General features: G+C 40.6%; 1 protein-coding gene across 1 annotated transcript; it reads left to right on the forward strand.

The window, feature by feature from the left end:
* Positions 1-16,273: 16,273 nt before the first annotated feature.
* LMO7 (LIM domain 7) lies at positions 16,274-120,497 on the forward strand. The gene is made up of 28 exons (XM_068984293.1): positions 16,274-16,357; positions 16,870-16,976; positions 51,145-51,175; positions 52,168-52,281; positions 56,214-56,412; positions 62,189-62,441; positions 63,401-63,679; positions 65,263-65,985; positions 66,999-67,028; positions 75,816-75,933; positions 78,937-79,079; positions 80,353-80,779; positions 83,105-83,413; positions 93,571-93,685; positions 94,750-94,911; positions 95,771-95,877; positions 96,878-96,938; positions 98,546-98,602; positions 100,481-100,506; positions 101,419-101,523; positions 107,373-107,465; positions 107,971-108,290; positions 109,512-109,577; positions 111,644-111,696; positions 114,268-114,481; positions 115,118-115,396; positions 118,404-118,506; positions 119,868-120,497. The coding sequence occupies exons 1-28, from the start codon at positions 16,274-16,276 to the stop codon at positions 119,958-119,960; spliced, it is 4,671 nt and encodes a 1,556-aa protein (XP_068840394.1). The 3' UTR covers positions 119,961-120,497.
* The last annotated feature ends 23,682 nt before the right edge of the window (positions 120,498-144,179 follow it).

Below are 144,179 nucleotides of genomic sequence, written 5' to 3' on the forward strand. Positions count from 1 at the left end.
AAAAACAAAGCACCAATAACACAAAGTACTTTTTCTTACTTCTTAAGAAAGATGTAGAAGCGTACCATAGTGTTACCATTTTTATTTTACTGTTAACACTTGTGTAAGAAATCATAGCATAAATGTTAGCTATTTACTGAAAATAAGATCACTTTGTGCCTTTAAAATGATCTTTCCTGTGGCTGTATTTTAATGTAAATATTTTTTTCTAATGTATCTTTTACTGGAATTTCTCTGTATCACCATTGGTATTTTGAAATGGTTTATCCAATTATCAGGTCTGAGGAAACAGACTGACTGTATTGGATGTCTTCAAGGTAACAAATACTAGATATTAAAAATCCAGATGCTTCCTGGGCTTCCTGAGTGGCTCAAGCATCTCCCTGCAATGAAGGAGACCTGGGTTAGATCCCTGGATCAGGAAGATCCCCCAGAGAAGGGAATTGCTACCCACTCCAGTATTCTTGCCTATAGAAACCCATGGACAGAGGAGCCTGGTGAGCTACACAGCCCATGGGGTTGCAAAGAGTCAGACACGACTGAGAGACTAGCACTTTCACATTTTTCACTTTTTATCCAGATGCCTTAATACCTCCTTGTAAATGGCATGTAATTAAGTCAGTGATGATTTTAAGTTAGTTATAAAGTATTTTTAGGAGATTTCCTTAAGTTTCCTTGTCACTCTACTTCTCTCTAACTCCTAGTTGAAGATAGTTACCACTAAGAGTAGAAACATAGTGTCAACATTGAAGTTGGTTACCATGCCCTCACAATGATGCAGCTCTGTAAGTCAGGAAACTCCGGTTTTCTTTCTAGCCATAATCTCTTAGTCATGGCATTGGCACAAGTTTAGGAACACTTCCCTTGAGTTCCAAAACTTTCTTGTTTTTAAGTCTAAGATGAACATTTATGTGCCAACTTTCAGCCTTGAGGGCAACTTTTTTCAAAACATTAATGAATTAGAATTCCTAAAGCAGCCCTGTAATTAACTTGTAGAGTTAAAAAAAAAAATTGATTCAGAGTAAGATTATGTCATACATGACAGTTTTATTCAGACACAAAACACTTCAAACATTTCTCTTTAGGCACCTTCTAAATATAGAAATTGGAACGGGAAGAACCAATGATGACAATAAGAACTGGAACCCAGGTGTAAGACTGGTATCAGGGCATTGGTTACTTGACGGGGTTTAGGCCCGTGACTATCCCTCCTTTCCTAAAAATGCTTAGTGAACACCTACTCTGTGCCAGGTACTGTTCTAGGAACTTGGGACACAGCTACAAATATTCCCTAGCAACATCATAGAAAAGATAACTAAAGGGATGGTTTGTGATTATTTAATAAGAAGGAAGATCATCACTAGAAGCCAGCCTTGTCCACCATAAACAAATGTTCTAAAGCAACAGGTCACTGAACTGGTCCCATGGGAGGGGGTCCAGGAGACTCACTAGAGGTCATACAGTAGCCCATGATGGGTGTTGTTTGACTTTCACAGTTTCTGCTTGTTTTAAAAACTTAAACCAACATTTGCATACCTTCAGATTTTAGATAAAACCCTCAGTCTCTGGTTTTTCAATGAATCTGGTAACAGGCTTGCATTTCCCCAAGGCAACCTTTATATGGGGTAACCTGTAGACAGGATAAGAGTCTCTGGTTTCCTTCTTCTCTTTTGCCATCTCCTTGACATTATGCCTATTTTAGTCATTTGTATTTTGCTTATTCATACTTTCATGCATTGGAGAAGGAGGTGGCAGCCCGCTCCAGTGTTCTTGCCTGGAGAATCCCAGGGACAGGGGAGCCTGGTGGGCTGCCGTCTATGGGGTAGCACAGAGTCGGACACGACTGAAGCGACTTAGCAGCAGCATACCATCCTTTTCCTTTCGGATATCTGTCTTAATTCCTGCAGTGTGTCTGTTGTTGTGGCCTCGGTAGAGTTGATGGAAAAGCAGACAAGATAATGATATCTGTAGGCAAAATCTTAAATAGTTGAGAAAAAAATGCTCAATTTTAAGGACCAAGATGTAAATCCATGTAAACTTGGACAGAGGTTTCTGGCAGCTTGCCTTAGAGCTTATACTTGTCCTCTTTTTATTTTTTTTTAAAAAATGTGGGATGAAAACATGGGAAATTTATTTAGTCTAGTTTATAGATGTTGGAGCAATAACACATAGATCATGAACTGGGTATCAAAATCTAAAACTAAAAACAATTCAGATGAGTTTCAGTCTCCAAAAGGATATTTTGTCAGGAATACATTTCAACTATTTTAGTTGAAGAAAATCGATCATAAATCCAGTGATTTCATTTTATCTACAAATAGAATTATCCTTTTTATTCTTTTAGCCATGACACATCACTAATAGTGTCACATGATTTTCAATTCAGATTCTTTACATCCACCTCATTTTTATTCTAAATTAGACTAGCCTCCTGATCTGTTAAAATTCACAAATCATCTTCCTGTGAACTGTGATGTCATTGTCAGCTGGCTGTTGCCATTGTATTGGGTTGGCCAGAAAGTTTGTTCTGATCTTTCTGTAAGATCGTTTGGAAAAACCTGAATGAACTTCTTGCCCAACACAGCGTGATCTCAGTTTTGTTCCTGTTGTTCAGTCACTAAGTCGTGTCTGACTCTTTTGCGACCCTGTGGACTCTAACCTGCCAGACTCCTCTGTCCCTGGAGTTCTTTAGGCAAGAATACTGGAGTGGATTGCCATTTCCTTCTCCAGGGGATCTTCGCTGAACTCCCATGATCTCGGTTAGCTGACAGTATACCATAGATGCCACAATACAAAGTAGCCACGGCCTGTATGTAGCAAGAGAAATTGGATAATTTCCCTCTAATCACTGAGCACTTCCTCAGTGCTAGGAATTGTGACAATCCATGTCTACTTCCTCACTCCGTCCTCACAATCACTCTGTTATCCTCATTTTACCAGATGACCGTTATTCATGACCTTTCAGGTGATGGCTTCTGGTCATAATTAACCACACTTGGAGTCTCGTTTTGAGTTGCAGATGCTTCATGCTGAGAAGGGAGGCTGGAGCACGCAGGAACCTGTCTTTAAGGAGGCACGGTAGTTGTAGGCAGACCAGCTCCCAAAGGTGTTCACAGTCTAGCCCATTGCATCTGTGAATACACTGCAAGACGAGGGGGGATTAGGGTGAAACTAGGGTTGCAGGAGAGGAGCCTGGATTAGCAGGGGGTGGGGGGAGCATTGTCGTCACCAGGGTCCTTTAAGTGGAAAGTGGAGTGAGAAGCAGATAGGTGGTCGTGGAAGAGAGCCTTAGCCCAATGCTTCTGGTTTTGAAGATGGAGGAAGTGGGCTTCAGAAAGGAAAAGAAAATAATTTTCTCCCAGAGCTTCTAAAAGGAACACAGCCCTGCTGACACCTTGATTTTAGTCCAGGGAGACGGATTTTGAATTTCTAGCCTTTGCTATTGTTATGAAATCATAGACTTGTCTTGTTTTAAGCCATTAAATTATGGTAATTTGTCACAGCATTAGTGGGAACTTAATACAGTGGTTAAGAGTATGGACTTAAGTTGAACCGCTTGGTTTGAGTCTCAACTCTACCACTTACTGGATGACCTAGGTAAGTCACATATCTCTTAAGCCTCAGTTTCACCATGTGTAAAATGGGAACAATAAGATGTAAGCTTCTTTTCATGAGAAGTTGAGGTTGTTGGGGAAATAAGCTATTAGTGAAGGGCCAGTTGGGATAATAAGAGAACTGAAAACTGTCATGTGAGGGACCAGTGATGTTGAGGAAACCAGGGATATTTAATAAGAAAATGTGAGTTGGGGGGACCATGTGGAGTTTTGAGGCAGGAGAGCTCAAGGGCTCTTGTGGGGAAGCAAGATGAAATTTATATTGCATTAGGTAGGCAGAGTTAGGATCAATATTTTACAATTACAGCAAGGAAATCTTTGGGCATTTTTGACATAGAAATGACTAAAAGTGAGTCAGCCTAATAAAGCAGGGAGTCCCTGAGGCTGGAGAGACTTCAACAAGGGCTAATGATCCAGACGCATCCCCTGTAAGACAGTCCCTGAAGGGGGTGGGGGCAGCTGCAGTGAAGGAACACCAATTCTTCCCCAGCAGCCTCTAAAGTGTTACTGTGTAGTTTTCCTCAATTAAATGTGCTTTATTGATTTATAAAATCTGTGTTTTTGCATCATTACGACAGGGTTCTGTAAGCAATTACTTGTTTTGCTTGAAACATACAACATGGATAACTTGCAGACAGAACTGGTTTCTTCTATTCCCATTTTGTCCCTCTTCTTTCCACCAGTCTGTTCTCCGACAGAACTTTTTTTTTTTTTAATAAATCTGAATGTCTTTATTTTTTAATTGAAGGATACTTGCTGTACAGAAATTGTGTTGGTTTCTGCCAAACATAAGCATGAATTAGCCATAGACACACATATGTCTCCTCCCTCTTGAGCCTCCCTCCCACCTTCCTCCCCATCCCACCCTTCTAGGTTGTTACAGAGCCCTGGTTTGAGTTTGCTGAGTCATACAGCAAATTCCCATTGGCTATCTCTTTTATATAAGGTAACGTAAGTTTCCATGTTATTCTTGCCATACATCCTACCCTCTCCTTCCTCCCCTCCCAACCCATGTCCATAAGTCTGTTCTCTATTTCTGTGTCTCCACTGATGCCCTGCAAGTAATTTCATCAGTACCATCTTTCTAGATTCCATACATATGTGTTAGTATATGTTATTTGTTTTTCTCTTTCTGACTTTCTTCATTCTGTGTAATGGGCTGTAGGTTCATCCACCTCCTTAGAACTGACTCCACTGTGTTCCGCTTTATAACTGAGTAATATTCCATTGTATATACATACCACAGCTTCCTTATCCATTCATCTGTTGATGGGCATCTAGGTTGCTTCCATGTTCTCTTGTAAATAGTGCTGCAGTGAGCATTGAGATACATGTGTCTTTTCCAGTTTTGGTTTCCTCAGGGTATATGCCTAGGAGTGGGATTGTTGGGTCACATGGTGGTTTTATTCCTAGACTTCTAAGGAATCTCCATGCTCTCTTCCATAGTGGCTGTATCAATTTACATTCCCATCAACAGTGCAAGAGGGTTCCCTTTACTCCATACTCTCTCTAGCATTTTTTGTTTGTAGACTTTCTGATGATGGCCTTTCTGACCGTTGTGAGTTGATATCTCATTGTAGTTTTGGTTTGCATTGTTCTGATAATGAGTGATGCTGAGCATCTTCCCATGTGTTTGTATTCCATCTGCATGTCTTCTTTGGAGAAACGTCTGTTTAGGTCTGTAGCAAAAGAGCAAATTAGCCAAGATGGCATGGTCAGGCTCTCTTGCCTCATGGTCTCTCGCTCTCGCTAGCTGGGATCACTTACAGCACTCCATATGTGTGTGTCACAAGGTGCTTGCTTGGTTACCAGCTCCTGTTGGTCTGTAAGCATATATAAGCTTCAGCTGAAGGCCCTGGTGGGCTGCATTGTGGTTAGGTTGCGTTGTGGCCGCTCTGAGGCCGCATGTGGCTGTTTCGTGGCTGCGTCCACTGGGTCAACCATGAGAGAAGAGAATACAGTGTGTCTGTGCTACGGCTGCTGCGCCAGCCAGGAGAGAATAAATGTGTCTGCAGTTCCTACGACTCCTTGAGTTTTCTTCCAGCCTCTTACCTCTTGCCTTACCTACCTTAGCTTCTGCGAACAGTGGGCACAGTGTGAACAGTGAGACAGTTGGTGCTGTGAGCAGGATGAACAGTAATACAAGGTCTTTTTCCCTTTTTTTTTTTCTTCTGGTATTGACTGGTATGAGCTCCTGACAGAATTTCTTAAGCATCCATGTCAACATTTTTTTTTTTTTTAATATAGGTAAATCTTAGAATTACTTCGTTTTTGGTGTAAAATTTAGTTTGGATAATATGCAGGACTATATCATAATTCATGCTGCAGTTTGACAAAGCCTATTATTGCTCCTGTGTAGTTAATCATACCCCAAGTAGATTAAGCATTTCAATAAATAGTATTTTCCTAAAGCACTCAGCCCTCTATCCCTCTATCCCTCTAACCTGGTGCAGCCCTAACTTACATCTTTTAGTTCTGTCTCTCTCAGTCTGGCTTTGCTCCTGTGCCTCCAAGCAGTGCTGGAACAAAATCAATTCACCAAGCTGCTGACATAGTTATCGTAAATCATCTCCTGGGCCTTCAGTGTCCCTTGGCAGTTCCTATTAAGCATTCCTGGTTGGGTCCTATTTTCACATGTGACAAAACTTCTGCTCTCCTTGTCCTCAATTCCTTTCTTATCAGCAAAGGACTGAGCCTTTTTCATTGTAGAGAAGTAAAGACCCAAGGAGAATTTAAAAGACCAGCTGCTTACTTTCTTTACAAATAAGTATGGAAGCTGGATCTCTGTGTATTTACCTACATGTTAAAGACAGAAATTGTAGATGTGCTATTTCACCGCTTACATTTATTAACAAAGCCATAAACTACAGGATGAGTTTTCCATAACAATGTAAAAAAGCTCGGGCCAGCTGATCGAAATTTTGACTAAACTACTTTCTTAATGGAAACCATACTTAAAATGCAAATTTGGACATACTGTTGTCACTGTGCTTCTTGGGAGTTGCTTTAAAATAATTTTGATCATGATTCAGTTCAGTTCAGTTCAGCCGCTCAGTCATGTCCGACTCTTTGTGACCCCATGAATTGCAGCACCAACTCCCGGAGTTCACTCAAACTCACGTCCATCGAGTCGGTGATGCCATCCAGCCATCTCATCCTCTGTCGTCCCCTTCTCCTCCTGCCCCCAATCCCTCCCAGCATCAGGGTCTTTTCCAATGAGTTACCTCTTCGCATGAGATGGTCAAAAGTATTGAAGTTTCAGCTTTAGCATAGGTCTTTCCAAAGAACACCCAGGGCTGATCTCCTTTAGAATGGACTGGTTGGATCTCCCTGCAGTCCAAGGGACTCTCAAGAGTCTTCTCCAACACCGCAGTTCAAAAGCATCAATTCTTCGGCACTCAGCTTTCTTCACAGTCCAACTTCTCACATCCATACATGACCACTGGAAAAACCATAGCCTTGACTAGACGGACCTTTGTTGGCAAAGTAAAGTCTCTGCTTTTCAATATGCTATCTAGGTTGGTCGTAACTTTCCTTCCAAGGAGGAAGCGTCTTTTAATTTCATGGCTGCAATCACCATCTGCAGTGATTTTGGAGCCCCCCAAAATCAAGTCTGACACCGTTTCCACTGTTTCCCCATCTATTTCCCATGAAGTGATGGGACCAGATGCCATGATCTTGTTTTCTGAATGTTGAGCTTTAAGCCAACTTTCTCACTCTCCTCTTTCACTTTCATCAAGAGGCTTTTTAGTTCCTCTTTACTTTCTGCCATAAGAGTGGTGTCATCTGCATATCTGAGGTGATTGATATTTCTCCCAACAATCTTGATTCCAGCTTGTGTTTCTTCCAGTCCAGCGTTTCTCATGATGTACTCTGCATATAAGTTAAATAAGCAGGGTGACAATATACAGACTAGATGTACTCCTTTTCCTACTTGGAACCAGTCTGTAGTTCCATGTCCAGTTCTGTTGCTTCCTGACCTGCATACAGGTTTCTCAAGAGGCAGGTCAGGTGGTCTGGTATTCCCATCTCTTTCAGAATTTTCCACAGTTTATTATGATCCACACAGTCAAAGGCTTTGGCATAGTTAATACAGCAGAAATAGATGTTTTTCTGGAACTCTCTTCCTTTTTCCATGATCCAGCAGATATTGGCAATTTGATCTCTGGTTCCTCTTCCTTTCCTAAAACCAGCTTGAACATCTGGAAGTTCACGGTTCACGTACTGCTGAAGCCTGGCTTGGAGAATTTTGAGCATTACTTTACTAGCGCATGAGATGATTAGAGTATCATAAAAATGGAATTCAGGCACTTTGGTGGCGGTCTAATGGTGATCTCTATAATCACTAGGTGATTCATGTCCGCACTAAGGATAAACTCTGTTTTAGATCATATTTGGAAGTTGCTTCCTTGTTATTTGCCAGAAAACTTGTCTCCAAAGGCTCTAATCACCTGGAGGAGTATGTTAGAATATGGAATCCGATTCAGAGCTGGGGTGGAGATACAGCATTTCTGCATTTCTAACAGGTTCCCAAGTGATGCCAAGGCTTGTGGTTTGTGGACTTCATATTGAGTATCTACAGTCTAGGTCAGCTCTTCTTCAATTTGTTGGTGCCTCAGCATCACTAGACTTCCCTGGTGCCTCAGACAGTAAAGATTCCGCCTGCAATGCAGGAGACCTGGGTTTGATCCCTGGGTTGGGAAGATCCCCTGGAGAAGGCCTGGAGAATCCCGTGGACAGAGGAGCCTGTTGGGCTACGGTTCATAGGATTGCAAAGAGTCTGACGTGACGGTAGGTGACAGCACAGCATAACTTGAGGGATTACTTTCTGCCTGCCTCTCTGGTGATTCTGACATGAGTGATAGGAGACCATTATTCTAAGGCATAGACTTTAGAATGAATAAATTTCAATTTCCAGCAATGGTTACAACTTCTTCTTGGCACATACCTGATAACATTCTGGAATTGTTAACAAGTGTCAGAAATTAACAAGGTGATTCTAAAATTCAGATATAAATGCTAATACACCTTTTTATTTTATTTTTATATTTTTATTGGTGTATAGTTGGATTCCAGTGTTGCGTTAGTTTCAGGTGTACAGGAAAGTGAATCAGTTAATACATATACACGTATCCACATTTTTTAAGATTCTTTTCTCATATAGGCCATTGCAGAGTATTGGGTAGAGTTTGCAGAAGCACCTTTTACACCATGGTTTATGGTGGTGAAATTCCCATGATATAAAATTAGTCATTTTAACGTTACCAATTCAGTGGCATTTAGTATATTCACAGTGTTGCACAACCACCAAAACTTCCCATTACTCTCTTACTTTTTAATTGTTTTTTCTCCATTTCACCCTCCCTCCTCTCTACCCTCAGAAACCAATAATCTACATTCTATCTCTGTTCTGTTTGGCTCTGTCAATTCTGGATACCTCATATAAATGGACCATGTGATCTTTGTGTGTCTAGCTTCTTTGGTTTATTTACTGCAGTATTCTGGAGGTTTACCCACCGTATAGCATGTGTAAGTACTTTTATTTTTTTTTTTATGTCTGAGTAATCCATTGTATGGATGTATCACAATTTGTTTATCCATCTATTTGTTAATTGACATTTTAGCTGTTTCCACCTTTTGACTGTTGTGACTAGTGCTGCTATCAATGTGTATATACATATACTGTACTTGTTTGAAAATCAGTTATTTAGGGTATGTACCTAGAGAGAAATTATCTTTTAATGGGGAGGACTGGGAGTGAGGAGTGGAGGTGTGGGATGAGGAGGAAAACAGTAAAATAGCAAAATATTGACTGATAAGAACTTGCTAAAATATGATTCATTCAGCTCTGGGCTCCTGACATGCTCCCCAGCTGCCATTATCTCTGATAAAAGAACACAGGAACCTCCTTAGATGACATGAGAATATGTTACTGGATAAGTGCTTTATGAAGGAAAATGAGATGAAAGGTTCTAAGGGGAAGTGTTACAAAGTCCTGTGTTACCCTTGGATCCACTGTTAGAAAATTCTTGTTGGCTTCATGTTACTTTCTCATAACTCTCTTTTCAGGATTTATAATGGAGTTAGAAAGGAATTTGACCTCCTTTGATTTGATCTGATCTATAGACTCTACAGAAATGTCTAATTGTGTTCATGTTTAAGCCTGGAAAATGCTGGGAGGAAGTAGAACATGGTCCTACATTTGGGTCCAGGAGAAGAAGCGTGAGAACTGCTTTTCCCACTCATCTCCTTTCAGAAACAGAGCACTGGAGGGTCCTAAATTGGAGGGTTGGGAGATGGTAGCTTTGGGAGGGGTGATGGGAAACTTGAATCAAAGACAAGACTGTCTGCTGGCACTGAGAAGGGGAGATTTTGGATGATTCTTGCTCTATAGTAAATGGCTAATCTTCAGTTCAGTTGCTCAGTCGTGTCCGACTCTTTGCAACCCCATGGACTGAAGCACACCAGGCCTTCCTGTCCATCGCCAAATCCCAGAGTTTACTCAAACTCATGTCCTTTGAGTCGGTGATGCCATCCAACCATCTCATCCTCTGTTGTCCCCTTCTGCTCCCACCTTAAACCTTTCCCAGCATCAGAGTCTTTTCAAATGAGTCTGTCTTTGCATCAGGCTAATCTTCAGTTTCACTTATTTACTCCTTATACGTCTGGAGTTTATGTTGACTGAGGATCCTCCATTTGATGATCAAAGTCTTTGGATAGTTTCCATTCTTGCCTTGTTGAAACTTTTCGTAGCTCCATTTGACCAAATGGCTCTTTCATCTTGAAACTCTCTCTTCCTTTCTTTTTTTGGCTGCGCTGTGTATAGCATATGGGATCTTAGTTCCCTGGCCAGGGATTGAACCCATGCCCCGCGCAGTGGAAGCACAGAATTTTAACCACTGGATGGCTAGGGAAGTCCTTTCTTCCCTTCTTTTCCACGGTGCTGTTTACTTCTGCTTTTCCTCTGATTTCTCTGATTGCTATTTTTTTTTTTCCTTTTTTAAACTTAAAAATATTGGTGTCTGACTGAATCCTTCATTTGCTTTGCTTTTCCTAAGATGGCTCATTCATATCCTTAATTTCAGCTACTACTACTGTGTGCTTGATTTCCCCAAGCCATGTTTTAAGCTCAAAACTTCCCATGACCTCCAAACCCAATTTACTAGTAGCTGGGATTCTTGATATGGATATCTCAAAGTTACCATCTTTAAAACAGTTTATCTTTCTGCTCCAGATTAATGTCTAGTCTGCGTGCTTTATTATAAGAGTATTGTTGCCAGCTTCTAAAGTGGTTCTAATGATTCTCACCTGATAGTCCCTTATATCTGTAAATTGTGCCTAATTAACTAGGTCCTTCAGCTGAAATGATTTCCAAGTGGAGTGTTAAGGTGCTGCCTGGCCTTCTCTTCCTGATTATAGTAAAATATAAGAGAGAAAGTGAGGGTGGAATGATAAACATTAGGGGCCACAGGAATTGCTGGTTTTGATAATTATCAGGCTTTTTATATTATAAATCATGATTTTTTTCAGAAAAAAATTGAAAAATTAATTTCAGCAAAGATCAAATTCAGAACACTGGTGGGAAAATAAGGTAATCTAAAAGTGAAGCTGAGAGAGTGTGGCTGTTAAATCCTTTAAGATCTTAGAAAGATCCCACATGGAGCCTTGGAAATCTATTCAGTCTAGCAGTAGGACTTCTAAGAAGCTTAAGGGGTGGTGTCCCTTAGTCATCTCAGCAGACTAAGATACAAAAGGGCTTGTCTTGTAAGGATTTGTGGTTGTGTGCTTTTGACTAATGGAGCGAAATCCAATAAGATTCACAGAAGACATATAGTATTTTTGATGGAATTGTATTTGCAGGAACTTTACAGACTTAGAAAGGGACAAAAGGTTACAAAATACAGGGACATTTGATCCCCCAAACTTCTACAGTTGGGGAGCCGACTGAGAAAATTCCTATCTGCAAACATGAGCTACTTTCCAAGGAAAGGGAAAGATAATTTTTAAGATGGAACAAAGTGTGCAGAGAGTGAAGCAAAAAACCATGAAGGAAATATTCCACAGCCTTGAATTCTAAGGAAAGACCACCAACCTATGCTTTGCAGGATTTCAGAATTTCTGTGGATCAGTGTGCCTTTCATTTTGGCACACATTGAACTAGAGAGTTTACTGGTTATCCTACACCTGTCCCACCATTGTGTGTTGGGTGTATGGGGCAGTAACTTTGTTGCTTTAGTTTCCTGGCATTCAAGTTGAGAGAACTGTATTCAAGGGCTGTTTTGAAGGAACTACACCTGAGGAGCCTCCTTCATACCTGGATCTGACTTGTATGATGAGATTCTGGACTCTGAGGTCACCTTATCAAAGGATGAGAATTTTTAGGTCCTTGAGAGAGAGTTGGTGTATTTGCATGTGAGAAGAACATGAATCTTGGGGCCAGAATGTGAGCTGTGTTATCAAATCCATAAAGTGGTCTCTGGTGATTCTCACCACCTGCTATTGACATCCTTGTATAGTCCTTCCTACTTTGAATAGGGCTGACCTATGTAACCTAGACAGCATATTAAAAAGCAGAGACATTACTTTGCCCACAAAGGTCCATCTAGTCTAAGCTATGGTTTTTCCAGTAGTCATGTATGGATGTGAGAGTTGGACCATAAAGAAAGCTGAACACTGAAGAATTGATGCTTTTGAACTGTGGTATTGGAGAAGACTCTTGAGAGTCCCTTGGACTGCAAGGAGATCCAACCAGTCCATCCTAAAGGAAATCAGTCCTGAATATTCATTGGAAGGACTGATGCTGAAGCTGAAACTCCAATACTTTGGCCACCTGATGCAGAGAACTGACTCATTGGAAAAGATCCTGATGCTGGGAAAGATTGAAGGCAGGAAGAGATGGGGATGGCAGAGGATGAGATGGTTGGATGGCATCACCGACTTGATAGATATGAGTTTAAGTAAGCTGCAGGAGTTGGTGATGGACAGGGAAGCCTGGTACGTTGTAGTCCATGGGTTGCAAAGAGTCGGAAATGACTGAGCAACTGAATTGAACTGATGTAACCTGATCTGAAGTATAAGAAGTTCAGTCATGAAAACCTACAGCTTCTGTCTTGCTTTCTCTTTGGATCACTCAGTCATGCAGCTCTGTGGAGCTTTCCATTTGGTTAAGAGCTAAGGCTTCCTGCCAACAGCCAGCCTTGATTTACTGCCTTGTAAGTGGCTCCTTCAAGCCCCAGAAGGTCTTCAGTTTGTAGCCCCAGCGGACCTTATTGTCAACCTGATGACAGACCTCCAAGCCAGAAGCATGCAACTTAGTGTTAGTCGCTCAGTTGTGTCGACTCTTTGTGACCCTGTGGACTGTAGCCCACCAGGCTCCTCTGTCCTTGCTGGGATTCTCCAGGCAAGAACACTGAAGTGGGTTGCCATGCCCTCCTCCAGGAGATCTTTCCAAGCCAGGGATGGAACCCATGTCTCTTGTGTCTCCCGCATAGGCAGGTGGATTCTTTACTTTTTGAACCATCAGGGAAGCAACTTAAGCCACCCCCAAATTCCTGACCTTCAGAAACTATGTGAAATCATAAATATCTGTGATTTTAAGCTGCTAAGTTTTAGGATAATCTGCCGTGAAGCAGTAGATAACCAACAGAGGTATTACACTGGACTCATAGAAACCTAGGAATCTTGGTAAATTTTTGTAGCTTCATCATCTTGCCTGCCTCAGGCTTCCCAGGTGGCTCAGTGGGTTAGGAACCTTCGTGCAATGCAGGAGATGCAGGAGATACAGGTTCGATTCCTGGTTCAGGAAGATCCCCTGCAGGAGGGCAGGGCAACCCACTCCAGTATTCTTGCCTGGAGAATTCCATGGACAGAGGAGCCTATTGGGCTACAGCCTATAGCTTGCAAAGAGTCAGACACAACTGAAGTGACTGAGTACGCCTCCTGGCTCAGTTGTTAGTGAGTACCATTCCTAATTCATTAATCTCCCATTTGCCTGGAGTCCCTTCACCCAACATCTGTTATGACTGCCTTTATAATTTATTCAAGACTAAGGGGGTGGAAAAGGGATTGAAGAGAATATGAAAATCTTCAGAAAAATAACCTTTTCTGTTTATATACTGTCTGGTTTTATTCATGTCATAGAAAAATTTTAAACTAAGACGAGCTATTGCAGATTTTCAGGGATCATTTATTTGTTTCTATTTTTGTGAAGCTACTTTGGGTCCTCATGGGGTAGGAATTGCAGTTATTTAGTTCAGGCTTTTGACTTGAGATTTTTATGCAAGTTACACTGTGAGATATTTGCATGCACGATTGAGCTAGGGGAGAGCTGGGCTTCCCTCCCCTTGCAAGAGAGGTGTTTTCCTTGGTAATGGGTTGGATGTATGCTCAGTGGTTCAGTCATGCCTGTCTTTGTGGCCCCATGAACTGTGGCCCACCAGGCTTCTCTGTCAATGAGGTTTACCAGGCAGGAATATGGAGTGGGTTGCCATGCTCTTCTCCAGGGGATCTTCCTAACCCAGGGATCAAACTCATCTCTCCTACATCTCCTGCAGTGGCAGGAAGATTTTTTACCACTGAGCCACCTGGGAAGCCTTTGGTGTAGTGGGTTTCAGATTCACAACTCACTCATTTCACCGATGAAGTGAATGGGGCCAGAAAGATTGATTAAGGTTTCTGAAAGCCACACAGTTGGTGAGTGGCAGAGCTGACTTGTGCTGGCCACCAGTTCAATGAGATAAGATTCATTTTAGGCTTGCCCTTTGTTTTAACTTGCATTTATCTTTACTAGTTTCAAGGGAAAATGATTCCACTAAATAGTGACTAAATCCTTCTCTTTTAATATGTTGAGCTGGGTGTGGCTTCTTGATGTTTCAACAGACATGAAAATTTTATTTAATAATTTTGTCTCTCCCCTTAGGCAACTCTCTGCCTAGGTCCTTTGAAATTACAAAAACTAAATTACCAGCGGGCTCAAGTCCAGCAAGCACAATGTAGGTTACAATTCTGATCTTCATACAACCTGTTCCTGCTGCATAGGCCATTTGAGACTTTGTTCATAAAAAAAATTTTTTTTTAAACGTGAGCATCACTGAACTGTTTAAAAGATTCTGCTTTTTAATGTAAAGGCTTTACTTAGAACCAGAATTTGATCATATTTATTGTATGTTTTTTCTTTGTCTCCAACGAAATATAGTCCCTTTTGTTTTTAAGTGGTTTCTTTCTAAATATTTGGGTGGGTTTTGAGGTATGTGTGGCTTTATCTGTTTTTTACCACTCTGTCAACTGGATGAATGCTATTATGTTTTTATAAAATATGTGAAGAATTGTTTTGGCTGTCAGCTCAATGTGTTTACTTCCAATTTAACTTATTATTTTTTTTTTATAACATTCAGAAGCAAATTGAATTTGTGGGAAGACTCCTAGTGAATTATTTTTCCTTTTTGAAGTGAGATTTACTTCTGTAGGGGCTTTCCTGTGTGACTCATAGTAAAGAATCTGCCTGCAATGCAGGAGACCTGGGTTTGATCCCTGGGTTGGGACGCTCCCCTGGAGAAGGGAATGGCTACCCACTCCAGTATTCTTGTCTGGGGAATTCCATGGATAGAGGAGCCTGGCAGGCTACAGTTCATAGAGTCACAAAGAGTCAGACAAGACTGAGACACTAACACCCCCCCCCCCCCAAATCATTTGTTCTTGTCTGCTTCTCTGAGGATCAGTTTTAGAACCAGTAATTTGAATTGTTTGGTAATTAGATTGTATAGGTTTTAAAAGTTATGTGAATGTAACGTAATAATCACTTTTGCCCCCTTGGTATGTTGCCAATACATTACTATTAACAACCTTCCCCACCGCCCCTGCCCCGGCCAAAGTCAGATTGAATGCCTTCCATTGAGCTGTTCAACTTTTGAATTAAGTTCCTTTAATCTTTGACCTCTTATTTAAAATGAATCATGGATTGCAGCCTTCAGCTAGGTCATTCACGCTGCCTTTTACTGATAATACACTAGAATAATTTCCTGCCATTACAAACAGGTTTTTTTTTTTTTTTAATACTGTCCCCTGAGTTCCCTAACAGCACTGCCTTCCTCTGCCATACGTTTGTTCCCCTTTCCCTAAATCCCCTCACTCTTCAAGAATCCAAGCTATTGAATGTAGCCTCTTCACTGTCCTCCATTCCCTGTCTATGATTCCCCGCTCCTCTGCCATCCTGGCCTGCCTTCCCAACATGGGAAAGAGTAACTGCCGGTCTCCACGTGGCAGCTCCTCTTGGGAGCTGCCTCCCTTACAGTTCCCTCATGACCACCTGTCAGGGAGGGCAGAGAGGTCTTAGGAGGCCAATCTCTTGCTGCCTGAGAACCTAACAAATCCGAGGTGGAGAGTCCCATGGCCGCAGCCCAAGTTCAACCCCATCAAGGGTTTTCTTTCTCGATGCAGAGTACAGACAGAAGCTCCAGCCAGTTCTGCTCGACCAGCGTGTGTCCCTGTTGTTAGTGTGGGTGTGGCCGTTGACGTGAACCAGAAGCCTGGGTCTGTGAATGGAGGATTTGAGTTTTGAAATTAGATAGGAGGGCCACCGAGATTTTCAGGTTGCGGAGGCAACTCCTGAGGCAGGTGCAGGGCGTGAGGAAGGACCACACCTCGACCCTGCGGCTCAGCCAATGAACACTAGGCTTCTCCCGGGTCCTAGAGTGCGGTTTCTCTGTCTGTCAAGAGCCGGCTCAGCAACCAAACCCAGATTCCAGGTGTGGTATTCCACAGTCGTTCTGTAATTTGTAATCATAGAAACAGAATGTTCCTCCTCTCCCTTCCTCCCTGCCAACAGTTTCTGGGTGGGTGAATGTCAGTAGCTGGAGTTATTTTTAAAGAGGAGAGGTGAAGCTTGTCGTGCAAAGCTGGGAAGAGGGCGTTTGTTTGCAGAGCAGACCTGACATCAAAGTGTAGGTTACTGCTCGGTGGCCAGGCACTTGTCCTCTAACAGGTAATGTTTAACGTGCCAGTCACAAAGATCACAGGAACGGCATATGCCTGGCATCAGAGAACACTGCCGTTTATGCTCCGGAAAACTGAAAGGCTGTACATGCCCACAGATTAGTATAATTTTTTTTTAAATACGTGAATGCATTGGCCTTTCTTCCTCCTTTTTTTTTGCCAGCTATAATTGGACTTTGACGCTGGGAAGTTATATCATAAAAATTGGTAACCTTTGTCTGAGAGAGAGCTCAGCTAAGCAGTCACTTTCCACTTCTTTTCACAGGATAATATAAACGTTTTTTTGAAAGCTTGTGAACAGATTGGATTGAAAGAAGCCCAGCTTTTCCATCCTGGGGATCTACAGGATTTATCAAATCGAGTCACTGTCAAGTAAGTTTCACTGGTTTATTATATGTTGTTTTTATTTTTTAGGGCTTGTAGCTGGTGTGAATAATTTCTGAGAGTTCTTCTAACTGAAAAATCACCTCCTTGTCTTCCTCTGTTTGTATTCCAAACCAAACCATTTAAGAAATAGCTTTGTGAGTGTGAAGCTGTCTGTAATTGAGACCATGATATGTTATTATTTTAAATCTCTATATTAACCGAAATGGTGGTTTGTATTTTAATGCCTGTCTAACATGGTTGTGTTTGGTTGCTAATAGTGAGGAGGCTTATTATATTTATAAAGAAAATGGAGAGGTTATAGTCTAGTTTACAGAGTGAAAACAATTATTTGAAATTAAGACATAATTGCTAACATAAAAATGAGAGTGGGATAGTTAGAAAAGAGACAATATTTGGAAAGCAGCAGCGCCTGGGACCAACATGCAACACTGAAGAATTTTGTCAATTGTGTCTGATTTCTAAAAATGAACTTTTTTACCCACTCTTTCAATAGTATGGATGAGAAAGTGAAAGTGGGGATGTGTGTGAAAATGTGCGCAGGTGTTTGTGTTGTGTTTTAGATGGAAAATGCTGTTTATGTGTGAGTATATGGTTTCAGGAATCTGGTTTTAAACTCTTGTAAGATTTTTTTCTTATAAATCTAAATTTGCTTTCAGTGAATCAGAATAAGCTTGTGTTACTAGATAAGTATGACAGGAAGATGATTTAATTCTGTAATAATGACTTCCTCCTTATCGTGGCTCTTAAACCTCATTAGCATTTTTTCCAAGGGGAAAAACAAACACCTTTATTCTATCTATAGAAATCATAGAAATGGAAAAATTAGCTTTTACCAATTCAGAGTTGAGTTTGAATGGTTAGTAGCCCTGTTGTGAGAGCTTTAAAGTTATTAAAAAACTGTCTGCAAAATATTAAATATGACCAATTTTTTTCCTAAAGAAGAATAACCCCATCTATAAGTATCTTTTATAGTATATATTGTCTCTTAGCAGCATAAGCTAAAAATCCGGGTAGGATTAATCTTTTAAAAGCAACGATATATTTTTTAAATGAACAGGCCATTTTGCATCTATGTGCTTCTAGTTCTGTTGATTAAGCATTTCTAAACGGCACAGCAGTAATAATGTACATAGCAAGGAAGTCTGTTGGGATTTCTCACTAACTCGAAGACTGTGGAGAGATCCTAAGTTTCATCGTCAAACTGGCACGTTTACTTCTGCAGTATTTGAGGTCATGTTTAATTTCCGTGAACAATAACTATATAGATGAATTTATTTTTCCTAATCGCCTTTCTCTCATAACACCTATCAGATGGGCAGAGACATTTTTGATTCTGAAAGTGTTTTTCTTCCGTTGTTGCCGTCCATGAAGAAGAAATGTCTTTCCCTCTCAAAATCATACTGTTTTGAACCTCTGTAGCCAATGTTCAAGTAGGCTGTGGGACTAAGTCAAACATGTTTGTTGGCTTCTAATTTCAAAAGTGCCCTGAGCAAGACTTGCCTGCAGCCTGTCTCATGAGACGCCACCTCTAAAGTGTTAAGGCAAAATCAGTATCTGGGCTCAGCCTTCAGTGAAATTAAATTACTGACAAACTGAAACCGAGAGGTCACATAGTTACAGCCATAGTAGGAAGTATGCAGCACAACTTGTTTCAGTGGAAACTGCAAGTCTATAAAAGCAAGAGGTGTCCAAGGAGTCCTAGCGAGAAGGCCTGTGTGGGGAGCTCGACTTTGAATTAAGAGCATCGCCCCTGACAGTGCCGTGCTGTTGGACCGAAGAGCACAAGGGTCAACCGTGGGCCTGCTGCAAAGGAAGCGAAGGGTGGAAACCTGAGAAAGCTGGCGAATGGCTCATCTAAACGTGTTGGTCAGAGCTCCTATGCCCTGAGATAGCATTTGTATAAAAGGAAGCAGGTGTGTAGGAAAGCAAATAATTCCTTACGAAACAGTAATTAATGCGTTTCTCTTTAGTTTCAGTTCTTATGTAACGTGGCAGCTTCTGTAGGTCAAAGATTTTGTCCTATACTGACTGTAGATTAAAGGACTTGGTGTTGGTTAGACTAGTGGTGCTCAACTGGGGGCATTTTTGCTCCCCAGGGGACGTTTGATGACGTTTGGGCTTCCCTGATGGTTCACATGGTAAAGAAGCCGCCTGCAATGCAGGAGACCTGGGTTCGATCCCAGGTTTGGGAAGATCCCCTGGAAGGGGGCATGGCAACCCAATTTAGGATTCTTGTTTGGAGAATCCCATGGACAGAGGAGCCTGGCAGGCTATAGTCCATAAGGTCACAAAGAGTAGGACACGACTGAACGACTAAGCATGGCACAGGGGATACTTCTGGTTGTTATAGCTGTGAGGTGGGTGCTGTTGCCACCTAGGGGGTCAGAGATGCTGCTAAATACCCTTTAGTTAACAAGACAGGCCCCATAACAAAGAATTTCTGATCCCAAATATCAGTAGTGCTGAGGTTGAGAGGCCCTGATTTAGAATTTGTAGATTTTTACGCCAGTAAGGTAATTGTACGGCAGGAAGGATAAACTTTCAATTCAGCTGAAATATTACTTTACTTATGAATATAATGACAGGTATTTCTGTGTTAGTACATTTGTTTATTTAAAGGAAAGGTTTGTTGAAATTGGACCATGCAGTACTTGGACATTATCTTGCTCTTCTGCATACATTAAAATTAACAAGAATGTGGCAAACTATTTATTATTTTAAATGCTCTATCAAAATTCAACCCCTAAGATACTGCATTCACAGTTCACAGACCTGTTGTCGGTCTTGCTGCAAGTATAATCTAAGATACATGTTTGCAGGACATACTGAGAGCAGATAGGAAAGGACAGTCCATACCTACATGTTGGCAAAGGTGAGAGTTTTTTTGTGTGTGTTAGTGGACAATAGTGATTAACAGCATAGATGATGTACAGAGCCTAGGAGAGTTGTGTGTAGTAAGAATGAGTGGCAGGAACAGAAGCAGTTGAAGACTCATTGCTGTTAAATAACTTCACTTCAATAATCTGAACCTAACTACAAATCTTATTTTCCCATAATTTGAGATATACTGTTTAATTTGTAATAATTCTCACTAGTCAAACAAGCTAGGGTACTCTCTATATTTCTTTAATCATACTTATTAATTTCTTAATTGAGTTATCTTATTTGAAGGAAGTAATAGTTTGAATTTTCCAAATATGTTTGAATTACTCCACTTATTTTGGGGCAACATACATGCCAAAGTCAGTTGATACTTTTAATTTTGACGTTACTGACTTGGATGGATAGGGTCTGTCTTCACTTCTTTTTCTCCCCAAGTATAGTAGGCAAACTGATGACTTATCCGTGATGGTAGATGGAGATTGAACCTATCCTAGCTGAGATGTGTAGTGAGGCCATGAAATTTAGCTTCTCCACCAATGATTAACTGCGTTGTGTTGTTAACCATTTCCAAGCTATCCATACTGAGCTTAGAAACACACATAATCTGCAGAGAAGAGAGGGTATGACCCCCACAGAGCCATCTCTGCACACTTTCTATAAAAGTCCTCCTGAAGGGCAAGCACAGTGACGGGAGGCATGCCACACACACTGGAGAGTGCCTACAGCAGATGCCGTGGGCTGTGTGGTAGCATCTGGACATTAAGAGCCAAAGAGAGATCACTCATTGTGGAGAGCACCTCAGCACCGTAGCCCCTACGTCCTAGATTGTAGGAGCTAAAGCTGTCAGAAAGGTAGGGTTGAACATTAAAGGTTTTAATTTTGTGTCTAGCAGTTTGACTCCAACTATGTCCTGTATCTAAACCATTGGTCTAACCAAATTCCATATTGAAATTTTTAAAACTGAGAATTGGAACAGATTGTAAATGTTTTTTTTTTTTTTTTTCTTTCTGCCCCCCTTACCATTCCAACCCAGTTTTTCACACTTCCTTAGATACATTCTGTTCATAATACAGTTAGAAGATGGCGAAGCTTTGGAACATAATATTTTAGTCATGCAAAAAAAAAAAGTATATTTTGGTATACACTCTTATTTAGGACATTGATATGTTAGGTCTAAAATGTGGCTTGAAATGTTACTGAGTTTTTTTTTTTTTTTTAAGACCTGTTTATCAAGTGGAGGGTGGAGAAATCAAGAATCTGTTATTTTTACATGTGCTAGTTGCCAAAGGAACAGTAGCTGGAAGCAAGATTAGTGTTAGCATATTTCCCTTGTGAAAATAGAGGAGGCTCAGAATGATATTTTAGGGATTTAACTGTTCTCTAAAGCTTCAAAAGGGTGCTTGATTTTGCAGCAATACTGTAAAGTCATGTCTTAGGAATCAAGTTCCCAGATGTCTCTTTTATAGTCTGCCAAATTGGACTTGAGATGAATGTGTATGTGTATTTATTTAAAGTTTTTATTCATGTAAGTAAAAATATACCTACTTTGAATTGTAAAATTCTCAACTTTTTCTGATTTAAACCTGGTTTTACTACTTTTCTGGGGCTGTGTCTTTCAAATGGGTGTCTCAATATCTTAATCTATTAAAAAAAAAAAAAAAGGAAAAAAGCAACCTTAATGGTATCCAAACTTGGATCTGTAACTTGAGCATGGAGACTTCCACCTGTCGATTCATGTCACTATTTAAAAATGTTCCCTCTCTTCCTACCAAGTAGTTAGAATAAAACAGAAAGGAAGTTTACTGCAGTGTACACATCTCTATCCCATTCATTCTCTGGTGTTAGGTAGTTTCTGAAAGGGGGACAATTGATTCTTTTGTATTGCCAATGTCCTGTTTAAGGCTAGCAGCAAAAATACATAGTCACATTTTCAAATGATCTTTGATTGCAAAGTTTGAATATCTAATATTCTGCTTAGTCACACACAGTGCTGGAATATGAGTTGCAGGGGCAAACTATAGAATAACTGAAGTTGTATCTGGTATTTGTTTCTTTCCATCTCTGGTTCTTAATTTATTCCTTTGATAGATCAACATGTCTTCTGGATTTCAAATCTCTTCCCTCAGCTCCTCACTCCCTCAAATCCAGAATGCCATGGAGCTTGATTCTGTCTTGGCTTCCTGTATGAGACTTCATGTTGTAGAATTTTATGGCTAGGATCTTTATCTTCAAAAGTAACCCATCCTAAATTCATGGCTCCAAAGAATCTCACTTGGTAGCTCATCTTGATTAGCAGTTGTCTTGAGTCAGTTCATGGGAGGATGGTCAAATTTGCTTCCGCAATCAGATCACATTTGTTTTATAACCTGGTCCTCCAAAGGGTTAGACCAAAGATATATTTTTGTTGAAGAGATTCTTCTTTCACCTAATTATCTGTAGGACTGCCTGTATAGAATTAATCAAATGTTTACAGCAACATGCACTGTAATATCTGTAGTCCTGTCAGTCATTTTTGAAAATGAGAGCTTCACCAGTCACTAGAGATGTTAAGCGCGTGTTTCCCTCAGTTTTCATGCTATAACCTGGTCTGATTTAACTGATGATTGGCGTGAAGCATGTACATGAAAGGTACATGTGCTTACACACTTTCTGGAGCTACAGAGGAGAAAGTAGCAGTTACTCCAGTAAGGGGAAATTTTGGTTTCATTCACTTGCCAGTCCTACAACAAGCATTGATTCAGTATCTTCTCTGTGGCTGGTACTTGTGTGCATGCTCAGTTGCTCAGTCCTGTCTGAGTCTTTGTGGCTCCATGGGCTGTAGCCCACCAGGCTCCTCTGTCCATGGGAGTCTCTAGGCAAGAATACTGGAGCAGGTTACCGTGCCTTCCTCCAGGGAACCTTCCGACCCAGGGATCGAACCTGCATCTCCTACGTCTCCTACATTGCAGGTGCATTCTTTACCCACTGAGTCACCTGGGAAGCCTGGCCGGTACTTATACAGACATAAATAAAGTGGAGACATGCCCTTAGAGGGGTTCACATTATAAGCAAAGGAATGTCCTCATGAGTTCAGTTAGAATACATTGTGTTGAATGCACAGGGCTCCCTGGAACTATAGAGATGAATAGTTATTTCCACTTTTCAATCAAGAAACACATCTCATTGAAGGTGATGTTGATTTCTAATCTGGGCTTTCAAAGTATTTTTTGTTTTTACCTAGATCTAGTTTTCCTTAGACTTGAGACTATTTGAGGGCAGAGATAATGCCTTACTTACTCCCTTTAATCTCCTTATTTGAATGCTTAATGCTTATTTGAGAATCAGATTTTAATTATGAACATGTCCTGGAAATCTTAAAACCAGGCTTTGATGATGAGAACTGAATTTTTCTTAGCTAAGTCTTCCTCATCTTTCAAAATTGCAAAGCAGATCTGGCAAAGCAGTCACTAAACTTTTGAGATGAATTACCTTTTATTTATCATTCCAGAATATTACAACATAATTTCAAACTTATATAGTTTAAAAGAAGTATATGTATTTCCTCTCAGTTGTGTGAGTAAAACCAAAATTGGGATTTTGGACCATGTGCTTTCCAAAGTATTTGGTGGAATTTTAATTCTTATGCTGATGTCAAATGATAAATACTAATATTGTTTTTTCTGACATTTGAGAGCTGTTCCATGCTTATATTTATATGAAGGTTTAGAAACATTTCAATGTTTTCATATCGTCACCACTCTAAATGCGTGCTTAAGACTTGGTGGAAAAAGATAGTGGTTACATAGGTAGTTTTGATATCTTATGGAAGTTCAAGGGTCAGGAATAGAAATTTTTAAAAGCAGAAATCAATAGTGGAGGTAACTTACGAGAAGTCATTGAAGTTACTTTAATGAGAAGCTTTACCACCGAGTTTGCAATAAGCCTTGTTTCTTCCAAAGTCAAGCTATCTGCCTTGGTACCTCTTACCTTTGCCTAGCATTTAACGTCAAGGCCAATGTGAAAAACGTCACAAATTACCTTTGACTCTGGCATAATAAAAAGCCATCTGAAGAATAGGAGCACACAGAAACATGAAGATTTCTTGGCAGTTCATTTGAATTGTTTCTAACATACCCCAGGCTGAGTTTCTTTCTTACCCCAGATGGAACAGAAGTTCAGTTGAAGTTCATCAGTTCTCATGAATAGATAATCATCTTAGACAAAAGCAGGAATTTAGGTGCCTGCCATGGTTTTAATCCCATCCCATTCAGTCACCAGGGCTTCCCTGGTGGCTCAGATGGTAAAGAATCCACCTGCAGTGCGGGAGACCTGGGTTTGATCCCTGGGTTGGGAAGATCCCCTGGAGGAGGGCATGGGAACCTGCTCCAGTATTCTTGCCTGGAGAACCCCCATGGAGAGAGGAGCCTGGCGGGCTGCAGTCCCTGGGGTTGCAAAGAGTCAGATGAGACTAAGCACACAGCACATTTAGTCACCTGGTGGCTGAATGACTTTAGACAGGTTACTTTTCCTCCCTGTGATCACTTTCCTTTTTAGTGAACAAGACAAATGAAATTGCTAATATCCTGGAGCTTACCAAATAATACTGTTTGAGGAATAGTCCTATCCCGCAAGGACACTGTAGTGATTTTCATAAATCACGTATGTAAAGTGTATAGTGCTTCACACATAGTAGTAGTCAGTAAACGGTATTGAATTATCAATTGTGATCATTTTCATAATTCGGATTCTTGATCCGATGAAGATATGTATGCCTTGTAAAAGAACATAGAGGGAAAAATCTGGTCTTCAGGTACTAAAATTGTGATGACTAGCTGTAGGTTCATTGCTTTTTTAATGAGAGTTTTGGCCATTTTAGACTTATCCCTTCTTTCAATTAGTAGATGTTAAAACATGTTTTTCTGACATTTATGTTTAGTCAACTTTGTACAGTCTGTTTTGTTAGAATAGCAAAGCTGGAAACCAGAGAACAATATATCTAAGTTATTTACTCTTGCTCCTGTTTATATGAAATTGACATAATTTTATTAACTTTCTGAGACTTCAAAAAGTTTTCTGTGTATATTTTGAAATATTAAAATGTTTTAGTTTGATTTGGATTTTTCTTAAAAAGTTTGTATTTTCATATTTAAGCAAAAAAATGATAAAACCACAAGCTGTCTATAACACAAATCCAAGTCCAAAATTTTACTTTATTTACTAGTTTAATTTTTTCATCCCATTTTTCCTTTTTGTCTGTGAAAATCATGTTTTGGTCATTGGGAGAAGAGAGGTGGTTGTCGTTTGGATAGGCAAGATCAGATGCTATTCTCTAAAAGAGATTTTGTGTAAATCTCTTTAATTCTCTAAATTTTTAAAATTCTCTAATTCTCTAAAATTTTGTTGGGTTTATGAAGTTTTTAGGGGGGAAGATAAGTGTTTATACTGTTTACAGAACTCAAATGCACACTGCAGTCATGTTTTCACTCAGAAATCTTGGTTGCTCCTTTTGGGCCTCTCCCATCTGTCCATGAAAAGGCTACTGTACTAATAGCTAAAGGTCTTGATTATATTATCTAAAATATTTATAGTTTTAACCTGGGCACAAAAAAGTCATAAATAGCAATAGCCACTATTTGTGAGGTCATGAAGTGAAGTGAAGTGAAAGTCGCTTAGTCGTGTCTGACTCTTTGCAGCCCCATGGACTGTAGCCTGCCAGGCTCCTCTGTCCATGGAATTCTCCAGGCCAGAATACTGGAATGGGTTGCCTATCCCTTCGCCAGTGTATCTTCCCAACCCAGGAATCGAACTGGGGTATGCTGTTTTGCAGGTGGATTCTTTACCAACTGAGCTATCAGGGAAGCCCCATGAGGTTAAACCTTGGTTACTATTTACTTCCAGTCGTACATGGTGAAATGTGTCAAGAAAGTAGGAAGTATACCTTCATGTTGAGGCTTTAACATAAATGTTATAACTTGATTTTTTTTAAATGAAGACTGTTGTTATCAAATGTTGAATGGGTATAAAAGTTGTATATTGACCACTTACTGGTTATTTTAAAGAGTTTAGATAAATGGAGTAGTTACATTTTAGGGGTAATTGCCCTGGTATAATTTGTCATGCTGAGCAGACATCCCAGGTGGGATTGGCTACTGATGAACTGTGTTTCCGTTTTTCAGAGATACACCTTCTGAGGATCCCTACTGAACTGGGAGGCAGGGTGATGGTCACTTTCTCTTAAGAGCTTAATAGCATCACTTTAGACACTATTGACCAAATATTTGCAGTAAACTTAACATGTTCCAAAACTGTTGCTGTTGTTATTCAGTTGCTCAACTGTGTCTGACTCTGAGACTCCATGGACTGCCCCAGGCTTCCCTGCCTTCCCATGCCAGACTTCCCTGTTTTTCACTATATCGCAGTTTGCTCAAACTCATGTCCATTGAGTCAGTGATGCCATCCAACCATCTTATTCTCTGTCGACCCATTCTCCTCCTGCCCTCAATCTGTCCTTTCCAGTGAGTTGGGTCTTAACATCAGGTGGCCAAAGTATTGGAGCTTCAGCATCAGCATCAGTCCTTCCAGTGAATATTCAGGGTCGATTTCCTTTAGGATTGATTGGCTTGGTCTCCTTGCAGTCCAGGGGACTCTCAAGAGTCTTCTCCAACACCACAATTCAAAGGCATCAGTTCTTTGGCTCTCAGCCTTCTTTATGGTCCAACTCTCACATCTGTCCATGACTACTGGAAAAACCATAGCTTTAACTATATGGACCTTTGCCGACAAAGTGGTGTCTCTGCTTTTTAACGTGCCATCCATGTTTATCATAGCTTTTCTTCCAAGGAGCAATTGTCTTTTAATTTCATGGCTGCAGTCACTGTCTGCAGTGATTTTGGAGCCCAAGAAAATAAAGACTGTCACTGTTTCCATTTTTTCCCTATTTTCCATGAGGTGTTACTGAGAAACCTTTAAGGAAACAGCACACACCTGCTGTGTAAATTTAAGTACACCTGCCACTTTCAATGCATATGATAGTGTAATAATATTCCATTCAAAGAGAAGTAGATTAAAAACATAGTTTGAATGAACACACTTCAGGTAAACCAGTTTTTCTTAAGTTAAAAATGGAAAAAGTGGGAGATCTTGGTGGCCTGGGAAAAGCAGCTGCTTTGAATTAGCTCTGTTTGCATCAGCCACCATTAGTTTAATGAGGGTTTGTGCTGTGTATTTTAAGCAATTTGGGGAGAAATCTCTAAATATCAAGTATCCTTGTTATTACATTTCACCATTTCATTGCTTTATAATAATATTGATGGCTGCTAGACTTTGCAATGCTTTTATTCTGTACTTTTTATTACATTTATTGAGATATGGAAATCATCTTCAAGAGAATCTTTGCCTGGGTAGACAATTTGGTTGACATGCTACTAGACTTCTTTTGACTGAATATTGAGAAGAAAAATTCTCTACTAGGTGGGTAGCTTTAGTTTGTGTATAATGTGTATTCATCTCAAAAGTGTACGATAGAGCACACATGTACACACACACTAAGAACATATGTGAACATTTGTAAAAGGCTTTGAAGAGTGAGGCACCAGACCGTGAGGGTCCCTAGACCCTTGCTTATTTTGGTGAAGAATTCATTTCATCAGAAGGGCTTGGTCCCTGTCTTGGAGGAGAAATAGGAATAGTCTGATTAAATATAGGTGTCCAATGGCATTTCCATTGTCATGCCAATCCCAGATTAAAAAATAGAACTCTATGTCCTTTCTCATATTTTCCATTCTCTTTCATTCTGCTTATCAGAAAGAGGCATGGGGGAAACATTCCCTTAAAGATTGACACCCATTGATGTAAGCCTTGAATCAGACTTGTCTGCTGCTGGGTAGCTAGAAGAAGTGCCATCCTGATGGGCTGGAGGTGGTGAGTGGGCAGGTGTATGAGGCTTAGCCTAGGGGTATCGAGGCCTCATCTGTATGCCTTGTATCTGTGGCTTGTCAGCAGCATCCATTGGCTATTTAATAGGCACTATGTATGAACCCTGAGTCCTGGCTGGCTAGAAGAGAAGCAAGACCTACTACCTCATTCTTAGAACCATAAATGGGGACGATGACAAAAGCCTCATTCAGTCTTAACGTTTGCTTTTGTGTCTTAAGGAGCATTGCAATGATCTACAGTGTACAACTCTGAGGGAACAATGGATTTGGACTGATGAATATCACCTAAGTGGGAGTATCACTCTACTAGAGTATCCAGAATATTTCCAGATTACTCCATTAGGTCTAGGTTTAGACACACTGGAGGATGATATCTGTCTGTCAGGTGTTTAACATTAGTTATTTCTAACCTAGTAACAGCCTAGCCAGCTACTTCTATTTTGCTTCAGGTACACGAAATGAAGAGTCAGAAGAGTAAGTTGGTTAGCTTATCCTGGACAAATAACAGAGCTGGGATTTAAATTCAGGGGGTGTCTTAGCCTACAATGCTTGGACTGCTTCCTCTCTATTGTCAAAACAGACTTCAACAGCCTTTAAAAACTTACTGATATTCTTTCTAGTGTTATGGGACTGGAATTGAGTTGCTGTTTAACCAGGGGGGCTATACCCCAGATGGATTTGTGTGTATGATTGATATTATCTTGTTTGATACATGGCAAATATATTTGTTATAATTTTAAAATTTCCCCAAGTTTGTAATTAAGTAACTTCAAATAAATATATTGCTGTATGCCATCAAATCTAAAATCAGTGATACTTAGGAATTCATATAATTTAGGAATGTTGAATGGACTCATGTGTGCTTTAGAAAAGAAGAAATATGCTACATGTATGGTCTTTACACCCTGGCTAGTAGAGAAATAATGGAGTATTTGGATTTTATTGATAGGTACACATAAATGCCTTTATAGGCTTTATGACTGTCACACAGGTAGTTGTTCAGTCGCTCAGTCGTGTCCGACTCTTGTGACCCCATGGACTGCAGCACGCCAGGTTTCCATGTCCTTCACTGTCTTCCAAACTCTGCTCAAACTCATGTCCATTGAGTCAGTGATGTTATCTAACCATCTCATCTTGTGTTGCCCTCTTCTCCTCAATCTTTCCCAGCATCACGATGTTTTCCAGTGAATTAATTCTTTGCATCAGGTGGTCAAAGTTTTGGAGTTTCAGTTTCATCATCAGTCTCCTTCCAGTGAATATTCAGGGTTGATTTCCTTTAGGATTGATTGGTTTGATCTCCTTGCAGTCCAAGGGACTCTCAAGAGTTTTCTCCAGCACATAATTCAAAAGCATCAATTCTTGGGCACTCAGCCTTCTTTATGGTCCAGCTCTCACATCCATAAATGACTACTTGAAAAACCATAGATTTGACAAAGTGATGTCTTTGCTTTTTTAATATACTTTCTAGGTTTGTCCTAGCTTTCCTTCCAAGGACACGAATAGTTATAAATGTTCAATTGTATTTGCCATGGTGGTGGAACATTCTTGTCAAAGATTGTGGATTGTAGAACCTTACTAATCTCAATTGCTTGGGATCATACTACCACACTTTGACCTTTATAGCAGTGGCATGAGGCCTATCTTTAAAATAGAACTGGCAGGAAATTATTCTAAATAAATTATTATTCACCAGTTTTTGATACTTCATTTTACTTGTTCAAACCAAACTAAGCCACAACTCCCTCATCCAAGCATCTTGGGCTGGGAATAAGTGCTTATAAATTATTTATATATGTGTGTGTGTGTATATATATGTGTGTGTTTGTTTACATATACATTTTTTATTAGAGCTTAGGTCATTTTATATTAAATCTCATACAAAACCTTAGTGATAATTGAAACTCTTGTTTGAAAGCTCAAACTGTAAGCAAAAAAGATCAACCACAGTCATATTATCTAGCTTACTGAATTAAAGAAGAAGAATTACTTGAGTACATTGCCAAAAGTCATGCTATCAGTGTGGTGATTGGAAGGTTTGAAACAGGTGGTAGACAGAGCACCAAGTGTTACAATAAATAGCACAGGCTAATTCCAGTAAGATGAAACTCCTGGAGGATCAGATAGTGACTCAAAAAATTGAAGTCCAAGAAATGACTCAAGCACCAAGACACTTTCAGAATTCCTTTACTAACACTTACAATAAATGGAGGGGTCACTTCTTATGCCAAGTCATTAGAAGTTATTTGTTGCTAGTTGTTGAATGTAAACCTTTCTAAGAAGAAATATTTATTAAACTTTTATATTGTGATGTTTTAGAGGGCCAAAGATAGATGAAAGTCATAGTAACCCGAGATAGAGATACAGGAGTAGAATGAAAACAAGGATACATTTCCTTTTTTTAAAAAAAAAAATATTTATTTTATTTGAAGGATAATTGCTTTACAGTATTGTGTTGGTATCTGCCAAACAGTATGAATCAGCCATAGGTTTACCCATGTCCCCTCCCTCTTGAACATCCCTCCCACCCTCTAGGTTGTTAGTGAGCTCTGGTTTGAGTTCCCTAAATCATACAGCAAATTCCAGTTAGCTGTCTGTTTTACATATGGTAATATAGGAGTATTTCCTTTTAAATAACTAGTGGAATGAGTTAGTTGCAATAATAGAAAGCACTTGTTTTAAGACTACTGACTATGTGAAAGGAGATAAAGTACTGCTTTTAAGAGAGGGAGTGGAGGAGAGTGGAAAGAAAATAGCACCTGAATGCTTGGCTTAATGCCTTGTGTATAATCTTAAACCTCTTTATAAACAAGAGTCATTGCCTGAGTTTACAGAATGGAATCTGAGAGGTTTGGTGGCTCATTCAAGGTCATATCCTTAGCACGAGTAGGAAACTTCATTAGGATTCAAACCCAGAATTTTAATAATTCTACCTCTAAATGTTGGAGAAGGAAATGGCAACCCACTCCAGTATTCTTGCCTGGGAAATCTCATGAACAGAGGAGCCTGATGGGCTACAGTCCATGGGGTCACAAAGAGTCAGACGTGACTAAGTGACTAATACACACACCTCTAAACGTGTCCTAATGAAAGACAGAGGATGATCACACAAGGGAATTTTTAATGTGTTAATATGTATCTGTCAGACACAAGGTCTATTAAGTTGGTTGGGTAGGAAGGAAGTTCAGTGGATACAGAAGAATTTGTAATTTTTAGAAGATACATGTAAAAAATTACCTAGACTTGAATGAGTTACATTGCTTTAAACTGGTGCTTCTCAAATTTCAGTGTGTGTATAAAACACCTTGGAGTCAAACGCAGATTCTGATTCATCAGGTTGGTACAGGGCTGGGATTCTGCATTTTTAGTAAACTCCCAGGCCATGCCAATGAAGACTATACTCTGAGTAACAAGGATTTATGCAATGAATGATAGTGATAGCATATTGGAGCGAGGGTTTACTAAAGATAGCAGGGGAGATATAAGGCTTGAGTGTGGACCTGGAAGATAAGAGAGGTCAGAGAAGGCTGCAGGAAGGTTTGTTAATCCAAAGGCAGAGAGGAGTTCTAATCCGTCATTTCAGAGAGCCTTTTAGATGCAAAGGAATGAGTAAAGTTAAGTAAGACCTCCACTCTTGAGGCCTATCCTTGTTTAGGGGGAGAGGTTGGGAGTGTGAGGCATGAATTTCTAATCTAGGTTGGCTGATTGGAGGCAGGATGACAAGTCCATTGGGACTAGCTTGAGTGGTACTTCGAGTATTGTGGCTGGGAAAGCTTGAACTCTTAGTGGGATTATTAACAAAAGCTTGGTGCAGAAGGTTACGATGTCAGAAGCAGAGATTTATTTATTTAATTAAAAAAATTGGGGCATGCCACTTGATATGTGGGACCCTATTAATATTTCCCCAATCAAGGATTGAATCCACGCCCCTGTGTTGGAATCATGGAGTCTTAACCACTGGACCACCAGGGAAGTCCCAGAAGCAGAGTTAGAAAGATGGGGTAGTGAAGTAGAATGTAAAGTGGACTGACTGTGAACTGACTAGCATGGAGGTTGGGCGAGGTTCAGGACATTGTTGCAGAACACCCATGAACTGCAACAGTTTCCTGACATCTATCCCAGCCTCCAAGCTAGTCAGTTCTCAGGCAGTCCATTTTATCTGTACACCATTACCCCATCTTTCTGAATCTCTGCTTCTGGTACTTTCCTGGTAGTTCAGTGGTTATGGGTATTTTGGGGCTTCCCCGGGTGGTGCTAGTTTTAAAGAACCTGCCTGCCAATGCAGGAGACTTAAGGGGCACAGGTTGGGTCGGGAAGATCCCATGGAGAAGGGCACGGCAACCCACTCCAGTATTCTTGCCTGGAGAATCCCACGGACAGAGGAGCTGGCGGGCTGCAGTCCATAGGATGACAAAGAGGCAGACATGATTGAAGCGACTTAGCATACATGGCTGTTTCATAAGGATGCCAACTGCTGAAAATAGTGAAGATGTAAATGAGGAGTAGATATTTGAAGTAGACATGATGGGGCTGATTAGAGTGAAAGAAAAAGAAGGACCAGTTTTTGAGCTTGTGCAGCTATTAGCAGAAAGGCAGGCAGTTTGGGGACAAGATGAAAATGAAGTTTTAACACATTGCGTTGGGCGTGATAGTGGAGCATCCAAATGGAAATGTAGGAGTTGTTAATGCATTTAATCAGAAATTATGGTCTTTTTTCCTTATTTTAAACTCCAACAAGAAGAGGGAATTTTGTTTGAATTCCAAAATGTTTTCTCTAGGGCCTTTCAGAAATGTAGGCTGATATTTTGCCTTAGGAACTACTTTGGAGTAAGGGCAGTGGGAATGTCATGCCTGCAAGATAAACATCATGGGCTTGGCCTCTGGAGCCAGTTGCATATTCAAATCAGTTTAGACAGTCGAGCATCACTGTGTGTCCTGGGCTTGGGATAAATCGTAAATAACCCTGTTTGTGTGGTAGTCACAGTCTTGGCCCGGTGTTGGCCACAACTAACTCCACTCACTTGTTCTGTACATTCTCCTACAACATGAGCAAAAGTTGTCCCTTTTCTATCTGTTCAATATCTTTTAAATCTAAGCTCTGCATCTCTTATAAGCAACTCTTCCAGACAACAATATCTGCAACCCCCTTAGAATAGATTATTTCAGGTACACTGCATCCAAATTCATATAACAAAATGTACTTACCTCCCTGTTTTTTTCCCCCACCAATGCAAACCCTATTCCCAAACAACAGCATTGGAAAACAAACCCACATAGTCTACAAAACATCTGATTCAGCTTGACAAGATTTTATAACCAAACTGTTTTCACTTCTCTTCATCAAGGTTGGAAAATTGTCAGTATTTTAGGACAGGTTCAACACCAGGGAAGTTGATTCAGTAAATGTTTGGATAAATGAATGAGTTTAACAAGTATTTATTGAGTTCTTACTGTGGGCATGGCACTGTTCTAGGGATTCAGGATCTAGTTTTGTGGTTAAAAGGACAAAGTCTTGCCCACCTTCGGCATAAATTCTAATAGAGAGGACAGTAATTCATAGAAATGTAAGGTACCAGGAGATGTGATAGGATTATCAGACAAAATAAGTCAGGGTGTAGAGAGATCATCTTTGGAAGGTTCTCTTTGATACGGTATTTTAAGCATATTTTTAGATAAAGTTCTATGTTTGGTAGATTTTAAATCTACTAATAAAACTAGCTGTTGGGATTAATGTTACATTCTATTAGACTCAGAAACTGTTTTGGTAAGCTTATCTCCTGAAACATGTTCAGTGATTGAAGCTTTAGTGTATTTCACAGTAAGGTGTCAGAAGGGAGGTGTATTGACCTTTGAAGGTTGGGGTGCTTCTGTGTCTGTGCACGTGAGGCCTCCCCTCTTCTGCATCTGCCCCCCATCTGACAGGCTGCTGGCTGGCACAGCTTGTGTCTTTGCATTTAGATTTCACCCTCACAAATGAATTGATGGTTTAGTGTTTGTTCTTAAGGTTTTATATGGTTTTGAATTCAAAGTAGGTTGCTTTGATCAGATGATTAAATGCTTCCATGCATGCGTGTGTGTTCAGTTGCACAGTCATGTCCAACACTTTGTGAACATATGGACTGTAGGATGCCAGGCTCTTCTGTCCATGGGATTTCCCAGGCAAGATTACTGGAGTGGGTTGCAATGATTCCTCCAGGGAATCTTCCCAACCCAGGGATTGAACCTACGCCTTGTGCATCGACTGGAGGATTCTTTACCACTGAGCCACCAAGGAATCCCCAAGACAGTGTTAACTATAGGCATGGACAGAGGAACCTGGTGGGCTACAGTCCATGGGGTCTCAAAGAGTTTGACATAACTGAGTGACTCAATCATCATCATAGGCATAATGTACCAGCAGATCTCTAGACTTATTCATTTTTTATAACTGACATTTTTAATAACTGAGCTATCCTCTACTCCAGTATAAAATAAAAAGTTAATAAAAAGTAATTTCACCTAGCTTTAACTTTTTCTTATTTCAGTGAGTTATTTTCTTTACTAAGTTGATACTTTATCTATATTTTAGCCTATTATTCTACTTCAGAATTAGTAACTTGAATAAAATAAGAGATATACTTATATTTTTAAGGACAACTACCTTCTTTTAATTAGCAGACCTCAATATGTTCATGGTATTTCACATTTAGAATAGAATTCATATTTAGAATCAGACTTTCATATTTAGAAATAGAGAAGGAAATTTACCAGTGGCAATTTGTCTGTGCAGCCTTTCCTCATTTTTAATCTATATTTTGTGCCTGTTTTCAACAAATTGGTTGGTGTTGATGTTTGCTGGTGGTGTGTTACAAGTCTAATATACATAGCTATTTTTATGGAAGCTATTTTGGTATTATAATTTTGTGTGTAGGATTTTCTAATAAGGTGACTTTAGAGTCATGCTCATTTAATCTTTCACCAGATGAATTATTCCAATGATACTTAATCCAGACCTCCTTGTTAACTGGGGAAAACAAATTAGAGATTAGGTGATTAAACAAAATAACATTTAGGCTAGCTTCTCATCAATTACCCTTCTTCAGAGACATACAACAGAAATGCATGAAACTATGAGGAAATTATAAGATGACTGTAACAAAGTTAACTTATTTTAACTTTCTGAATAGCATTCATTCCTTTAAAGTGGCAGTGGCTGACTTTTCAGAAAACTTACAGAAGAAATCACTTCTGTGTTTCTTGAAACATTCTGTTCTGTGGACATGATGTGTTTTTATGTTTGGGTGTTCTCTTCTGGATCCCATGGAATGTTTGTGCTCATGAAGTGTTAAGTAGTGAACTCAGGGATCTTGCCTGTTCTTTAGATCCCTGGACCAAGACATCCTAAGACCCAAACTTAGTGAGCAGTGACAGCAGGAAATTGAATGCCTTTTCATGGTGCTCTCTTAAGCCCACCCAAGCCCAGTGAAGCACATTGAGGTTTTTCAGTCAACACTTGAAAATCACTGGCAGTAGTTCCAGGCTTTTCACTTAACTCTGAGTTTCTTTGTGCTTTTGTTTGTCTTTAATTCTAGCTGGGTGAGGCTAGAGGAATTATGTTTCCGTTGAACTTCCTTTTTCAGAGAAGTAGCTTAACTAGTTGAAGCTATAGTTTCAGTTAAGCTGTAGTTTTAACTTTGGTATATTTCTAGGGCAGTGACTCTCAATCACTTGCATGCATCAGAATCACCTGGAGAACCTAGATTCCTGGATTCCTAACCCCAGAGTTGCTGATTCATTAGGTATGGAGTAGATAATACAGATGAGCGTGGGGAAAATATAACATGTGATACCAACCCTGGACAAAAAACATTTTTTCTTCAACCCACTCCTACTGATTCCCACAACTACCTCTGGGTATATACCTGTTGTCTTAGAAACCCTCCGGGTCCATCAGAGAACTAGACACTGTCAGCTTTATTCTAAATCAGCTGTCAGGCTCATTACTAAATTAATAAATAGGCATCTCGATTTATTATTCCTTCTGGAGTACTTACATTTTAAGAGACTTCGCTTGTTAACCTAAAAAAATGTATCATAAAGGGAAGATATAGGGAATGACTAGAAAAATATCAGTTTTTGGAGCAACTTTTCCCATGCATCAAAAACAAAATGGCGTAGATACACCTCAGAATGCAACTTCCGTACCATCCAAGGATTTTGCATACTAAAGAAAAGTAATATATGCTGCTGCTGCTGCTAAGTTGCTTCAGTCGTGTCCGACTCTGTGAGACCCCATAGACGGCAGCCCACCAGGCTCCCCCATCCCTGGGATTCTCCAGGCAGGAACACTGGAGTGGGTTGCCATTTCCTTCTCCAGTGCATGAAAGTGAAGAGTGAAAGGGAAGTCGTTCAGTCGTGTCTGACTCTTAGCGACCCCATGGACTGCAGCCCACTAGGCTCCTCCATCCATGGGATTTTCCAGGCAAGAGTACTGGAGCGGGGTGCCATTGCCTTCTCCGAAAAGTAATATATAGTTATTGTGTTTTAATATGGTAACTGCCAGGTTCATTTTGACACTTAGATTATAAAAAAGAGAGGTAGATAATGATTATAATACAAAGGAAAAATAAAATTATAAAATATAAAAAATAAATTATGAGTGATTAAAAAAATAAAATTAAATGAGGCTTGAAACATCTAATCCAATTCTGAGTATATAAAGAAATTTTATGTTGTAAAAAAAAAAACCCCAGGAAATTAACATGTGATACTTTGGCCACCTGATGCAAACAGCTGATTCATTTGAAAAGACCCTGATGCTGGGAAGGATTAAAGGCAAGAGGAGAAGGGGATGACAGAGGATGAGATGGTTGGATGGCATCATTGACTCAATGGACATAAGTTTGTGTAAACTCTGGGAGCTGGTGATAGACAGGGAGGCCTGGTGTGCTGCAGTCCATGGGGTCACAAAGAGTCTGACACGACTGAGCAACTGAATTGAACAGTACTGCATATTCAGTGTTGTTCAAGGGTCAGCTGTATGTGAATGATGTTTATGAAGGGAAAATAGTCCTCAAAGGTAACTTTGAAGGCAGTGAGACAAATACACAAAGTATATTAATGTCAGTAATGGATATAAGTGGATGAATAATGGTATGGCTCTAAATTTGTAGGAGCTATTGGATCTCAGAGACATAGCATTGTCCTATGGGAGTTTCCTGGAATTTGACATTTAAGAGTTAAATATGTGACAATTTCTGGGCATTTGAGGCTGAAGGAATAGAATATATTTAGCTCTGGAGTGAGGGTAAACTGGTCCTGCTGTGTTAGACTTGTTTGACTAAAGTCAGAACAGGACGCAATAGGAAATGACTGAAAGATGGAAATGGAGATGTAACTAAAATTAATTCAAGATAAAGCCTGGAGCGCCCTAGGATTTAGTGGGAATGAGAGGGAGTAAACGTTGTGGTCAAAAATGGCCCCTTAGATAGGATTCTAGGTGATGGTAGGGTAGGTTTTTAGAAGAGGCTGAAGATTAGTCTTTTCTTCCTAGTGGTATTTTAGTGCCTGTATTTTAAGTACTTAGCCAGAGATGAACAGAATTCTGTCTCTGAATTCATGAAGTTCACAATCCATGAAGATCACAGTCTTGTGGGAGAGACTGGGAAGAGAATTTAATGGAGTGCTTTAAGAGCTTCCCTGGTGGTTCAGATGGTAAAGTATTTGCCTTCAATGCAGGAGGCTTGGTTCAATCTCTTGGTCAGGAAGATCCCCTGGAAAAGAGACTGGCTACCGACTCCAGTATTCTTTTTTTTTTTTTTTTTACTCCAGTATTCTTGATTGGAGGATTCCCTGGACAGAGGAGCCTTGTGGGCTACAGTCCATGGGGCCGCATAGAATCAAACTCGACTGATCGACTAGCACTTTTACTTTGGGCTTCCCTGGTGGCTCAGATGGTAAAGAATCCACCTGCATTCTTGGATAAAGAACCCTGGGTTTGATCCCTGGGTCAGGAAGATCTCTGGGAGAAGGGAATGGCAACCCCCATCCCTCCCTGCCCCTCCCCCCTCCCCCAGTATTCTTGCCTGGAAAATTCCATGGACAGAGGAGACTAGTAGGCTCTTGTCCATGGGGTCGCAAAGAGTTAGGCCTGACTGAGCAACTGACACTTTTAGAGTTATGGAAGTACCTGCAGGCTCACATGAGAGAAGCCTCTAGAAGGTAGGAAAGCTTCTGAGACTGGTGACATTGAAGTTTAATCTGAAAGAACGATCAGTTCAAAAATGGAGAACAGTCAAGGGCCTTCCAGGTAGCGAAAACCTCCTATTATCTCTTATGTGGAGGTGGGAGAGTTCATGGCTGAGAGAGTGCCAGGGTCGTTTTATAGAAAGAGTGTTGGGCTTATGCTGGGGCAGGTCAATACACGTGGTGGCTGAGAGAGGGCAGACGATGAATGTGAATGCCATATTTTGAACTTTACTTGAGGAAATAAACCATAAGAAAAAAGAATTTCACAATAGGAGACAGAGAGAGGATTCTGTTTTAAGAGGGTTTTCCGGGAATCTCTGGGGAGGGGGAGGAGCGGTGCGTGAAGAGCAAAGAGAGATACACCTGGGTGAGAAAAGGTGAATTCCAGAGGGCTTCCCCCCTAGCTCAGTCAGTCAAGAATCTGCCTGAAATGCAGGAGACCTGGGTACGATCCCTGGGTGGGGAAGATCTCCTACAGAAGGAAACGGCAACCAACTCCAGTAGTCTTGCTTGGAGAATCCCATGGATAGAGGAGCTTGGCAGGCTGCAGTCCATGGGGTCTCAAGAATCAGACACGACTTAGTGACTCAACCACCACAGAGAGGTTTAGGAGCTAGAATTGATAGGATTTGGTTGGTGGGGAAGTGAGAGTTTGAGGGAGATGTTGTTTGGCTTAGGTCTTAGGTTTCTGGCTCTGAAATTTGGTACCCTTCATCAGGGCAGAGCATGTGAAAGGATGAATAGGCTTGGGGATTAGATGATACATGCACTCAAAAAGACATTAAATTTAAATTCTGGGCTGAGATAATGCCAGTGAGAATATAAAGGGCATATCTGAGAAAAGTTGCCTGGGAAGTATTATTTGAATTTGGTTCAGACTGAATGGAGTGGAAAGCAGAGAGAACAAGAAAAAACTCCTTAGATTCATTAATCTTGGAAGTTTCGAAAGGTATTCACAAATAAAGTGGGAAAATTGAAACTGATTGTAAGAAATGTAAACTGCTCTGAAGGACACTGGGATTGAATGTGTATTGAACTTGAAAGTTAATTGAAGAAGACAGGGTTATATTAATCTGAATTTGGAAGTAATTATAGTATTCCTTTGAAGCATGTCCATTCTTTCCCGGTGACTCATACAGAGTGATTGGTGATAGTTTGATAATCTGAAATTTGAAGTGTTGTATGGAAGACTAAGAAAGAAATGGCACATCAATGGAAGGTGTAAATGGAAAATTTAAAATAATGCACGGTATTAACTCTCTAATGAAAGGCAGCTTTATACAAATTGCAAGGAAGAATCATAATATGTTTTCAATTTAATATTTTATCTTTCTCAGATGATTAGTCCATTCCTTATACTTCATTTACATCTACCAGTGAGATAGATTGGTTTTGGTTTCAGCTAATTTAAGGCCTATGGAACCTTAAGTATACTTTATGAAGAGGAATTCATTAAATTCTTAGATCCTCTGAAACTGTCGATCTGTGGAACTGTGGTTCTCAACTGTGGGCAGTTTTGCTTCCTCCCTCCCCTGGGGGGAATATTTGGTAACATCTTAGACATTTCCGATTGTACTGACTAGGGTGAGGGGAGGTATCTAGTGAATAAAGCCAAAAATGTTGTTTAACATCCTACAATGCTCAGCATAATCCCCCACAAAGAAGAATTGTAAGGTTCAAAAGGGTAATATTGTCAAGAAACTGTTTTAAATTTATGTTGCCCCTATGAACCTTTGGGTTAGATAAAATTGTGAGAAATTTGGTGATTTTTTTTTAAAAAAACACTAAGATAAAAGAGGCTTATCTAGGACAAGCAAAATTTAGTTCAAAAGAGATTTATGGTTCGGGGAGGGAGGTGGGAGGGTGGTTCAGGATGGGGAACACGTGTACACCCGTGGCGGATTCATGTTGATGTATGGCAAAACCAAGACAATATTGTAAAGTGATTAGCCTCTGATTAAAATAAATAAACTTATAGTTTTTAAAAAGTGATTTATGATGAACTTGGGCTAGAGATTTTTTTGAGGGGGGCCTGGTACTGATTTTTCCCATTGTGGAAATTAAAGTTTTGAAACAAGTCTCACCTATAGGGGTGAGAATAATGTACATATAAGCAACATGGAGACTTTTGAATGTGTAGTTGAATCACTAGTTTGGAATACACTTCCTTGACAATGTGGGTTTGTATTATATACATATAGCACATTTAATATAAGCTACAGCTAAGGAATTGGTGTAATGATGTAATAACTTACTAATAAGAATTTACACCTTATGCTTTTATGTTCATCAGAAAGAAAATAAGTATTTGCGTGTTAAGCACTTTAAATATTTTTGTTTAATTTTCACAAATTTGAAGGTAGATATAGTTCTCTTTTTGGCTTTTTTTTTTTTTTAGGTCAGAAAATACACCTCAGGAAATTAACCAAAATGTTTTCCCACTTAATCTTGTTTATGCTTAATTTATAATCTTTTTATTTATATTTGATGGATACTTGCCTTATAGAAACCATACTCATAAAGGCTTAGCTGTGGTAAGAACAGGTAATCTGTGCCTTGCATTTCTCTGAGAATTATTGTGATATATTTCATTAACTTAGAAAAATTTTAGAAAATGCTTTGACAGTTTTCTATCTGCAGAATCCCATAATGGGTTGTATGTTCAAGATAATACAATACCTATCTAGATTTTGCCAGAAAAGGTGGGGAGCTTTTGCCATTGTCTTTGAGGGACAGATTTAGGCAAGAAAGTGTTAATGCAATAGATAGATTTTGAGCCAACACTTGGAGAGAATATTGAGAGACATTTATATTTCAGGGTATTACAGAGAGACTTATTTTTTAGGATTAAGAAAGAAGTAAGCTATTAAAAATATATTAAGGTAGAAAAGGTGACTATACTAATGCTAAGTCAGGGATCTTAGTTCATGGCTCTCAGTCTATGAAAACTATGGATCACATCAAGTCTTAAATAGCTTTGTGACTTTAGGAAAGTCTTTAAGCCTTTGGAGTCCAAGTTTTCTACTCTGTAAATCATCAGAGTATTGTGTGGATTAAAGGAGATAATGCAATATGGTCAAGATAATGATTAATATAAAGTGCTTAATAAGGCAATTATTATTAATATAGATGATGTAATTAAGCATGAAGTGGAGTTAAACAGAACACAGTTGGGAAATACTTCATCAATATCAGAGTCCCTTAAGATTTGTGCCAAAAAATGTGACAAAGTAAATTTTTCTTAGTGTAAGTAAAATGGATCTCTTGTTATAGGACTTAGCAGAACTTCAATTTTCTATTATGTACATATAAGAAGAGAATATGCAACACTTGGCAAAAAGTTTTGACTTTATGCTCCATTCAGTCTGCTCGTTTCTCCTGCTTCATGGTACACAGTTTGAGAAATACTGACTTGAAAAGTTCTTCACTTGGCACCTTATTGTTCCAGTATAGAAGATTTATAACAATAGTGAACTTTTCTTATTGGCTCTACTGAGCATGAACTTAAAAGTCTGCAAGGGCACCTGAGCCATGTAGCTCTCAGTATTCTCTTAAATTGTCTCGTTAGAAACATTAGTGGTTTTGATGCAATTTTTGTTGATGTTAATACTTCATTCTTTTTCTTCCTTTGGAACGAAATAATTAGTAATTTCATAATTGTGTATATGTGTGTAAGATATTATAAGGGTTAAGAAAATAATATAGCAGTAATTCCCTAACACTCATCCTCATTTCCCTCTCAATAACATTTTGGACTCTTCCCTCTGGCTGTCTGTCCTTCCCTCTGGCATTCGCTCCCATCACATTGGCTAGTCCTTCTCTTTGCTTTGCTGGTTTCTCCTCTACCTTTAGCCCTTATGCATTAGGTTTCTCAGACCTCAATCAATCCTAGACCTCTTGTCTAGCTATACTTGGCTCATTGTAGCTTTATGACTTTACACTTTATACTGACAGCTCCCCAGATTATATTAATATCTCCAGCTTAGATTTCTAGCTTGAACATCCTCCTTGTATGTCTAATTACCAGTTGCTTCACATTTCTGTTTTGTCTGTAATGTGTCTCAGACCTCCCATGTCTAAAAACCAAACCCACTGTTTCCATTACTGCTGCTACCTGGCATTGTTACCGGCAAAAGTAAAATGATGGGTAGGTCTGTAATTGATACCCAGCTCTAGCCTCTGCTATAATTGATAAGTATCAGTATTGATGTATATTTGGTATAATTGAATGCATTTGATATAATTCTTTGATATAGTTGAAGGACATAACTCCATTTAGTAAAAAGAGCATGCATCATGGACACTAAATTCTGTATTCAGGAACTGTCTGTTTCTGGGTTACCACCTAACTGGAGATATGCATGTGTGAGTCTCAATTGTGAGGTCAGGTTTATATAATAGCAAACATACTCCAAAACAGTAGAAATGAAGATTTGCAAACAGTCTGTGGTTGAGAGAGAAGCAAAACCCCCCTTTCAGCTCCTGCAGCAGCACTGTTCAGTTTCATTTTCTCAGGAGGAATGTGTGCCGGTGTCTTCGAATGCATGTTTTTTTCTTTTCCCTCTTTCTCTTTAAGTGAAACTTAGCTATTCTTAGTAGCGTGTGGGAGGGGTATGAAATTTAATAACAAATTATTTTTAACGAGCTGGTACTTACTCATTTGTCATGTTTGGAATAAGCATTGCAGTTGCTAGGGCAAAAACTGTTGAATTTCCAAGAGTTTGTTCTCACATAGGTAAGTACAGAAATCATCAAGTTTATCTATTTGTGCTCACTAATTATCTCCAGATTTGGTGTTATTTTCTCAAGTGCCATTTCTGCAGTTGCCACCATCAGGTAGAGCTCATTCTGTAGCCATGGCAGGTCAAAAGCTATGAGTCACGTGTGTGTCACCTCACTGGAAGATTGTCAAATGGAATACAGTTTCAGTTTTAGGGATGAAGGTGGGAGGAAAGGAAGAGTTTCAACTTCACTTTTAAAAATGCAGCTTACTTTCAGAGAGAAGGAAAGAATACAGTATTCTAAGAATTCATCTTTAACTTTTGTCCACACATCTCTTCCTCCTTGTATTTGCCAGTCACTAGAGAAAGATTTTATGGGATGCAGTGGATGAGCTCCCATAAATAAAAATGTCTGTTAATAGAAAAAGGAGCCATTACCTGGTACATTCCTAAAAGCCTTCATTTGAAATAAAAACAGGCTCTTCCCTCAGATACAGTTGTGTTAGAAATTACTCTTTGTGACCCCGTGGACTGTAGCCCACCAGGCTTCTCTGTCCATGGAATTCTCCAGGTAAGAATAATGGAGTGGGTTGCTATTTCCTTCTCCAGGGGATCTTCCTGACCCAGGGATCGAATCCAGGTCTCCCTCATTGAGGCAGATTCTTTACTATCTAAGCCACCCGGGAAGCCCATTTTCTCACTATGCTTCTTCAGATTTCACTCAGTATCCTGAACAACCGGAAGAATTCCTCCTTTCCCCTCCATTTGGAGGCAGCCTGTCCTGTTATAGAAAACGATGCCACTGCGATTATGAGAAGAGCATCTGCTTTGAATGGTCTCAGCCATCTCCCCCAGCCACACACATGCTTGCTGCCTCGCCGCACACATATCTGACAGATTGAAAGCAGATACAGCCCACACACTTTTTCTACTGGTGACCACTTAGGAAATCATGATTCAGGGCCTCATTTCTTGCCATTTTTAAAAAAGTTGTGAACAGGTGGCCAGACTTCATAAGCAACAGCTGGAGGGCACGGATAACTTGGTGGCTTGGAGGAGGACCAAGTATCGTGCGAGGCCAGCTTCTCTCTGTCAGCCCCGTTTCCCCAGCAGCATACCGGGTCAGCTGGTGCCGCCCAGGGCAGGGCAGGGCTAGTGCTGACTCTAAGGGTTGGGTCCACGCCCTTCTCTGGGAAGTGGCCTCAGGAAGTGGATGCCTGGGGGCATAATCACCCCAGTGAGTTGCAGTTGTTCTGAGGAACAAAGGTAGAGGCTTATCTGAGGCCTAGAAATGGGGATCATCAGGACTGTAGGATTAGGGAGAGAAAGAGTGGGGAGTGTGTGTGGCAGGGAGGAGACCTGGTCGGGTAGGAAATTATACATGTGTCTCCTGTTGAATCCTTGTGGTCAGAGAAGCTGGAGGTAGTGGACGGTGGTACCACACTGCTCATCTCTCCTGTCAAGATGTAGGGAAATCTCCCATCGTACCAGAAGCCAAGATCTATCAGAAATTCCAGCACGAGGTTTCAATCACACGCTTCCGTGTGTGATGGTTCAGTAAGACGGCTGTGTTTGAGGTTGAGGTGGGCAGGGAGGGGGCTGGGATTTGAGAGGAGGGATGGTTTTGGGGCACAGATAATTCAGGGCTTAGGGGGTTTTGAGATTGAGATTGGGGCAGAATATGAGAAGAGTGAGTCTTGCAGTGCTACCAGTGAGAAGTTAGTACCTTGAAGAAAAGATGCATCAAAATATGGAAGATGGGATTTGGTTGTAAGCTCTGTGAAGCTTTATCTCATTGGGGCTGACAGTTTCTTCCAACTCTCTGTCCTTGATCTGTTGGACTGGCTCTGTGAGTGGCTTTGGGTGACTTTTTGTTGTTGTTTAATTGCTCAGTTGTGTCTGACTCTTTGCAAAGTCATGGACTGTAGCCCACTCCTCTGTCCATGGGATTCCCCAGGCAAGAATACTGGAGTGGGTTACCATTTCCTTCTCCAGGGGATCTTCCTGATCCAGGGATTGAACCAGTATATCCTGTATTGCAGGTGGATTCTTTACCACTGAGTCACCAAGGAAGCTTAGGTGACTTTTATGTGAACATTTGAATGCTGGGCGGCTCTCAGCCAGGCCTGTGGTTGACCCCTCCAGGGTACAGCCGTGAGTCAGATATGGTCCTAGCTCTCTACAGTCCTGCAGGAGAGATGTCTGGAGAGGTTGAGGTGGGTGCATGCTTGTGGGCTTGTTGGGGAAACAGAACGTATTGGAAATATTTTTAATGAAGTCCTAGAGTATAGCTGGCTGTACCAAATTGTAATAAAAGGAGAATCTCACCTTTTAACACTCTGTCCCCAAACTTTGGTATCAGATATGAGGGAGATATATTTTGGCCACAGACACACATTTTTCCCCCTCAGATTTTTGACCTTTTGGAAAATGGAAGGGTGTTGGCCTGGGCAGTTGCTGGTAGATAGAGGGCGGGTGAGTAGGGCTGGCTTGGGGCCAGTGTGGATGTTTGGCCAACAGCAGTAATACCACGCTAGTTTGCCTTGCTCTTTATTTGACCTTATACTTGAAATACTTTCTTGTTCAACGCTTTCAGAGAAACAGGGAAAAGAAAGCAGATCATGAAAGAGTGTCTTGAATTGTGCTTCACAGAAATGTCTCTTCTAGGGGAAAAACGTGTGGGGAACGTGCCTGTTCCCCAGTCACTTCCCCCCACCACACTGTGTGGTTGAGATGGATGGCTGGAGGGTAGGCTTGAAGTGTCTTCTTTCCTTGATCTGCTCGGGTTAAATACTTTCCAGATGTCTCTTTTCAGCCCAGTGAGACGGGCGTGTGGTTTCCAGGTGAGCCTATGGAGATGCAGTGTTAAATACCTTGACCACATTCTCATAGCTCCTACAAGTGGAGCCAGAAATCACACCAGGAGGTCTGACCCCAGAGCCTGCCCTCCTAGGTGAGCTGCCTGGCATGGGGTCTCCTGATGGAAGCCAGAGCATCCAAATGAATTTTATTTCCCTGGTCTTTTCCTTAGATATGGTACTTCTTCCTTTTTAAAAAATGTATTAATTTTTGGCTGTGCTGGGTCTTTGTTGCTATGCATGGGCTTTTCTCCAGTTGTGGCGCGTGGGGACCACGCTCTCGTTGCAGTGAGCAGGCTTCTCATTGCAGTGGTTTCTCTTGTTGCAGCACTTGGGTTCTAGGGCACACAAGCTTCAGTAGCTGCACCATGAGGGCTCAATAGGTGTGGCACACAGGCTTAGTTGGTCCATGCCTATGGGATCTTCCCAGATATGGGATGGAACCCGTGTCCCCTGCATTGGCAGGCAGACTCTTTACCATTGAGCCACCAGGGAGGCCCCAGATACGGTACTTCTTGATTGATGATTTGCACTGCTGCTGCTAAGTCACTTCAGTCGTGTCCAACTCTGTGCGACCCCAGAGATGGCAGCCCACCAGGCTCCCCTGTCCCTGGGATTCTCCAGGCAAGAACACTGTAGTGGGTTGCCATTTCCTTCTCCAGTGCATGAAAGTGAAAAGTGAAAGTGAAGTCTCTCAGTCGTGTCCAACTCCTAGCGACCCCATGGACTGCAGCCTACTAGGCTCCTCCATCTTAAAGTAGCCTTGAATAAAGAAAAGATCAGACCTAGAGCTTCCTAGGTCTATATTTACCTTGAAACTGTTAGGATAAGGTGGTTACTGATGGATCTTGTTCATAGATGGGCGTTCTTGAGCTTTTGTGGCTCTCTTCTTCCTGGCCTCTGGCAGAAAGTTCAGAGCTCTGTGATTAGCACATGTCTTCTGGTCGTTTGCTGGGTAGTGAGGCAATGATGAGAGCTGTTCCATTAACAGGATGGAAGATGGTATCTATGTTAAACTTGGCCATTTCTTGAGTATTAAACACAATATTTAAATTAGTATATAATACACAGAGAAGTATTCAACATAGTAATTTTTCAAACTATTAATGTTTCATCTCTGTCCCTTTTTATGGTAAATTTGGGTGTCAGGGAAGGTTTAGGTTCTTTGGCCTTTGTCTTTCAGAACTTTGCTGGGAAGCTTTTGCATCACAGAGATTAGCGCTTAATCTCTGCACTTAGCACTTTGCAGCTCCTCTTTGTTTTTGAATCTGTGCCTTTTTAAGGTTATTGATCTATGATTATAAATAATTCCTTTTATTGAAGTTTTAAAGAAAGTAACTTTACAAAGAAGCACAGTTATGAACATCAGGGCAATTGGAGTAAAAATTGGGTGTTGTAAATAAGCTAATGCAATTTAACATCACATAGGAATTTTCCTGAGCTTTTATCATTTCAGGCTTTCTCTTGCTAACTTACATTTCTGTAACCTAAAAAGATGTGTTCAGATTACTGCTGCTAAGCACTGTGTGCCATACACCGTGCTAGACATTTTTAATAAAAGTATTTTAATGTCCTTGTCAGGTGGTAGACCCTGTCTTAAGACACTTGGGGTATGATGATAAATAAAATCACAAAAAATCCTTTTGGATGATAAAGAGACAGATAATAAATGAATGCATGCAGTTAATGTTTATAATACAAAAATTAAGTAGGGATGAGAGATGGGGAGTGTCAGGCAGGCTGGTTGCAACTTAAAGACTGCGGTCCAGCATGGCTTCATTAGGAAGCCTGTGTGGGTAACTTGGTAAGTAAGATGATCCCTTCCCTCACACAGCTTATAGACTGGTGATAACTGGTGTTCAGTGAGCACTTAGCATACGGCTAGGGACTCTGCTAAGTACCCAGGTACTTTTCTGATGAATTCCTGAAATACTGGCCATTATTTCCAGATTCTCCAGAAGGAAACTGAAGCATCGAGAGTTAAATTGCCAAGATGAACATAGCTCTTGGGACTTACATCTGACCCAAGGACCATCCTCCTTTTTTTTTTTTTTTAATTGGAATATAATTGCTTCACATTGCTTTGTTACTTTCTGCTATGAAAGTAACACAATGTGTTCACTTCAGTGAGATGAATCAGCTCTTTGTATACATATATCCCCTCCCTCTTGGACCTCCCTCCTGCCCCCTCATCCATCTCACCCCTGTAGGTCATCACAGAGCACTGAGCTGAGCTCCCTGTGCCTTATAGCAGGTTCCCACTAGCTACATGGAAGTGTATATATGTCAATCATAATCTCCCAATTTGTCCCACTCTCCCTTCCCACCCTGTGTCTACCTGTCTATTCTCTGTCTTCATCTCTAGTCCTGCCCTGCAAATAGCTCATCTCTGCTGTGCTTCTAGATTCCACATATATGCGTTCATATATGACATTTTTCTCTTTCTGACTTACTTCACTGTGTATGACAGACTCTAGGTCTATCCATGTTATATATATACCATGTCAACAGTTGAAATATCTGTTACAAGGGATTAGTCTATTTGTAAATCGGATTTGTCCAATTTTTGGTTCTGTTGGGCTGGCAGCATCTTGGATGATGCATGGAGAGGCTGATACCACAAGCTTCCCCTCAGCTCTCACGCTTGTTCTCTTTGAAAGGCTTTGGGGTTGTGCCCTGTGGCCACAGCAGGCCAAAGGAGCTGCCTAGTTTTCGACTTCCAAGCAGTGGGATGTGTTTGTTGTGTATCAGAAGCTGGCCTCTATTGACTCCTGCAAATCATTGACTACTTGAATTCCTGGCATTACATTTCAGTGATAGAACCTCAATTTGGCCGGCCTGTGTGTCACCGTGTTCAAGAGCATGTTATAAATGCTCATGTTCAGACAGGAATGTGAAATGAGGGAAAGGTTGTAGTGCCAAGGTCACGGTTTATTGTGTTTATTCCCAAATAGGCCATACCCTGTGTTTACAATTATTGCTTTATCATAATAAAAAGCCAACGAGTGTGTTGGATTAGAAAGCTGAAGGCTGTGTGGAAAGGAGGTCAGGGGTTCGAGAGAGCTCTGTTGTTCCTTCTGCCCTCAGGGTGCTTATAAGAAAAGTGGGGTGCTTTGCATTGAATGTTAATAGTGTGGTGGTTTTCAGCCTAGTATATGCTTTGTGTTGAGTGTTGATGGTTCTTTGTGCTTTGATTAATGTCTAAGGTGTGTATGTTGGCCATTAATATAAAAGGAGGCTATATATTTTATACCTTTGTTATTTTTATTATTGCTTTCTAGTGATTTTTTTCCCCCCTACTTTTTTGGAAATGTTGTTTGTTTGTTTTTTTTACACTATAATTTTCTTTTTACTGAAGAGATAAGCCCTGGTTTAAGTACTTGGGCTGTGAAATTTATTTGTTTTTTTGAAATATGTATCTATTTCTATATGTGTATTTTGAGTGTACAGTTTCCAAACTTTAGAGATGGAATGCACATAGGTAGGCAGTGCGTTCAAAATATAAGAACTAGATCAAACAGATCAAAATATAAGAAATAATTGGCTCCCAGAAGTGCATCACCTTTTCCCAGTCACTTCCATCCTCCCTACTGGAGTGAACACTATACTGAATCTTAACATCTTATCTTTGTTTTGCCTGTTTTTGTACTTGACGTGAATGGATAATACAGGCTGTGCTCTATCTGGCTTCATTTGATTCCCAGTTGTTTGTGAGATTGAACCGTATGGCTGCAGGTTGTTTGTTCTCATTGCTACAGAATATTTCATTGTGCGAATATTCCATAATCGATCCATTCGGCTCTTAAAGATGTTAAGTGTAGCTCCAGCTCATTCTATTATGAATGGTGCTTCTACAAAGGTTCTCATATGTGACTTTTGCTGAATATCTGTAAGTATTTCTGCTGGATATATACTGAGGAGTGGAATTACTAGATCATAGAATATGCATATATATTCAGCTTGAATAGATGCTACCAAGTGTATTCAAGTAGTTATACGAATTTACGTTTCCACAGTAGGGTGAGAGCTCATGAGTTTTATTTTTGTGATGCTGTTCTGGTGGTAGACAGGAGTCGCACGTTGTTCTTAGGTTCACTTCAGTTCATGTTTGTTGTATGGGAAGGAATGGTCATAGCTGTCTTCATGGATTCTTTGAAAGCTAAGTTAAATATTTGTCTCTACTGATGAGCTCATTCTTTTCCCCTTTGTTTCCCTGTGTATATATGTTATGTGTGTATGTTTTCTATGTCTTACACACACACTGTGTGTGTGTATATGCTCAGTCCTTCAGTTATGTCCAACTCTTTGCAACCCCATGGACTGCAGCCCCCCAGGTTCTTTTCTCCATGAGATTTTCTGGGCAAGAATACTAGAGTGGGTTGCCATTTCCTCCTCCAGCGGATCTTCCCAACCCAGGGATTGAACCCACGTTTCCATGTCTCCTGCATTGCAGGCAGAATCTTTACCTCTGAGACACCAAGAAAGCCAGTGTGTGTGTGTGTGTATATATATATATATATATATGTTTTTTTTTTTCTTGTAAGTATACTACCATGACTCTTAGACTGGAAAGCGACGTTGAAGGGTATCTAGCTCAGGGTCTTGTATCTCTCCTGAACCAGCAATGATCCTGCTTAAGTCTCTGGAAAGCACCAGTAGTTTAGAGTGACCCGTTTGTTAATGAACTCATGTGTATTTGTCTTCCACACTGTGCTGACATCTGTTTCTTTAACTTTTCCCATAAATATCATGCCTTTTTATAGGGGTGAGGGGGAGGTCTCATGATGCTTATGAAAAGTGAAAGTGAGGTCACGCAGTCGTTTCCGACTCTTCGCGACCCCATGGACTGTAGCCCACCAGGCTTCTCTGTCCATGGCATTTTCCAGGCAAGAGTACTGGAGTAGGTTGCCATTTCCTTCTCCAGGGGATCTTCCTGACCCAGGGATCAAACCTGGGTCTCCCTCATTGCAAGCAGACACTTTACCCTCTGAGCCACCAGGTAAGCTTATGATGCTTATAATACAGGCAGAGATTTATGGCATTTAAAAAATTGCACTTTTTAGCATCTGCAGGGGTTTGGTCTCTGAGCAATTTTTTCTGGGGAACTTCAGTGAAAAACCACCAGGCACAATGGAAAAGAGAACTCCGTGCAAAATTACTTCTGTTTTTTCCTATTTACATGTTTTGCCTTTCCTGATTGTTTTCTGCCATGACCATATGTTGATGTTTTTTCCCTTTTGGTTGAATTTAAACATTGTTTAAAATGAAAATTTTAAAAATGCAAATAATACATTTTATAAATCAAGCTGTAATAAATGAAATAAAAAAAGACAACCTTGCTTTTAATAGAAAACTGACCATTATACTCTGTGAAATAAATGAATATGGAAAAATCCTCTGATGGATAATACACTCTGTAAAGTTTCTGAACTTCCAGGTGATATTAATATTCATAGAACTTTATAATACAAATGAGTTTTTTTCTAGTTAATAATTAACAATTTCAGGTTCACAGATATTACTTAATGAATATTTTCTTTTTTCTTCTTTACAGGCAAGAAGAGACTGATAGGAGAGTGAAAAATGTAAGATACATATTTAATGGAACATTATAAATGGTTTCTTACATGTTCTGTAATAAGGTAGTAAGAACTAAAAATATCTGATATATTCTCTATCCTTTTTCTAATGGAATTTTTGTTAGAAACAAATTCTAAATACGCTTAAATATGATTGAAATGTGTATTCTCTGACCTCATAGTATAAGAAGGTGGGTTAAATTTAGGAAGTGAGTCCTAACTTGTTAGTAATGTGGTAAAGGCAGATAAGGGCTTCCCAGGTGGTGCTAGTAGCAAAGAACTTGCCTGTGAAATCAGGAGATGCAAGAGATGTGGGTTTGATTCCTGAGTCAGGAAGATCCACTGGAAGAGGGCATGGGGACCCACTCCAGTATTCTCGCCTAGAGAATCCTGTGTAGACAGGAGCCTGGCAGGCTGTGGTCCATAGGGTTGCAAAGAGTTGGACATTACTGAAGCGACTTAGCATGCACGCAAAGGCAGATAAACAGGCTATAGGAATTTTAGGAGAGTAAGTCAGAAGCCACCAAAATCAGACTTTAAGGAAAAACACTAAATGTTTAAGAACTCTGAGGAATTAGCCACTGTAGACATGTCTATAGTATGCTGCATATTAGGAGAATTTCTAAAAATGTGACAGCTTTATTTAAAAATGTGAAGCTGAGAATTATTGATTTTAAGTGTTTAGTCTGTAAGTTTGTTGGAAAAATATTGTCTGAAAAGTTTAATTTATGTTTTCTTCCTGTGAATTTTTTCCTGTTTCATGTGTACTGGTAGAATGTACAAAAACCTGTTGGAGGGTGTAAGCTTTTGGTGTGAGAATGTGCTCAGAGGAGAATAACATTTTTGATGACCCTTCTCCTTCGTGTAATTTAAAAGGAAATCTACTTTTCAATGATAGATACATATGGTCTTTTATCTAGTGCTCACTTGCATTTGAGCTTGCTGTTAGTTACTAAATTGACTCATCTGTTGTTTCATGGCATTATTTTTTTTTTAAGGTTTTGATAACTTTGTACTGGCTGGGGAGAAAAGCACAAAGTAACCCCTACTATAATGGTCCCTGTCTTAATTTGAAAGCGTTTGAGAATCTTTTAGGACAAGCTCTGACTAAGGTAAGGAAACTCTATCTATATAAGACACTCTAACTAATAGTTCTTATCTTCCCCTTCTTCTCTTGTTTTCATGCCCTCTGCCTTCTTTTACTTTTTCTACAAAATATGGTGGCTCTGATGGGGATGCCTAGAGAGGATTGTTATTTATCTGCTGACTTCATAAGTAACCACCAAGCAGTGAGTATTTCAGACCAGTTTCCAGGATATATAATATAGGTACAGGTATTTATTTCTTAATTTTAGGTAACTCAGTGAGATACTCATTAACTTTCTTTCTTCAACACTTTATATAACCCAACTGTTTCTATATTAATTATGAACTTGACCTGTAACTGCTTCAGGCTATTAAAATGTGTGTATGTTACTCAGTTTCTTTATCTTATTGTCTTGCCATGGGTCACTATATCTCTAATGTACTTATTCCAATATCTTCACAATTCTACCATGCTATGTCTGTTTTCTAAAGAGCAGTAAATGCTGTTACATGAAACTTGATAAGATTTTTCAGTTAGAATCTTTGGTTTTAAACACATTTCTAGTCCTTCATATTTTGGAATCAGTGCTGCAAATATTGAGTGTTTAAAGACTGTTTGAAGAGAGTCAAGTGCCAGGGCTAACCAGAGTTGGCCAGATCTTCATTCGTAAGATCAAATGGGAGAACTAATCGCCATGGGGGTATTTCTGTAGGAGAATCTTCAGTATTCAGAAGAAAATATGTCATCAAAATAATTTGTCACCATCTAATTAATAGTAGTTGCTTGATGGGTCTTTATGATCAGTGAATGATTCTGTACCCATCAGGCATTTAGCCTTAGTCTCTGGTACATTGTAAGGATATAATAAATGCTAGTTACTATGATTGGAAAATAGACGTTCTAGGCCAGGATGAAAATGATGTCTTTGCCTTATAACTACTCTCATCTTTAGTTTTGCCTGAGGCCAGCCATATATATTATAGAGAGATGAAATTATTGTCTTGAAGATTAGTGTATTCCTTCTGGATTTTTATTTTTAAATCGTAAGGAGTTGATCATATCCTATTTAAAATTCTTAAAACAGTTAATTCAGATAATTGTTGAGATAATATCATGCCTGATATGAGGTGCTGAGAAAGCACTCACACGAGGGAGATGAACCATCCTTAGAGCACAATTGTTTGATGCAGACAGATGAACAAGTAGGTCAGTGCAATGGTGGAGGGCAGGGCTCAGAAGGATGACTGTGGCGGGGCTTCGAGCATGAGCAGAGTCTGCCTTACAGTTATTTCAGCTAAGAAAACATCCAGTTAAAAATAACATGGGACTTTGGCCCTTGCATTAGTGTTCTCTTTACAGCCTTTGGTTCTTTTTATGGCAGTGTGACTCAGGTTCAGTAACCTTCGTAGAGTGTGCTGGGAATGCTTTACTTGAGTTTGTTTCCTGCCACCAGGGTCAAAACCAGAGTAGATATACAAAGAATTTTTCATAGGTAAAGCTAAAGCTGTGGTTCCATTCCATTATTATGGCGGGTGGAGAGCCCTAAGAGATATGTCATTATATGTTTTGCATCTGTTCTGTTAAAATCAAAATCGTTGTGTTCATCAAACTTTTCTCCCTTAAATAGTTATGCTTAATGGCCAATCTAAAATATGAATAAAGAAAAATACTTGCAGAGACTTCTGTGGTGGTCCAGTGGTTAAGAATCCACTGCCAACGCAGAGGACACAAGTTCGATCCCTGGTCTGGGAAGATTCTACGTGCCATGGAGCACGTAAGCCCATGTGCCATAATTACTGAGCCCCTGTGCCCTGGAGCCCATGCTCCACAACAGAAGAAGCCACCACATTGAGAAGCCTGTACACTGCAACTAGAGAATAGCTCCCACTCGCCATAACTAGGGAAAGCCTGAGTGCAGCAATGAAGACCCAGTGCAGCCAAAAAAAATTAAATTAGGTGTTTTTTTTTTTTTTTTAAATTCTTGCAGTAAACTGTTGACCTTGAGTCATCCTATAAGTTGTAGGTGACTCACTTTAGGTGACTTGTCAGAGAAAAGTCCTTGGTGTGGGGATAGGGGTAGGAACCAGGCAACAGGGCCAAACGCCAGTTCTTTTACAACTATGGTGGCACATCAACATTAACTTTTAACACTTACTAGGTCAAAAATCATTTCCTGTGTGTTGCACTCAAAGGCTTCAACAAATATGTGTTTAAAAAACCTGATGAATCTAAAAGATTTACTTAGAATTTTAAATTTTATATTTTTTGAAAAGTATTATGGTGACACCAACACTGGTCCCAGCTTCTTCATCTGCTTGGAGATAGAGTACAAGGTAGGCGCTTGCATTTGCATGACGAGATGTCAAGTCTAATTCCAGGGTGTGTGTGGCAGATAAAATATATAAAATCTCAAATAAATCTATTGGACCTTATTGGCACTTAAACACTTGTCACACAATTCAACCACAAATTGACATTCAGTCTTAGCCAAAAGTATGCCTGAGACAGCTGCTAATTATTCATTACAAACCTTTTTTCTTCAACTTTTTCCACATGTTGAAAATTTTCATAATTCAAAATTGAAAGAGTAGTGTAACAAATACCCACCTATTTTCCATCAGATTTAATCATTAAGCATATCCCACATTGGCTTTATTTAGGTGTCTATCCATTATTTCATGTAGATTTCAGGTTGCTTACTCCTAAGTACTCAGTATGCTGTTCTTAACAGTAAGAATATTTTTCTGTATATCTACAGTGTCTCCTAGACTAAAGAACAATCATGAATATTCCCCATTATTTAATATCCAGTCTATATTAAAAACATCCCAATTGTTTCCCAACTCTGTTTCATAGCTTCTTGTCTATATAATGATTTAATGAAAGGTTCACATATTACATTTGATTGTTAAAGAACCTAGGAATTCTTATCTCTGTATTAGTATCATTATCTGAAAATAATAATTAAAAAAATAATTATTTAAAATAAATATTTAAAACAATAATAAATAAAAAATAATTTTATTACTGTAGTAACAAAATTACCTCTGCTGTATTAAAAAATTATAGAGTTGCTAACTATTCACTGATATATATGTATATGTTTATTAAGCCTTTACTATGCTAAAGGCTTTATAAATTCTACTGAAATGCTAATTTTTAAAAGTCCAATTGTATTTTGCTATTAACTTTCTTAGAGGAAAGTTAGTTAAAAATGCTTATTTAGTAAGTTCTATATGATTTACAAACCTATGGTTAATAACATGTACTTTATTTCTATATAACTGATATAGGAGCCAAATATTTCATCTAGATACAGGGGAAATGTTTTATATATCAACAAACAAGCCTGCTTTCCCCAGATCTAGTTTTGTAACCAGTGAGCTTTCCTTGGTTCAAATCTAGTTTTATAATCTGTGAAAATAGACAAGTTTGTGAAGTGTAGCTGTTATTCTTATCCCTCTCTCTTTTAAAACTTTTCTTTTTGTTGAAGAACTTTGTTATGTATTTTTTATTTGTTCAGTAGAAATGACCCCTAATATTTCCTGGAGGTAGGCTGATACAATCTTATTCTTTTCTCCTTTTGAATATCAAAATTAAGGTTGACTTTTCTCTTTGCCTCCTTTTGTGTTTATTACCAGAAAACTAAACAGGAATTGATTTTAGCTCTTGAATGTTACTCTACTTATCATTATTAAATAGATTCTATTACCTTACTAAATAATATTGGGTACCTCCATGTTGTCACATGAGTGCTAAAGTATTAAGTCATGGGAAAACATTTACAGATTTATATTCTGATTTCTATCAAATTTTTTTCTGACATTTCACTGGGAAATCTCATTGCCTCATCTAATCAGAGATAGCATGACTTGAGCTATGCAAACAAAGACGCCATAACTGATGACATTTTTGGAAGTTTTGCTCACTTACTATTCCTGAACAAATGCCCTGTAGGCACTTGAAGAGTCCAGCTGCCTGAAGAGGAGTGGCAGGGACAGTGGTTATAGCGACATCTGGGGCCCTGAGCGCGGGGAGCTTCTGGCTTCTCCAGGCAACTGTAAGAGGGAGGACTCGTTTGAGAGCTTGGACTCTTTGGGATCAAGGTCATTCACAAGCTGCTCCTCTGGTATCACGTTGAGGGGGGCACGTGAAGGTGAGTTGCATTTTGGACTGGACAGTTTATTTTTATTTCTTAGTGTACTGAGATAAAAATGGGAATGGGAGAGAGTAGGAAAATGGAGGGAAAATTATTGAGACAATCACTTCACCAGGAAGTATATATCATGGAGACTGGAATAGAATTGAGGGTGTCTTGTCTTTCCTTTCTTCCTTAGGTCTCTCCTTCCTTCCTTTTCTCTCTCTCTTTCTCTCTTGTTCCTTCCTCACTATATTGCCACTTGAGGGGTGATAGTTTCATTTTTTCAAAATCTGTTTTTGGAGGGGATTAGGGCAGCAGTAAAGAATCTGCCTGCCAATTCAGGAGATGTGGGTTCAGTCCCTGGAACAGGAAGATCCCTGGAGAAGAAATGGCAACCCACTCCAGGATTCTTGCCTGGAAAATCCCATGGACAGAGGAGCCTGGAGGGCTCCAGTCCATGGGTCCCAAAGGAGTCAGACACAACTGAGCGACTAAACAAAAGGGAAGAGACAGTTAACTATGACCTGTTTTATAAGTGACAGTCTATCCTAATTCTTTTTCCTCCTTATTCGGGGTTAACAATCTCTGCCTCTGAAGCCTAATAACTGATATATCTAGACATAGAAAAGAAAGTAAATAAGATTCTGTAAAAGTGTGTTTTAGTTCCTGAATAAACTTCTTTCTTCCCTTTTCTTTTTGGCAAAAGATAAAAAGAAAAAGCTTCTAAGAAAAAACAGGAAACTATTTTAATAATTATCGCTACCCAAGAAAAGAAGTGATTGATGTCTGTCTTGATAGAATATTACGCTAAACTTTGGTTGATTAAGGAGCAACACTGGCATTGTGTTAGAAAGCATCCTTTGCTTCTGTCGTGGTCAAAGTCAACCCAGAATAAGTATGAAAGGAACATGTTAATGAAAGTCGTTCTGTTGTGGGAAGGAGTTTTCTTTCAAAATCCCAATGTAAAATCTATTATTTAAATACAAGTCTTTTTCCTATGGCTGTTGGGTGGCATCAGAAATTTCTGACTGTAAACCTTTTGTGATTCAGATTTGACTAGATTGAAACCATAAGTGAAGTTTCTTGAACTATTTCTGTGCTTCCACCAGCAACATGAAAATTTTGAGAGTTCTGGTTATGAGTTTGTGCTGGATTGTTAGAGATTTCACTTTGCTTGTTTATTTTGATTATATTTTTATTTTAAATGATTTCCTGCTTTTATTATAGAACATTTTCAAACATCAGCAAAGTTGGAAGAATTTTACATGCCTACCTATGTACCTGCCAGGCTTCTCCAGTGGCACTAGTGGTAAAGAACCTGCCTGCAATGCAGGAAACATAGAGACATGGATTTAATCCCTGGTTCAGGAAGATCCCTTGGAGGAGGGCATGGCAATGCCTGGAGAATCCCATGGACAGAGCAGCCTAGTAGGCTACAGTCCATAGGGTCCCAAAGAATTGGACAGGACTGAAATGACTTAGCATGCTCGTACCTGCCACCTAGTTCTATCATAACATTTACCATGCATGCCTTTATTACACACCAAGCTCCTGTTCTCTAGGCATTAATTATCCATTTTATTTTTCAAGGCACTTCAGAATACATTACACTTGTTTCTAAATGCTTTAGCATGCAATCATGAGCTAGAATTCACCTTTTATTACTACTGTTTACTTAATTTAAATTTACGTAAAAGCAGTATACACTGAATTTGCTTTTCCAAAGTAAAATGAATCAGCAAATATTGTAACTCCAAATTATTTAGCTTTTTGAATAGTGATAGCTTTTAAAAGTTTGAAAAGTGAATGGGATGGGGGAAGGAGAGGATGGGACAAATTGAGAGAGTAGCATTAACATAGATACACTCCCACGTGTAAAATAAATAGCTAGTGGGAAGCTTCTGAATAGCACAGGGAACTCGGCTCCATGTTCTGTGATGACTTAGAGGGGTGGAAAGGGGGGTAGGAGGGATGCTCAAGAGGGAGGGGATATATATGTATGTACACACACACACACACTCTCTCTCTCTCTCTTATGGGCTTCCCACATGACTGAAGCAACTTCACATGCATGGGCTCAAGAGGGAGGGGATATATATGTATGTACATTCTCTCTCTCTCTCTCTTTTTCTCTCTTATGGGCTTCCCATATGACTGAAGCAACTTCATCTGCATGGGCTTCCCAGGTGGCGCTGGTGGTAAAGAACCTACCTGGCAATGCAGGAGACACGTCCCATTCCAGTATTCTTGCCTGGAGAAGTCCATGGAAAGAGGAGCCTGGCGGGCTACAGTCCATGGGGTCTCAAAGTGTTGGACACAACTGATAGGACTGAGCATGCACGCATATATACTTATAGTTGGTTCTTGTTGTTCTACAGCAGAAACTAACATAACACTATAAAGCAATTATCTTTCTATTAAAAATAAAAAATAAAAATATATTAAAATTCAAAAAAATGTTAACAACAAAGAAAAGTGAATAGCTATTTAAGTTAACTTTTTAAATTACTGCTGTATTTGTTGGCTGTTTGTGATCTCGGTGTAACATTTTCGTAGCCCAGATGACTCTTAAGATAGTTTTAAGGAAATAAATCTGAGTTCATAATTCATCTGAGTGAGTAAAGCTGTGAATGCAGAGGTTGAAATTATCAACCTACTATATTACTTTGTCTGGACTGAAGAACCTAACACATGCTTTGTTTGGATTTATATCTGGCCAACAATAATAAACCCTGGAGAAGGGAAAGGCTACCCACTCCAGTATTCTGGCCTGGAGAAGTCCATGGACTGTGTATATGTAGTCCACGCGGTCACAAAGAGTGGGACACAACTGAGCGACTTTCACTTCACAACAGTAATAAAAGGGACATGCATCGAAGGCGTGTGGGAGTTTATAGCCTCTGGTCAGTTCACGTGCAGTGGCTCAGTGGTGTGAGCCTTCTCCTCAGACACTTGTTGGGCTGGGTGCCTGCTCCCTGTGACGAAAAGCAGAGGTTTACTGCTTCCTGATCATGGGAAAGGAGTTGCAGACCTTGTTTGAAGAGGGTGGCCGTGAAGACTTGGTAATTACAACTAAGGAAGGAAGAAAACAAATCTTGTGAGCCCTCCAGGATGATAAAAGTTTGTTTTTTGTTTTTTGATCAGTCTGTTGAAATTCTGCTACCTACACCAGATTGTAGTCCCAAATTGATGACCAATAATATTGATGATAAGATTGATATTTTTAGGTTAATGAATTACAAAGTCATATTCCTAAGTTATATTATAGGAAGCCTCTGTTGACAGATTAAAAAAAGGGCAGTCTAAAGGTTGAGAATTATGTTTTATTTAGCAGACTTGCTGAGGACTTAGCCCTGAAGACAGCCTCTCAGATAGCTCTGAGGGACTGCTCTGAAGAGGTAAGGGAAGAGCCAGGATATAGAGGAGTTTCTGCTAAGAGTCGGACACAACTGCGCGACTTCACTTTGACTTTTCACTTTCATGCATTGGAGAAGGAAATGGCAACCCACTCCAGTATTCTTGCCTGGAGAGTCCCAGGGATGGAGGAGCCTGGTGGGCTGCCATCTATGGGGTCGCACAGAGTCTGTCATGACTGAAGCGAGTTAGCAGCAGCAGCAATCACAAAACAAAAAAGCCCCAAAACACCCAGGTAGTCAGAACATCAAAAGATTACTATTAATTAAAGAAAAACCAGACATCTCAGGTTAATGAATTTCAAGCTTTTCTATGTATAGGAAGTTGCTGGAGACTGAGCTCATTGTAATCATTCGTTTTATATGCACTTTCCCTAGTGGCTAAGATGGCAAAGAGTCCACCTGCAATGCAGGAGACCCAGGTTCAATCCCTGGTTCTGGAAGATCCCCAGGAGAAGAAAATGCCTACTCACTCCAGTATTTTTGTCTGGAGAATTCAATGGACAGAGGAACCTGGCGGGCTACAGTCCATGGAGTCACAAAGAGTCAGACACAATAGAGAGACTAACACCTTCAACACTAGCGCTTAACTACCTAGGGCTGCTGCTGCTGCTGCTGCTAAGTTGTTTCAGTCATGTCTGACTCTGTGCGACCCCAGAGATGGCAGCCCACCAGGCTCCCCCGTCCCTGGGATTCTCCAGGCAAGAAGCCTGGAGTGGGTTGCCATTTCCTTCTCCAATGCATGAATGTGAAAAGTAAAAGTGAAGTCGTTCAGCTGTGTCAGACTGTTCGCGACCCCATAGACTGCAGCCTACCAGGCTCCTCCGCCCATGGGATTTTCCAGGCAAGAGTACTGGAGTGGGGTGCCATTGCCTTCTCCGACCTAGGGCTAGTATCCTGTTATTATCCACCCTGAAGCCCCTCAGGGCACACAGTCCTGGATGGCTGCAGTGGCTGAGAGCTTGATGGCTGAAACATCCTTTGTTTATTGATGGGACAGGTGATAGTTTTCATCCATATCTCTTACTATATCAAGAATATTTGCCTACTCTCCAGCATACTGTAGTGGACTAAAAAAAAAATTAACTTAAAAAATTTCCAAAGTACAACTATCTTTATACTTAAAATTTTACATGTTCAAAATTTTAGTAAGAATCTTGACATTTCTCTCTTACTTAGAAAAAAATGTATTCATTTTGGAGGCAGTAAAAACAAAGCACCAGATTATTGACTGTTAATCTTTCTGGTGATACCTGGTTATACTTCCTCCCTTTTTGCCGTGACTCTCCTTTCCCTGTTCTGGTCTCAAGGTCTCTTAGCTATGTGTTCAACTGCTTCCTGTAGGGTTCTCTCAGTGTTATTCGCTGTAGACTCCTGCCAGCCAGGGAAGAGAGGACAGACTGCCTTTGGCTCAGGTTAGCCTGGAAGTGTTCTTTTGCTAAGAGCAGGTGGCTCCCAGGTACTCAGCTACCAATCTACCGAAGACCATAGCATTTGCAAATTTCCTTCACAAAACACACGAGGCAGGAAAAAAAGGGCAGGAAGGGAGACAGCTCAGCTGTATCTATAATGTTTTGTACCTTCATTTCTTCCCATGTATTTAAAAGGACAGACTGGCTTTTTTTTTTTTTTTGAGAACAGAGTAGTGTTTGTAGTTATCTGACCTTGAGGTGTATCAAACTGTATTCTTTCAGATATGTGCATAAATGATATTGAGTCAAAATAGAAGGTTCCCAATATTTTGGTGACCACTGTCAGAAGATGCCTTGAGTTCTGTGGTTGGTCTCTTAATATTCCTTTAGGACTTCAGGAGTCATTTGGTCCAACCATGTATGTTATGTGTGATTCTTGCTCGTAAGGGTCTCATATGTATCTGTCAATCTTCTTTGTGATCATGTGCTTTTTGCATCTTTTCTTTGTCTTTGCTGGTCTCTTGCCTCACAGAAATTTTGGATGATGGCACAATTTATTTTAGATGACTGAGGTTCCCTTGAATTCTGTTCAGATCTCATGTTAGGCATCTTTGATTCTGTGGCTACACGATATCTACATATATTCCATCAACAACTTTAACAAAAAATCATGAGAAGATTGAGTAGAAAAGGGGTTCAGCCATAAACTGGAACTTTTTCTACTTAGAATGTGTACCAGTGGAAGAATGTACTGTGCGTACCTCCAGTATGCAAAGCAAGTTCCTCCTAATGGGTCTTATCACAGCTTCGTGACAAATTTCTAAAAATATTCCCCACAGTGAGCAGTAGAGCCCTGGGTTTCCAAGAGAAAGACAAAGCAGGCAGGCTGTGTGGGTTTCAGTTAGATGAAAAATCTGGAGACTAAAGCAAATTCCTGTGCCTTTTTTTTGTTGTTGTTGTTAATAGGTTGTGAAAGTGACACAGATTCTGAATTTACATTCAAAATGCAGGACCATAATAAAGATGATATGTCCTATAGAAGGATTTCGGCTATTGAACCCAAGTCTGCCTTACCCTTCAATCGCTTTTTACCCAGCAAGAGTAGACAGCCATCATACGTGCCGGCACCTTTGAGGAAGAAAAAGCTGGACAAAAATGAGGATAACAGACGAAGCTGGGCAAGTGCCGTCTACACAGAAGCAGATGGAACATTTCCAAGGTACTGGGATGTGAGCTGATTACTGAGTTTGAAAATTCATTTGGCTTGGGGAATTTGCTGGGATATTTAAATTTGGTAAAAGGAATAATCCTTAAAATGTGTTTCATAGATAACATAAAACTTCATTAATGAAAATCTTTCTTTTTCTTACCTGTGGTTTTAGTCATCCATATCTTGAAGAGATTTCTTCCATTTTAGAATGTCAGCATATGATTTGCCGGTTCTTTTTTTAGATGCTTGCCTTTGACTCACTGGTTATCTTTCAGTTTCCTGGATGACTTACATTGTTCATTGTGAACTCTGCTGTGTTGCTTGTTTCCATTTTTTAAAAATCTGTGTTGATGGAGCTCAGTGAACACAAAAAGTATTCTTTAATTTCCCATCAAATCAGCAGAGCAGAGCGTGATTTTTCAAATCCAGCTTCCTATCCAAAGGAGGTGTATGGTTCTGAAAGTGGATCGGACTCGGAGGAGGAACGGAGGCTGCCGGATGTAGTTTGGGATGACTTAGCCAACCGTAGATTCCAAGTGAAAAAGAGGCCTGAGAGTTTCATCTCTCCTAAATCTTGTTCACCCATCTTTTCTCCTCCTGACCCATTAACCACTGGGCTGTACAAACTGACGAGGTCAGAAAAATTTCTCCTGGATCGGAATGCCTGTTGTGCTGTTGATTTTTAATACATAAAGTAACACCCCAGATGGTTTGCGATTTCTCTCTCTCTTTTAACACATTTTATAAGTGTCTCTGGCCCTTGTATATCAAGCTCTTCTCTAATTAAAATGAGATGCTGTTATAATGCCTTAACTTTGTTGTAGGGGCTGGAATGATGAGAATGATGAGAATGGAAACGAATTGGCTGCATTCACAGTGTGAACTTTGTGAGACAGAAAGCATGCCTCTTGTGTTCTGTGTCACAAATTGCTCACACAGTGTCTTAACTGGTTGGATGTTTTGAACAGTAACGAGAGGAGAACTTGGGGCACGAACGTGGAGAACTGGCCAACAGTACAAGAAACTTCAGACTCCTCTTGTTATTTGGAAGAGAACGAAAACAAGACAAGCGTTCCCAACACTGTAAAGGATGATCTTTACGTGCGAAAGCTAAGCCCAGTCATGCCAAGCCCAGGGAATGCTTTTGATCAGTTTCTCCCCAAATGCTGGATCCCAGAGGATGTGAACTGGAAACGTATAAAAAGGGAAACTTACAAACCGTGGTATAAAGAATTTCAGGGATTCAGGTTTGTCTTTGTGCATGTTTCTTTCATTCCAGTGTCCATTCGGTACCCTGACAGGGTGCATTCTATGTGCGCATTTTATGAGAGAGATTAATTTCCCTCCAATGGCACCCCACTCCAGTACTCTTGCCTGGAAAATCCTATGGATGGAGGAGCCTGGTGGGCTGCAGTCCATGGGGTCGCTAAGAGTCGGATATGACTGAGTGACTTCACTTTCACTTTTCACTTTAATGCATTGGAAAAGGAAATGGAAACCCACTCCAGTGTTCTTGCCTGGAGAATCCCAGGGACAGGGGAGCCTGGTGGGCTGCCGTCTATGGGGTCACACAGAGTTGGACACGACTGAAATGACTTAGCAGCAACATCTATAAACGTGCTCACTGGGGGAAAAAAAAACGGTTTAAATTTAGACTTAAGGATCTAGATTTTAAAAAGTCTTCTAAACAGCCAGAGCTGGACAGTATTTTTAGTTACATCATTCTTTGTTGTCTTTTCTTTTTCCTTTCTCTGTGTTACTCCAAGTAGAAGGAATTCAGACTCTGACGACGAGGACTCAGGCTCTGACAGAAGCTCCACCATTTTTAGTAGAATACAAAAAGCAGATCATAGGCTAGACAGCAACTGTCAAAGACCTTCACCCTTGCTGGAACTGGCTACCAAACGGGCCAGAAACTCCTGGGACCCTGAGGCAGCCAGGAGAACCCGTGGTGTTTCAGATGAGCCCAGGTGTACCTGCCTGCATGAGCCCGCCTGCTTAGAGTCCAGCCTGTGACACCTGTGCCAACTTGCACTGCCCCATTAACCACTGACCGTGATGAGCTGAATCATGGACGCTCACTCACTTAATACTGAGTTATGAAAGCGTAACATATAACATCATGCTTTCTGTGCAAGTGTGTGAGCTTGAAAGTCTAATAGGATTAAATGTTCTTTAGCACAATCATGTTAATAGTACAGAGTTACATATGGCATCATCAGTTCTTGTTGAAAACCATTTAAAAAGGCCTTTTAGACTGCTGACCTAATTATACAGCTATGCTATGTGTGAAGTTGTGGAGAAAGGAAATAACCTGTAGACAGACACTGGGACAGGCAAGACTGATGAGAAAATGCAAAGAAGAAATTCAACAGATTTTTTTTAAACACAGCTTCAGAGCATTGAATTTAATTTCAGCTGACCACCTGTGCCTCTTGCATAAAGCATTCATTGCTCAGCTCTGGAAACCTTTCAGGATCGTCGCTGCTTCTCTGGGAAGGGAGTCAGACCATTGTGGCCGATGGGATGAGGAAGGAGTGGATGGAGCACTGTGTGTTTCAGGCAGGTTCACTCTCTTCCCATGCTAGCGCCATCCCTTGGCCTCAATGATATCCACCTTTTCTGAGAAGTAGACTCTGCTCTGATTTCATTAAATGGTATCATGGGTGATGGCGTTAAATGCTGGTCTTACTTCGCAGCTAGAATCCCTCCCATGGCCCCCTTAAATAATTCACCCACAGGGACTAGCTAGTTTTTGGTTTGCTGCTAATTACCTTTTCTCCCCAAACTTAATAAGATTCTCCCTTCCTTTTTCTTTCCTATGCTTCAGTCAGTTTTTATTACTTCAGGCCCTCCAGACATATTCTGATGACATCTTGTCTTCTGAAACAAATACCAAAATTGACCCCACGGCTGGCCCCCGGCTCATAACACGCAGAAGGAACCTCTCTTACGCACCAGGGTGTGGACCAGGAGATGCCCTGGAGATGCCAGTCCTGGATCCCGACTTAGAGAATGATGACTTCTTTGTCAGAAAGACTAGGGCTTTCCATGCAAACCCATGTATTCTCCGGGCTTTCGAAGACTTAAGAAGTCTGTCTGGGCAAGACGATCCTGTAGAGCGAGATATAATCCTGCAGTGTAGGGAAGGGGAACTTGTCCTTCCGGACCTTGAAAAAGATGATATGATTGTTCGCCGCATTCCAGCACAGAAGACAGAGGTGCCTCTGTCAGGAGGCCCTGATAGATACCAGCCAGTCCCATTGCCCGAACCCTGGATGCTTCCTCCAGAAATTCAAGCAAAATTTCTCTGTGTGCTTGAAAGGACATGCCCCTCGAAAGAAAAAAGTACTAGCTGTAGAGTGTTAGTTCCTTCCTGTAGACAGAAGAAAGACGACATGTTGGCTCGTAAGATCCAGTCTTGGAAGCTGGGAACCACTGTCCCTCCCGTCAGTTTCACCCCTGGTCCCTGCAGCGAGGCGGACTTACAGAAGTGGGAGTCCATCCGAGAGGCCAGCAGGCTTAGGCACAGGAAGCGGCTGATGGTGGAGAGGTCAGAGTGTGTTTCTGCAAGGATTATGCTTGTCGTGGATAGTCTTGTGTGATTTTCCTTGTGTGATAAAGTAGCATCAGATTGCCCAAGTCTGCATGTCATGAGCTGTTTTGAAGCATCCTGTTAAAGCATTGATATTGCTTTGAGAAAAATCAGATCTAGTCATTGTGTGGAAAAAGTGCAATTCCATATTCGCACGTCTCAAAATCACTTCTCTGAGACCTGTTTAAGAAGGTGTGTATCCGCAAACAGTGCCCTTGGCCTTGAGGGAAGACTGTGATATGCTTCTGCCATATGACATTTCACAAAGCTGTTTTCTGATTATATTTACAAGACTTTTATTCTCATGTCCGGTCATTTCTGAAACACTCTGGTTGTAGTTTGGTTTTATCTGTTTCTTGTATTTCAGAGTACATGATTTTTGGTGTAAAAATTTCCCTTAAAATATGGCATTGCAAGTTTCATTTAACTTGATTTTGATGTCTGATTTTGACCCAGGCTTCTTAGACTATTGACGTGCGACTTTTTACATTGATGGTTTAAAGTTCAGTGCAAATTTTATTACAGTGCATGAATGTCATTTGCTGTCTGCTACACTTTACATGTATGTAATTATGGCCATTTTGATGAGTCTGCATTTATATGTTATGCAACTTGCCAAGTTTTGATAAATGTTCAGTTTGTGGAACTTTGGGATGGACAAATAATGGGTTAAATGAAATTGGTAGACCTAAATCTAACTTCTTATTAGTTCCTGGCACAGGAAGGTTTTTGTTTGTTTCCTAAATGAATTTATTCATTTGGTTCAAAGGAAAACAGGAAATTCTTTACCTTGATCTGAATTCCTTGAGATATGAGATCAATGAGAATTTGAGGCATGATCAAGAATGTGACTGAAGAAGCAACCTTTTGAGATTTGTCCATCTCTAATTAGACTCTTGAAAATGTTGAATATTTAGAAACTAACACAACTAGAAAAACATGACTTAATTTTTGGTTTTCTGATTTCTTAGACTCTTTCAAAAGATTTATGGTGAGAACGGGTAAGTTTTGTGGTTCACAGTAAAAAAATCTACATATTGTTTGTCCTTTGTGTGGTATGTCGTTTCACTTCTATCCTGGCATGACACTAAATGGGAATGTCTGTGCTGTGCATGAGACCTAAAGCAGGGAAATTTTTCCTAATTCTGCAACTGAATGGTCATATTTCTGCCTGAGTACCCAGTGCATGCAATGCTGTATGCCAGCAATATTTTGTTTATTAGAAGTTGAAAATTCAAATCCTGTTTTTTTTTTTTCTCCTCTAAGGAGTTGATTAAGAGTCATAAAAACACATACCTGAGATTAGGTTTATTTATTTTGGTATCTGATAGCTACATAGGCCAAACCTCTCATTTCTGGATATTGAAGCCCAAATAACTATATTTTAGAAAATCTTCAATGGAAAAAATATATTGGTATTCACTTTTAGTTTAGAAGGCATGTGGTTGGCATTATCTGTGTACTCTGAGTTCAAGGAGAGCCTCCTTAGTTGGGATGCTGAGTGGCATTATTTTCCAGGATTTGCAAACATTTTCAAGATTCCTGACTAGGGTAAAATTTTATAACATAGCTGGGTTATAAAGCCAAATCAGACTTCCAAAGCTGCAAAAGTTAAAATATTGGTAGTTTCCATGTAAGCTACAAGGATGATACTTTAAACTGTTCCCAGTTTTTTTCTATAGTTGACCCTCTGTATCTGGGAATGCAGCTCCCGGAACCAGTCCTCTTGGATATAAAGGGGTTGACTGTTGTATCATTTGACTCTGTCACCTGGCAGACATAAAATATTATACAAACAACCTTCTGAAAATATTTCCCATTTTTCGAATAGCAGAATTAAAACGAATACTTTTTAACTTTTCACATGCACTACCAATGTAGACTCATTCACTGTTAGGGCAGAATACCCAGGTGACTATATCTTAATATTTTATATCAACTTTCTGTAACTTTGTGAACCCAACTGCTAATAGTTTTTGATCAAGAAGAAAATTGAAGTATGACAAATATTTTAATCTGCCTAAGCCTTAGGAGCTAAGTATCTTCCCCTACTGGAGCTTACTTCATCTCAAAGGTTCTCTAATTTTGATAGTTTTGGATAATTTTGATAGAGATCTTAGAAGTTACCAAAATCACTTGGTGAGTAGCTCAGTCGTGTCTGACTCTTTGTGACCCCATGGACTGCAGCATGCCAGGCCTCTCTGTCCCTCAACATCTCCCAGAGTTTGCTCAAACTCATGTCCAACTATCTCATCCTCTGTCATCCCCTTCTCTTCCTGTCCTCAATCTTTCCCAGCATTAGGGTCTTTTCCAAGAGTCAGCTCTTTGCATCAGGTGGCCGAATTATTGGAGCTTCAGCTTAAGCGTCAGTCCTTCCAATGAATATTTGGGGTTGATTTCCTTTATGATAAGGAACTAAAATCAACTAAATCAACTAAAATCACTATATGAAGCAGTATAGCCATTCTAGATGTCAAGGACATAATGGAGCAATGAGCAACTAATTGCCAGTAATTCTCAGCCACTGATGTTGAAAATCAGGCTCCAAGCATGTTTTCAGTATGCCTTGCAAAGATACATTATCTTCTATCTGGTTCCTCACGTGTGCTTAAAACATCTCCATCAGGAGGGTGTACGAGGCAATTTTTAGCATGACACTTAAGCGTCTGCTAATCTCGATTCGTCGTGGGAAAGCTGTAACAGATAAAAAATCTTTGCAGCATCAAGCACTTTGAGTGATAACTTTCAGAAGAATTTTCATTGGTAAATAAGACTTTGTAATGTAAGCAGGTTGCTTTTTTTTAAAGGAAATGTGAATACACTGAGTTCAAGTACTTGATGGAAATGTAAACCTGTACAGCTATTCCAGTGACTGTACATGCTCCCCGTTAGGGACACATTGTGCGACTGGCTTAAGAAAAGAAGAGAGAAATCCAAATGCCGAAGCTCAGCAAGCTATAAGGATTTTTCTGGGCCCTAGCCAGCAGCAGCAAATGCCTTCTGTAGACTGTTTCAAGACTGCTGCTTGCATAGTACACTGTTTGTTTTAAATGCTGTTCCCCATGCAGCTAACTGCCAGGATAACACAAATAAAGTGAGGTTGTCTATAAATGGAGACCAATGAATAATGCATGACTTGTCGAATAATGGAAAGTAATACAGATAGGTCTTCAGAAAACTCAGGTACATTTTAAACCACTTGCAATAAAAAATCTGTTATTTGGGATTGAAAAGTTTTCTCTGTTACAAGTTTTTTCTTAAGTTGATCTGCGATGAAAACAAAAATTTAAATTCAACTGAACTGGACATGGAACAACAGACTGGTTCCAAATAGGAAAAGGAGTACGTCAAGGCTGTATATGGTCACCCTGCTTATTTAACTTATATGCAGAGTACATCATGAGAAATGCTGGGCTGGAGGAAGCACAAGCTGGAATCAAGACTGCTGGGAGAAATATCAATAACCTCAGATATACTGATGACACCACCCTTATGGCAGAAAGTGAAAAAGAACTAAAAAGCCTCTTGATGAAAGTGAAAGAGGAGACTGAAAAAGTTGTCTTAAAGCTCAACATTCAGAAAACGAAGATCATGGCATCTGGTCCCATCACTTCACGGGAAATAGATGGGGAAACAGTGGAAACAGTGTCAGACTTTATTTTGGGGGACTTCAAATCACTGCAGATGGTGATTGCAGCCATGAAATTAAAAGACGCTTCCTCCTTGGAAGGAAAGTTATGACCAACCTAGATAGCATATTAAAAAGCAGAGACATTACTTTGTCAACAAAGGTCCATTTAGTCAAGGCTATGGTTTTTCCAGTGGTCATGTATGGATGTGAGAGTTGGACTGTGAAGAAAGCTGAGCGCCGAAGAATTGATGCTTTTGAACTGTGGTGTTGGAGAAGACTCTTGAGAGTCCCTTGGACTGCAAGGAGATCCAACCATTCCATTCTGAAGGAGATCAACCCTGGGATTTCTTTGGAAGGAATGATGCTAAAGCTGAAACTCCAGTACTTTGGCCACCTCATGCGAAGAGGTGACTCATTGGAAAAGACTCTGATGCTGGGAGGGATTGGGGGCAGGAGGAGAAGGGGACGACCGAGGATGAGATGGCTGAATGGTATCACTGACTCGATGGACGGGAGTTTGAGTGAACTCCAGGAGATGGTGATGGACAGGGAGGCCTGCTGTCCTGCGATTCATGGGGTCGCAAAGAGTCAGACATGACTGAGTGACTGAACTCAACTGAACTGATAGACTTAGCCTAGAGTTTGTCTCATGTTTATAAATATGTTTTTAAATGATTATAGACATGAAACAAGTGATATTTCTGGGTGATATTTCTCTGGATGGCTTGCATGTTTTCCAGTGTGGGATACTTACCTGGAAAAATCATTATTGCTCCATATCCTGTGATGGAAAATAACTGCCTGTAACATGAACGCTTTCTTTTTGTTGAGAACCAAAGAGTTAAAGAGAATGTGCATCACCCTTTCCAGCCTTAGATTGTTTATTTCTGGCTTGCTTTTTTATTTGGCATTGAACACTTGTCACTTTATTTTTAGTAAGATGCTTTGTATGTGGCTGTCATTTTCTCACGTATGCTTTTGTGTTGCATGACTTGTCATATGGTTCCATGACATTTGAAAATTTGGTTATGATGCCTCTTGGCAGAAGCTGTTAACGACAAAGAAATTTGTAATGGTATATAGCTGTAATTTTGTAATGTCATTAATTAAGCCATGGCATCTACTGCCAGTACCAACAGGAAATGAACAGTGATTCAAGGTGAAGTTATAATCAAAGACAACTAAGACATGTGTATTTTACTTATGGGTTTTGGCCAAAAAAAAAAAAATATTCTGGAGAACTGTAAGGGCACCTGGACTTCCCTGATGGCTCAGCAGTGAAAGAATCTGCCTGCAATGCAGGGGACCTGGGTTCGACCCCTGCATTGGGCAGATCCCCTGGAGAAGGACATGGCAGCCCGCTCCAGTATTCTTGCCTGGGAAATCCCATGGACAGAGAAGCCTGGTGGGCTACAGTCCATGGGGTTGCAGAGAGTCAGACACGACTGAGCAGCTAAACAGCAATAAAGGCGCTTAAGACAACAAACAGGAAGGAAAAACCTAGTCAATGTGAGTTACTTCCTGAAGATTTTGCCACCAGGAGACATTCAGCAATGTTTGCAGGCATTTTTGATTGTCACATGGGATGGGTTGGGGCAAGGTTGCTACTGATACACTGCCGTATGTTCTACAATACACAAGACTGCCCCCTACGATAAATAATTTTCTGCCCCAAAATGTCAGTAGTGCTGCTGTAGAGAAACATTGATAATAGACTCTACACCTATAAAGGAAAAGTCTTGTATGTTGTCTTATCAGTATAAGTTAAGTTAAGTTAAGTCGCTCAGTCGTGTCCGACTCTTTGTGACCTCATGGACTGTAGCCCACCAGGTTCCTCCGTCCATGGGATTCTCTAGGCAAGAATACTGGAGTGGGTTGCCATTTCCTGCTCCTGTCTTATCAGTATAATTTATGATAATTCTAAAGTCTCTTTCCCAGGTTTTACTATTGATTTGTGTTCAGAGAATTCCTGCAACAGTTAATGGAAATATATTTAGAGGTGCATAAATAGATATATTCATATCTTTGCTTGAAAGTGGAGGACCCAAAACTAAGTATCATGGAATTGCTGTTTACAATATAAGATTATCAGTGATTTTATATTTAGGAAATTTTGCTACATGTCAGTCCTTTTTGATCCCTTAGTTCTTAGATACTCATCTGTAAATTTCCTGAGACTTCTTTAGAAAAATGCTCATTGTAACACTAGTCCCAGCATTGTGGGAAAAAAAGAGTAGGGTTCAGTGACTTTGTTTTATAATCTACTCCCCTTTTTTGTAAACTTCCCCTTCTTTCTCTCTTCACCCTATGCTATTTTTTTAAAAAAATTATTCACCTGAAAATGCAGCATGTTAGACCTGTATTTTTTGGAAGAAGTCCAAATGCAGTTCTAAATCAGAGTCTTTCCAAATAAGGAAATACAGAGGTAAATGAATTGCAAGAGAATTGTGATTTGCCAGTGAATAGTAATTCATTCTACTGATACAAAACATACTAGGGCTGTGTAGTCCTTTACAGTTTTCCCAAACAATCTTCCTGGGAATATCCATGGGACTTATTTTGGGGAGGTAGTCAGGTATGTATTAGGTTGCATTTTAGAGACGTGGAGAAAGAGAAATAGACTGTAGTTTTCCCAAGGATCTTCAGCTCCTGAGTTGGTAAAATCAGACTAGGGCTTTGTATAATGAGGTGATCGATGGAGACTGCTGGGCAGTCTTGTTGGCACATAGTAAGCCCTCAGAAGTTTGCTATTATGCTGTTAAATTCTTCAAGAATTCTTCATGATCTGGCTGAAAGGCTTCTACACTCAGAACGTTCTCGATTTTATCAGTGGGGCCTGGGGTGACCTCTCTAATTTGAAACTGCTTTGGGAGTCAGTTTTCTGTAGATCTTTCATGATCATATTTGCCTTAATAAGAACAGTTGGTGTGTAGCACCAGATGGGTTTTTGAAATGCCATCAACATAAACTGACCCGTTTTTCCCAGCAACTCCTTCCTGGTTTAGCCAGATGAGGAACTGAGATGGAGAAGAGTTAAATGATGTTCAGAGGGTGGTAGGGGTGGGGAGAGAGAGAGTGGTGAAAATTAGATCCCTCTGCTGGGTCTCACTTCCTGTCTCATTCTGGTGCCTGCCACAGCCTGTTTGGAATGTGCCAGGCTTTCTTGAGGTAACTTGATCCCAGGGAACACAGGGGGCTCACATTCCTGCCTTCCACAGGGACCTGTCTACTCCGGCCCATGTTTGGCTCGTTTATTTATATAGGGGACCACTGAGGGCTTTCCTGGTGGCTCAGATGGTAAAGAATCTGCCTGCAATGCAGGAAGGTTTCATCTCTGGGTCAAGAAGATCCCCTGGAGAGGGAAATGGCAACCCACGCCAGTATTCTTGCCTGGAAAATGCCGTGGACAGAGGAGCCTGGCGGGCTACAGTTCATGGGATGGCAGAGAATCAGACACAACTGAGCACCTAACACTTTCTATGTGCCAGGCTGTGCTGTGGGCTCCCCAGGAGGGTGATGAGCCTCTACCCCATAATGATGGTGTTTTCTGAAAAGACACATGTTAAAGTTTCCCAGTGAAGGAGGGTGAGGACTGAAAGGGTCGGGACCTGCTGAGACTGGTCGGCCTTCCTCCCACCAAAATATTACTTAAAATACTGATGTTTCCAATTTTGTTCTGGAATTTCTGTAACCTCATGTGTTGGGCATTCAGATTCCCCTCATATCTTAGAGCTGAAAAAAATCTTTTTAGTGTCTTGCCTTGTATTAGCTCATATAGCCTGATTCTTTGCAGTTACAACTTAAGTGAATTTATAGTCTCAAATCAGGTTTTTATATAGTCATACGCCGTTAAGTGGGCTTCCCTGGTGACTCAGTGATAAAGAATCCACCTGCCACGCAGAAGATGCAGGTTCAGTCCCTAAGTCGGGAAGATCCCCTGGAAGAGGGAATGGCAACCCACTCCAGTATTCTTGCCTGGAGAATCCCATGGACAGAGGAGCTGTGTTCAGAATACACCCTAGTGGAAGCAAGGGGGCTGATGATTCTAATAATCCAGGCAGGAGATAGGATGATTTGGATCAGGGTAGTGAAGATGGAGGCGGTGAGAAGTGGTTACCCCCTAGATATATTCAGAAGGTAGAGGGGCAGAATTTCCCAATGGGATCAGTTACATGTGAGAGAAGAAGGAATCTGGGAAGGCTCCAAGATTTCTGGCCTGTGTACTGGAAGGATGGAGTTGGCTTTTATTGAAATGAGGAAGATGGGAGATGAATGGATTATGGGATGAACGTGGATTGTAGGATAAGCAGTCGTGGTCTTGGTCTGTTCAGTGAAGTTTGAGTTGCCCATTAGACTTCCAGGCAGAGAGTGAATAGTTGCATACATCCAACCAGACTATGGTAAAAAACATCTGCCGGCAATGCTGGAACCCCAGGTTCGATCCCTGAGATGGGAAGATCTCCTGGAGAAGGGAATGGCAACCCACTCCAGTATTCTGGCCTGGAGAATCCTGTGGACAGAGGAGACTGGTGGGCTACAGTCCATGGAAGTGCAAAGAGCTGGATCAGCTGAGCACGCACAGACACACACAACCAGACTATAGTCTCACAGGGATCCTGAAGAATGAGTGGCATTTAAAAAGGAATATATACTGTTGAAAGGGCTTTTAAGTTGAAGGGGAGAGTTCAGGAAAGACCTTCACTGCATCTGGAGGCTGAGTGATAATTTAAGAAGCTTTTTTTAAAAGTCTGAGTAAGAGTTGATTGTGCTCTGATCTAGGGTATTGGCAACAGAAATGGAAAGAAAAAGACACTGAGTAAGAGGACCTGGTAACTAATTGAACGTTTAAAGAAGGGAGAGACAAAGGTGAAAAATGGCTCTCTGATTTTAAATGTCAATGACTGGAGGGCAAGTAACACTATTAACAAGAGGAAAAGCAGGTTTGGAGACAAAATTTTTGGCTATATCATGTAGCCAAATAACCATATGTTTATAGTCATATAACTTATCACTTAACAAAATTCTTTCTAGATACTGTTCCTATTGATCCTTTTACAGTGAAGATTCCTAGGGGACATCCGTGCAGAGATGTTTCTTTAACAAGCAATTGGGATTGATTCAGAGAGACTGGTCCTAGGCTATGGATTTGGGAGTCACTGGCATAGAGATCGTTATTGAATTCCTGAGCTAGCTGGGCAAGTGTATTAAAAAAGTGTGGCAAAATCTTGGGGAAGGCAAATTTAGAGGCCCAAGAAAGAGATGCAAAGCTATTTAAACATCTAAAAGAGGAGTCAGTTACAATGAAATATAAGCAGAAGTGGCAGGAAAGAACATTTTGGGTACCTCACACTCAGGCTTCGTGTCTCTTCACTCCTTAGTATGCAGATCTGACCTCTCCTTCCAGGAGGTCTGCCTTAGTACCCCCTCCTTTGATGTGTGTATAGCACACATTCCTGGGCAACACCCCACTCTACTCAAACAAAGTACTCTAGTTTGAGCTGTTTGAGACCTAATCCACATTACATCCTCATGGCAGCAGTCACACATGGACAAAACAAAAACTGCCTTAATACCAAAGAAGACTATAATAAAGGTTATATAGTAACTGGCTGTTGGAAACCACTGTGGTCTTTGAGACTGGGCACGGTGCAGTGGTGGGGCAGGTCTTTATAGAACCCTTGAGAAGCAGCCGCAGCAGCACATGTCTTCATGGCATTGAACTTGAGGAGAAAATATCAGGTAATCTTTAAATAATTTAATAAGTACTCAGAAAAGGCAGCCAAACCTTAAGAGATTATCTCTGGAGGAGATAAAGACAGGTGAATCTAGGGACTAATAATTTTTTTTCTCTAATGTAATCTTTTTCTGCATCGACTCCCCTAAGTATGAACGTCAGATTATGTTTTTCAGCATGGTTCAGGGTTCATTTAGCCATTCTGTGAAAGAATTCACATTTGGCTGGAGTGCTAGGCTCTTGTTTCTGCGTTTTGGAAAAACACCATTTATCTCTGTAGTGCTATTTCTGTGATATCACGAAAGCATCTAGGTAGTACCGCAGAACTGTAGATGGAATTTCCAAATATAAGCCCAACCTTCCAGTTTTAACCTTGAATCCGGTCCCACGAACCTTGGTTACTATTGAGTATTTTTGTCGTAGGAGTAAGTCCTTGAGTGATGTCAGCGCAGAGGATATTCAGAGCTTGCGTCAGCTACGTTACGAGGAGATGCAGAGAATCAAGTCCCAGTTAAAAGAACAGGACCAGAAATGGCAGGATGTGAGTATGCTGCTTATTGGGAGATGGGGAGGATATGTTTATTGGACTCTTCTTTCTTCTCCAAGAAGACAGTCAGTATACTCAAGGGACGATTTTTCTTGATGGTGGATTACATTTCCATAGAAAATATGAGCAAACTCCCTTTAAAAAAGAGTTTTAAACCCTTCTGCTCCATTTGTTGTATCTTAAAGGCCATTGTGAAACACAGAAGCTCCTTATCTTCTGATATTTTCTGTGGGTTCTCAAAAATGAGAAGCTGCTTCATTGCAGTGTAGGTCTTGTTTACTTGCTCTGGTGGTTGCATTTGGGGTATGACTGTTAGTGATGCTCACGAAAGGGAAGACTTTGCTTATGGTTTAGGGGGAGCAGGGGACGAGCACAGAGACTGGGGATCAGCAGGGAGAGATGAAAGTGTTCTGAGAGTTAATAGAGAAGGTTTGGGGAGAAATGTGAATGATAATTCAGTACTATTTTGGTTAAAAAAGGAGTTATTGAATGTGAATCAAAATAAGATGTTTTCACAGAGCTGATGTATATCCAGATGTCTGTTTGGATAAAGATTTAATCTTTAGTTTTGTCCCTGGCAGAAGAGAGCTGTGCCTTTTTTAAAAGGGTCAATTGTTATAGGCCAAAGGAGTGTAGGACTTCCTTGGTAGTTCACCTGGTAAAGAATCTGCCTGCAATACAGGAAACCTCAGTTCGATTCCTGGGTCAGGAAGATTCCCTGGGAGAAGGGATAGGCTGCCCACTCCAGTATTCTTGGGCTTCCCTGGTATCTCAGATGGTAAAGAATCTGCCCACAATGTGGAAGACCTGGGTTCGATCCCTGGGTTGGGAAGATCCCCTGGAGGAGGGCATGGTACTCCAGGATTCTGGCCTGAAGAATTCCATGGACAGAGGAGCCTGGTGGGCTACAGTCCATGGGGTCACAAAAAGTCAGACACAACTGAGTGACTTTCACTGACACATATACACTGTATATATTTATGGGCTTCCCTGCTGGCACTGGTGGTAAAGAACCTCCCTGCCAATGCAGGAGACATGTCCCACGCCAGTTTTCTTGCCTGGAGAATCCCATGGTCAGAGGAGCCTGGTGGGCTACAGTCCATGGGGTCACAGAGTTGGACACGACTGAGTGATTTTCACTTTCACAATTCACTCTCAAAGGAGTCTAAGGGGCTTCCTAGGTGGCGCTAGTGGTTAAGAATCTGCCTGCCAATGCAGGAGTCACAGGAGACACAAAGATTGGGTTCAGTCTCCCAAGTCAGGAAGATCCCACGGAGTAAGAAATGGCACGTGGGTAGAGGAGCCTGGCAGGCTACAGTCCATGGGCCACAAAGAGTTGGACATGACTGAGCGACTGAGCATAGCACCCAGCAAAGGAGTGTAAACAATTACGATAGATAAATTACATATAGCAGACCCAAAGAAATCTGAGCACAACTTTATGGTAAGAGGGTTGAGTGGTAGTATGAACAGAAGGGTCAGAGATAGTAAATCTTAATTTTCAAAGGAATTAAATATTAAGTAACAGATGAAACCCCTGCCTTAGCTATGTTTCTAAATTCCACTTCTTTTATTTGGGATCTCAATGTCATTGTCAAGAAACAGAAATTCAGTGGCAGTTTGCCAAAATACATGGTAACTGGAGATGAAAGTGAGAGATATGGAGGGGTTATCGCTTAGGTTAAGTCAGATGAAAATTCACGCTAGTTCTGCTTCAGTCCTTCAGGACCGATGTGCACTGCTTTTGTTCTTTCTGGAAATAGTTCATATTGATTTCAGGCTTTTTTTTTTTTTTTGAAGCAGGAATGGCCCTGCCTGCTCCCAAAGGGTGTAAACCAAACCTATTTTATGTGCCTGGGGGGGTGAGGTTTGTTTTTTTTAGTCTGGAACTTTGCATAAGGCTGCAGTGCCGCTAGCAGTTCTCAGCGTGGGACTTCTCTGGGTGGCACAGTGAAGTTGGTACCATCCAAACTGTCCTAACCCCCTGAATGTCAGAACCAGCTTAGGCCGCCGGGACTAATTTTAAAGATGAATCAGGTTGAGTGTCCCGGGGGTCACTCCCAGGATGCGTCCTGGATGGATGTATGGGAAAAGATGGCCACTGCTTCCTGTGTGATCTTCTTATCGCCCTGTGCTTACGGCGAGTTGAACTGCTTCGAAATCATGTTCTTGAGTCTTTATTGTTCAATTGTTCTGTCGTGTCCGACTCTTTGTGACCCCACAGACTGCAGCACGCCAGGCTTCCCTGTTCTTCAGTATCTCCTAGAGTTTGCTCAAACTCATGTCTTTTGAGTCAGTGATGCCATCCAGCCATATCATCCTGTTTGGCTTCCCCGTTAAAGCCTTTCCACACCTGGCCCTCCCTTCCCAGGGTAGAATTGACCACTCTCTCCATACACCCCGGACTCTCTCATGCAATCTCTTCACGTTCATTGTTGAACTTTATTTACCTGTCTGTCTTTCCCTTCTGGACTGAGAGTTCCTCTAGAGGAAGCACAGTTTATTCCTCTGTGTGTTTGTGGCCCTGTTGCCTCCAAGTAGAGACCGACCTCTGTATTTGTTTAATGTGTGTCTCTATACTTAGCCATGTTACAGTCATGTTTCTGTTCTAGTTTGACTAATGAAACATGTCATTTCACGTAAGAACCAGATGATTGGAGTGAGATGAAAATAAATTTGCAACAGTTCCCGACCTTTCTGACCTGGCATCTAATTACAAGCGTTTAGCATTCTTTGTGAAATGGGCAACAAGGCAGGCACTACCTGGGAAAACAAAAATGGGGTCTATCTTATTAGGTCAGGGCTTTCAGACAGAAGCATGAGATAAAGGCTCAGTACAGAAATGCTGGCTATAAAAAGCAAAATTAGGGCACCTTGGCATCAAGTTGGAGTGAATAGTTTTAGCGACGTAATGGGATCCTCTGGCGCGCGCTCACTGCTGGAAAGAGTGTGTAGAAATTCAGGTGTGCCTGGGCTGACGTGATTTTTCTCTGTCAGGACCTTGCAAAATGGAAAGATCGTCGGAAAAGCTACACTTCGGATCTGCAGAAGAAAAAGGAGGAGAGGGAGGAGATTGAGAAGCAGGCTCTTGAGAAGTCGGAGAGAAGATCTAAGACATTTAACGAAATGCTGCAGGACAGGTAATGAGACCAAATGCATCTCAGGGTTGGGGAAACCAGTGTTAGATATTTTGTGTAAGTGTTGTGAGCTGTACTTATGCACCAATATTAGACTGTCATCACATATGCATACACCTTTGAGCGTTTTGCTCTGCAGTGAAAAAGCAAAGTACTGCTGTAATAAGTAGTGATTTGAGTTAATGAAAGAAAGGTGTACTTAAAAGTGGCATTCGTTGTTCCTTCCTTATACATTGTATATTCACATGCAGAATTGGCTGATGTTGGCTATCTTTGCAAAAATAAACAACTTTTTCCTCCTTTTAAAGTAAATGTAAGAATGGAATGGTTAAAAAAATGGCTCTCATTCTTAACTAAATTGTGTAAAATGTAACAAAGTTCTTTTTCATGTTGGCATGGTGCAATTAAAATTGTACTTTTAAAGGAAGACTATATAAACATCACTGTAGGGGTGTATCTTTTGCTTTGCAACATAACAGGATAAAGGTCCAGTTAAACTTGCCTGTGGAGCAGTTGCTCTATGAAACCTTGAGATATTTATGGGTCAGGGAGAAGGCAAATATGCTTTAAGGAGGATGTCAAAAAGGAAAGGTGCTGTCAGGTAGAATTAAACAAAGCTCCTTTGTCCCTAGAAGACAATGGTAAACACAGTTTCATTCACTTGAATGCAATGCAGTTGGCTTGGGATGTACTCCTTACTGAATAATAGCCAAGAGACTGTTTCATCAATTTCTCTGAAAATAGAAATGGTGACTTTTAATCTGCCATAACTGTCCATGCAGATTCTACCAAGCTGTATGAAATCAGCTTGATTTCTAACTTGATCTTATTGAAAGTCTGAATCTTTTGTGGCCTTCTATTTTTACAAAACTATTGTAAATTGTATACAGGAACTCTCTCAACCCTGTTAAGAAATCTGCATCTTTGGAGGGTTCAAATTGGTTGTCAGTTATCTTTAAAGTGTGTTATGGAAATTTGAATAATCTCTTATTTAAAATTTTCTTATTTTCCTGTGAAAATCCTTTTACAGTTGCAAATACTTCACAGATTTTTCTTAGCCTCTTTAAGGAAAAAAAAAAATCAAGCTCTTAATCCTTTGTGTGATGTTGAAAAATTCACGTGTATTTTTTCTCACATTCTGTTTATTACATTATTATACTAAGTCAGCCATCTTTTTATTCCTATCCTTTTTTATGTTATGACCAAAATAACATGTCTCTCCACCTCTGGGTGTCAAAAGCATAATTTTGTGGTTATGGTGTTTCTTTCTGCTAAGGGAATCCCAAAATCAGATGTCTACAGTTACGTCGAGAAGGAGGCTGTATTCTTTTGATGATGGATTGAATGAAGAAAAGCTTCCCCCTGTGCTGCCTATGCCAGAAGCCTATTCCCAGAGTGAGAGAGCAGAAGAGAAAGGAACGACTTATCCGACAGAAATTCCTAAGCAGGATTCTACAACTTTTGCAAAAAGGGAGGTCACAGCTGAAGTTCGGTTTCCTTCTAGAAGCCCTGTGGAAGAACAGCGCCCAGCCTCTTTGTCGTCTCAGCATTCACTGAATACACAGATGGAGTTGACTCGAGTTTCAGCAACTCTCCCCAGAAGTTACCAGAAAACCGATGCGGCCAGGTTAACCTCTGTGGTCACACCGAGACCTTTTGGCTCTCAGTCAAGGGGAATCTCATCACTCCCGAGATCGTACACGGTAAATGTGCGTTCCCTTGGTCTGTTCTCCAGTGCAAAACACTGGTGAATTTGTGCGGAGGTTTCTGTTAGAGATATTAGATATGTAAAGTGTTTTAGATTCAATAGACATTTAATACTTAAAATACAGCAACAACGCAGAACTGTTTAAATTTCAAATTCAGTGAAAGGAGAGCTGACACATTTAAAAAAAATAAACTATATCCTAAGGCAGAACATTTACTTAAAAAAATTTTTTTTCAGTTTTTAGAATTTATTTTAATTGGAGGATAATTACAATATTGTGATGGTTTTTGCCGTACATCAACATGAATTGGCTGCAGTGTACATGTGTCCCCCCATCCTGAACTCCACTCCCACCTCCTTCCTCATCCTCCCAGAGCACTGACTTTGAGTGCCTTGCTTCATGCATCGAACTTGCCCTGTTCATCTGTTTTACATATGGTAATATATGTGTTTCAATGCTATTTTCTCAAATCATCACACCCTCACCTTCTCCCACAGAATCCAAAAATTTGTTCTTTACATCTCTGTCTCTTTTGCTGCCTTGCATATAGAATCATCGTTATCATCTTTCTAAATCCCATATATATGCATTAACATATATGGAAACAGTGTTGGAGTTTCTCTGTCTGACTTACTTCATTTTGTAAATAGGCTCCAGTTCCATCCACCTGTGGTACACACACAATGGAATATTACTCAGCTATAAAAAGGAATGCATTGGAGCATTTACTTTTTAGTGTCATATTTTCTCAGATGTATCTATTTTGAATACTGTGTGTGCTCAGTTGCTTCCAATTCTTTGTGATCCCATGGGCTGTAGCCCGTCCGTGAAATTCTCCAGGCAAGAATACTGGAGCGGGTTGCCAATTCTTTCTCTAGGGGATCTTCCCCACCCAGAGTCTCTTGTACCCCCTGCATTGGCAGGCAGAGTCTTTACCGCTGCACCACCTGGGAAGCCCCATTGTGAAGTGTTAGGTTGTACTATATGAAGTTGCCAGTAGTTAGTTCTTTTTGACCTATAAAACAGCAATTTCATGCAGTTTAACCTAAATATTCTTAGGTGATTATGCCCAAATTTTCTGTGTATCCTCATTTCCCACTTCATTAGAACTTGATACATTTGAATGTATTTATTAAAATGTATCTCATGGTTCAAAAAATACATATTTTATTGGGGTTTTAAAGAATATAGAATCATTTACTCTGAGAATGAAGCAGTGCCATGTACCTGAAAGTGATTGTATTAATTTGAATTATGTGAAAGGAAGCAGGACAGTCTTGAGCGCTTTGGTATTCAAATTCCTTTTACCTCTGCCAAGTAGAATCCTAAAAATCTAAGAGAAAAGATTTGATTAAAAAAATTCAAAGTGAGCAAAGTCTGCCTAAACTAACCAGAAAAACCCCTGACCATTATATTAAGTAAACACAGACATATTTGACAACATAAAAATTAAATTTATATGATAGACACCGTTAATGTAGTCAAAAGACTCCATTTATACAGGCTCAGAAAAATATTAGTAAAATGTATTTTATATATAGGTTTAATATCCCTAAGATTTAAAATGCTCCTACAAATTGATAAGGAAAAAATAAATAGTAGAAAAGTGGATATATAAATGAGTGGCCAGTTCAAGGGAGAGGGACTTTGAAAGGTTGGTTACAGAAAGCACATAGAAGCATGTGTAGTCTTATTAGAGCAAGCATGAACTGTACAGCTTTTTACCCATGAGACGACAAAGATTTAAAACGTTCAAAATGTGTGGTGTTGACAAGGCTGCAGAGATACTGACATTCTTACACGTTAATTTGGGAGTGCATTGTTACAGTTTTAAAAGATATATATATGTGTGTGTGTGTGTATACAAAAGTTATATTACACATATATTCTTTGGTTAAGTTTACCTTTAGGAATTTATGCTACAAAAATAAACATGCTGGTATATGTAATATCTTGGGCACACTTTAAATGACATTGAAGCATAATCAAGTGAATAAATTATAGATATCCATAGTGTGGGGTATGCAACTGAACTAGTTTAGATTTCTGTCTGTTGACCGGGAGTAATATAAATGTGCAAAGCATGTTTTAAAGGTCTGTTTATAATAGAAACACTTTCATAAAATCAGCTGTTCCTCCCACTTCATATGTGCATATCTGTTAGTGTCAGAGAACATGCTCCTCCAGCCTTTTAGTAATAGCTACTTTGCTGTGGGAGCTACATGTTACTTTTGTTACCTTAAAATATTAATCTAATGTATATACTTTAAAATAGAAATCTAACAGAACAGCAAGTTTACAATGATGTTTCTTATTTAGATGGATGATTCTTGGAAGTATAATGGAGACATAGAAGGCGTTAAGAGAACCCAGAGCAGTTCGATCAGCATCTCTGTGCAAAGACCTGACACAAGCCAGCTTGCGTCCGGCTCATCCAGTGAAAGAGAGGCCGAAGCGCCCAGAGAAAGTGTGATGCGGTTGCCCTCTCCTACACCTCCCTACTCGTCTCTTTCCCAGGATCAGGCTGCCACTTCTAAAGACACATTGTCTTCAATATCTAGCCCTGATTTAACATCTGAGCTTGGAGAAGGGAGAAGCTCACCACAGGCAGAGGTCCCCAGGTCACAGGTGAGTTTGGAAAGGCCTTTTAATAACCTGCTGCTTAAAAACTAAAGGATTTAAGTCAGAAAACCATATTTCTCACCTCTGGGCATGACAGTCTTGACTGATAATGTAGAAATTGATGTTGCATTTTATTTTTAACAGATCTTGGAGGAGGTAGATCTCTTCCAGCTCTGTGATGGATCCAGATGACCCTTCTGATATGGGTGTATGGAGACTTTTGGGACCAATCTCCCTCTGGTTAGGCTGGGTTCACTCCCTACTCCCCACTTCAGCAGCTGTTGACTTGCACTGCTGGTGCTCATCAGTCCAGGTTCAGGTGCAAGGGTTACTCAGGCGATTTTAGATGCAGGTCTAGTAGTTAAATGGGTAATAAAAGCCACTTCTCAGGAAAGTGAACTTAACCACAAGGAGAAATTGATACATATGAGAGGGACTGGCCTGTAAGGACATGGCACTTCTTTTTCTACCATATGAAAAGTGTGGTGGTGGTGGTTTAGTTGCTAAGTCATGTCTGACTCTTGTAACCCCATGGACTGTAGCCTGCCAGGCTCCTCTGTCCATGGGATTCTCCAGGCAAGAATACTGGAGTGGATTGCCTCCTCCAGGGGATCTTCCTGACCCAGGGATCCAACCCAATTCTCTTAGGTCTCCTGCATTGGTAGGCAGGTTCTTTACCAGTAGCGCCACCTGGGAGGCCCTGTTGCTTGTCTAGAGAACCGAAAGAAACTTTTCTCTTTTGGAAAAAGCCTTCATTAAGCAATTTGAGAGTTGTATGAAGCCTTTAGTGTGGAGGTGCTTTTATGGCTCTGTGACTTAGTCTAGCCTAGAGGTACCTTACTAGAGTGTATATTTTCCAAGGCACAACATCAAGTATATAACGTGGCCTAAGTTATATTAATGAAATACCTTTGTGTAAAATATGACATAGTGTATTTTAGTATCATTCATTTTTATCACTACAGCAAAGCTTTACAAGTTTAGAGTAAGCTTATCTCTTCATGATTATAAAAGACTCTGTGCTTGAGAAAATTTGGAAATGTTGGAAAATATACACAATAAAAATGGTTTGGTAATCCCATCATTTAGAGATATTCTTTGACACTTAGGTATATCTCTTCCAGTTTTCCTATCCGTATTTACAAAAGTATCTAAAGCAATTTCTTCAGGTTGCTAAAAAATGACTGGTTGTAAATTATGTTTTAACTTCCATTTTAAAGAACTGGGAATATGTAATTAGCATCATATGTCTCAATGGATGAGAAGAATAGCCTCTGTTATACTTGGGGATCATAAGGTGCCAGTGGATGAATAATAGAGAGAGCAAGGTGCCTTTTGTTTTATGGACTTGCCAGTTTGCCTTCCTCTTTTCAAATAGCAAATCCCATGAAGTAGCCTGATTATTTTCCTGTGTGCTTAGTGATGGCAGCTCCCTCAGGGTAACAGGTGACTAGCTGCATCCATGGATTAAGAAAAAGCCTAAGTGTGGGTGTGTGTTCCAGGTCAGAGCAGTTCAGAGGAACCTGAGTTACTGTGGCATGGTTTCAGGTTTCATCATTAGCGTGTTTATGCCTTTTAGTCACCCAACTTGAAGTGGAATGCTACCAGGCAAAATTAGGCTTGAATTAATAAGTGGAGCAATTGGAATTCTTGACCAGACTTCTATGTTATACGATCACTTACTTGCCTGTTCTAGAGATGCTTGATGTGTCCACTTCCACATTCCGAGGAAAGTGACTTATGTAGCATTGCCCTGCTCTTATCACTCAGAAGGCACTTGCTGACCTGGGCAAAGGGTGGGGAATGCACAGAACAGCCTAGGACCAGTATGGCACGGGTGTATGCAACATGCCTGCAAATTATCCAATTCTAGGAGTTCAGAGTAGAGAAAAATAAAAAGTAGTGTCTGGCTGAACATTGAGATGTCTTTCTCTTTTAACTGAAGTGTAGTTAATTTGCAGTATTCTATTGGTTTCAGGTAGACACCTTGGTAGCTTTGTAAAAGAGTATTCTTCAGGTCTTCTTTCTTTACTACACGTGTGCGGGCAGTATCCTTTCCTGTCTTTCTACAGCATCTCTCTCGATGTTGTTACCCTTTTCTATCCTTGCTTCTGCTACCCTAGTTCCGGCCCTTTCCCTCATTAATGCAAACACTTTGTAAAATAGTCACAGATCTTTATGCATCCTACACAAGGCTGGCCCCAGATTAACTTGCACAATGCCAGGCTGGACTGGCTAATTTCTCTGCTTCAAAGCCCCCAGTGGCATGCTGTGGTTCCTTCTGTGAAGTTCAGAGCGCTCGAGAACACTGGGGTCCCTCATGACTGGTCCCAAATTCTCTTTGTAGCCCTGGCACAGCTCATGTTTACTGAATGCTTGTCATGTCAGTAGGCTTAGCACGGAATCATTTATTAAATCTTCACAATGAACCTCTTATTGCTGTTTTGTAGCTGTGGAAATTGAGGCATGAAGTGGTCGTGATATTTCTCCACGTCCACACAGGGTATGGAGTGATGGAGTCAGGATTTGAACTTAGGCCATTTGACTCAAGGTTGCCTACACCACCTTGTGTTGTGAGAAAGAGACGGGAAGTAGCTGAAAGCTCTTCACATGAGACTGCTTGACTTCTCTGAAACACACCATTTACTTTCATGAACACATCACGTGTATTTTTGTTCTTATTGTTGCCCTATTTTAAAATGTTCATTTCAGTCATCTCCGTGTTTTGAAGTCCTCTTGTTCCTTCAAAGCCCAGAGGGTTGGTTCCTTCGTGGGTCAAGATGTCTGTTTCCTCCCCCTTGTTGGAACTGAATTTTTCACCCTTGAAAGTTTCGTTCACTGAATTTTTCCCCCTTGAAAGTTTCATTCACTGAATTTTTTCTTGTCCATGTGTTTTCTTCTTCACTGGTATTCTTCCCCGGTGGCTCAGACTGCCTGCAATGCAGGATACCCTGGTTTGATCCCTGGGTTGGGAAGATTCCTTGAAGAAGAGAATGGTTACCCACTCCAGTATTCTTGGCTAGAGAATTCCATGGACAGAGAGCCTGGCAGACTACAGTCCACAGGGTCACAAAGAGTCAGACGTGACTAAGTGACTAACACTTTCATTTTTTTCACTTTTTGGCTTTTACCCATAGTTATCACGTTTACTGAATTGAATTGCATATGAATTTGATCCAGCAGGTAATTTAGGTCCTTATAGGTTCTTTAATGTGGGACTTTTAGGATTAAGTGATATTATAGGAATGTGAGCACTGTGATGTTCTAGAAAATTATTTTAAGGAGGTGAAATCTAAGGGCAGAAATGGGCTAGTAGCCTGTCACAGAATTATGGTAAGAAGGGAATTCATAGCATAAAGAGCGAAGACTTAGCAAAGGAAGAACGTAATGACCTTTTAAAAAATCTGCTCAGGAATTTCTTTCTCATCTCCATTGCTGATCTGGAGTTTTATTTCGCTCTCTTTCCCTTTCTCCTCTACTTCTGTTAGGGGTTGCTTCCTTTTCCTTCTTCCCTGCCAATCCAGGCTGCCAGGGCAATTCTCAAGGGAACCCAGGGCAAGAGGAAGCAGTGTGGCTCCCAGAGTCCTCTGGCCTGCTCTGACTGCCTTGCATATGTGCCTTTCCCCCGCAGAAGGGTGTTGCCCGGGTTTTTGTTTTGTTTTCTGTCTTGTCCTAGCCCTCTGCTCTCAAATCTCAACCAAATCCTTGTTTCAGAACCTTTGCTCCAGATTATTAGATCAGAACCCAGAATCAGGATGATAAATACATGTGGAGGGAAGGAAGCTTTTTACACTTCTGATGCCCAAGTCTACAATAGTGCCTCTTTTAAGAGTACCCAAGTTTTAACCTTCTCACAGCTTCCTCCTGTTCATCTTACCTGCTTGTCACCTTCACTGGACCCTAATCTATCTAAAGGTGGGAAGCAAGTCTATTTTGCTCACTGTTAGTGCAGTGCCTGTACCTGTAAGTATTTGCTGAATGCTGACTGAGTTCTATCATAGTAGCTTTGGAGCCATGTGTGCGAGAGTTAAATAGGAATTTCTTTTGTTGTTCTGGAAACTGCCTAAGCAGCATATATTACCATGTATAGCATTGTTTCCATGGGAAAAAGAAAATGATTAATAGGCATCACCTATGTGCCTTAGCACCTTTTAAATGTTTCATTTAATCCCCTCAATAATTTAGCAAAGTATGTTGTATTATCCTCACTTTTACCAGTGGAATACTTGAGATTTGAAAGTTATATAACATGCCCCAGGCTGGTTAGATTCTTAGGCCACAGTCGCAATTTCTCTGACCCTAATTTATTTTTTTGAAATGTGACATGCTTAAATTGGAAAAGAACCTTGTTTCTAGTTAAAACACCAAATGTTGACTTATTTTAACATCGCCATGTGTTTAGAATTTAGAGCCAGTGTGGACTGAAATATCTTCTGGTTCATAAAGAGAAAATCATTCTTAAAATTACTTTGAAAGAAGGTAAATATTTATTAAAACTTAGCCCAATTGAGTATAATTCTGAGATGCAGACTTTGAAATCTACACAGTAGGTTATAAGGAGCTACCAGAAATTTTTAAATAGAGTGTGATATAATAATTGGCATTTTCTGTAACTAAAGTTCAGGCAGCTGTGGGGAAGATGGGAGGAAGGAAAGGCTGGAGGCAGGAGAGCCAATTAGAAGGTTACCCACGGCAGCTTAGAGGGAAACTATGACCTGAGTTAAGATGAGCTTAAAGGAGGGTGGAAGGATGGGATATTCAAGGTAGATTTATGGCTTGTGGACTTGCTAACACTTTATTAAGTGCATGTGTGTGATGGATTGTGGGGGGCCCATTGTGTAGAGGTAGCCTGGGGAGCAGTTAGGGGGAGGAAGGAGGAAGAGGCCCAGGAAGAACCTGATATTTCTAACTTGGGCATCTGGTTGAATAGTGATGTAATTAACCCATATGTGAAAAACAAGAGGTAGAAGAGCAGGTTTAGGGAGGAAGAGAATAAATATAATTTTGACTGTGTTGGACTTAGGTAATAGTTGATGATGATGCATGAGGTTTACTCAGGAAAACAAGTGGTCAAGAAAGTGGGAGACTGACTAGGGAGGAGGAGCAGCAACCAAAGGAAACTGGAAAGGAGAGGAGCATGCTAATGAAAGCAGGAGGTGGCCAGAGGGATGGAGGAGAAAGGCAAGAGGGCAACATGGGAGGTTGTTTCCTGAAAGCAAGAGGAGTTGGCAGTGCCTGATGGGATGAGGGCCGAAAACGGATTTGGTAGGTAATAAGAGAGAAGCTTGGGAATGGGCTGAGTCACGTGGTAGAGCTGGCAGGATCACCTGCTTCCTTGGAGTGGGTCATGGAGAAGGGGAGAAGGTAGATATAGACTCATCTTCAGTGAAGGAGGAGCTGCGCCATGATTTGAGGGCTACTCACTATGGCTTCCCGTGGCTCAGCTGGTAAGGAATCTGCCTGCAGTGTGGGGGACCTGGGTTGGGAAGATTCCCTGGAGAAGGGAAAGGCTACCCACTCCAATATTCTGGCTTGGAGAATTCCATGGACTGTATAATCCATGACATGACTGAGTGACTTTCACTGTGTTCTCATCCACTAAGACCCTGAAAAAAGACATGAAAGAACCGTGTAGCCAACATCAAAGATTGTTTATTTCCTTTGTCATTTATGATTTTACAGCCTAAATCTACTTTTAGTGTATTTTTATTTTATCGATTTAAGTAAGCTCTCTTTAAATGAACATGTTTATCTGATCAAAAAAGTTTGAGAATGCCCATCTGACTTGTTAGTATATAAGGTTGACCCTGCTGTTCATCACTTTCCATCTGTGGTGATACTAGAATCCAACCCAGGGATCGAATCCAGGTCTCCCGTGTTGCAGGTGGGTTCTGTACTACCTGAGCCTCAAGGGAAGCCCAAGAATAGTGGAGTAGGTAGCCTACCCCTTCTCCAGCAGATCTTCCCAACCCAGGAATCGAACCAGGGTCTCCTGCATTGCAGGTGGATTCTTTACCAACTGAGCTATCAGGGAAGCCCTGTTAAGCCTAATAAATTTTAGATCTCATAAAAATCTGCTCATAGCTATGCCAGATAATCATATTTTTGTTTACAAATCTCAGCCTGAAGTCTGTATTTCTGGGTGTCGCTGGTGGCTCCTACCAGTGCAGGAGACATGGGTTCGATCCCTGATCCAGGAAGATCCCACATGTCCGAGAGCAACCCGTGTGCCACAGCTGGCAAGCTGCAACTGCTGAGCCCATGTGACAAAACTAGTGAAATCCGGGAACCCTAGAGCCCATGCTCCACAATAAGAGAAGCTCAAGCAGCCCCTGCTTGCAGCAACTAGAGCAAAGCCCACACAGCAATGGAGACCCAGCACAGGCAAAAATAAAAATAGTGAATAAAAAATTCTAGAGAATGTCAGACGACTAAGAGGTTGAGAAGAATGAGGAGAAATTAAAAAGTGTATATTTCTGTTTAAATTGAGGAAAGTTATTTTTATTTTAGATGCTGATATGTTGGTAATTGTACTCTATCTTTTCCAAAATAGGCAACTGTCACCACTTGGCGTGGTTCTTTATCAGTCATCAAGACTCTAGATTTCCCCCAATAATGTATATTTCTGGTTCCATCCAGTTCAAAAGGAAATTCCCACATCATCTTGCAAAACTTGGACCCTTTGTAGAATCCTCACATGGCATATTTCTCATGAGAAAAACCAGGAGGCACAAATCCTAAGTGAAATCAGAGTTGAATGGATTATGCTTGACTGTAATTATAGAGGTATGTTAGTTGCACAATCATGTCTGACTTTTTGCAACTCCATGGACTGTAACCCTCCAGGCCCCTCTGTCCATGGGATTTTCCAGGCAAGAAGAGAGAGTAGGTAGCCATTCGTTTCTCCTGTGGATCTTCCTGACCCAAGGATCAAAGCCGGGTCTCCCACATTGCAGGCGTATTCTTTACCATCTGAGCCACCAGGGAAAGCCACCTTACCTACAAAAAGTCTCAAGGATAATCTAGTTCAAGAACCCAGGATTCCACAGACATGCCACAATGACTGTCATAGGAGGAAGCCATGCAAGAGGGGACTATGGGGCCCTTTCCTCGAACTGCGACCACCCACTTTAATCCTTTCTGTATAGGTTTTGAGAGGAAGATGGTCTGCATGGGAAAATAGGGTTTTGGAAACAGAAAGCTTAAAAATTAATGCCATTGTGAGAGGAAAGTCTCTGCCAGACTCAGTGAAATGCCTGAGGCTACCTGGCTGTTGACAGAAATAGACCTGTAATTGGTTCTCTCTCCTTTGTCTGTGTGTATCCCCAGGACCCACAGAACAGGCTGCCAGACTGTGGCCACAATGAGGCTGACCTCCTCTGTTAACTGTTTCAGAGAGGTGGTCATTTGCCCTTTTATTATGTTCAAGTAGAGATTTAGCTCCAGGCTAAGAGCAGTCCTTTAGAAGACAATTCTTCTGGTCTAATAGCATTGTGAGGCTCTTCCATCTATGGCTTAAGCTCATTCTCTTTTATCCTGTTCCACCAAACAGGATACTATTCACTTACTCTTGCCCACAAAGAATTCTTTATTGTAGTTTGGAACTATTTATTAAAACTCTGTCCTGTCTCTTATTCTTCAAGATATAAAAAACCTGAGTTAGTATCTTGGAATTTCTAATCCATGGTTTGTCTCTGTGGCCTTATATAGCAATAGATTCTGCACTCTAATTGGCTTTAGGTCAGAATATGGAGTGGAGTGGGGTAAGAATGGTGAAGATGACCACTTATTTTCATTGAGTCATCTCTAATTTAAGTGTGTGGTGGTTTTGGTTAAGAAGTAGAACTAACCAGTAATTTTTTCTATTCATAGCAGAGTTTTATTATATTCCAGAGATTGGTATCCATCAGGCTGATCATTAATGAGTATTCTTACTACCTACATCTCAGTTCCCATATTTCAACCGCTTTATATGATGTCTGATGAAAAAAAAGTTTCTATATTATTAGCTACACTGTTTTTTTTTTTTTTTTCTTAAAAAATTCTGTACCCACTCTTGAAAAGTCAGTAATTATTTCTTGAGACCTAGGACTATGCCTCGGAGAAGGTAATGGCACTCCACTCCAGAACTCTTGCCTGGAAAATCCCATGGACAGAGGAGCCTGGAAAGCTGCAGTCCATGGGGTCGCTGAGGGTTGGACACGATGAAAGTAACTTAGCAGCAGCAGCAGCAGCAGGACTATGCCTAATTCATCTTTATTTCCTAAGTGTTTTAATCAGAATAGATGGATAATAAATGTATGTTGAACAAATGAGTAAGTGTATATTGTTATAGCACTTACTTCTCATGTCCATATAATACAGTAAATTCTTGATCCTTTATTCAGTGCCTCTCTTGTCTTCCTTCTAATTCATATGTAATATCACAGTTTTCCTTAGAATGTAGTCACTTGACTTTTAAACATATTTTAAAGGTACAAAAATTTGTGAATTGCCCACTGGTCCTAGGTCTGGGTTTAACTGCCAAATTAAAATTGAGAAGTTATAGGTTTTTCCTCGAAAATAAAGCGACTTTAAAAATAAAGAGGAATTTTTCTTTTTAAACAATTAAGTCTAAGTTCTTGATAATTGTGAATCAAAGACCTGGAAACACTGATCTGGGAAACAAACGCTCAAATTTATGTCTGGTCTTTACCCCAAACAAAAAATATAAATTATGGAAGTTAATTAAATTTTTCACAAACATAGTATACTGTAAAACTGAAAGCATTTCTTTTGGAAAATAGCTTAAAGTCCGTGAAACTGAGAATGTGTTGCTGTGGACTGTAGTGGAGATGGGAATAAAGGTTTACCAGCTGTCCAAGAGGCTCTTGTGCTTGTGAGCTGCTGTAACTTCAAGGAGGTTGTGGCCTGGAGCTCATGCTGTTTCGGGGGCCCTCTTGGCATCTTACTAGTGGTTCCTCGGGGTTGACCTAGTTCTGCATTTTGCAGCATAAGTAGCTTTTACCACTACATCGTCATGAAGCAGTCGGAGAAGCAAAAATGTCTTGGCAGACTTAGAGATGCCTATTAGGGAACGGTACCACTCCTAGAAAAGTGATTCTGGTTGCTGAATTTGGGTCTACAAACCCTCAAAATTATTCAGCTAAATATGTTAAATGCTGGAGGTGGTTTTTTAAAGTATGGTGGAATTTTAAAAATAAGTGATTTAAATCTTTTTTGCGTTTTCAAAGATGGCATTTTGTTGCCTTGTATTTGAGATAGAATAGGTAAATTTTGAAAGAACGGCATGTTAATTTGATGCATTTATATATTGTAATGTGATTGCCATTGTAGTGATAATTAACATCTCTCATATTACATAATTAGCTTTTCTCTTTATGGTTGGAAATTCTAGTCTCTTAACAAGTTTGATTATAATAAGATATTATTTATAGTCACAATACTGTGTATTAGATCTCTAGGGCTCATTTTACTGTTCATTACAAGTTTGTACCCTTAAACACCATCTGTTCTTTCCTCTCACCCCCATCCCCTTGTAACCACCACTTTACTCCCTGTTTTATGAGTTTGGCTTTGAGATTCAACATATAAGTGATATCACATGTACTTGTCTTCTTTTGTCTGACTTACTTCACTTTAGCATAATGTCCTCAAGTTTCTTCCATATTGTTCCAGATGGCAGGATATCCTTTTCCTCATGGCTGAATAATATTCCATTGTGTGTGTATATATATATGTGTGTGTGTATATATATGTGTGTGTGTGTGTAGTGTATATATGTGTATATGTATATATATGCCATATCTTCTCAATCAGCTCCATTCCTGGGTAACAACAAATGGTCTATAACTGAGGCTTCAGTGTATGATGAGCAAAAGCCTAAGCTTTATCATATAAATCAACTGATTTGTAGTATTCATGCAAAGAACAATAGCCATAGATATGAAGCTTTCCCTTATTTTAGCAGAAAATAAGAAACTGAGAAATATTTATATAAATGAAAGTTTTACCAAACCCAAGGGGGAGAAGAATGGTGTTTCTGGTTTATCATGAAATAACTCCAGTGTGCCCTGCACACAGCCTCCCTTCTTTGGCAGATAGACTTTCCTCCATGTGGGTGCCAGGGACACTTGATCCCACCGTTTCATGTTTGTTTTCAGGATCAGTTCAGTGATATGAGAATCAGCATAAACCAGACGCCTGGGAGCAGTCTTGACTTTGGGTTTACAGTAAAATGGGCTTTTTCCAGGATCTTCGTAGCATCAGTTGAAGCAGGTAAATCATAGATTTTGCTCTACGGTGGTGTTTTCTTGTTTGTTGTCTTTTGCTGTTCAGTGTCCCCCTCCCACCCCCTCCCCCTGCCCAGAAATGTGCTTATTTGAAAGGGGAGGAGAAAACACACGTGCAAAATGCAGCAGTAAAGTGAAGAGATATGTCTTCTTCCTGGAGACTAATGGAGTTATGAATTACATATTGGTTGATCTTGCATAGTTAATTTTAGTGTTGAAGAGTCGTAATTTTGTGAGTGTTAACAGAATTCATTTATCAAAATTTTAGACTTAATATTTGGAAATACTAGCAAACTACCAAATTGAAGATCCAGAAAGAACTGTCCTTGTGTTTGTGGTGGGTAATAGTACTATATATCATCAGTATTTTCTGGACCCCAGAGGATGTTTCAGGACTTTTACAAAAAGGATTGCCCCTCCTCCACCCAGGATTATTCCAAATTAGGCCCAGGAACTCTTGGCAAAATATTACAAGACCTGAAATTAAAATGAAAGCTATTGTATAAACAATATGTTCCTCAATACAAAAGTTCCTCATTTGAATGTTTTAGCTATATAAAAATGCATACTCACTCTGGTTATTTCTTTGAGATTCCAAGGCTGATTTAATTAGATACTGATAGGTAGTAATTTTAAGCCATTTTAAGTGACCTTTTTTTTTCATCCCCATTCCAGAGCGCATCTGGCTTTGGAAGCTCAGCTAAAGTACAATATATACTTTATGTTTTTAATTTAAACATAATTAAATTTTTTCTTCTTAGGTTAATAAAGCAATTTAATTGAACAGATGACTTTATCATTTCTCCTTTAAATGCTTAGAAAGATACATACCATAGAATAAAAAAAATGCCTTTGGTTGCCTTGTAATTTTGTAGCTACTCAAATATTTGATAACTTTAAGAAATTCTGTGACTCTTCTGCAACTGAAAGATATGAGAAATGCTTAGATGAGGTTAAGAAGTCATTGTTTTCCTTAATTTAAATGAGCAGTGACTAGTAAAACATGTTTTTATTTTTCATTGGTGGTTTCATTTATTTTGCTTTATTTAGGTAGCCCAGCAGAATTTTCTCAGCTACAGGTAGATGATGAAATTATTGCTATCAACAACACCAGGTTTTCATATAAGGACACAAAAGAGTGGGAGGAAACCATGGCTAAGGCCCAGGAAACTGGGAGCCTAGTTATGGATATCAGGCGCTATGGAAAGTCTGGTGAGTTGGTTATCCCACTGTGTTTGGCTTTCTAAACTGGGAGCTGGTCTTTGGCAAGTGGTTATAACAGCTTGCTTCAATAACATTTTTTTCTCTCTCCATTTCACTTTTTTGTTTTTTGGCTGAAAGATGTTTGTGGTTATGTTGAAATGTCTTGAATGATATTTCTTTGGATGTTCTGTCTGAAAACTTCACTAGCAAATTTACTGAATTCTACATGATTTATTGACTGATCGATGTGCTGAACTGGCTTTGAATGCAGATAGCAACTGAAGGCTCTTGTAATTGTGTCTGCATTTGGGAGTTATATGCTGATGTTGAATATTAAGAATTACACCGTGGTTTCACTTCCTCTACAGCATCCTGACTGTAACTGGTATAAGAAAGAACACAGTAGGTCAGTATCCCAGTTGTTGACTCTCAAGGAAGTTTCCATGTACATTTCATCACTGTGTTTCTTAATTGTCGAGGTTAGATGGGGAAGGGCATTAAGCTTTCCAAGACCTACAAACTTAGGATATCAAAATATAATATCCAGTCCTGGTTTACAGAAAGATTCAGCAAATTTGCCAGTCTTTTCATTATTAACATGCTCTAACCCTCTGGTTTTGGAAGGCTATTTGGTGGTAAAAGGCCTTAAACTCTTCATTTCTTTCACATACTGTCTGATTTATTTGTCTTGTGTGTGTGTATGTTTTGTGTGTACATTTCAGTAACTTTGTTCTCTCCACTTCTACATTTATGTGTACTTATTTCTTGATCTTCATGTGACAATCAGATTGGGGCAAAGACCAGACTTCCCTGCCATTTACACGGCATAAAACCCTCAATCTCACCAGTATGGCTACCAAAATTATAGGTTCACCTGAAACAAAGTGGATTGATGCCACTTCCGGAATTTACAGCTCAGACAAAGCTTCAAATCTGTCAATAACAACCGATTTCTCAGAAAGCCTTCAGAGTTCTGTAAGTATTTTGAGAAGTGTTAGTATTGGGTAGAGCAAAGCAACTATAGGCAGTGTGTTGGAGGTGGGGGAGGAGTTTACTTTCTTTGAACAATTTTGATGCTATTTTAAAAACATAGATAATTAATAAGGTAATTTATAGTAATGAGAGTAAAATATATCTTTGAAAATCATAAGGCATTACTCATGAATAATTATGAGTAATAGTGAGTTATATAATGAAAATAATCTAAAGATCCCACAGCGATCTTTTGTAGGTGTTTCTTACCAACCGTTCATCATTATACCCATCTCTTAGATCATTGTGAATGTGAAGAAGTTAATTATGTAGAATTATATGCTATAACTTTTCTATGCTTTCCTTAGTCTTTATTGGTAAAATAAGTATAGTAATTGTGTGCAATTTAAAAACCTCATGAAGCAGTTTTAGTTGTTGTGTGGGTGAATTTGATGGGTAGAATTACATATGTAGTTAAGAGATGCATGGTTACATTAATTGATTAAAATTGATTAATTAGAATGTAAGCATTTTTCTAAGTATCAAAGTAATAATTAAATTTAAATTTTCAAATCAATGTGTGTACATTGACTCCCTAGATATAATTGTTGTCATCCCAAGATGCTTCCTTTTGTCTAATAAGGAGATTCTGCAACCTGTATAAGAAAGGTTTAAATGTTAGAGGGTTCTATATGACTGTGTTGCTTATTTACAAACACAAAGCAAATGGACAAATGGTTATTTAGCCCATCATGTTTCTTGGAAAATTAATGACTGGTCAAACTTAAAGCTATTCATGCTTGCAGTTAGTCTTAATTTTCCACAGCTCGTAAAAAACAATGAAAAAAATTACATTTCTATTATATGTAAAAGGCTATAAGAAATATATTAATATCCTGAACAGTTCATCTTATTAGCAGATATGTCTACTGATGAGAAATGGATTATTTAAGCCCAGTGTCTAACTGGAGAGAATGTTAACTGCCATTTTTATCCTTTCTAGAATACTGAATCAAAAGAAATCAATGGAATTCGTGATGAAAGCAGTACTTTTGAGTCAAAAGGTAAACATTACCATTATAACTTACATTTAAAATATAGGAAAAGTCACTACACTCAAGCCCTGCTATTATAAAAATTAATATCTGTGAGTGAAAGCAAAACTGATCCAGTGCAAGTTGAAACTCAAAGGTTAGCATACAGATCCAATTGCAGCCAGGTGGAAGGGCGTTGAGTTCCAATGTTGAATAGTCCAGGAACTGCAAACAAAGCTTTGGCAGCCTCTGCAGGAGCTCTGAGCACCTATGTGTCTAATCCAAATAAGAAAGACTGGTTTTCTGGAGGCCATCAACCTTCTTGCTACGGTGTGCTGGCAAGAGAAGTCTTAGTTAAATATGAAATAATGCATGAGGTTTCCTTTCCCCCTTAATTGTTGTCAAGGGGTTAAGTAAGCTTGGAAGCTCCTAGAAATAGGGAAATGCCAGTGGAAATAACGATTGTTAGGAAAAAAATACCCATTTTTAATGAAAAAGCAGCCATACAGCATCTAGGGAAACTTTGTAGTATGGAGTTACCACTCCTTTCCTTCTCCTCTCCTGTTCAGTTATCTGCAAATAGCTGAGCCACCACATTCTATGTGCTGTGCCTTAGGCAGACAAAGGAAATAAGAAAGATCTGGTCCATATAGGCAGGGAGAAACCCAAAGAAGTTGAAGCTTCTCTTAGCATGAAATTAGGCTGCCAGGCACAGGGCTGGGTTTTCTCAGTGGTTTGGTGATTTTGAGTCTGCATTTGTCAGTTCATAATATCTGATGTCAAAGTCAAACCAAGTTTATGAATTTCCCTTCCTTTATTGATTATTTATCTTTGTATTTAATTTATGATATCTGGAAGTGACTCCATTTGCTTTTTTCCTTTTTAAAGTTATGGCTATAAGATCTTGGAAACTAGAGCAAAATAGTTAGTCTGTTGCTCAGTTGTATCTGACTCTTTGCCACTCGGTGGACTTAGCCCACCAGGCTTTTCTGTCCATAGAATCCTCCTGGCAAGAATACTGGAGTGGGTTTCCATTCCCTTCTCCAGGAGATCTTGACCCAGGGATTGAACCCAGGTCTCCCGCTCTGCAGGCAGATTGTTTACTGTCTGAGCCACCAGAGAAGCCTAGTTAAGAAGAATGTTTTAATTATAGCTTAAAAAAAAATTGTTCTCTGGATATTTATTTTCTTGTTCTATCCATTTTTTTAGTTCCTTTTTAAAAACTTCTATGTATTATGCAACTCTTAGTTACAAGCAATTCTTCCTGTACTTGAGAATTTAATTGATAAGCTTAAGCAAAAAATTTTAATTTCCATTTCTCTAAAGATGTGTGATCTGGCGTGGAAGATAGTACTTCGGCTTCTATGAAACTATGATGCTAGCTGCTAAAATTTATTAATCAAAATATTAGTTCCTGTTACTAATTTGAACATAGTTATAGACTACTAAAACTATGTGTGTCTTTGTGCATTGAAATAACCCCTATCTTCTATGGCTATCAGTTTTGTCACTTGAAAAATAATATTGCTACAGATTGGAAAAATGTATCAAGTATCATTTAGTTTTCCAGTGGTGAGAGATTAAAATGAATGACATGATATTGATGTACTTTTTTGTTTTTTATATTTTTCAACTAGCCTCTGAACCTATTTCTTTGAAAAACTTAAAAAGGCGATCACAGTTTTTTGAACAAGGTAAACTGCCACGCTAACAATTCATGTACTTTCATGGAATTGTTCCCACTCTCCACTCTCTCCTGATAGTCTGTGGTGCTCGGCACTGAGCCTCTTCAATTCGGCCATCATTATGACCAAGCAACATAACCCATTTCCATTCTTTCCCTAGGGTCATCAGGCTTTTCTTACAGTTCATGGGTCTACCTCTGTGGTAATGGGTCTTTGCGTGTCCTTTGTATACCTCTGAAGTTTGTTTTTTGTTTTTTTTTCTAATTAAAAAAAAAATTGAGATGCTGTTTAAACACACACTTCTTGCCACTGGGTGACAGTGAAAAATGAGAAATTTCATGTATGCTTTACTGCTTCCTACAAATTGCGTACTATTGGATTACACCAACATGCAATTGGCCAGCTCCTAAAACATCAAATTTGGGGTTATGGAGAATGCTCTGAATAAAGAGCAGAATCGTTGAGTGCTATTAAGATGATGACTTTGAAGTGTTACTAGGACTGCTGTGTTGACGTTGAAGTAAATTAAAAGTAAATTTTGGACACGCCTGTCAGCGAGTGTGCTTTGACATTCCCTGTGTTGGTGTAGTCGGGCAGTGCTGCTTCACAGGGTGCTTTGCATGTGGCTTTTCCTCCACGTTCACGTTTCTCTCCTGCTCTGTCTCATGGATGCAGTTTGAACTCTGCGTTTTGCAATCGAGAACTTAAAAGTAATATCCAACATTTGAGATGGAATGGCACAGTCAATAGGGAGTGTGCTGTTGGTGTCTAAAATGTCATTGTTTCTTACTTTTAAGATTATCCATAATATTTACAAACTTGCCTTATAACATGATACTTACTGGATCTGTGTATTTTGTGTTAATCTCCTCGTAGGCACTTTTGATGAATTAAGATCTCTTTTCAATCATAAATAGAACTAGCTTACCAGCTATGCACGTGCAAGGGTCTATTTGTGTCAGTATCCTTAGTGGGTTTGACATTTTTTGTTCAACTCTGATTTTTCTGTGGTAATTTAATTGAAACCTTATGATACTCCTAGTTCAGATTGGCTAAAATAAAGCAATTCCTTTTCTTTCTCCATGGTAATTTTCACTCCCTTTTCTTCAACAGACTATTTTAGGGAAGAGTATTTTCCTAAATCTCAAAGCAGTTTTCTGTAAAATTTTGTTGTGTAAGTGAATAATCTGACAGCTGAGGTTTCAGGAAAAATGAAAAATTATAATACGAGAATGTATTTTATGAAATTTGCTTGCATGTTTATAATCATTGTACTATATTCAGGCAAACACAGTTATGTAGGTCCCCTAAGAGTAAAAAGAATGACCTTCTGCTCATAAGTTTACATGTGAAGTCTGAATCTTTGTGTTTCAAATAATAGGCAAGGAAAGGGAAATATTTCATGAACATGTTTGTTGGTGACTTATTTCAGAAAAGTAGCTCATTGGCAATAAGCCCTGAAAAATGTGACTTACACCTGTCACAGAGTAATTAATAGCAACAAGTAAAAAGTTGGGTTCTATAGATGTTGTAATATTTGAAATTCAATTTTTTCTATTAGGCTATGAGAATATTATTCACCCTATTAATAAAAGAACCCTGAAACCCCTTAGAAATATACCTGTATCTCTGCCCTAGCACCTCAAGCTGGGCTGTAACTTGGGCATTCACTGTTGATCTTTTTCACTGGCTTTGAATTCTGAAGATAAGTGACAAGCAGATGGAACTAAAGAGAGAAGCTTACTGTTGTTTGAAAACAACTGATGTCACTTAGTATACTGTCATAGAACCAGCTTAGTGATACGATTTTCTGAAGGGAATTATTTCATAGAAATGAAGACTTACATTGTTTTTTTATTCTTTCCTTGCCCACATGCTGTAACACAGGAAGCTCCGATTCTGTGGTTCCTGATGTAAGTAGTCTTCGTTTGGTTTTGGAATAAACTAGGAGGCTTGGGTGGGACTGAACTAGTGCACAGTAGCATCACTTATTTTTACTTTAAGCTGCATGAGAGTTTATCCAGGAATGACTTTTCCAACATGAAAAGACCTTTTTTTTTAAATTGAAGTATGCTGCTGCTGCTGCTAAGTCATTTTCAGTCATGTCTGACTCTGTGTGACCCTATAGATGGCAGCCCATCACGCTCCCCAGTCCCTGGGATTCTCCAGGCAAGAACACTGGAGTGGGTTGCCATTTCCTTCCTTTCCAGTGCATGAAAGTGAAAAGTGAAAGTGAAGTCGCTCAGTCGTGTCCGACTCTAAGCGACCCCATGGACTGCAGCCCACCAGGCTCCTCCGTCCATGGGATTTTCCAGGAAAGAGTACTGGAGTGGGGTGCCATTGCTTTCTCTGTAATTGAAGTATAGTTGACTTATAATATTGTGTTCCTTTCCAGTGTACAGCAAAGTGATTCAGTTATATGTATATATGTTCTTTTTTATATTTTGTCCATTATGATTTATTACAGGATATTGAATATAGTTCTCTGTGCTATACAATGAGACCTTGTCGTTTATCCATTCTATATAAAACACTTTGCATCTTCTAATCCCAAACTCCCAATCCAGTACTCACCCATTCCCCCATCCCCCTCCCCGTTGGCAGCCAGGAGTCTGTTGTCTATGTTGGTGAATCTCTTTCTGTTTCTTAGGTGAGTTCCATTTGTGTTAAGAGACATACTTTGAAATATAAAGCCCATTCTCCTTTGGTACAGCATAGGCCAAGGGTGATCTGAATAATTCATGTATGCAAAAGCACTTCAGTAGATGACTTCATGAAATAACATATTCTTCTTGGTTTGCACCTCTTCTCTTATAACCTGGCAGCTTCCAGTCCCAACTATTAGTGCCCCAAGTCGCTGGGCCTGGGATCCAGAGGAGGAACGGAGGCGGCAGGAGAGATGGCAGAAGGAGCAAGACCGACTGCTGCAGGTAGAGCAAAGTAGGGTGGATCAGCAGGAATTACATTTGCCCCAAGAGCTTCTCCTGCTCAGTGGCAACTGGTACTAAGAAGCAGCTTGAAAAATGAAAAGCCAGTAACCACGTAATTAACAAATGTGTTGATATGTAGCATGTTTTGTATGAAATACTTTTCTGTTTTTGAAAATTTCTAGAGTCATCCTTTTTAAATTATTTATTAGTTCCTGGGTATATTTTTAGCCACCTTCATGGATCACCGTGCCTGAAGAGGCTTGCATAACTCAATGAAGCTATGAGCCATGCTGCGTAGGGCCACCCAAGGCGGATGGGTCACAGTGAAGAGTTCTGACAAAATCTGGTCCACTGGAGAAGAAAATGGCAACCCACTCCACTGTTCTTGCCTGGAGAATCCCATGGACAGTATGAAAAGGCAAAAAGATATGAAGGCAGAAGATGAGCTCCCCAGGTTGGAAGGTGTTCAATATGCTACTGGGGAAGAGCTGCGGACAATTACTAGGCTGTATATTGTCACCCTGCTTATTTAACTTATATGCAGAGTACATCATGAGAAGCGCTGGACTGGAAGAAACACAAGCTGGAATCAAGATTGCCGGGAGAAATATCAATAACCTCAGATATGCAGATGACACCACCCTTATGGCAGAAAGTGAAGAGGAACTAAAAAGCCTCTTGATGAAAATGAAAGAGGAGAGTGAAAAAAGTTGGCCTAAAGCTCAACATTCAGAAAACGAAGATCATAGCATCAGGTCCCATCACTTCATGGGAAATAGATGGGGAAACAGTGGAAACAGTGTCAGACTTTATTTTTGGGGGCTCCAAAATCACTGCAGATTGTGATTGCAGCCATGAAATTAAAAGACACTTCCTCCTTGGAAGAAAAGTTATGACCAACATAGACAGTATATTCAAAAGCAGAGATATTACTTTGCCAACAAAGGTCCGTCTAGTCAAGGCTATGGTTTTTCCAGTAGTCACGTATGGATGTGAGAGTTGGACTGTGAAGAAGGCTGAGTGCCGAAGAATTGATGCTTTTGAAGTGTGGTGTTGGAGAAGACTCTTGAGAGTCCCTTGGACTGCAAGGAGATCCAACCAGTCCATTCTGAAGGAGATCAGCCCTGGGATTTCTTTGGAAGGAATGATGCTAAAGCTGAAACTCTAGTATTTTGGCGACCTGATGTGAAGAGTTGACTCATTGGAAAGGACTCTGATGCTGGGAGGGATTGGGGGCAGGAGGAGAAGGGGACGACAGAGGATGAGATGGCTGGATGGCATCACTGACTCGATGGATGTGAGTCTGAGTGAACTCTGGGAGTTAGTGATGGACAGGGAGGCCTGGCGTGCTGCGATTCATGGGATTGCAAAGAGTCAGACACGACTGAGCGACTGAACTGAACTGAACAGGAAAGAATGACGCAGCTGGGCCAAAGTGGAAGCAGTGCTCAGTTGTGGATATGTTTGGTGGTGAAAGTAAAGTCCAGTGCTGTAAAGAACAATATTGCATAGGAACCTGGAATGTTAGATTCATGAATCAAATTAAGTTGGATGTGGTCAAGTAAGAGACGGTAAGAGTGAACTTTGACATCTTAAGAATCAGCGAACTGAAATGGATGGGAATGGGTGAATTTAATTCAAATGAGCATTATATCTACTACTGTGGGCAAGAATCCCTTAGAAGAAATGGAGTAGCTCTCATAGTCAACAAAAGAGTCTAAAATGCAGTGCTTGGAGGCAATGACAGAATGACAGAATGATCTTGATTCGTCTCTAAGGCACACCATTCAACATTATAGTATTTCAAGTCTGTGCCCCAACCATTGAGGCCAAAGAAGCTGAAGTTGACCATTTGTATGAAGACCTACAAGACCTTTTACAACTAACACAAAAAAACAGATGTCCTTTTCATCATAGAGGATTATAATGCAAAAGTAGGAAGTCAAGAGACACCTGGAGTAACAGGCAAGTTTGGAATACAAAATGAAGCAGGGCAAAGGATTACAGAGTTTTGTCAAGAGAACACACTGGTCATAGCAAACATCCTCTTCCAATAAACCAAGAGGTGACCCTACACATGGACATCACTAGTTGGTTAATACTGAAATCAGATTGGTTATATTCTTTGCAACCAAAGATGGAGAAGCTCTATACAGTCAGCAAAAACAAGACTGGGAGCTGAGTGTGGCTCACAGATCATGAGCCCTTTATTGCAAAATTCAGACTTAAGTTGAAGAAAGTAGGGAAAACCACTGGGCCATTCAGGTATGACCTTAATTAAATCCCTTAAGATGATATAGTGGAGGTGACAGATAGATTCAAGGGATTAGATCTGACAGACAGAGTGCCTGAAGAACTGTGAACAGAGGTTCATAACATTGTGGAGGAGGCAGTGACCAAAACCATCCCAAAGAAAAAGAAATGTAAGAAGGCAAACAGGTTGTCTGAGGAGACTTCACAAATAGCTGAGAAAACAAAAGTGGAAGGCAAGGGAGAAAGAGAAAGATACATCCAACTGGATGCAGAGTTCCAGAGAATAGCAGGGAGAGATAAGAAGGCCTTCATTAGTGAACAATGCAGAGAAATAGAGGAAACAATGGAATGGGAAAGACTAGAGATCTTTTCAAGAAAATTGAAGATACCAAGGGAACATTTCATGCAAAGATGGGCATATTAAAGGACAGAAACAATATGGACCTAACAGAAGCAGAACAGAACTATACAAAAAAGATCTTAATGACCAGATGACTGTGATGGTGTTACTCACCTAGAGCCAGACATTCTAGAGTGTGAAGTTAGGTGGGCCTTAGGAAACATTACTACAAGCAAAGCTAGTGGAGGTGACAGAATTCCAGCTGAGCTTTCAAATCCTAAAAGATGATGCTGTAAAAGTGCTGCAGTCAGTATGCCAGCAAATTTGGAAAATTCAGCAGCACCACAGAACTGGAAAAGATCAGTTTTCATTCCAATCTCAAATAAGGACAATGCCAAAGAATGTTCAAACTACTGTACAATTGTGCTTATTTGACATTCTAGCAAGGTTATGCTCAAAATCCATCAAGATAGGCTTCAGCAGTATGTGAACCAATAACTTTCCAATGTACAAGCTCAGTTTCAAAGAGGCAGAGGAACCAGAGATCAAATTGCCAACATTTCATTGGATCATGGAGAAAGCAAGGGAGTCCCACAAAAACATCTACTGCTTCATCAACTACATGAAAGCCTTTGACTACATGGATCACAACAAACTGTGGAAAATTCTTAAAGAGATGGGGATACCAAACCACCATACCTGTCTCCTGAGAAACCTGTGTGCAGACCAAGAAGCAACATTTAGAACCATACATGGAACAACGGACTGGTTCAAAATTGGGAAAGGAGCGCAAAAAGGCTATATATTGTCACCCTTCTTATTTCACTTATATGTAGAGTATATCATGCAAAATGCTGGGCTGGATAAATCACAAGTTGGAATCAAGATTGCCGGGAGAAATATCAGTAACCTCAGATATGCAGATGATACTACTGTAATGGCAGAAAGTGAAGAGGAGCTAAAAAGCCTCTTGATGAAAGGGAAAGAGGAAAAAAAAAGAAAGTGAAAGAGGACAGTGAAAAAGCTGGCTTGAGACTCAGCATTTAAAAAACTAAGATCATGGCATGCAGTTCCATCACTTCATGGCAAATAGAAGGGGAAAAAGTGGAAGCAGTGACTTCCCTCGCAGGGGTCTTCCCTTATAGCTCAGTCAGTAAGGAATCTGCCTGCAATGCAGGAAGCCCAAGTTCAATTTCTGGGTCAGGAAGATCCCCTCGAGAAGGAAATGGCAACCCACTCCAGTATTCTTGCCAGAAGACCCGCATGGACAGAAGAACCTGGCAGGCAGGCTACAGCCCACGGGGTCTCTAGAGTCAGATGGACACGAGTTAGCGACTAAACCACCACCACCACCACCACGAGAGACAGATTTTATTTTCTTGGGCTCCAAAATCACTGTGGATGGTGACTGCAGCCATGAAATTAAAAGATGCTTGCTCCTTGGAAGGAAGACTATGACAAACCTAGGCAGCATATTAAAAAGCAGAGACATCACTTTGCTGACAAAGGTCTGTATAGTCAAAGCTATTGTTTTTCCAGTAATCATGTACGGATGTGAAAGTTGGAACATAAAGAAGGCTGAGCGCCGAAGAATTGATGCTTTGAATTGTGGTGCTGCAGAAGACTCTTGAGAAACTTTTGTACTACAAGGATATCAAACCAGACAATCCTAAAGGAAATCAACCCTGAATATCCATTGGAAGGACTAATGCTTAAGCTGAAGTTTCAATACTTTGGCCATCTAATGCAAAGAGCTTACTCATTGGAAAAGACCCTGATGATGGGAAAGACTGCAGACAAAAAGTGAAGTAGGTGGCAGAGGATGAGATGGTTAGATAACATTACCAACTCAATGAACATGAATTTCAGCAAACTCTGGGAGATAGTGGAGGACAGAGGAGCCTGGAGACCCCTATCTGTGGGGTTGCAAAGAGTCAAACATGACTAGCAATTGAACAACAACAAATATTTTTAGATAATGTAGCATCATCATTTCATGGCTTTTCTTATTCACGAGAGGTCTGTAGGTTTGTAAGGACCAACCCACATATTGTCACCCTGCTTATTTAATTTATATGCAGAGTACATCATGCAAAACGCTGGGCTGGAAGAAGCACAAGCTGGAATCAAGGTTGCTGGGAGAAATAGCAATAATCTCAGATATGCAGATGACACTACCCTTATGGCAGAAAGTGAAAAGGAAATAAAAAGCCTCTTGATGAAAGTGAAAGAGGAGAGTGAAAAAGTTGGCTTAAAGCTCAACATTCAGAAAATGAAGATCATAGCATCCGATCCCATCACTTCATGGGAAATAGATGGGGAAACAGTGGGAAGTGTCAGACTATTTTTCTGGGCTCCAGAATCACTGCAGATTGTGATTGCAGCCATGAAATTAAAAGACGCTTACTCCTTGGAAGGAAAGTTATGACCAACCTAGATAGCATATTCAAAAGCAGAGACATTACTTTGCCAATGAAGGTCCATCTGTCTAGTCAAGGCTATGGTTTTTCCAGTGGTCATGTATGGATGTGAGAGTTGGCCTGTGAAGAAAGCTGAGCACTGAAGAATTGATGCTTTTGAATTGTGGTGTTGGAGAAGACTCTCGAGAGTCCCATGGACTGCAAGGAGATCCAACCAGTCCTTTCTAAAGGAGATCAGTCCTGGGTGTTCATTGGAAGGACTGATGCTGAAGCTGAAATTCCAATCCTTTGGCCACCTGATGCGAAGAGTTGACTCATTGGAAAAACTCTGATGCTGGGAGGGATTGGGGGCAGGAGGAGAAGGGGACGACAGAAGATAAGATGGCTGGATGGCATCACCAACTCTGTGGACATGAGTTTGAGTGAACTCCGGGAGTTGATGATGGACAGGGAGGCCTGGCCGTGATGTGACTCATGGGGTTGCAAAGAATCAGACACGACTGAGCAACTGAACTGATCTGAACTGCACCCACATACACTGTATGCTCAGTCTATTGCAGAGTAATTCAGTGCCCCTTCCAGTTAGCTGGGGGCTTCCATGAATTACAGCCATGGGGAAAGGTGGATATGAGTTCAGTTCTCCATGTCTACTCTTCCCTATCTGCATTTTAGCTCAATATGAGCTATTCTACTTTAGTGATGCAAATCTGATTGGTTAAATCAACGTCTCTATCTTTAAATATGGAGGTAGAGGGTAGAACTGGCCAAAATCCAAATAAGGGATTGTTTCATATCATTAGCATATTAATGAATTAATATGCCATCTCATCTTATAGGAAAAATATCAACGAGAACAGGAAAAACTGAGGGAAGAATGGCAGAGGGCTAAGCAGGAGGCTGAGAGAGAGAATTCCAAGTACTTGAATGAGGTAGTGTTGGATCGTGTCATCTTCTTTCTTCCCTACCTTGTTGCTGAAAGTGGCTGTAAAATGGAACTACCCCGTTTCACATGGCTTTGGCCACACATTCATTTATGTCGCTCTCTCAATGTACCCGGCTGCGGTTTGTCACAATTTTGCTTTGATGTTTCAGCCTTTCTCCTAGTTGCTCTGCTGTGTCACTAAGCAGTCCTATCAGAAGGCTTTAAGTGTGTCTTCCTTTTCTGTGTTACAGTTCCACTCCCCACATGTGATTTTGTCTGTGATAAAACTTTTTTTTTTAATCTTTTTAGACCATTTTTAATTAGAGCATATTATTGGTCTTGGTTTCTTCCATACAACAATGTGAATGAGCTCTAAAACTATATATATTATTTCGAGTGGAATTCTGGGCCAACTACAATAAGTATCATTTAAAACTGAATATAGACATGTCTTTGTGGAATGATAGAAATGCACAGATTTAGACGGGTTTCTCTTCTCCCTGGTCATGTAGGAACTGATGGTCCTGAACTCAAACAGCATTTCTCTGATGGCCCGGGAGCCTGCCCTGGCCACCAGAGGTGAGGAGTCCCAGTCTTCTGACAAGGAAGGAAGCCGGGCAGAGGAACAGATGAGGCACCAGGAGCAGGAGGAAGATGCGAATGAGGACCAAAGGAAGAAGCTGCAGGAACAACTCACTCTTGAGAGAGAGAGGAAGTTGAAGGAGCGGCAACATCAGGAAGAGCAGCAACAGAAGCGGCCTGAAGCGGAGGAGCAGAAGCACCAGGCAGAGAAAGAGAGGGAAACTTCCATCAAAATATACCAGTACAGAAGGTCTGTCTCCACGGCCAGAGGGCACGTGTGGTTTTTCAATTGTCTTGGCTTAGCTGAATGGATACAGCCATATCCATTCCCTACTTCAGAGGCGCCTGCTTGGTCCTCTTGGTCCCCACCGTCCATCCTCTACACAGGGGAACCCAGCAGAGTGTACCCTTTCCATTGTCAGTCTGAGCTTATCACCTGACTTCCTGCTGTGAATTCCCCTGTTGCTCCCTGTCATATTACAACATCATCCAAAGTCCTTGCCAAAGCCCAGGTAGCTTGGGTGAGCTGCATCTTGGCTTTCTGGTCTATCCAGCTTCCTACCACTCTTCACCTCACTTGGTTGCTTCTAGTCACAGTGGCCTCCTTTTCCTTCCATGACAATGTCCAATTTATTCTGCCCTGAGACTTTCACATTTTCTAGTCCCTGTATCTGGAGAAGGCTTCCCTTACATGCTTGTGTGGCTCAGTCATTTTCTTAAAGTGTCTGCTCCTATGTCACCTTGTCAGACTTTGCAGAATACCTCACCTGAAATACAAGCCTCTTCCTCACCCCTTCTCTCCAGTATGCACTTGCCTGCTTTACATTATGCATTTATTTACTCATCTGTTAACCTGCCTATCCCACTAAAATGTATTAAGAGGCCAATAAGTATGCTTTGTTTACCACCCCAGTCCTGGAATAGTACTGAAACATAGCAGGCAATCAGTGTTATGTTTGCAGGATGAATGAATTGCAAATGTCTATTGATGGTAGTGGGTCTCTGTTTTTTTGCAGAGATGGATTAAAATATTTCTGTTTGTTTAGTTTTCAACTCAGAGATCATTCTGAGAATGGTCTATTCTGAGAAAGAGGCTGCTGCTGCTGCTAAGTCGCTTCAGTTGTGTCCGACTCTGTGTGACCCCATAGATGGCAGCCCACCAGGCTCCCCCATCTCTGGGATTCTCTAGGCAAGAATAGTAGAGTGGGTTGCCATTTCCTTCTCCAATGCATGAAAGTGAAAAGTGAAAGTGAAGTTTCTCAGTCGTATCCGACTCTTAGTGACCCCATGGACTGCAGCCCACCAGGCTCTTCCGTCCATGGGATTTTCCAGGCAAGAGTACTGGAGTGGGGTGCCATTGCCTTCTCTGAGAAAAAGGCTATAATAACATTATTTTGATATTCATTTCTTAAACTCTGAGATGGCATTAAATTCTAACATTTTGACCATAAACTCCTTTTCCATCTTTTAGGCCTATTGATTCCTATGACATACCAAAGAGAGAAGAAGAATCTTCAGATTTGCTTCCTAGCGACAGGTGTGTAGAACTTCAATTATAATTTGGTGGGAGTAATTGGCTTCAGATGAATATCTGAGGGCTTGTGTAAGAGTTTTGTAGGACTAAGTTAACACTTGCTCTTTTATGAGATACAGAGATATCCTGCTGATTGATCTTTGTATCAGTTGGCTTTTGCTGTGTAACCAACTACCCCTAAACTTAATGACGTGATTATGATTTTGTGAGTGAGCATTTTGGACTAGACTCAGTCACTGGTTCTTTTAGTTGACTGGATTCCTAGTGTATCTACCACCAGTTTACTAAGCAATTCTGCTTTGGGAGTTGACTGGCTGTCAGCAGGGGCAATGAGAGCCACTGGGCCATGTGTCTTTCAACATCCAGAAAGCCAGTGCAGTCTCCTCCACATGTGGCTAGACAGAGCAAAGAGAGAGAATTAAAGAGAAGAAGTATGCAAGGCAGTTTGTAGTTTAAGATCTGACCTGGCACACCATTGCCCTGCCCCATTTTGTTACCTAAAGTCACAAGCCCAGCCCAAGTTCACGGAGAGGAGAAGAACCCTACCTCTTTGTGGGAGGAGCCACATGCTAGCAGAAGGGACACACAAAAAGTGTGTTTGTTTTTGCAATCTACCTGGAGCTTTGTTTTAAAGGAGTTATAAGTAATAGTGTGAGTTTACTGAACGTTCCATTCAGACATCGGAAATGAACCTTGTAGACTTTTTCTTAGTTTGATGAGACCTACTGGTCAGTTTCGGGGAATGAAGATCAGATTTCAGATACCTGAAAAGTTATACATTTCCTAAAACATTAAATCTGATATTTTAAAGTAATTTAAAAAATGCTTTGCACTCTTGAGATCACTTAGGACTTCTAAAAAGTCTGTATTTATCTGTTATATGACTATTAATTAGTGTTTTCACAGCTAAAATTTCTTCAGCAAGTTTATCTTAGAGATAGGGGAGGACTCATCTCTATATCAGGATGACTGAACAGGACTCAAAACTAGAAAGGGAAAAGAAACGGAATATACATAAAGGTAGTAATGAGCTGACATTAAGCTAGAAAAAATTGCTCATGATGGATGACCTTATTTACAGTCATTGTTTCCGAATAACTTTAGATCATTAAAATGTGTATCTTTCTTTTTTTAAAGATATGATTTATTTATATATTTAAATAAGCCTCATGTATATAGCTCATTATCTTGAGAAAATAATTAGGTTGCTGAGAAAGGAAACTTAAGGAATCTCAGAAAATATGAAATATTCTAGGCAGTTGTGATAAAGCATGCCCTAGAGGCATTAAGGAGTATAGCTAGACATCATGCATTGAAAGCATTTTCTCCTACGTTAATACAAATGAAACTATTCATGAATGTTGCTAACAGTTTGTGTTGCACGTAATTATATGCTGTATTAATATGTTATAAACGTGCATATATATATATGATAATGCACATTATATATTATTATTTGTTATTATTACTAGTATTTGAAATTGTGCCCAGAAAGGGAGAATGAGATGAGCATGTATTGGTATATAGACCCAAGTTTACCATCACAGAATCAGGCCATTTCAGAAGCTGCCTATGCCAGTGTGCTCCAGCACCTCTTTGGAATGCTAGGGTGGCATTTGATGAGTTACTGCATCAGAGTAGGACCCTAAGGCCCCTGAGTTCACTTCTTAACCCTTGGGAACGTGGAGGATGCATTAACATTCTGATGTTAGGCTGTCTGATAATAGAGGCTTCATATAGCTTGGTAAGATTGATATCTGGTAGAGAAGAGGGTCAGAGTATTCAAGTCATTCCAAAAAGTCATAGGATTTCACTGTCATCAAATTGAGAGGATTGTCACATGCTTCTGTCTGTTTCTAGCATCATGCTCTTTTCTCTTTATAGATGTCACCGTTCTCTGCTAGTTTGTACAGCATGAAAAATTCTTTGATATGAAAATAAATATGGCTCTCAACAGACATGGAAAATAAATCAACTGCTTTAAAAATAGTCTTTTTGGTGTTGTTACTTCATAAAAATATGAAAAGACTGTTCTTCATGAGATATATGTAATGTGTTCTATGTTTTAGGAGTAAATCCAGATCAACTACTGAATTGGATGATTCCCCCACAAACAAAAATGGTAAATGTGAATTTTTTTCAAAATTCTTCAGCATGATTGCTTAGCTATGCTATCACACCCTATGATTACTATTTTTAAGGTCAAGACATTTCAGGCTCATTAAGATTACATATTTGAAATACTACGGATTTTTAGCGTTTACATATCAGAGCAGAATTATCTTGTGCTTTTTTTGGCTTTACTTTATAATGGAGGGAGTAGTGCAAGATTAAAATGATTATAGATAGCTTAGAAATTATGTGAAAAATTTGCAAAGTGATGCTAATACCTTGTGGTATAGTGGATTTTATTTTGCCGCCAAAGAATTGGGACAGTAGTTTTCTGCAGAGGACCAGGGAAATTGTATATAAACGTGAAACTGGACATGTAAATGACAAGATAGCAAAAAATTCAAAATGATGATTTCACTAACGTGGCAAAAGCAATTTGGAACCTGGTATTTTTAGTATAAAGTGAATTTCTGGACCGTAGATAACTGAGGTTATGTAACTAAGGGAAGAAAACTAATCAGAAATACCATTTTAAGCTGAGTTTGCATACCAGGCTTTGAGATAGGAAGGTGTTGGTCAGTTATGTAAACGACTGAAGATCCAGCTGAAGATTGAGGTGGACTTGGTGGACATGCCCATTTAAGTGGAAGACTACTGCCCAGTTCCAGTTTGTCACTGCCATGGGGGAACATACAAACTTGTGATTGCTGCAACTCTTTCTATTGAAACACAGAAGTAAAAAAAAAAAAAGTCTGAATTTTTATTTTAAGGAAGTTTGACCAGGAATTTGAAAAATTGTGTAACCCTCTGTGAGCCAAACAATATCCACAGGCCCCAGTGTTCTGATGGCAGCTAGTTTACAACCTCGAGTTAAAGCTTGTAGAATTTATAGTTTCTAGTAGGTTTCACGGTCACCTCCTTTCCCTTAACACAGAGAACCTTTCATTATCTGGTCCTAGTTTAACTCTTCGGCCTATTTTGTTGTTTTCCCCATAAGCGTCCCTTAACTATAACCAAACTATTCTCTCATTTTCCAACTTATCAGATGCTTTCTGATCTGGTTCCTCTGGTCTTACCTGTTTGGATTTCCAGTTTCTTCTCCCCAACTGTGCCCTGAGGTCACCATTAAAATAAAAGTTTAAGTACTTCCATCTGCCATGAAACATGAAACAGTGATCATATTCTCATTTGAAAGTAAACACATGACCTGTTAGTAACAACAAGTGTGACTCTCAGAAATAGTCTTCTTAATATTGTGACTTGTGTTATTGATCTGGCTATTTTTGTACATATATTTTCTCCCCTGAATAGCACACAGTAGATGTTATCAAATATTTTGTTGGAAAACTTGGTTATTCCAGTAAGGCATCTTTAAAATAGAAAACATTTTATTTTAAATCTGACCAAATTGATAAGATGTGTGTACATATCAATGTAAACATAGATGTGTATAAGAAATTTTTGGTGGCCTTGCTCATTGCTTCCTAGAAGATAAACTATGGCGGAGTGAATTTTGAAAGAAAGACAATAGCCATGAATCTGGAGAGTGAATGAAAAATCCTTAGGTGAAATTTCCTAATCCAAGTTAAAATGGGGAGATTCCCTCAAAGTTATGGATGTTTTACGCAAATCAGGAATTCATCAGCAAATCTAAGGAGACAAAACCTTTAGGATAAAACCTGACTTAATTGTCATTCATAAATTCAACATCCAAACTACCACAGTCAGTTCTCTTAAAAGAGATAAAAGTCTGATAACATTCTTCAGCCATCATTTGGATTACTTGGCTATTTTTCAGTTTCACAAAAGCCATTTCAGTGACTGAGTATGCTGTCATTCCTGTGGTCTGGTCATGACTTATTCTGTGACTTAACACCATGAAGACATGCGCCATGTCAGCTGGAAAGAAAAGAAAGTGAAAGTTGCTCGGTCGTGTCCGACTCTTTGCAACTCCATAGACTGTGTAGTCCATGGAGTTCTCCAGGCCATAATAATGGAGTGGGTAGCCGTTCCCTTCTCCAGGAGATCGTTTCAACCCAGGGATCGAACCCAGGTCTCCCACATTGCAGGTGGATTCTTTACCATCTGAGCCACCAGGGAAGCCCCTTGTCAGCTGGAGGTATATGCCTTTATGTCTGGCTCTCTCCCCAGGGTGAGTGTATATTTTTTGAAAGAATAGAAAGCCCTGTTCCCTTGCAGAGTTATCACAGCAAGCATTCAATGAGCAGGTGCTTGACTAATTTTAATTTAGGAAGGAAGGAAATAATGGAAGAGAAACTTTCTGGATGAGCAGTTTGTCATTTAGTACTGCTGAAATCAAGACCAGTTGTCTCCTTTTTAGGCAGCTCCTTAGTTTTCCCGAGTGTCCCCCTGGTATGCCTCTGGGACTGGAATTGGAATTTCCAGGGACAGGACAGACTGTTGCTTTATCTTCTGAGGCAGCAGTCTCATTGAGAATTGATAATGTGAGCCTGTGTGCCCACTGTCACTTTCTTTTTTTGGCTCCACTGTATTTGGAGATTTAATTACTATCCCTGTTTTTAATGCACTAATCCTGCAGCTTTTGATATTTTTAATTTAGGAAGCAATAGATACCCAGACCGAAGTGGAAGCAGTAGCTCATCACAGAAGAGCTCGAAGAAGGAACCAGCACCATCAGGAGCGGAGTTGGAGAGACAGCAAATTCTCCAAGAAATGAGGAAGAGAACCTCCCTTTATGACGACAACAGCTGGATCCGACAGCGCAGTTCCAGTGTCAACAAAGAGCCTATTTGTCTGCCTGGGATTATGAGAAGGTGTGAGACGTCTTTGGAATGATTTCCCTTTCTGTACTGAGGTGCAGATATTTAATTTCTAGGTGTGCTGGCTACTTTGGATGAAAGAGATGTCATCGCTTCTTCTCTTACGTAAGATTTTGTGAGAAAGAGAAGCAGAACCAGTGTCATTGGGCACTTGTCACGAAGCACTGATTAGTGGCAGACACATGGCAGGCACTTTGTGTACATCATCTCACTTCATCTGGGAAGAATGTCTTGAGGCAGGAATGGTAATTCTGCTTTTCCACAAAGAAGCTGTGGCTTGAGTAAGGAATGCATGTGGACAAAACCACGTGGCTAGTAGGTTGCAAGGCTGGATGTGGAGTTCTGATGTGTGATTCATGCATTTAAATAATTGACGTGCTTAGTGCTTCCTTGAATGATGAATTTTTAAAAAATGAAGCCTCTGTTTATAATAAGATTGGAATTATGAAAATGATGTTCACAAAGTGTGGAAACCTGGTATTTGCAACTTTAAGGAAAATATATAGATAGAAATTAATTGCAGATGAGAGGACGAACTAAGCAGAGGTATCTGGGGTAAATGAATACTGAAGCTACTTTTGTTTAGTATTTCCACCGCTGATAAACTGGTGAATCCTTTCTGTGTTTCAGAGGTGAATCTCTAGATAACCTGGATTCCCCAAGAACCAATTCTTGGCGACAGTCCCCGTGGTTCAGTCAGCCGTCAGGAGTCTATGCCTCTTCCTCTGTCCAAGACTTCAGCCGCCCCCCACCTCAGCTGCTGTCCACATCAAACCGTGCCTACATGCGGAACCCCTCCTCCAGCATCCCCCCTCCCTCAGCTGGTTCTGTGAAGACCCCCACCCCGTCCCCCATACCGCGTAGCCATTCCCCTGCGGCTCCGCAGCCAGGCTCCCAGCCACGCAACAGGTGAGGCCCTTAGGGTTTTCCTTTTTCTTTCTTTAGGCTCAAGGGGTAGTTTTCATTAAAAATTTCCCCAGATCTTGTCCAAGCTTTCCAGTGAAAGAAAAACAAGGCTTTTTGAGTGTGTCAAATTTAGTGTTCCTTTCCCAGATCAATTCAGAAGGCTTCCTTAATGTCTCTCCGTGGCAACCCAAGGGTATTTATGGATGTCGTATGAAGCCAGGGAGGCCTTTAAAATGTTACGACTCTGCCACTGTCTCATTTACTTGGGCCTGTGGTCAGTGTCTCAAATGCAGGCAGACCTAAGTAATTCCCAGCTGTGGAATCATAAAAACGTACAGTAGCCCGTGAATGCATGGCAAAGTGACGAGTAAAAGCAGTACTGTAAAATGCTGGGCTACTTTAATGAGACTGTGATATACACTCATTTTATAGGGACTGAGTGTAAAGGACATTGTAACCCAGCCCCATCATCTGTGGAACTTTGAGCAAGCTGGCTTTAAACATTCTCAAGTTATTTATTGCATTTGGGGCTTTTGATTTCCAAAACCACTGCTTGTCTCTTATCTGAATGGTCAGCATTTTGCTGAGATCACATCAACTGAATTGAGCAGGTCATATGCTGTGGGAAATATGAGAGTTAGAGTGGTGGGTCTTGTTTTTTGATACGGAGTAGAGCTCAGACATGAACACGTGTTGGGGTTTTAGGTCTGTGTAGCTTCTCCACAGTTCCCGTAGGCTTCATGTAACCGCATCTAGCAGTGTTTCTGCTGAGACCTGAAGGGAGTTCTCCCAGCCTGTAATGCTGATGAAATACTGAAAAGTAGAAACACAATGATTAATGTTGAGATTTTTTTTAAAGCTATCAACTAAAGGATTTCGTTCAGAGAAGATATTTTTATTCCAGCTAAAATGTGTCTCAGAGTCTGAATTGAGGGAATGAGCGATGAGGATTCATGGTAAATTCGGAGTTAAGAATAGAATCAGGGGAAGGCAGAGGAGAGAAAGAGAACCTGTTTACTTACTGAGAATCCTGCCCTCGGAAAGCAGAAAGGAGACAGGGCTATGGGCTTCTCTGCCCTGAAAAGGTCTCTCTCTAGAGCACAAGGTGCTCTAACATGGGACATTCAACAGCAATGCCCTTTGCAGTGACACTGAAGTGCTGTGCCCATCCTGCGGGATGCAAAGATAAGAAGTAGCCTTCACCTTCCCACCTGGGAGAGGAGATAAGACTTGTAAACAAAGCAAAGTAGAGACTCGCCATGCCTATCTGAATGCTAGCTGTAGTAGTTTTCATGTCGTTCTTCTCAGAAGCAGTCCAGTAAGCCAGAGGCATTATAAGCACTAAGGAAATGCTTCTGTTTAACTAGATTATTGGGTGAATGAGAAGGAGGTTGACAAAATAAGGGTGAGATGATAGGTTTAATAGACTTGCAGTGCCTCTTGGAAGTAGCTGGGGATGCTTTTTTAGTGGCAATAAGCAAAGAACATAATAAGGGATGTGCTTGGGTGGCTTTACCTGGCAAGAAGATGTTGGCTGGATTAGAAGGGCATGAGAACCTTGCCGAGTACAGATGTGGCGTATGGGCGATAGCAGAATGGAGCGATGACACAGAAATTGTTCATTTCTGTAACTAGGTGTCAGGGGTACCAGAACCATTGTGGAGATCCTTCAAGGTACAGTATAATCAAGCCATAACTGGTTGGCTGGTGAAAGTTTTCCTCCCATGGATATATAAAGATTTTCATAAAGGATGGTTTGTGTTAATACCAGAATGTGATTTTTAGATGAGAGGCTTGAAATGGATGAAAGCCTCCCTTCCATTCTCGTCCTGCGTCTAGGTCGGTCAGTGGGAAGCGTGTGTGCTCCTACTGTCATAACATTCTGGGCAAAGGAGCCGCCATGATCATCGAATCCCTGGGTCTTTGTTATCATTTGCATTGTTTTAAGGTGAGACTAGCCAAACAGCCTGCAGGCCTGCAACGCTTTGCTTGGAGAGCGCATGGCTTCTTTGAGCGCTGGGTGTGGACCCGCCACTAACAAGCTAGGTGCTGCCTCCGTGGGTCTGCGCTGCACTTGGCATCACAAATGGCCTCCTCCTGCTGCTGCCTTCTCAAACCTTCACCCTGGAGGCACCATGCGCTTCCTATCTCCAATCTAAGATTCTATAAATAAAGTTTACAGTGCATAAATGCTTCCTCTAACATGCTGCTATGGTTATTAACAGCATGGGAATATAAATTATAAGTGTCCAGAAACCTAGCTTTGAATAGGGAGAGTGTGAAAGAAATTACATTGTAAATATTTTTACAGTTGCAGCTAAGGTGTTCTTACACATAAGAAAGAAGTAAGGCTATATAACTGCCTTATTTTGCAGTATCTGTCTTTAGAAACACTGCTATTTGATTCTTGAACTTGTGTTGGGCCAGAGAGAGAACTTCTGGTTGTTGATCCTGGAGTCCTGCAGAGCTCAACTTGTTTTAAGCTTGTCTGACTCTTGCTCGAGTTGTTTCCTGGCATAACAGAATGAGTCAAAATCATTAGTGTTTGAGCATGTGGAGCCAAAATGCCCAGCCATGGGTATTTTGGGAAAGCACCATGTGTGAACACTCCTGGGGATGCTCGGATGGCCCACTCCAGGGCAGAGAGCCAGAAACCTCATCTTGCCCTTGGCCAGTTCCTTCCCATGGTGCTTTAGCCTGTCCATCCCCTGGGAGAAAGGAAGCGTTAGCTTCTTCAAGCCAATCAATGAATCATTTCTACTCTTTTGGTATAGTTAGAATGAAATCTTGGCTCTTAAAATTGGCTTTATGAATTCTTTAATGTTTCATCCAGCAGGCTTCATTTTAACCTCATTATCTTTTGGCCTTTTTCTTTTCCCCCTTTGCTGAAATGTCTCTAAGAGCTTAGAAACTGCATTTTATTTTGCTCATTTTTTTTTCCTCCTGAGAGTGTCCCAGGGGTTCTTGAGCTAAGTGTGGGTGTTTCCTGTTGTTTTTGTTTGTCTCTCAGTGTGTGGCCTGCGAGCGTGACCTCGGAGGCTCTTCCTCAGGAGCCGAAGTCAGAATCCGAAACAACCAGCTGTACTGCAACGACTGCTATCTCAGATTCAAATGTAAGAGAGCAAATCAGGGAGAAAATTTCTTGTCTTTTACAGAGAGCACGGGTTCCCACGTACTGCCCTGAACCTACGACCTGCTCCCCTTCCAGCTCACCTGCAAGCTCTGTGCCCTAGAGCTCCAGGCTTTAGGAATCTCACCATGTCGCCCTCAAAGAGGGTCCAGTGACTGAGTCAGTGGGTTAGTTCTCAGGTTCCAGCTCCACAGGGTTGGGTGTGGGGCCGAGGACCTGGAGACGGATGTGACCTGGGGAGTCAGGACAATGTTCAGTGCAGTTTAGTCTGCTCAGAGTCTAGAGAAACTTCTAATGACTCAAGAATACAAATCAAGTCAGTTAAAATGAGTCTTCTGTACAGCCTCTCATCTGATACTTGGCCCCTCAGAGTTTTAGCTGATTTCTATTATTTACCAATGTGGGTCCAATTATGTGATTTAGAATATGACCAACTTAAAGACTGTGGTTTAAAAGGATAATAAAGAATAGTCGGTGTATGTTTGTTACTATCATATCCTATTAACATATACAATAGTTTAAAAAGAGCGTTAATTCTGATTGCATAGTCTTTCAGTGTCATTTTTGAAAAAACTGGGTTTTTAAAAAACTTCACATGCTATTTTGTGTCGAAGCATGTTTTTGCCTGAAAGTGTGCTATAAAATACAGGATAATGTAATTGGATCGCCTGTTGTTTATAGCTACATAAAGACAACCATTCCTCCTTTTTATATTTTGAGCCTTGATGCTGGTAACATGTGTTTCTTCCTTATTGTGAAAGGGTCTTGGTTACAAGTGGTATCAGCAAAACCATATGCTTTTGAGCTCTGAGGTATTTATGTGGCCTTTCTGTGAAGAGTGCTTTGGAAATGGCGTCAGCTCAGTCAACTCTCTCTTATCTGTCAGCGTGGTTTGAGCCTTCTTTTGCCATTGGTCCAGGCCATTCCTGGATGCCAGCACTGAGGCTGGAGACTGTCAAGGCTGGGCATGAAATGGGGGGAGTGTGTGTATGTGTGTGAGCTTTTCTCTCTCTAGTCCAAATTCCAAAGCCAAATATAATTGATTTTTGGAATCAACATGGAAAAACTGCCCATGCCTTTTCTCTCCTCCAGGACAAATAACAGAGAGTTGAGTGTAACTTGTTTCTGTATCAGCAGTTAATTTTTACTCTCATTTTTGCAAAGAAAAGACTTGCTAACCCAGACTTCGTGGGTTTGCCTAGCTTTATCCTAAGTGAGTAACAGAGTTATTCCTTCTACCTCATGGGGTCATTCTCTGAGCCATCCCTACTATGAATCCCAGAGGCAATATTCGAGTGTTTCTGAATCTAAGTGCTTTTCTTTCTTCTCTCCTTGCCTGATCAGCTGGACGGCCAACTGCCATGTGATGTCAGCCTCCACCCGAAAGCCCTGTTGCAGATAGAAGAAGAGGTGGTTGCCGCTGATATAGATCTATAAATACATGTAACATCCTTTCACTCTGTTTTTTTAAAAAAGAATAACACTTTTTCTGACCTCTTTAGATTACATCAGAGCATTATAGTCTTGGTAGAACCTGTATTTTTGTTGTTTATTTATAAGATGGTAATGATGTGTGGCAAAAAATGCAGTATTTCCTTTTTGAATTCAGCATCATAAAAGCACAGGAAAAAAACAAGAACTTCCAAAAATTTTTTTTGAGACTGATAATGATCTGATTGACTTTCTAGGGGTGTTTTGAAGAGGGTTATTTTATTGTTTTTTTTTTAAAACTCTGAAACATTATTTGAAATAGTTAATATAAATATGTAATTGCATTTGCTCTGTTTATTATAAAATATACTAAATTAATGCAGAGCCATATGGAAAATTTCACTAAAATCCACTCCCAGATTTGCTTTGCGTATCCTTCTTTTCATTTATGTAATATTATGGTTAATTTTTTTTTTTTGTAGCTTATGTAACATTTTATTTGCTTGATGAGGAGAGCTCTATTTTCTTCACCAGAATTGTTTGCTAAGCAGTTCTCAGTAGAAAGCTGCGTCTTTTCATTCATGAAAATTATCATGGTTTGTATGCCAGAAGTTTTCTTCAGAAACTAGTGAGCCTTTCTGTACAACTGCATTTGTAAATAAACTTGCTTGATGCATTTAAGGAGTGTTTCCTTTTCTTCTGTGTGTATCTGTGTTTGTCTGCCTTCCAAGACTTTTAATTATGTTTCAGTGTGTGGCTTTTCTGATACTAAGTTTTCTTTGCATCTTTGCTGCTGCTGCTAAGTCGCTTCAGTCGTGTCCGACTCTGTGTGACCCCATAGATGGCAGCCCACCACCCTCCCCTGTTCCTGGGATTCTCCAGGCAAGAATACTGGAGTGGGTTGCCATTTCCTGCTCCAATGCATGCATACATGTTAAGTCACTTCAGTTGTGTCCAACTCTGTGTGACCCTATGGACAGCAACCCTCTAGGCTCCTCTTTCCACAGGATTCTCCAGGCAAGAATACTGGAGTGGGTTGCCACATCCTTCTCCCTTTAGCATCTTTACCGAGGTATAAATTGATATACAATAGAATGCACAAATGTAAACTGTACAATGACAAGTTTGACATGTGTATACCTGTGAAACTATAACTGTAATTGTGATATTGTTTTTCCTAAAAACTTTTAACAAGAAACTTTGTTTTTGATGGAAAGTTGCTTTTGAATGCAATATGTTTTTGTGATAAGAGGTGAAGTGAATGATGAATTGTTGAATGATTTGCCATGAATCTTTACCTATTCTTTTGCTCCTTTGGTAATAAGAGGAGATTATAATTTTTGAACATATATAGGGCAAAAAATATATATAGACTAATGTTTTAGAAACGTGGCATGGGCGTGCAAGAATAATGAACTTTAGCATGTTTCAAGCAAAAATATAAACTTACATGAATCCTTCATAGTAGTGAAACTGGAGTTGATAATTCTAGGATATGAGAACTGTACAGAGATACATTAGAAATATATAACCTCAAGGAGGGGAAAGGTATGCACCCAAAGAATTCTAGTGCCTGATAGAAATGACCAGGGCTAAGAGAGAAATCCAGTGTGTAAGAATCCATGAGACATTTGCACTAAGGGAGTTGAAGCAGCTTTGCAGCAGAGTTGATATTTGAACTTCATTTTTAAGAGTCAGTGTAACCTTAGCAGATAGAGCATGATGAAGGAACAAAATACCATTTCTCAGTTGGGGTCAAACTCCCAGAGTCTCCCTTACTTTGTTTTCCAATCAAAACCATACACACTTTGGCCTATTTTGCCAGAAGAATGAGGAGCTCCTTGGATATACTGTGTGGGATCACGTCTCCATGGAGTGGTAACAATCTGACATAGGGTGATGAGACTGCAAAAAGGAATAAATCAGTAGATGAGAGATTGTGACTCAAAAACATGGCAGGACCTAAAGAGAAGCAAAATAGTAACTGTGGGACCTGAAGCCTGGGCAGTGTAGAGACAGATATTGTAGAGAGAGGAGATGTGTTCTGTTTTGGGCATACTGAAGTGTTGACATACGCAGAAAAGAAGGAGGTGAAGGTAGTCTGCAATAGGAGTTTGGGTTTAAATAGAAAGAAATGGCATCTGTTAAAATTTGTTCATTTGCATGCTCAAATTGACTTAAATATAAGTCCATTTCTTCACCTGAGAGAAAGTCAAGAAGGTCAGTTTATCCAGAAGTCTAATATCATCAAGACCCACCATCATTCACCTCAGGCTGTTTGGCCACACAATGCTGGCTGATCCTCAGGCTACTTAATACCATCCTTGCAAGATGGCGGACAGGCTCCATGCTTCTTTGTTCACGTTTACAGGAAGAGACACTGATCCCTTAGTGCTGTTAAGTGTATAGGGCAGCTTTTCCAGAAGCCAATAACAGAAGCGCTTTCTTCTCATAGGCCAGGCTCGAGTTGTTTGTCCATTTTTAAAGCAGGGGACCCCCTTAAAGTGAGAATCAATTTCCCAGTCATGGTATTGCTAACTAATGGGAGTTTGGTGGAGTAATGTTGGGGGTCAGACAACATTTACCATAGTTAGTCTTTGTAAGTTCTCTTAAAAATTGGATGCTTGCATTGAGTGAGATGTTGTCTTTCAAAATTAAAGTTTGTCAATCAGTGAGTTTCTTAACACTATCAGAACAGGGGAGGAGATGAGAATATTTCCTTGGATGATACCCACCAAGGATCATGTGAGGGAGTACTCATATGAGGCAATGTAATCTCTTCAAGCAAATATAAAATATCAGCTCATGGTGGTGATGAGGCAAAAAATTGGTAACCTGGATAATTTGTGAATACTTCTGAATACTTTGTGAATACAAAGTGTGAGAAACAGACCCATACTTCTTCCAATTTCTTATATAGGAATTCATGAAAGGGAATAGTGGGTAAAGTGCTCATCTTCTTATGATTGAATTTTAAAGTTTAAGATTGTGGATTTTATATGCTCTAATCCCATGATATATTGTTTAATACATATAATTGACCCAGTCAGTCTCTTGGTGATTCTATATAAAGCTTTTTAATACATACACTGTAAAGATCCTCAAAGCTCATCCTGGAGAGTATTTTCCAATACCAATTTTATAGCACAGTCCTGTGAAAGATTATCAAAACTCTTTGCTATTAAAATTAGACTGGAATAAAAGGAATTATTTAAAATTCCATAGGGGAGACCTATTAAAGCCAGGCAAAGGGTGCAGCAGTGCTAGTTTCTAAGTTACACTCAGGTTTTAATTTACATATTTTTGCATGCTGTGTGAGTTAAATTTTTTTTGATAGCTAAAGTGCTTTATTAGATCTATGATGAATTCAGTGTCACAGACCTACATGGGAGGCACTGATCTGCCTGCTGCCATTTCAGGCTAAATAGAAAGTTCCTCTTACATGTATCAGAAGCTCACTTGCCCTTTCAGTCTGTCCTGTGGCAGTAGGAAGAGGTTCATCAAAGATGGCCAAGAGAACTTCTGGGTCAAACTTGCAAGTCCTGTGTGTTCTTAAATCCATTTCTACCTTCAAATTAGACTAGCTTCCTGGGATCTGTTAGTTGTAAAATGCTAGGTTTGTGTCAGTTTCAAGTTCGGATGTATCATGAGGTGTACGATGTCCATGTTGCCTTCATTCTGGATACTTATAAGTTCTGGTGTTAGGAATATAGCTCACAGCTGAAGAGGAGGCCAATGAAAGTGCAGAGAGAAGCCAGGAAAGAGCCTCACCTGTCACCTGAGTTCACCTTAACAGGCTTTTATCCAGTATTCACTAGGTGCTAGATTTATTAGGGACATGGTAGGCACCACTCCAGTACTCTTGCCAGGAAAATCCCATAGATGGAGAAGCCTGGTAGGCTGCAGTCCATGGGGTCACTAAGAGTCGGACATGACTGAGCAACTTCACTTTCACTTTTCACTTTCATGCACTGGAAAGGAAGGAAATGGCAACCCACTCCAGTGTTCTTGCTGGGAGAATCCCAGGGACAGGGGAGCCTGGTGGGCTGCCATCTATGGGATCGCACATAGTTGGACACGACTGAAGCGACTTAGCAGCAGCAGCAGCAGCAGGTACCAAGTGTGGTATTTTCATACTATTAAATAACTATGAAATCAGTTATGAAAATTAACATTTTTATAATTTAAATTATTTACGATTTTATAGTCCATAACGTGGCTTTCCTAGTGGCTCAGTTGGTAAAGAATCCACCTGCAATGCAGGAGACCCAGGTTCGATCTCTGGGAAGGTCCTCTGGAGAACAAAATGACAACCTACTCCAGTATCCGTGCCTGGAAGATCCCATGGACAGAGGAGCCTGGTGGGCTACACTCCATGGGGAGTCCAAATTAATATCTACTTAGAGTCCCATTCCACCTAAAGGCAAGAAAGCTCGATTCTAGTCTCATCTGTTTCTTCTTTCTAGCTTTTTCAGATTTTGTTGTTTTTGAGTTGCTAAGTTGTATCACTGAAGTCAAGAAGAAACAAAAATGAAAAATAATCCGAGGTTAGGAATTTGCTACATAATACAGGTGTCTTCATTGTATCTCAGTTTATAGTATTTGCAAAATTCTGTTTCAATGATGAAATATGAAAAACTGTGAGCCATTTGTTAAAAATATTTTAGAAGACTGATACTCAACAGTAAATTACTTCTTTATTAAAAATAATGATTTATGGTAAAACTCAGTACATTTACCCATTGATTGAACAGCTATTTTGGAATAAAGATTTCAGAATGTAGTTCCAATGTCTCATATTATTATTACTGTACTATTTTTACTGCATTGATTATTGCAAATTTTAGTCTCAAATTATAGTCAGAAGTTAGCAAGTGTGGTTCATTTTATAAAAACAGAATCTTCTTTTCCAGCTGTATTGAGGCATAATTGACAAAATTGCCAGATGTTTAAAGTACACAATGGAATGATATGCTATATACATTGTGAAAGGATTTCCCCCTTGAAGTCAGTTAACACCTCCATCACCACACATATTTATCCTTTTTCTTTTTTCTTTTTTTGGTGAGAACACTTAAGTTCTATTCTCTTAGCAGATTTCAACTATACAATACAGTGTTATCTGTTATAGTCACCATGATCTGCATTAGGTATGTTAGAGGAACCACTGACTGAAACCGCCTGCCCTGGCCAGGCAGGACAGTAACCTCTTGCCTGAGTTACCTTACAACAGGAGTCCTGGTAAGCGACGTGGAACTAACAGGCTACCACCAACCGGAAGTATTCAGGAAAGGTCAAAAGGAGAGAGGAGACACCAGTCCATGCGTCCTGCCAACCTCCTGGAATCATCCTCTCTGGCATCCATCTTGGCTGACCGATGCTCTTGCCACCAGGAAAGACTCTAATAAAGCCTGAGACTGTGAGCCATGTGACAGAGTAATTCTCCTGGGTTCCCTTACCCTACTTCTCTTCCCTGGAGCCCCTTCCCAATAAAGCCTCTTGGTTTGTCAGCACGTGTGTCTCCTCGGACGAGTCATTTCCAAGTGTTAGACAAGAGCCCACTCTCAGGCCCTGGAAGGGGTCCCCTTCCTGCGACAACTCCTCAGACCTTATTCTCTTATAACCAAAAGTTTATACCCTTTTAACAGTTCAGTTTAGTCACTCAGTTGTGTCCGACTCTTTGCAACCCCATGGACTACAGCACTCCAGGCTTTCCTGTCCATCACAAACTCCCAGAGCTTAACTCAAACTCAATGTCCATCCAGTCAGTGATGCCATCCAACCATCTCATCCTCTGTGGTTCCTTTCTCCTCCTGCCTTCAGTCTTTCCTAGCATCATGGTCTTTTCCAATGAGTCAGGTCTCCTCATCAAAGTACTGGAGTTTCAGCTTCAGCCTCAATCATTCCTTCCAATGAATATTCAGGATTGATTTCCTTTAGGATTGACTGGTTTGATCTCCTTGCAGTCCAAGGGACTCTCAAGAGTCTTCTCCAACACCAACCTCTCCCTACTTCCTTCACCCAGAGCCTCTGTGCAATCACTTTTCAACTCTCTAAAAGCAAGATCTTTAGTACTAAAGTAAAACAATATTTTGTAATGAGAAAGAGAATGACCATGAAATATTTTTTTGCTACCGTTGATGGCAAAAATGTTTGATGGCTTTGTTTTCATTACTTTGTTTGGCAGTAGTTGAAGACAGTCTGCATTTTTTCCTTTGCAGAAAAAATGTTCCGAATTTGTTGACCTTTTCCCTAAGTGACTGCCTGTCTTTTTCCTAGTAGATATTTAAAATACAGAAACAAGCTTAATAATCTTGTACAGTACAGGTGATAATTTAAAAGCAAATAAAATATGTAACTCCTTTTGAAAGAAACATGTGCCATGAGAGAATATTTTGAAAATGAATGTTTAAAAAGTTTCCATTGTTACATGGGTTTGTTGCAAAATCTAAATATCACATACACAACAATTCTCATTTAAAAGGTTTAACAATATTTTCAAGTGATACACTTCAAGCAGAATTTGAACCAGTTTATATAAATATACACAAAAGGCAGAGTCAGTGAGTGACAGTAGTGGGATGGGAATTAGCTCATCTTTAACAAATTTCTTCCTAAATGGGAGATGGCATTGAGCAATGAGTAGCTGCTTAGTAAATTGCTAAGTGTGGCTTTGTAATCCAGCCAAGGACACACTCCTTTCACCTGCCTGTTTGTGCCAGCCATCAAACCAAGGATGCTCGTACAATAGTCCACAACCAAATCTTCCAATCTTTTTCATCGCCAACCGAGATATTTTTTAAAATCAGAATATTCATATTGTGTTCACAAAACATCTAGGAAAATAAACATTTTGAGGAAGGAAAGTCTTTTGTTAAATACCAGTAAGCAAATAGTTTAAATACTGTTTTTATAGTTACCTTTTTTACCTTCTGTTTTTAGCACATTTTGATGTACAAATCCTATTGCAGTGCTCATATAGGATTTATACATAAATATTAATATTGGAAGCAATGTACTTTTCTTTTAATTTTTTTTCTAAACTGAGGTGGTTTGTTATAAAGTTGGGATTAAAGGTGTTTACAGTTATGGCAACTAAAACCAAAAAAGTGAATTGATGAACGAGTTTCAGACCAGAACTTGAGCTTAGATTTTGTTCTGTTTGGGATTTTTCCATCTTAAATCTTTTTAATGTGTATTTTAAAAATTAGTCTAGGTGAAAGGAATTGCAGTAAAACACATTCACATTTGTTGGAGAATTGGAGCATTAGCATCAGGACTTGCTCTCTTGTTTGGTTATGATACACCTGGGGTAGAAACTTGAACTTTCAGAGGCACAAATCTCCTTGTGAAAAGCCTTTAGTGACTAAATAAAGTGCTAGGTCTTATCCTGAATTTTGCGTTTTTCTATTAATAACTGTATTTGTCCCCCAACTCCTTGATGGATGGATCCAAATTTTCTAAATGTTTTGTATCACCTTCATGGCAATTAGCACGTAGGATGAGGGCAGGATGATGTGATGCTTAGGGCAGCAGGGCTCAGCAGCAGGGTCTGTGGCTCCCTGCTCACTAGACCTGTAACCCTGAGTGACTTAACTTCCCCTCTCCGTGCCTCACTTAAGTGCAAAACAAAAATAATAAGGAAATTGCAAATAGTCTATATTTCAAGATCTTGTGACCAAGAACAGCCTCAAGTCAGTTCATGTGAAGCTCTTAGGATAGTGGTTGGCAAAAAAGAAACAAAGTGCATGTTAACTACTCAGCTGCAGGGCAAACAGAGTTGGAAGAAAGACATAATCTATCTACTAAAAACTTTATTTCAGCTTTTGCATTGATACAGGGTTGACACAATTTTAAAAAATCAACAATAAATAATAGAGCAGCTATGTTCCTAATTCCCCATTTCTTTGCAAGGATCTCTACTCGCAGTGTTCCTTTTATGTATTTCTAACACGAGGTGGCAGTGTTGGCACGAGGAGGGAAAAACAATTTTTTCTCCCCTTTCCCCATCCTGTTTGATAACTTTCTGGTTAGTTTTCGAATCACCGATTTGTCTCCTATTTTTAGTCTGAGCACAGCCCAGCGCTGAGTCCTACAGGAGAGTGGCTGAAGGATTAACAGGAAATTTAAATGCTCGTTGCTTCAGGAAATCCTGGCTGATGCAACGTGGAGAAGTGAGGTCCTTATTTCTCTATATACGATGGTTACACCCGATTTTAGGGCTTTTTTTTCTGCGTAGGAATAGACCTAGAGATGCTTCAGCCCACTGAGCAGCAGCCTGGAGGCTGGCCCAGAGCACGCTGCCAGCTTGGAGAGGTTGCCCTGTTTTAGGAATTTCCAGGTTTCCTCAGCTAATGAGCCATCTACACTCTGCACGGGTGGGTGTTGCTGCAGCCATAATGGGCTTTCTTTGTGGGAGAGGCAAGGGATTGCCAGGACATCTGGGCCTTAATTTTAAAAACGACCAGTTTTTTAAATACATTTTTTTACTGTTTTAAGATTTTTCACCTGGAGCTTCTCTGAGAAGGGTGAAGGTTGACTATCCCATGTTAAAATGAAAACATGCCACAGACACAAGTGTCCAAAAGGACGGGGCCCAGAGAAGGATGAAGAGGACTCCTATTCCTTTGGGTTGGATTCCCGCCCCCACCCATCCATTCAGTTAGCAAGTATGTCTTGAGTGCCCACTATAAGGTTGGCATTATTGACTGAAAAACAATATACAACCTAAAAGTTGAGAATTATGTTTTATTTGGTGGACAAAATTGAGGACTTAACCCCAGAAGGCAGCCTCTCAGATAGTTTTGAGGGATTTCTCTGAAGAGGTAAGGGAGGAGGCAGGATAGATAGAAATTTGTGACAAAGACCAGGTAGTTAGGACATAAGACTGTGAATCCCCTGGTTGCCTGGCGGTTAGGGTTCTGAGCTTTATCATGGCCTGGGTTCAATCCTTGGTCAGGGAACTGAGATCTGCAATATGGCAAAAATCCAAAACATTCATTAAAGGAAAGCCAGACATCTCAAGTTAAGGAGTTTAGCACTTTTCTCTGTATGGGAAGATGGAGAGTCTGGGCTCATTGAGACCGTTCCTTTGATATCCGCCTGATCTATATAGGGCCCATATCCTGCTTTTCTCCCTCTCAAATCCCCTGAAGCTGCACAACGGGGGGTGACTGCATGGCTGATGGCTTGATAACTGAAACATCCTCTGTTTGCTGATATGGCAGGCGACACTTTCCACTCACAGCATTGATATCAGCAAGGCAGATAAAGCAGTGAGTGAAACACGTACGTCAGCCCTCTATGGCGCTTATGTTGTAGTACACAAAGATGGCAGGTGGTAAGTGAAATTACGGGGTAAAGGGCTGGAGAGAGACGGGAAGTGAAGGGATTCCCTTTTAGAGAGGGTGGCCAGGAAAGGAGTCCTGAATGTGGTGATGTCTGAGGAGACACCTGAATCACCATGGCTTGTTCCTGTCTCCCCTGTGGAACCCTATACCAAGGTCACAGGTGTGGAGGCCTGTACTAAGGTCACAGGATAAAAATCTCTGGAACTGACCAAGCCCCACAGCAACTGTTGCCATGAGCCTAAACCAGCCAGTTACCTGGCCCCATATTCTGGAAAATACCCACCTTACCATCTACCCTATAGCATCTTAATGCCACCATTCCAATAGGAATTTTCTCTGTCTTGAGGCTATAAAAATTGGCTGCAAGCCGGCGAAAACGTTTGGCTCTCCCTTGAGCCGGCCCGCAGTTCTAACCATGTCTCCCACTAATCAACTTTATTTTCCTCTCATTCTGTCTCATGTCTGGAAATTCTTCTCCAACCCATGCAGGACCATGACATCCCCCAAATTCATCTGTTAAATCCTAGTGCCCAATGTGATGATATCTGGAGATGGGGCCTTTAGGAGATAATTAGGCCATGAGAGTGGAGCCCCTGTGAATGAGATCAGTGCCCTTATAAAGGAGATTCCGTATATCTCCTGCCTTCTCTGCCATGTGAAGACACAGCAAACAGACGGCCGTGTGAGAACCAGCAAGCAAGTCCTCACCAGACACCAAATCCACTGGAGCCTTGATCTTGGAACCCCCACTTCCAGAACTCTGAGAATACATTTCTGTTGTTTAGGAGCCACCAGCCGATGTTATTCTGTTACAGCAGCTTGAGCAGTACGACATGAATGAAGTGAGGGCATGAAACAGGCAACTTCCTAGGATAAGACTATTCCAGAGGGAAGGACATATAAATGCTCTGAGGAAACTGGGTCAGGAGGCACTGAGGTCTTGGGGGTAGATGCAGATTGAGAGGGTCTTATGAAAATCAGTCACACTCTCACTGACTTAATGGACGTGAGTGTGAACTAACTCCAGGAGATAGTGAAGGACGGGAAAGCCTGGAGTGCTGTGGTCCATGGGGTCGCAAAGAGTTGGACATGACTAATCAACTGAACAGCAACCAGAGAGAATACAAAATTACATTCAAAATTGAATACATAAATAAAAATCCCAAGAAACTGAAATTATAAAAGCTGATAAATTGTGCAAGCGTCAAAGTCCAATAAAGACATTATACTCATGAACTGCCCCACACATCTATGACTTAATTATTTTTTGCTATAGTTTTGGCTACATACACTTTGATCACTTCTTCATATGACTAGGATGGTGTAATACATTTTTACAGAGATAATAGATTTCGTCTTTAACATGGTTGAGCAAAATCTTATTGATGGTTTGTAAATTTCTTTCAGCTTTCATGTTTCTTTTTGGTTATACCAGGTAAATTTCAAAGATTCTCAACATTGAAAAATCCCTGAAATTTCTTTGAAATATGAGCTGTAAGATTTGGAAGAATTTTCCACAGAGAAAATTCTGGTTTTGTTCATTTCCAGCCTTTTTTTTTTTTTTTCCCTACTACTGTATATTCTAAAATGGGGCTGTGGAACCACAATCATATCTCATTTGACTTTTGCTCTCTTATCTTCACATCCTGACATGGTAGGGTAAGTCAGCATGGAGGGGTGGGCATTTTCTGGAAGCCCTTCCTGAACAAGGACAACTACAACACACAGAAGTAACCACAAGCCACAGGGGTGCACCTCACACAAATTACAAGTCCTTGAATCTACCTCCCCTGAGGCCCCAAAATGCCATGACTATGCCACTGCCTTCTGACCAGAGGGGAGATGTATCAGAGGGAAAACAGGACTAGAAAGAGACAGAGGTCTTAATCGGTTGTGGTTAAATTATTCTTCTTCTGCAAGGTTTACAAATCTTACGACTATGTTGACACATTACTGTACAAGTAAGGGTCACAAAGAGTCAGACACACCTGACCACCCGAACTGGGGTCCTAAGACTTAAGCTCCGAAAACTCCATGGAAAACCCAGCTCTTCTAGAATGGAAAGATATTTCTTCCCTCCCCTTAGGTCATTGAAAGGAAAGGAGGTCCAGCAGTGTGGGATTTGTTTGGGAGAATCACTTAATATAACCACATTCCAAAACATACCTGATTGGCCATGGCAGACAGATATTCCATCTTGTGCAGTTGTGTGTCACCAACCAGGATGACATGAGGCCATGCGGTGAACACAGCCGTTTTGGGGACAGTTATTCTAATGAATGTATGGTGGAAGGTAAAGGGAAGTGGGATTAGGTAGGTTCAGTGAGGTTACTAGGCATTTTAATTTCAAAGTATTTTTTTTCTTCTTATTTAAAAAAAAATTTTATTTTTGCTTTATTTTGCTTTACAATATTGTATTGCTTTTGCCATATATTGACATGAATCAGCCACGGGTGTACATGCATTCCCAATCCTGAATCCCCCTCCCACCTCCCACCCCACATCATCTCTCTGGATCATCCCAGTGCACCAGCCCCAAGCATCCTGTATCCTGTATTGAACATAGACTGGTGATTCATTTCTTACCTGATAGTATACATGTTTCAATGCCATTCTCCCAAATCATCCCACCCTCTCTCTCACACAGAGTCTGAAAGTCCGTTCTATACATCTGTGTCTCTTTTGCTGTCTCGTATAGAGGGTTATTATTACCATCTTTCTAAATTCCATATATATGTGTTAGTATACTGTATTGGTGTTTTTCTTTCTGGCTTACTTCACTCAAAGTATTTTTTAAAATATGTAAATTCCATTTGTAAAGTATGTGGATCATATGTGAATTTTTAGGCTAAAACAAGCTTTCAGAAGAACTCCCTTGCAATGGCCTGCCATAGGGACAGCATCACAGCCTTTGCACAGTTAGGGCTTCCTCCATAGAAAATTGAGGTAAGTCTATTCTGTCTAAAGGTTCTATCCTGTGGTAGGCGAGGGCTTATGATCCCTTGTCTGGGTTTTCCAGGTGGCTCAGTGGTAAAGAATCCTCCTGCCCATGCAGGAGATGCAGGAGACTCCGTTTCAATCTCTGGGTCAGGGAGATCCCCTGGAGGAGGAAATGGCAACCCACTCCAGTATTCTTGCCTGGAAAATCCCATTGACAAAGGAGCCTGGTGGGTTACAGTCCATGGGGTCACAAAGAATTGGACATGACTTATTGACTGAGCTCACATGATCCCTTGTCTACCAGTGTGGACCCTCCTAACAACACTGGAGGTGCTGGTTTGCAGCTTTGATTATTCACACGATCTATCTGTATGCATAAGCAATGAAGCTCAGAGGTTAAGTGTGCAGATTTTTGGTGCCTAAAGTCAGGCAATGGTTACAAGCATCGGCTGAATTAATTTTGGACATTAGCCATTGCTTGGCACAAAGCTGTGCGGTGCATGTCAGCTGCTGACTGATTTCTCTGGAAGATTCCTGCTCAGGCTCTTCCTTAGCCTCATCAGTTCTCCTTGATTGGAGCAGTTATTGGCATTTACGGTGGCACTTCTGCACATGTCAGAAGGCCCAGCTAATCAGGATGGGAGCTGCCACCAGGCCTCATGAGGGTTGTGGTCTAGCCTGGTCATATTTTCAAAAAATTATCTTATAGCAGAAACTTTCTGTTCAAAATAAAATCTTGTTAAATGCAGCTGTTCAGGTTGAACCAGAGATGGGGGCCGGGGTGGGGGCCTAGAAGCCCAGTTGAAAGTGAAAGTCGCTCAGTCATGTCCGACTCTTTGAGACCCCATGGACTGCAGCCCACCAGGCTCCTCTGTCTATGGGATTCTCCAGGCAAGAATACTGGAGTGGGTTTCCATTTCCTTCTCCAGGGGATCTTCCTAATCCAGGGATTGAATCGAGATCTCCTGCATTGCAGGTGGATTCTTTGCCATCTGAGCCCCCAGAGAAGACCAGCTATCTGCCCTCTATTACTGTCCTTCTCTTTTAGGGCCCTGGGAACCCTGCAAAATCTTATTGTTTCGTAGAACACAGTTTGCAGACCCTAAAGATCCACAAATTTCAAAGAAAATGCAGATATTTTTTATAAATTGAGCCATAACTCCTTATCATGTTAACAGGGCCAGGCTTACAGAAATCCATAGTTGTAATTTCATGTGTCAATCAAGTTTCTATCCAAACTATGGAGTAGACTGACTTGAGTTCCTTCTCTGGTTCCTGCTCTTTGTATTTTACGGCATGAGAGGGACAATGACAGGAAGAAAATTGAGGGTTAGCTGTTTTCATTTTAGATTCAACCAACATTTATGGAACATCTAGACATCATGCCATGAACTCTCATTATTAACCTGTAAAGTGAGTATCTTTTCAGATGAATAAAGTGAGCTCAGAGAGGTTAAGTGCCTTGCTCACCTCAGAACCTTAATGATTTAGAAATATTTCTTAAAATGATGTAGATGTTATACCCACCTTCTAGTGTGATGTGAAAATGATAACAATTTGTATTTGTGGGAAGCTCTATTATGTGCAAAATATTAATACTTTGACCTTTGAAACTTTTGGCATGTGGCAATCAAATATAGACGCCCCCCCCCTTCCAACCCCTGCAACTTTTGGTCTCAGACTAGGATTAGATTAGTTTAAGATTGAAATTACACACAACTTATGTTGGGACTTGAGCCATGGGCCAGGACTCAGACCCAGCCAAAACTCAGACTGAGCCTTGACCTCACTGTCTGTTAATTAAAATCCTCCACCTGGTGTCAAGACTTACTGAAGCTCAGGTTCTTCATGCCTCAGCGTAGAAGGAATTCAGTGAGAGGCAAAGTGATAGGTAGGAAGTAGATTTATTGAGGGAGATATACATTCCATAAACAGAATGCAGTCTGAATCAAAAGGTAAGAGAGCGGCTTCAAAACGGGGCAGTTAGTTTTTATGGGTTGGCTAATATCATGAGCTAATGAATGGGAGGATTATTCCGACTGTTTTGGGGAAGGGATGGGATTTCCGGGACTTGGACAACTGCCCAGTTTGGGGCCTTTTATGGTTGGCCTCTGAACTGTCGGGGCACCAGGGGTTGTGTTGTTTAGCATATGCTAATATGTTCCAGTGAGCACATAATGATACTAAAATCTCCCGGAATTTGAATCTTCAGCCATCTCGGACCTAGCTGATTCTAGCCAGTTTATGTCGTGTCCTCAACCACTATGTTACTTTTTAAAGTTTGTGCCCTCCCATTTCAAGATGCAAGATGACACAGTCTGGATTCACAATCTGGTTATGAGCCTTCTCTATCTCAGCGCACTATCACCCAAGTGAGAGGGCTTTCATCTCTTCTATCCCACCCTGACCAGTTTACTCATAGAAAATGTTTTTGGTGATTCCTAAATCGGTGTTTTCTTAATATGGATTGACTTAGCTCCTTCTACCTCTGGGAGTTTAAGTTTTTTTCCCAACTACCATTGTGATGGAGTCTATGGAAGGTTAGCCAAGTGGCCAAGGGCCTGGCCACTTAAACACCTTTATTGTTATTCAGTTGCTTAGCTCTCTCTGACTCTTTGCGACCCTATGGACTGCAGCTCACCAAGCTTCCCTGTCCATCACATACTCCTGGAACTTGCTCAGACTCATGACAATTAAGTCAGTGTTGCCATCCAACCATCTCATTTTCTGTCATCCCTTTCTCCTCCTGCCTTCAATATTTACCAGCATCAGGGTCTTCTCCAATGAGTCAGCTCTTTGCATCAGGAGCTTCAACTTCAGGATCAGTCCTTAAAATGGATATTCAGGGTTGATTTCCTGTAAGATTGTCTGGGTTGTCTCCTTGCTGTCCAAGGGATTCTCAAGAGTCTTTTCTAAGTCCACAGTTCGAAAGCATCAATTCTTCAGTGCTCAGCATTCTTTATGGTCCAACTCTCACATCTGTACATGACTACTGGAAAACCTGTAGTTTTGACTTTATGGACTGTTGTTGACAAAGTAATATCTCAGCTTTTTAATATGCTGTCTAGGTTTGTCATAGCTTTTCTTTCAAGGAGCAAGTGACTTTTAATTTCATGGCTGCAGTCACCCTCTACAGTGGTTTTGGAGCCCTCCAAAATAAAGTCTGTCACTGTTTCCACTGTTTCCCCATCTTTCCCTAGGAAGAGATGGGACCAGGTGCCATGATCTTAGTTTTCTGAATGTTGAGTTTTAAGCCAGCTTTTTCACTTTCCTTTTTCACCTTGATCAAGAGGCTCTTCAGTTCCTCTTCCTTTTCTGTCATAAGGGTGGTATCATCTGCATATCTGAGGTTCTTGATATTTCTCCCGGCAGTCTTGCTTCCAGCTTGAGATTCATGCAGCCCAGCATTTTGCACGATGTACTCTGCATATAGGGCTTCCCTGGTGGCTCAGATGGTAAAAGAATTCACCTGCAATGTGGGAGACTTGGGTTCAATCTCTGGGTGGGAAGACCCCCTGGAGGAGGGCATGGCAACCCAAGTGGCCAAGGGCGAAGGGCCTGTACTGGGGCCCTGTATTCTCCAGTATTCTTGCCTGGAGAATCTCTGTGGACAGAGGAGCCTGGTGGGCTATAATCCATGGGGTCACAAAGAGTTGGACACGACTGAGCAACTAACCACACATACATACTCTGCATATAAGTTAAATAAGCAGGGTGACAATATACAGCCTTGATGAACTCCTTTCCCAATTTTGAACTAGTCTGTTGTTCCATGTCCAGTTCTAACTGTTGCTTCTTGACCTGCATACAGGTTTCTCAGGAGGCAGGTAAGGTGGTCTGGTATTCCTATCTCTTTAAGAATTTTCCACAATTTGTTGTGATCCACACAGTCAAAGGCTTTAACATAGTCAGTGAAGCAGAAGTAGATGTTTTTCTAGAATTCTCTTGCTTTTTCTATGATCCAGTAGATGTTGGTAATTTGCCCTCTGGTTCCTCTGCCTTTTCTAAATTCAGCTGTATATCTAGAAGTTCTCAGTTCACATACTGTTGAAGACTAGCTTGAAGGATTTTGAGCATTACCTTGCTAGCATGTGAAATGGGTGCAATGGTGCGGTAGTTTGAACATTCTTTGGCATTGCCCTTCTTTGGGATTGGAATGAAAACTCACCTTTTCCAGTCCTGTGGCCACTGCGAGTTTTTCAAATTTGCTGGCATATTGAGTGCAGCACTTTTCTAGCTTCATCTTTTAGAGTTTGAAATAGCTCAGCTGGAATTCCATCCCCTCCACTAGTTTTGACTTGTCTGTGAGCATTTGAGAGTCTCTGGTGGGCACATGGGTTGACAGTGACCTCCTGCAGGGTCAGTGACACTGAATACAACAGTCCTGGGAAGCGTGGCATGCTGGCATAAGTCCTTTTGGAGGAAGTTGCCATTACCCCTACCATAGCTTGGCCTGAAGTCAAACTACAGGGAGGGAACACAGCCCTACCCATCAGCAAAAAATTGTATTAAAGATTTACTGAACATAACTTTGCCCACCAGAGCAAGACCCAGTTTCCCTCACAGCCAGTCCCTCCCATCAGGAATCTTCCACAAGACTCTTATCCTCACCTTTCAGAGGGCAGACAGAATGAAAACCACAATCACAGTAAACAGTCTAATCACATGGACCACAGACTTGTCTAACTCAGTGAAATTATGAGCCATGCCATGTAGGGCCAGCTAAGACGGACGGATCATGGTGGAGAGTTCTGACAAAATGTGGTCCACTGGAGAAGGGAATGGCAAACCGCTTCAGCATTCTTGCCTTGAAAACCCCATGAACAGTATGAAAAGGCAAAACCCCTTCATTACCAGAGGAAAATAGCCTTTATATCTTGAGAGAGGTGAAGCACAGGGAGACCAGTATTTTGTGTTCATTTAACACCCAGTTTAAACTTTCCCTCCAAGGCTTCCCTGGTGGTTCAGATGGTAAAGCGTCTGCCTGTAATGCAGGAGACCAGGGTTTGATCCGTGGGCCAGGCAGATCCCCTGGAGAAGGAAATGGCAATCCACTCCAGTACTCTTGCCTGGAAAATCCCATGGACAGAGGAGCCTAGTAGGCTAAGTCCTTGGGGTTGCAAAGAGTTGGGCACGACTAAGTGACTCCACTTCACTTTAAACTTCCCTCAGCCCTCTCCAACCCAGTAGTGGATACAAAAAAAAAACAAGGAGAAGAGTGATGAGACCTGGATTCCAATTCTGCCTTTTAATAGTGATCTTGGGCAGATGGCTTTATCTCTCTAGCCTCTAATTTCTAGATAAAAATGAACTATTTTGCCTCATAGCTGAAGTGGACTTGTCATACCACTAGGGGGCAGGCAAATACAACCCCTGAGGTGCTTACATCTCACACGCAGGAGTAAACAATGAAAAGTTTTAATATAAATAAGTTTTTAGAAGTTTTAAAAATATGGTACAATAACACGTTGATCTTCCCAGTTGGCGCTTGTAGTAAAGAACCCACCTGCCAATGCAGGAGATGCCAGAGGTGCAGGTTCGATTCCTGGGTGGGGAAGATCCTCTGGAGGAGGGTGTGGCAACCCACTCCAGGATTCTTGCCTGGGAAATACCATGGACAGAGGAGCCTGGAGGACTAGGGTCCATGGGGTTGGAAAGAGTCTGACACGACTGAAGTGACTTAGTACGCAGGCATGCACAATAATACGTGAGTTTTCTGATGGGGTGTTTGAAGACTCTCAACTGTAAATTACACCCTTCCTGTTGTTGGGTTTAGTTTTCTGTATTGTACGTTGCCACAATGGCTAGCATTTATTGAGTACTTGCTGTGTGCAAGGTGCTGCGTTGTACATATTACCTGTCACCTGCACAATGAACTTTGCAAGTGAGTCTTGTTTATGCTCTACCCGGAAGGACCGTAAATCTCAGCCAGGCTAGATGGCTTGCCCGAGGTCACACAACTGGCAACTGGCAAAGCTGGGATTCGGATGTACGTCTGATTGCCCCTGGGCCAGACCCTGCTTTATTCCCACAGTTAACCTCCTTCCACAGCTGCATGAATCCGTGCACGTGGTCTAATCTGCCCATGCGCCCCTGCAGTCATCCTGAGCACAGTTACGTCATGGAACCATTTCTCTGTCTCTCTTTAAATAATTTTATTTATTCATTTTCAGCTGTTCTGAGGCTTCATTGCTGCGCTGACTTTCCTCTAGCTGCGGTGAGCTGGGGCTACTCTTCCTAGGTGCGCAGGCTTCTCCTTGTGGCGGCTTCTCTTCTTCCTGGGCACCGGCTCTAGGGCGTGAGGGCTTCGGTCGTTGTGGCTTCCGGGCTCTAGATCTTAGGCTCAGTAGTTGCACGGTGCTTGGGCTTAGTTGCTCAGCGGCATGTGGGATCTTCCTGGTCCAGGGATCCAACCCATTTTTCCTGCACTGGCAGACAGATTCTTTACCACTGAGTTACCAGGGAAGCCCTCCTTATCTCTTTCTATGAGTGACTCTGGCTTCATAAAACTAGAAGTTGCTAGTGCAGAAAAGGTTAAGTTAGGACCGTATTTCCAGAACATCACTGGTTCACCTTTACTGCGTCCATTGGTCCCTCAGAGCTCTGAAGCCCACACCCCGCTCTGAAGCCACGCTCCAGCAGTCTCCCACCCGGTCTGCTGCCTCCTAGAGGCCTTCCTTCTCCAGATCCTCTCCTGTTCTCTCTCCACCTGGTGCCCAACGTGGGGTGAGAGCTTGTGGTTCTGTACTCTTTCTGTTGGGTGCCCGCAGCTGCCAACGCTGTAGAATTCACTACACAATCTTCCATTGGCTGTCACAGTTATCCCTCTGCCCCATCCACATCTTACATGAGCTTAGGACCTGCTGCTTCCAAGGACTGCAAATCAATGTATGTTTCCTAACAACATCCAGCATTTCAGAAAACTTCTCTCTTGCTTGCCACCTATCAGGGCCTCTTTTTTTTTTTTTTTTTTTAATATATATTTTAACATCAAGTTCAAAATATCTCCTTCAAAATGCTTTCCTAGAATATCATTACTCAACACTGAACATTCCTTTGCTTAGTTTTCAGTTTCTATTTTATTAATTTCGGCACCTTGTATATTGCTTCTCAGATCTCCCCTTTCGTGTGTTTGTTATATGTATATTCCTAACTGAATGAGAAGTTCCTTGAAATGATTGGTGTTTGATATCTCTCCAGATTTAACTTAGTGCTAATAAAAATCAATACTGAATTAGATTCCATTTCTGTTCCTCATGTATGAGGCAGGGATCGGATAGGGTGCATCATTTCAGTACCTCAGAGGATCATCAACATGCCCACTGGGGGATATTTAGGATCACCTGTAATGTTTTGTGCTTTAAGGCATAGTCTGGTATCATTTGCTCAAAAACCCAGCGAGGCAGCCACCATTATCATTCGTGGTTAACACATGACTTCTCTCTTGGTCAGTAGTCTTGGCCAAAGGCAGAGTGCTGAGCAGAGCAGGATTTGAATCCAGGCAGTCTGACTCCAGAATTCTTGCCTTTAATTCTTAGGGCGTGGAAACCCACTCCAGCATTCTTGCCCGGAGAATCCCATGGACACAGGATCCTGGTGGGCTACAGTCCATAGGGTAGCAAAAAGTCAGGCAGGACTGAAATGACCCAGCAGGCACGCTCAGACTATCTGCCTTATATCTGAGACTTTGGTACTGTCTGGCCTTGAAGTTTCAGAGCTGGGGTGTGGAAGGGAGGACAGCAGTGGTGATGGCAAGAATGATGAAAGCGGAATGGTGGAAGTCTTATTATTTCACAATGTGTTTCCCTGTGACCCCATATGTCTTGAATAAACTCTACTAACATTCATGAAATGTTTGAGATCAGAGTTCTTGCAGAAACCCTGGGAAGAGGCAAAGGAGCTTGACGAGAGTCAGACATCATGGTGAGAATGCCGATTTTATCTAGATCTCAAAAGGAGTGGGCCCTTCAGCTGGACAGAAGCTACTGTTTTGGCCATTAGTCTCTAAAACAAAAAAGAAAAGATATATGTCACCTTTAACCAAAAAGACTCAGCTAGAGGACCCATCTCTCTCAGGTACATAGGTTCCCAGCTGAAAATCACTAGGCTTCTCTCATGCTTTGTGGTCACTTTGGGTGCAGAGAAGAGGGGAAAAGCAGAAGCTCCCTTAACTTTTCAATTTATTTATGTATTTTTGGCTGTGCCGGGTCTTCGTTGCTTCACACAGAGGAATTCTGTAGTTGCGGCAAGTGGAGGCTACTCACTAGCTGTGCGGCTCGGGCTCCTCATTGCAGTGGTTCCTCTTGTTACACAGCATGGGCCCCAGCTTCATGGCTTCAGTAGTTGGGGTGTATGGGCCTAGTCGCCTCGGCATGTGGAATCTTCCTGGGCCAGGAATCAAACCCATGTCCCCTGCATTGGTAGGTGGATCCTTAACAAGCGGACCACCAGGGAAGTCCCTCTCTTATCTTTTCTTTTGTTTCTCTACATCCATTATAGTTGCTGCAAAAATGGCAAACGCACCACTCAAAATGGCCCCAAGTTTTTTACTCCCTGGTTAGTATTGGTGCTACCATGGAAAATATCGAACAACTGGACTGGCCCGGGCAGTGAGCCTCAAACCAGATGATAATTATAAATGACTCATGCAGACCGGAAGTGTCCATTAAATATTAGACTGGATTAGTCCAATCATTTGTTTTCAGTCTCTCTGATTGGTAGCAAAGGGGAGGCAAAATTAGCTCTTGCCTGGACCTCAGTGGCAGAGAAGCTGGGATCAGCTGTCACCTTTGGCAACTCTGGTGGCTATCCAGGAAAATACTAAGGAGGTGATGAAATTATATGTGACATCTCAAGACAGAAGGTCAGGTGAGTGGTTCCCAAACTTGTCTGATAATAGGAGTTACTTTGTGGGTTAGAAAAAATATAGCTCCAAGGTTGTGCCTGAGGCCAATTGGACTTTTAGCCACAGGGCTATACTTATAAAATAAAAATTCCCAAGGTGATTTTTGATAATAGATTTGATCACTAACTTATTGGAGAGAACATTCCATTATTGTTATCTATTTTTTCTTGGGAAGTCTCCCTTATTTCCTGATTGAGATCCAGAACTCTTTCCCTGGTTATAAAGGTCAATTATCTGAGCAAAGTGATATGTAGATAGGACATTCAGAAGGATTTACACCATGCTTGTGTGTGTGCATAAAATGCATTTGAAATATGACCTTTATTCTATAATTAAGCCCAATGAAAATGTGGTATTTTAAGCCTTGGTTTCATTACGTGTAGAATAATAATGATTATAACAAAAATGATGATCCATGTAAACCAACTCAATAGCATCGATTGTGTATCACTGACAAGTTCATGGCTTGGCAGGTAGACTTTTGCCTAATCCCACAATTCAGGGGCTTTCTAGGTGGTGCTAGTTATAATGAATCTGCCTGCCAATGCAGGAGACTTAAGATATGTGGGTTTGATCTCTGGGTGGGAAAGATCTCCTGGAAGAGGGCACAGCAGCCCAGTCCAGTATTCTTGCCTGGAGAATCCCATGGACAGAGGAGCTTGGTGGACAACAGTCCATGGGGTCACAAAAGAGCTGGACACGACTGAGGCAGCACGGACAGACAGTCAACCTGAGTTTTGTTTTGATTTTTTTCCCCTAGGTTAAGACAATTCCGATTTCTTCTCTTCCCAAACTTTTAATCTCTCATAGACTCCAACAATAGAAAAAGACCAGTACAATTCCCTTGATGACAATTGCCCTTTTCTCAGATTTTCCAACATAAGGTAGAAGTTTTTGAGTCAATACAGTGGTCAGTGGGAAGTCTACACTGAAATCAGTATCATGCCTGCAAGTTTGCTTGGGGATTGCTTCAATAAACTCTGGGAAATAAAACTCTTTCTGCGGAAGAATCAATCATACTTATCTGGCTTGGAGCCAGTTCTGAAACAAAGGACTATCTCACTGGATGTAGTACTATTTCTAAACCAAGTGATGCAGAATGTTCTTGATTGTCAGAAAGTGATAAAAATAAATGTGGTGATTAGATACCCATTGTGTTTATCAGGGACTCCAAAGCAGAGAAACTAGTGATAGAAATTCTGTGATCACTATAAAAATAAACTCAAAATAAATTAAAAAATTCAAAGCTGCAATTCCCAATCAGGTGTCTCTAAACTACATAGTGAATGGAGAAAGAGACTTTTAATTTAAAAATTCTAATAGAAAGCATATATCTACTATGAAATGACCAAATAATAAATTATTTGATAGCTATTCATCAAGAAACAAAACTTGATTGGGCACATGGATAAATGGAAATATTAAATGTAGAGAGTTTAAACATGGTGAAATTTTGTTTCAAAAGTATCCATTATTCAAAAATAAACTGAGTTCCTTGGATGTAATTGTATTTTATAGGATAGACTTGAGCATGTCTTTGAGGATAGTGGATCCCAGCTTTTTAAATGCCCCAGCTCATTTTTTCTCCCTCATACACTCAAAGAAATACTATTTGTATATTTATCTTATCAGTAACCTCAGATATGCAGATGGCACTACCCTTATGGCAGAAAGTGAAGAGGAACTAAAAAGCTTCTTGATGAAAGTGAAAGAGGAGAGTGAAAAAGTTGGCTTAAAGCTCAACATTCAGAAAACGAAGATCATGGCATCTGGTCCCATCACTTCATGGAAAATAGATGGGGAAACAGTGGAAACAGTGTCAGACTTTATTTTTGGGGGCTCCAAAATCGCTGCAGATGTTGATTGCAGCCATGAAATTAAAAGATGCTTACTCCTTGGAAGGAAAGTTATGACCAACCTAGATAGCATATTCAAAAGCAGAGACATTACTTTGCCAACAAAGGTCCATCTAGTCAAGGTTATGGTTTTTCCAGTGGTCATGTATGGATGTGAGAGTTGGACTGTGAAGAAGGCTGAGCACCGAAGAATTGATGCTTTTGAACTATGGTGTTGGAGAAGACTCTTGAGAGTCCCTTGGACTGCAAGGAAATCCAACCAGTCCATCCTAAAGGAAATCAGTCCTCGGTGTTCCTTGGAAGGACTGATGCTAAAGCTGAAACTCCAGTACTTTGGCTACCTCATGCGAAGAGTTGACTCATTGGAAAAGACTCTGATGCTGGGAGGGATTGGGGGCAGGAGGAGAAGGGGACGACAGAGGATGAGATGGCTGGATGGCATCACGGACTCGATGGACGTGAGTCTGGGTGAACTCCGGGAGTTGGTGATGGACAGGGAGGCCTGGTGTGCTGTGATTCATGGGGTCGCAAGGAGTCGGACACGACTGAGCGACTGAACTGAACTGATCTTGTAGTAATTGTGGTGATGCACTGAACTGAACTGACTGAACTGATAATTACAAAACCACAATAAATTTAATAGCACTTCAAAGAAGTGATGTTTTATAAATCAGAGGAGCACATATAAACTATACAAGATTAAAAATAGAAGCTCTATGTGCAAGAAATTTATGTCATCTACAGACAATGTTTGAGGACATATGCTTTGAAAATACAGATTCTTCCACCCCTCCTTGTATTAGCTCTCCCAATCTCTAGGTGATCGATGGCCTACCTATGTAGGATTACTACTTCATCAAATGAAAACAAGAACACTGGATGGCTTAAAAAAATTTTTTTTAAATCTCTTTACATTTATTTGTCTGTGTCTGGTCATAGTTGTGATGCATGAACTCAGTAGTCGTGGTCTGCGGGCTTAATTTCTTGGCAGCATGTGGGATCATAGTTCCCTGACCAGGGATCAAACCCACATCCCCTGCATTGCAAGGGGACCACCACTGGCCCACCAGGGAAGTCCCTTGCATGGTTTATTAAACTCTCTCTCAGATACACTGTCTTGAAAGTCTTTGGCCTGATATGCATTCTTCCCTACTTCTGTCTGTGTTGACCACCA

Source organism: Capricornis sumatraensis, chromosome 12 (assembly GCF_032405125.1).
Source record: "Capricornis sumatraensis isolate serow.1 chromosome 12, serow.2, whole genome shotgun sequence".
Classification (NCBI taxonomy): domain Eukaryota; kingdom Metazoa; phylum Chordata; class Mammalia; order Artiodactyla; family Bovidae; genus Capricornis; species Capricornis sumatraensis.

What these genes read in the sequence shown, in the direction of transcription:
- LMO7 (XM_068984293.1), top strand. Translation starts at nt 16,274, where the DNA reads ATGAACACTAGGCTTCTCCCGGGTCCTAGAGTGCGGTTTCTCTGTCTG. An exon ending in AGCAAGACCGACTGCTGCAG is followed by an intron (nt 101,524 to 107,372) that starts GTAGAGCAAAGT and finishes CTCATCTTATAG; the next exon opens with GAAAAATATCAACGAGAACA. An exon ending in GGCTCCCAGCCACGCAACAG is followed by an intron (nt 115,397 to 118,403) that starts GTGAGGCCCTTA and finishes TTTGTCTCTCAG; the next exon opens with TGTGTGGCCTGCGAGCGTGA.